Source organism: Mus caroli, unplaced genomic scaffold (assembly GCF_978045245.1).
Source record: "Mus caroli unplaced genomic scaffold, Mus_caroli_1 scaffold_9, whole genome shotgun sequence".
NCBI classification, from domain to species: domain Eukaryota; kingdom Metazoa; phylum Chordata; class Mammalia; order Rodentia; family Muridae; genus Mus; species Mus caroli.
Genome location: NW_028227264.1, coordinates 59,873,614 through 60,015,501, shown reverse-complemented (window position 1 = coordinate 60,015,501; position 141,888 = coordinate 59,873,614). Strand labels below are relative to the sequence as shown.

The 141,888-nt window shown below is 47.7% G+C and overlaps 5 protein-coding genes across 15 annotated transcripts; 1 reads left to right on the top strand and 4 right to left on the bottom strand.

Annotated features, from left to right (window-relative positions):
* Window positions 1-35,269: 35,269 nt before the first annotated feature.
* LOC147002660 (uncharacterized) lies at window positions 35,270-39,597 on the bottom strand. Its single transcript, XM_085842571.1, has 3 exons — window positions 39,589-39,597; window positions 35,943-36,425; window positions 35,270-35,474 (listed from the first exon to the last, which is right to left on the bottom strand). Exons 1-3 carry the CDS (start codon window positions 39,595-39,597, stop codon window positions 35,304-35,306), a joined length of 663 nt encoding a protein of 220 aa, XP_085698697.1. The 3' UTR covers window positions 35,270-35,303.
* On the top strand, window positions 35,496-81,431 carry Macroh2a2 (macroH2A.2 histone). Of its 4 annotated transcripts, XM_085842834.1 has the most exons (10): window positions 35,496-35,793; window positions 61,664-61,894; window positions 65,706-65,812; window positions 67,365-67,562; window positions 69,889-69,999; window positions 71,495-71,594; window positions 72,541-72,630; window positions 79,333-79,507; window positions 80,184-80,243; window positions 81,149-81,431. In XM_085842834.1, exons 2-9 carry the CDS (start codon window positions 61,723-61,725, stop codon window positions 80,221-80,223), a joined length of 993 nt encoding a protein of 330 aa, XP_085698960.1. In that variant the 5' UTR covers window positions 35,496-35,793; window positions 61,664-61,722; the 3' UTR covers window positions 80,224-80,243; window positions 81,149-81,431. The 4 variants fall into 4 exon arrangements, with proteins under 4 accessions (XP_085698960.1, XP_021029111.1, XP_029338402.1 ...); XM_021173452.3 differs by lacking the exon at window positions 80,184-80,243 and having other exon boundaries at window positions 81,149-81,411; XM_029482542.2 differs by lacking the exons at window positions 35,496-35,793; window positions 80,184-80,243 and adding an exon at window positions 36,948-36,967 and having other exon boundaries at window positions 81,149-81,411.
* Aifm2 (AIF family member 2, ferroptosis suppressor) lies at window positions 81,350-104,771 on the bottom strand. Of its 8 annotated transcripts, none has more exons than XM_085842830.1 (10): window positions 104,693-104,730; window positions 94,173-94,384; window positions 93,755-93,870; window positions 92,699-92,818; window positions 92,227-92,319; window positions 88,036-88,144; window positions 86,119-86,271; window positions 84,898-85,101; window positions 83,849-84,024; window positions 81,350-81,583 (listed from the first exon to the last, which is right to left on the bottom strand). In XM_085842830.1, exons 2-9 carry the CDS (start codon window positions 94,348-94,350, stop codon window positions 83,873-83,875), a joined length of 1,125 nt encoding a protein of 374 aa, XP_085698956.1. In that variant the 5' UTR covers window positions 94,351-94,384; window positions 104,693-104,730; the 3' UTR covers window positions 81,350-81,583; window positions 83,849-83,872. The 8 variants fall into 8 exon arrangements, with proteins under 8 accessions (XP_085698956.1, XP_029338399.1, XP_029338396.1 ...); XM_029482539.2 differs by lacking the exon at window positions 81,350-81,583 and adding an exon at window positions 94,812-94,918 and having other exon boundaries at window positions 81,954-84,024; window positions 104,693-104,771; XM_029482536.1 differs by lacking the exon at window positions 81,350-81,583 and adding an exon at window positions 94,812-94,918 and having other exon boundaries at window positions 81,954-84,024; window positions 94,173-94,371; window positions 104,693-104,753.
* Window positions 104,772-114,980: 10,209 nt separating this feature from the next.
* On the bottom strand, window positions 114,981-122,403 carry Tysnd1 (trypsin like peroxisomal matrix peptidase 1). The gene is made up of 4 exons (XM_021175076.2): window positions 121,157-122,403; window positions 119,488-119,618; window positions 118,298-118,483; window positions 114,981-115,759 (listed from the first exon to the last, which is right to left on the bottom strand). The coding sequence occupies exons 1-4, from the start codon at window positions 122,326-122,328 to the stop codon at window positions 115,542-115,544; spliced, it is 1,707 nt and encodes a 568-aa protein (XP_021030735.1). The 5' UTR covers window positions 122,329-122,403; the 3' UTR covers window positions 114,981-115,541.
* Window positions 122,404-126,726: 4,323 nt separating this feature from the next.
* Window positions 126,727-138,768, bottom strand: Sar1a (secretion associated Ras related GTPase 1A). Its single transcript, XM_085842826.1, has 7 exons — window positions 138,652-138,768; window positions 133,692-133,765; window positions 133,238-133,357; window positions 132,815-132,880; window positions 131,939-132,042; window positions 128,499-128,630; window positions 126,727-126,889 (listed from the first exon to the last, which is right to left on the bottom strand). Exons 2-7 carry the CDS (start codon window positions 133,747-133,749, stop codon window positions 126,773-126,775), a joined length of 597 nt encoding a protein of 198 aa, XP_085698952.1. The 5' UTR covers window positions 133,750-133,765; window positions 138,652-138,768; the 3' UTR covers window positions 126,727-126,772.
* Window positions 138,769-141,888: the final 3,120 nt, after the last annotated feature.

Sequence of the window (141,888 nt, the reverse complement as noted above, 5' to 3'; positions counted from 1 at the left end):
GACCCAAAACCATTGTGGATAAAGTAAACAGTGCACAGAAAACATAACTACCAAGTATGCCAAGTAGAAGCTGGTTTTGGAATTTCTCAAGCCAGACATGGTGGCGCACGCCTTTAATCCTAGCGCTTGGGAGGCAGAGGCGGGTGGATCTCTGAATTCGAGGCCAGCCTGGTCTACAGAGTGAGTTCCAGGGCAGCCAGAGCATCATCTGTGCTATGAATTGTCAGAGACACTTTTCTGGGATTTTACATTGTAATGAAGCCCACAGGGTGGGTGTGGTGGTGCACATCTGTAATCCCAGTACTCCAGAGGTCCAAAGGGGTTCCTGAGTTCAAGGCCAACCTGGGATTTTTTTCACTCCAGATAATAAGAAAGCAATGACAATCGTTGTGATGGTTTGTGTATGCTCAGCCCAGGGAGTGGCACTATTAGGAGGTGTGGCCTTGTTGGAGTGGGTGTGTCACTGTGGGTGTGGGCTTTAAGACCCTCACCTTAGCTGCCTGGAAACCAGTCTTCTACTGGCAGCCTTCAGATGATGATGTAGAACTCTCAGCTGCTCCTGCACCATGCCTGCCTGGACTCTGCCATGCTCCTGCCTTGATGATAATGGACTGAACTTCTGAAGTTGTAAGCCAGCCCCAATTAAATGTTGTCCTTATAAGAGTTGTCTTGGTCATGGTGTCTGTACACAGCAGTAAAACCCTAAGACAGCCATATTGTCAAAACTGTGAGGTTTTATATCGTATGAAGTGTGATTAACAAAGGAAACAGGCACCCTGAACACGACTGGAAAAGCTATGAATTCAAGACAGCGTGACATCTGTCAAACTTTATATATCTGCTGTGTGAGCCTGAAATTCTATCAAACAGGCTCTCCGCTGAGGAATTCTTCCACTTGTTCTAAAAGAGAATAAACAAGAGAGTATTTAGGCAGCGCTGTCTGCCAGCGAGAGAATAACAAATGTTATGTCTCTAAGTTACAAAAACATCTTCAAACTCTGACATGCTCACACCTACAGAGCGCTAAAATAACGGAAAAAGAAGGTAACATAAGAGATGGGGAGGTGGCATACACCTGGTGTACGCCTATAATCCCAGGAGGCGGGTAATGGAGGCAGAGTGCTCAGTTTGAGGTCAGCCTCCTTGGTGAGATGCCATCTCTAAACAAACACATAGATTCTATTAGGGAGAAAGTGATTTTGCACTAATATGACAGTAGCTGTAAAGCATATCTGTAAACTGCAGAGGACCCAAGGTTGACTTCCCAGCACACCCTGGGCATCTCTGCCTGTAACTCCGATTCTAGAGGATCTGACGCCCTCTTCTGGCTGCCACAGGCACTGCAGGTACACAGCGCACTCCTAACCAGTCCCAGAGGATCCGACACCCACTTCTGGGCAAGCACGTGGTGGCACAGGCACACATACCCCAAAAACCACCATAGACCTAACCTAAAAATAAATAAAAAATTTAAAATAAGAATAGGTTTTTATTTTTAAACACCGGGATCGGGGAAAGAAAGCAAACAGGAAGCGACTGCCCTGAAAAGCATAGGTGTCGCCTAAGGAGGAAGCAAAAGACTGTGAGAGCCAGGGACAGGGGAGGGTGCTGTGAAGTGCGGAGGCAACGCAGTTGCTGATCATGTGAGCAAACCAAAAGTGTTGTGTGATCTATACAAATCAAGCCAATCAAAAGGTCTAGCAATTGGGGCTGGAGAGATAGCTCAACAGTTAATAGCACTGACTGCTCTTCCAAAGGTCCTGAGTTCAATTGCCAGCAACCACATGATGGCTCACAACCATCCATAATGAGATCTGACACCCTCTTCTGGTGTGTCCGATAACAATGACAGCATACTCATACAAACAAACAAACCTCTTTTTTAAAAGTTCCAGCATGAAGCATTATTGAAGCCATTATTGGCAGTTGAGTGGCAGTAGAAGGGTCACTTTTTTTTTTTTGGCTGGGGGAGAAATGAGGGGAGTGGGGCAGTGGGGGTGGCCACTGGCAGCTTTCCCAAACTCCAGTGGATGCCCTACATCAATGCACATATGGGCAGCAGCAGAGACAGAACTCAATGGAGAACTCAATGGATCATTTTAAAAGGACATGAAGTTGAAGTTGGAAGTGAGAAATTGTGTGTGTGTGTGTGTGTGTGTGTGTGTGTGTAAGGGAGAGTGGGGGAGTGTGGTCAAGAGCCATTGCATGCATGCATGCAACCTCCAAGTACATAAATTCTCTAAACACCAAAAGAAATTCTGATCAATAGTTGAAGAAATTAACTTCTTTGAAATAGTTTTGTCTACCGTATCTGTGTGTAGGGTGGGAGGTGTGGGGAGGTAGGATGGGGGGGAGTACAGGAAGAGGCATGGTAGGTAGGAGATTGAGGGGTTAAAACAGTGGTTCTCAGCCTCCCTAATGCTGTGACACTGACACTTTAATACAGTTCCTCGTGTTGTGCTGACCCCCAACCATGAAATTACTTTGTTGCTACTTCATAATATGCAGGATATCTGTATGCCACGCCTGTGAAAGGGACACACACACCAATTGCTACCCAAAGGTTAAGAACCACTGGGGTAGAGGAATGTGGGGTAGTGGGCCTAAGGGATTAGGGGATGAAGGGTATGGTATGGTATCCATGCTCTGTGTGTGGTTAGAGCAGGAAGAGATGGAGGGGGAGTGGGTGCAAGCTCACTTGCATGTTCTCACGACAGCATCTCTTTTCTATTAGGGATGTAGAATCAGGAAGTATTGTCTTAGAATCAGATCTGGAGACCTGCAATCTAAAAGGGCATTGCAAACTCATGACAATTGAGTTCCCAGTAGAAGTTTCAAAGACTCTTTCCCCTCCTTGGGGGAGTTCACAGAGCACACAGGACTCTGAGTAACAGAAGCACGTTATTCTTGGTCCCTGGGAAAACAGTACAGCAAGAAGATGCCAAAGCCGTGCAGACACATGGATGGTAAACCTAAGGATACGTAAGGATGGTCCTCTTAATATGCCAAAGCCACCCACCATCATGCACGGCTCATTCACACAGAGTCAAAACTAGGGATTCCAGTACAGACAATCTTCTTACCACAGTCAGAGTAGATGCCAGGAGCCACACCGAGAGAAGCATTTCCCTGAGGGCAGGGCCAGGGCCTGCTGGCTTCCACAGCCCAACAGAAAATGGCCATTCCAGCCGAACGGGTAGTGCCGGCTTCATCGCAGTTACTCCAGAGACCAAGAGACAGAAGATCTCAAGTTCAAGCCTGCTGACTTGAGAGATGACTAACTGCTATTGGGAAGAGCCCGTGTTCTATTCCCAGCACCCATACAGCGGCTCACAACTAGCTGTGAACCAGTCCCGAAGGAGCCCTTGCTCTCTTCTGGCCTCTGAGGACACCAGACATTCCTGTAATGCATGCAAGCGAAATATTTATACACAAAAAAGTATTTAATTTTAAAATTAGTGAGTAATAAAGCCCAAGGCCTAATAAGACCCTATTATTTTGAAAGAAAAAAAATAAGGTGACACAAGCAGCCTAGATGCCCATCAAGTGTGAATGGATAATGAAAATGTGATATATAGACCCATTTTCTATGTGCCTATATAGAATGAAATTCTATATATACAAAATTCTATTCCACCCTAAGGAAAACAGAGTCCCAGGAAATAGATGGTAGATGGAACTGAAAATATTATACAGTGAGATGATCCAGGCCCAGAAAAGCAAATGCCACGTATTCTATCATATTTGTAGATCCTGGCTCTGGACCTCTGAGTGTATAACAGAGTAACTGGAGAACCCAGGAGCCTAGGAAAGGCTTGAGGGGAGCCAGGGCCTCAGAAACAGTAGTTGTTCACGGGAGAGCAGCGGTGGAAAGACCACAAATATAGAGGCGTCACCAACCGCACGTGACAGCTACCTGGACTTTAGGTTCTAAACTGCACATCCATTAAGGCACTAGGAGTACGACAGAGACTTCTACCTGGTAACACCCCCACCCCACCCCCGCCGCCCTCGCCAGACACGTGAGCGCCCTGCAGTGCCCAGCAACGTCCAGGAGGGGGCGACTTCATGAAGATGTCTTAAGGAGGACGAACAGCTTTCTGTGTCTCCCCTTCCTTCTCTCTGCACCCAGGCCTCGCTTCTTACCAGTTTGCAGTTTTGTTTGAATACTTTGCGCGCTCTCTCCCTCCCTCTCTCATCCCCCCTCCCCTTTTCATATCTGGGGTTGAATCCAAAGTTTCACATCGGCCAGATTTTGTCACTCAGCTGTATCATCAGACCTTTTATATTTTCACTCTTTATTTTGAAACAGAGGCTTGCTAAGTTGCTCAGGCTGGCCTTGAATCCTCCTGCTTCAGCCTCCCAAGCAGTCAGTGTTCCAACATTCGCTAGGAGACCCTATTATCCTGAGTCTTTATCCTTACCCAAGGGCTATCTCATTGATGAAGCACCCAAGCTTTTCTGGCCCCACAGGCCTCACCTGCTTTTCTTTTCTCTCTCACGTCTCATCACGGTCCCCTCATGTCCGGGGCCTGGCTGGGTCTGCTGAGCTGGGAACATTCACGTCTGCTTGTTCATTTTAGAAAGCAATCCAAGGGCTGGTGAGATGGCTCAGTGGGTAAGAGCACCCGACTGCTCTTCCGAAGGTCCAGAGTTCAAATCCCAGCAACCACATGGTGGCTCACAACCATCCGTAACAAGATCTGGCACCCTCTTCTGGAGTGTCTGAAGACAGCTACAGTGTACTTACATATAATAAATAAATAAAAAAAAAAAAAAAAAAAAAAAAAAAAAAAAAAAGAAAGCAATCCAAAACCATTCACTTATCTCCAGTGCACATTATTCATTAAAACACACACACTCGCATGCACGCACACACGCATGCGCACTCTCACACGCATGCGCACGCTCATGCGGCTCCTTTGAAATGGCGCTGAGCAGGGTCAGTGCTAGACAACCTGAAGATTGGCCCTTCAAGTGCACCTGATGTCAGGACCACACCATGTCCTTTTTGAGAAAAGAACTGTAAACAAACAGGAGACATAGAATAAAGAAGAAAAGGAGGAGGAGAAGGGGAGGGGGAGGGGAAGGGAAAGTAGGAGGCAGAGGGACCAGGAAGAGGAGAAACAGGAAGAGATGGCTCAGCTCATAAAGCACCTGCCAGGCACTGTGCTGAGACCCCAGGGCTGGCGGAATGGAGACAGAGGATCCATGGGGCTCACTGGCCAGCCAATCTAATTGAATTGACAAGATCCAGGTTCAGTGAGAGACCCTGTCTCAAAAAATAGAGATAATTGAGGAAAACACCTGACATCCACCTCTGTCCTATACCTACACACACACACATACAAACACATACATACACATATACACTCACATAAACAAATACGTTCACATATACACACATTATGCACATACACTCATACACACACATACATACATACATATACACACATACACACATACATTCACATACACACATAAACACACACGTACATACACATATACACTCATACACATACATATATTTAAATACACATACACTCACACACATACACATTGTGATGGTTTGTATATTCTTGGACCAGGGAGTAGCACCATTTGGAGGTGTGGCCTTGTTGGAATAGGTGTGACCTGGTTGGAGTAGGTGTGACACTGTGGGTGTGGGCTTAATACTCTCATCCTAGGTCAGTCTTCCACTAGTAGCCTTTGGATGAAGACACAGAACTCTCAGCTCTGCCTGTGCCATGCCTGCCCGGATGCTGCCATGCTCCCACCTTGATGATAATGGACTGAACCTCTGAACCTGTAAGTCAGCCCCAATTAAATGTTGTTTTTTATAAGACTTGTCTTGGTCATGGTGTCTGTTCACAGCAGTAAATCCCTGATAATACACACATATACTCACACAGATAAACACATATACACTTACATACATACTTACACACAGTCACACATATACACTCATACATTATACACATATACACATACACACATATACCCACACATATCCATATGCACATACACTCACACGCAAACACAGACACACACACACATACATATACACTCACATATATACACACATACACATATACACATGTACACTCACACATACACACAATACACATACATACACTCACAAACACATACACATATACTCATACACAAATACACACAGACACTCACACACATACACACATACATACACATACACACACACATACACTCATACACAAATACACTTACACATACATTCACTTATACACACACATATGCACATACACTCATACATACACATACATACGCTTACACACACATACACATAATACACATAGATGGACTCACACACATGCACACACATACACATGAAGGAGAAGAAAGTAACGAGTTCCCTTTTTAAGGTAAAATGAAAGGAAAATCTATTTTGGGAATAAACGCTGAATTAGAAGGAACACAAGAGTGAGCCATCACACTGTATAATTCTTCCGAGCAAATGAGGGAAGTTTTTAAATAGAACTGACCTGTGAGGTGCATAAGGAGACCAGGGTCCCTGTTTGGCTTCCTGGAGAAACGCACTATTTTGGGTAGAGAAAAGACCCAGGTGCAGTGTGGAAGAGTGTAGTTTATAGCTGTGTGATTAGGTGTATCAGTATGAACTCAGGGAAAGCCTTTACAAGGGAAAATGTGGGGCTGCAGAAATGGCTCAGGGTTAGGAGTGCCTGTTGCTCTTACAGAGGACCAGGTCTCAATTCCCAACACTCACATGGTGGCTCACAACCGTTCCTAAGTCCAGTTGTGGGAGATACAATGCCCCATTTTAGACTCTTAGGGCACTAGGCACACATGTGGTAAACAGACATACTGGCAGAGACAATACACCCAGATACATAAAATAAAAATATATAAGTGTATACAGAAACACATCATCTTAGTTCTATTCACAAACAGAACCTGATACTAACAGCCACCCGCTCGCACTGACTGTCCCCAGCACACACATGGCAGAAGTAACAACCTTCCTCTAATCAAAATGACTTAGTTTCTGTTCTATTACTGTGGAGAGACACCATGACCATGGTAACTTTTGGAGAGGGGAAGTGGCAGGGCCCTGGCTGTGCAGGTACCCACTCTGTAGACCAGACTGGCCTTGAACTCAGAGATCCTGCCTGCCTCTGCCTCCCAAGTGCCGAGATTAAAGGTGTGCACCACCACCGCCCAACATGACCATTACTTGTCCTCAAAAAAGCATTTAATTGGGGCTTGTTTACAGTTTTCAGAGGTTTAGTCCATTGTCATCATGGCAGAAAACATGACTGCATGCATGGTGTGGAAGTAGCTGAGAGTTTTACATCCAAATCTGCAGGCAGCAAAGAGAGAGACTGGTCCTGCTTTGGGCTTCTGAAACCTCAAAGCCCACCCCTAGGAACACACTTCCTCCATCAAGGCCACACCTCCTAATCCTTCTCAAGTAGTGCCACTTTCTGATGACTAAGAATTCAAATGTATGAGCCTGTGGTGGTTTGAATAGGTGTGGCTCCCATAGACTCATGGGTCTGAATTCTTAGCCCATGGGAGGAGCACTATTAGAAGGTGTGGCCTTGTTGGAGTAGGTGTGGCCTTGTTATAGGAAGTGCATCACAGTGGGGGTGGGCTTTGAGGTCTTCAGTGCTCAAGCTACTCCCCGTGTGGAACACAGCCTCCTTCTGCTGCCTGTGGATCAAGATGTAGAACTCTCAACTCCTTCTCCAGTACCAGGTCTGCCTGGATGCTGCCATGCTTCCCACCATGATGATAACAGACTAAACCTCTGAAACTGTAAGCCAGCCCCAATTAAATGCTTTCCTTTGTCAGAGTTGCCATGGTCGAGCTGGTGAGATGGCTCAAGTGGGTAAGAGCACTGACTGCTCTTCTGAAAGTCCTGAGTTCAAATCCCAGCAACCACATGGTGGCTCACAACCATCCGTAATGAGAACTGATGCCCTCTTCTGGTACATCTAAAGATGGCTACAGTGTACTTACATATAATAAAAAATAAATCTTAAAAAAATAAAATAAAATAGTTGCCTTGGTCATGGTGACTCTTCACAGCAATGAAACCCTAATTAAGACAGAGGGGGGCCGTTCTTATTCAAACCACCACACAAAATGAAGTCTCCTTGAAGAATTTGACAGTAAAATTGCAGAAGCTGGGCCTGGAATGCCCTGTCAGTCTAAGAGGGAGGTGAGGGTTGGTGAAATGTTCAGAGGCCACAAAAGATGCTTGCTGCCAAGTCTGATGACCTGAGTCCAATCCTTAGATCCTATAGAGTGGAAGAAAGGAAGAGAGCTGACCCTAGAGGCTGCCCTCAGACCTCATACCCAGTCTGTGGCACACACATCCACCCAAACCTCCCCTGCACAATAAATAAATCTAAAGAGAAAATGCAAAGAGGGAAAGAGAGAAAAAGGGCTCAGAGCCAATCTGAGTAACACACACACACACACATGTACCAGCCAGGGATGGCATAATCATTGCAATTTATTAAAACCCATCAATCAACGAGGTCATTGTTATATTAAAATTTATTTTAACAAAATTAATCCATAACTTTTGACAGAGTGACAGCAAACCAATTCATTATCTCAAATGAATCGGTTTATTCTGCCTTCCCATATCAACCCTGTCATGGTAATCAAATAGTTATGCGCACACATGTCTCTTTATAAAGGTTCTCTGTCTAATAAATGAAAAAGAAATTAAAGAATTAAAATATAACCATTTTGCATCCCCAATGAATTAGTAAATTTAGGCATTTAGCACTAATGGCTGACAGTGTCACAGGAAGGAAAAAAAAAAAAAAGAATCAGATATCCTAAGAAAGAGCAGAGCATTGCAGTGTTGCTGGCTGTACAGAACCCAGCTGATCAGACAGATCCCTGAGTCTGGCTTTTCAGCAGCACCTGAAATAAAGCCGGGGCTGTGTGTGAAGCGCACATCAGCATCAGCACAATCCAGACGGGGGTGGGGGGGGGAGTTCCGGTTCTTCAGTAGACATCAAATCGCAGGAATAATGGCTGAAAGTCGAGTCTTTTTTAGATAAAATGGGGAGAGAGGGATGAAGGCATCTGCAGATTAAAAGAGATGTCGGCAGTGTGTCGTGGTTTTCAGACTTGGTCTGAGTCAAAAGGCTAAGTATCATTCATTCTCTGTGATGGGGACAACGAAGCGAGTCTTGGTGTCTGGAAATAGACATTCAGGTAATGAAATTGTTCAACGCCATGAGGGAGTGAATGAGAAGTACTAAATTTGTGAGGAATTCTGTTCTAATGAAGATGGAGTAATGAGGACTGAAGTCAGTAAGACACTAAGCCATACATAAAGCAGGAGGCAGAGAACACTTGTCCCTAGACACCGGACATCCAGCTTCAAAATGCAGTGGCCACTGAGAGAGGTAACCCTGGAGGTGGACTCTGGAATGCACCCAGCTTAACCTGTAGAGAATTTCCCAACCAGACTGAGAGGCTGGTCAGAGAAGGGGGGCTTGAGGAGTTTAGGAGACAAACTCAGGATCAGGCAACTTGTGTTCGTGAAGAGTGCACAGAGAAGGCGCCTCCGAGACACCCACTCATCAGTGCAGGTATGGATGGAAATTGCCAGAAAACTGGGAATGAACCACCCCCAGGGGGCAAGGCGAACATTTCCAGGAGCCCACACAGAACCAGGAAAGCCTGTGGCCTCAGGCGCCACAGGAAGAGAGCTACCAGGGGGAGGAGGATTCTGGGATTCAAGTTATGAGGCCAAATCGGCTCTAGAGCCAAAACTGCTTAGCCCCTACCCGGCAATGCTTAAACCACAGGCCTCGAGATGCCACAGCAGTTTCCAATCAACTTGCATTCCTGAAAGAAGAAGGAAAAAACCTTCAAGAATGTGGTACAGAAATGTGAAACATCCAGGAACAAGTCAAAAATCACACACACACTCACACACACACACACGAACACCACATACACGCACACACATACACACACACACACATAGGAGGGGAGAGGAGGGGGGGAGGAGGGAGCAATCATGACCCAGTATGCAAATGAACAGCAACTATTACGGATAATGAGGAAAGAAACAACACAGGAGGTAGAACTGTCAGGCGACGGTGTGATGGTGTGACATAAGGGCTACAACTGTAGTCCCCACAACTGAGAGGAAGGACTGAACTAGTGAGAAAGTCTCAAATGCATTTTGAGAGATTAAAACTAAAGACAATTGAAAATTTAACACCACACATATACACATAAACACACACACACATATACACTGACACACATACATACACACATACATAAACATATACACACATATATACACATACATATACACATACACTCATACATATACACTCACATATACTCACACACACATACACTCATACACACACAGATACACTCACTTATACTCTCTCACACACATACACATATACACACTCACACACACATACACTCTTACACACATATACCCTCATACTCTCTCACAAACATATATACACACACATACACACACATAGATAAGGACAGATAGTGTATTATTCATGGCAAAAGGAAAGGTTCATCAACTTGAAAACAGAGAACTGGGAATTACTCAAGACGAAACACAGAGGCAAGAAACAGAACAGTCTCAGTGATTGGTGAAGAAAGTTCCAGGCTTCCAGAAAAGGTACCTGATCGCTTCTTGGCCTTTTGGCTAAGATCAAGTGCAGAAAAGGTACCTGAATGCCCCAAAGGAGGAAAAGGGTCCTAGTTTGTTTCTCTGTTGCTGTGATAAGCACCAGGATCAAACACAACTGGAGAGGAAACGATGGATTTCATGTCACAGCCCATCACTGAGGGACTCAAGGCAAGATCTCAAGACAGAAACTTGAAGAATCAGCAGAGGGGTGCAGCTCCCAGGAGGTAGAGGCAGGAGGATCTCCATGAGTTAGAGGCCAGCCACAGTGACTGAGTTCCAGCACAGACAGGGCTACATAGAAAATCTGTCTCAAAAAAAAAAAAAAACCTAATAAACAAAAAGGCAAAAAGAAAGAAGAGGAGGAGGAGGAAGAGGAGAGAGAGAGAGAGAGAGAGAGAGAGAGAGAGAGAGAGAGAGAGAGAGAGACTGAGACTCTACTTCCTGGCTTTCTCTCTCTGGCTTACTCAGCTACCTTTCCTACAGAGCCCAGGCCACCTGCTTAGGGATGCCACCACCCATAGTGGATAGCTTTCTTATATCAATTAGCAATAAGAAAGTGCCCCAAAGATGGGCCCTCGGGCCAGTCTGATAGAGGCAATTCCTCAGCCAAGCTGACCTCCAGTTACATGAGCACTGTTTGTTGAAAATGCTGTCTTTTTCCCACTGGATAGTTTTAGCTCCTTTTGTCAAAGATCAAGTGACCATTGGTGTGTGGGTTCATTTCTGATTTTTCAATTCTATTCCATTGATCTACCTGCCTGCCACTGTTTCAGTACCACATAGTTTTTAATCACTATTGCTCTATAATACAGCTTGAGGTCAGGGATGGTGATTCCCCCAGAAGTTCATTTATTGTTGAGAATAGTTTTTGGTATCTTGGGTTTTTTGTTATTCTAAATGATCTTGAGAATTGCTCTTTCTAACTCTATGAAGAATTGAGTTGGTAGCGTTTATAGAAATAGTGGCTAAAGCCAGACGTTTTGTGGCATATGCCAATAATCCCAGCATCTGTGAAATTGATGTAGGAGAATCTTGAGTTTGAAGTCAGCCTGGGCTACAGGGCAAGACTCTGTCTCAAAACAAAACAACCAAAAAAATAGAAGGAAAGGATCAATGGAAGGAAAGAGGGAGGGAAGGAAGGAAGGAAGGAAGGAAGGAAGGAAGGAAGGAAGGAAGGAAGGAAAGAAGGAAGGAAGGAAGAGGGAGGAAGGAAAGGTGGGAGGGAGGAAGGAAAAGTGGGAGGGAGGAAAGGGAGGGAGGAAGGGAGGAAGGGAGGGAAGGAGAGAAGAGAGGGAGGAAGGGAGGGAAGGAGGGAAGATAAAACGAAGGCAGAAAGAATGGATGGATGGATGGATGGATGGATGGATGGATGGATGGATGGAAGGAAAAGAGGAAGGATGGAAGGATAGAAAGAAGGACTCCTTGGGATGTCGCTCGGGGACTCTGATGCACTTGGGAGGATTTGTTACTTTGTAATCAGGGAAGCTGAGGGGCTATGGTTATAAAGCAGGCTGAAAGATCCTCCTGTTTCTAATCTTCCAAATAGAATCGTAGCATGCCTCTCAATGTCATCTGTCAAAAGCCTGCATTTGCTGCATCCCCAAACACAAGCAAGCCTCACTGAAGGAGAACGATGGGCCATAAACCTTTAACTTCGCCAAAAGACCACGGGGAAACCAGCACACTCCAAGCACAAGACCAGAAATCTGAGAGTCTGATCAAGGCACAGCCTGCTGTAAAATTAACTGCTCACAAAGCAGGAAAGCAAGAAATAATCCATCGAACATCGGGCGTTTAGGAATGACCACAGGAGATCAGCCGCACACAGTATCAGTGCTCTTGTAGCTTCCAATCAAGTACCTCACACTCTGCAGAGACTGGCAACAGGACTGAGGTATGCTTCAGCTCTAAATGAACACCAGCTTTCCCCTTCCTCCTATTTCTGATCCACCGAGACGTGAACAGGCAGCATCCCCTCTCCCACCCCCGCAAACCTACACATACTGCTCCCTGAACAGGAGCCCGTGATAGACCATATAACCAAGAGGCCAAATAAACCTCTCCTCCCTTAAAAAGCAAACAAAACAACAACTGTTCCATTGGGGTTGATAGGTTTGGGTAGAAATAAAAGAGAGAATAAACCCAACCTCATCGGGGGCAGACTCAGAAGGCTAAGGCAGGAGGACTGCTGTGAATTTGAAGCCAATCTGTGCTGTGTGTTAAATACCAAGTCAACGAGGTTTACATAGTAGGGAGGAAGAAGTGGGGGGGAGGGGGAGAACATTGTAACATTGTAAATAAATCATGAGAATCCCGGCAGATGTATCATACTTAATGCTCTCTTAAAACAGCATTATCTTAGACTTTGGGTGGCTGCTAGGACCAAGTAACTGAGACTAGGTAACACATAAACAGGAAATGGACAGCACCCGCTGTTTCGGAGACTGGGGAGTCTCAGATGGAGCAATTCAGTGGATTGAATTGCCTAATTCATCCCAAGTGCTGGAAGAAAAGACACTGCCTCAGCCTCTTTTACAAGGTCACTGCTCACTTCCTAGCACCTCACCTCCTAAAGCTGGCACATTAGGGGCACAGCTTCACATGCTAAGCCCATAGGAAGTATCTCTCTATGAATATATAAATGCACACAACAGAGAGCTCCAGTTATAGTCTTCACAACAGCGGGACACGGAGTACCCCTGGGAAATACAACTGTACGGTTAAGTCCAATCATTTTGACACCTGTTCTGTCCTGTGCTGCCATATGAGGACCATATCTTGTCTGTATACATACATACATACATATGTCTTATGTGTACAGTTATCTGGGGGGGCATCCAGGACCCCTAGAAGATAGCAAAAGGGAGGGATGCTTAAGTCCCTTATATAGAATGATTTCCTACCTGTACATAACATAGTGATACCCTATCTTGAAAGAAAGAAAGAAAGAAAGAAAGAAAGAAAGAAAGAAAGAAAGAAAGAAAGAAAGAAAGAAAGAAAGAGAAAGAAAGAAAGGGAGGGAAGGAGTGAAGAAAGAAAGAAAGAAAGAAAGAAAGAAAGAAAGAAAGAAAGAAAGAAAGAAAGAAAGAAAGAAAGAAAGAAAGAGCAAGCTGTGTACAGCACAGGAACAAATAGTCGCAGAGGCGCTTATGGCACAGACACGGAAAGCGTTTATTATCCACATCAGCATCATTATGAAAGTACTCTGCAGCTGCTGACACGTGGGAAACGCCTAATAAATAGCAGCTATTTATATTACTACAACACTATGCGTCTTCCTATTAAGTAACATTCAGAATAGAGATTCATTTCCAATTCAAAGGGTAAATATTTGAAGACATCACAAAAGCAGAACCTGATGGCCTGCCTCTGCCTCAACCCCCCAGCCCCACCCCTGCTATCACTCGAGATGAAGCAACACCCTCGTATGTTCTGCTGCTTGTCCAAGGCCCCCTGTGCACACGCTGGGACTAAAACCAAGTCTGTAATCACCAAACGCCGCCTCCTCCCCTTGAACGAAGCAGATAAGAATGAATAAATTGGAGGACTGTCCACGCTTCATTCATCCAACCAACTGGAAGACATGTTTTCCCTCTATTATCATCAATGATTGCTATGGAAGACCAGCAGAGGCTCTGTGGGGAACCTGCTACTGTTGTCTCGCTAAATAAACACACAGTCAAACTGCTGCCAAACATTTACACTTAGGCATGTAGGTGGATGCCGCTCTTAACCTTGGCCATTGAAGCCTCTTTCTGCAGTGGGCAACCGTTTATGCAGAAAGAGACTTGTAACTGTTCAAAGCACAGAGAGTGAATTATTGTCGATTGAATGTTCAGCCCAAAACGGGACATATATATCAACCCATGGCTCAGGGAACATGACCAGCGCGAGGGCCAGCAGGATGCAGGAGAGATGTTAGAGCCAGCTGATAGGGAGGAACAGAGAGCTGTGCTATGAAATGACTGTCTTCCAGATATGACATGGCTGTGGTACTCAAGAGCTCACTGCAGCTGGCATCACCTGCACGAGACCGGCACATGGTCTAAGCCACGAGATAAGTCCAGTTTCCATCAGGCAGCAATAACTGGACTCAGTGAGTTAAAGCCAGGAGGGCGGGGGCGGGGTGGGGAGGCTGAAAGATGGGAGAAAGACATTTGGGACATGAGGGTATGGGAGGGGAAGTTGGATGATATGATCAAGATACGTTGTATACATATATGCAAAAATTGAATACGGACCATTCTAAAGAAAACGGGGCATACAAACTATAAGCCCCAGGGCAGGCAGAATGCAGGTGGTGTGAAGAGACCCTTAAATAAGGCTGACGTGTCATCCTTTCCTGAGTAATAAAAGGTAAGTATTCAAAGACCAGGGTCCCTGCACCGCTGGGGACTCACATTCCTTCTCCCCTATTGCTCAGCCTCCCTAGGCCACACCATCTCCTACTCAGCTTACCCATGGCCAGATGGTTAGGAGCAAACAGATGTGCTTCTTGCCTTTAAGAGTTTGATTTAAACATTATACCTGTAATGTGCAGAACAAGCCAGAGCACAAGGGCACAATCATATACAGCTGCAAGGGAACCTGGGAAATGTAATGTGGCTGTCCAGACTTAATGTGGAGAATTCTACTACTAATGGAATAAGACAAGGGCTGGAGGGGTGAGTCAGTTGGCAGTGCTCACCTAGCATGCCCAACAGCCCTGGGTTTGATTCCCAGCATTACATAAACTGTGTATGGTACCTCTCTGTACTCCCAGAACCTGAGGCAGACTCATGCAGGAGGATCGGAAGTTCAAGCTCATCACTGGGGCTAGCCTAGGCTACTTGAGCAAGGATAGCCTGGGCTACAAGAGACCCTGTCAAAGAAAGAAAGAAATGAAATGAAAGGAAAGGAAAGGAAAGGAAAGGAAAGGAAAGGAAAGGAAAGAAAAGAAAAGAAAAGAAAAGAAAAGAAAAGAAAAGAAAAGGGAAAAGGAAAAAACATTGAAAAGTGGGTAAACACAAACCAACTCTGCACTCCGAGTTTATTTCCACTCTCTGCCAAGACTCCACTAAAACAACAGTAAAAGTGCTTAAAGTCATAAATCCTCAAAAGAACTGGGAGAACTGGCCACAGATGGAAAATACACAAGCAAACTATATTTTCAGGCTGGCACCCTTTCCCGGGCAGTTCCTGGAAAGTGTGTCCTACAGATGAGTCAGATTCCATTACTATAATAAAATACATGAGATAAATTATACAGATAAAAAGGTTTGGGTTTGTGGAGCTACAGAAACATGGGGAGCAGGCCTGGAAACACGAGTAGGGTCTGGGCATGACCAAACACAGAAATCTCCTCCTAAGAGTCGTAGTAGTAGGATTGTTGTCCCCTGGCACGGGCCTTTATGTCCCAGTGCTCATAACCCTGTGTCCCCACCTTTGCCCATCATAGGAGGTCTCCCCTTATAAGATCATGTCCAGCAGCACCTGGAATTCCTCCTATGCAGATGAGGCATCACCAGCGTCCTGGCTCCAGCCAGTGATATAAACTCACCCCCAAAACCCCTAACCCCACAAAGGCTTAAATAGCCATTATTCCTATCATTGAGACAAGCTGTCTCAATGAGGCTGCCTCCTCACACTCACCACCACACTGTCCAGGGAAGTTTCTTCCACTCCTGGCTTGCCAGCCTTGCTTCCCCTCTCAGGATACACAGTTGTGATCACAGACTGATAGTGCCATCGTGGGCAAGGAGCAGAGCCTGAACAGAACTGGCTGACAATTTTAGAGGCTCCAGTCCATGATTGGTTGGCTACTGCTTCCAGGCACGTGGCAACACAGCACAGTCTGGCAAGAAGTGGGTGATGGGCGTGGTGGCGCACGCCTTTAGTCCCAGCACTCGGGAGGCAGAGGCAGGCGGATTTCTGAGTTTGAGGCCAGCCTGGTCTACAAAGTGAGTGCCAGGACAGCCAGGGCTACACAGAGAAACCCTGTCTCGAAAAAACCAAAAAAAAAAAAAAAAAAAAAAAAGAAGTAGGTGACATAGAATAACACATTTTATAGTCCAGAAGCAAAAGAGGGCAAGGTCCCACAATTCCCATTGACGCCATACCCCTCAGTGAACTAATGACTTATGTTATATCACAATTTCCTTTAAATTGAAACATTCCATCCTGAAAGGAAGGAAGCTCCTTAAGACTCAGAAAGTTCTAAAGGAAGCTTCATTAAGACTTGGAGAAATAGCCTGCTCCTGGTGGTGCACACCTTTAATCCAAGACTAGAAACAGTGGCAGGTGGAACCTTGTGAGGCCAGCCTGGTCTACATAGTAAATTCCAGGACAGTCGGGGCTTTATAGTGAGACCTTGTCTAAACAAAAAAGAAAAGAAGAGAAGAGAAGAGAAGAGAGGAGGGGAGGGGAGGGGAGGGGAGGGGAGGGGAGGGGAGGGGAGGGGAGGGGAGGGGAAAAAAAGAAAAGAAAAGAAAAGAAAAGAAAAGAAAAGAAAAGAAAAGAAAAGAAAAGAAAAGAAAAGAAAAGAAAAGAAAAAAGCTGAGGAAGCAGACAACTCACACGTCTCAGGAAAATCCCTGAAATTTACCTGATAAACAAGATTACAAAAAGTGCAGAAAAGAGAGACTTTCTGACTTGTCTAGCTGCCTGCAAGTCCTCCAGAGAGCTCCAAGGTTCCAGCTTTCTTGGATCCTCATACTGGCTAGTGTAGGTTTTTGGTGATGTAGGTGTCTTGGGACATCCATGTGCCTTTAAGTAACCACTCACCCATGTGTCTGTAAGAACTCCAGTAAACTCATTGGCTCAGGATGTTGGACTTTGATGGTATTATTACTTTGGTCAGTTATTCCCTCTGTAGAGGGAACTTCTATCATTTCCTGAAAACTCCAAGTTGGGAGCTAAACCTTTAACAAATGAGCATTTGAGGAACATCCAAGAACTACCACCAACATGCCACCTAAGCAAGGAAGAGCATCAAAAAAAAAAGATGACGGGTCCAAAATGAGAAAGGGGACAGGAAACTGTCGAAGGGATGCGATAGATGCCCTAGTTACTGTTGATGGTCAACGCGTACTAGAGTCATCTGAGGGGAAAGCCTTCCCTGAGTATTTACCTACCTATGCATATGTGTGGGCCAGGTTATAACTGTTAATTGACACCATCTCTAGGTAAAGGTGAACTGGAAAGAGAGCTAAGTAAGTGTGAGTCTCAGTGTGAGCCAGCAAGCAGTATTCCTCCATGGTTCTGCTGCGAAGTCCTGCCTAATTAAATTCCTGCCCTGAGTTCCTTCCGGGATAGACTAGGACCTGGAAGTACAAGCCAAACAGACCCTTGTTTGGTTGAAACCCCTGCTCGTCTCTTGCAGGAGCTAAGAAACCTCATTCACTCTTCCTCCCCACAGCCCCACCCTTCAGGCTGACGTCATCTCTCCCCATCTCCGTGTTTCAGTCTACCCACCCACACACGAGTGCCCACCCAGGGGCTCAGCTTCTTTACCTTATATGGGCATAATACCAGTCCCTAACTCATATGTTATCACCCTGTGTCTCCAAAATCCATAATCCCCTCCTGCTTTAACCCTGGCATTTGACTTCCCTGACTTCCACCTATGAGTTCCGTGAACTCATCCGAGAGCCACCTCTCAATAAATCCATGTTTTTACATCTGATCCAGCTTCAGTTGGTTCCTTTTATTGGTGAAGAAACCCAATAAGCCCTTCTTCCCCTAACTTGCTTCCTGGCAGTGTTTTGTCATAATAATAGAAAGGAAACTAGAACAAAAGGTAAACTCAAGAACTTCTCACACAGCGGTGCCAGGATTGAATACACATTTGTGCACAATACTCAATATTGTGCTAATGTCCAGCATGGTGCTTAAAGTTGACCGTGCTGGCTTGTGTACTTGAAATCTGACAAGGTCAAGGACCTGCCACATACACACACCATTCACTCCTTCCTGCAGAGAAGCTCCTTAAGACAGAAGGTAAGCAACTCAAAATAGCTTCAGGAAGTCCCTGAAACTAAGCAGATTCACTACTTCCCTCCCTCCCCAGAGTTAACAAGAAAGACTTCGGAGAGGCCGGGCGTGGTGGCGCACGCCTTTAATCCCAGCACTTGGGAGGCAGAGACAGGCGGATTTCTGAGTTCGAGGCCAGCCTGGTCTACAAAGTGAGTGCCAGGACAGCCTGGGCTACACAGAGAAACCCTGTCTCGAAAAACCAAAAAAAAAAAAAAAAAAAAAAAAAAGAAAGACTTCGGAGATCCATTCTCAGACACATTGGGCTGGAAAGATTCCACGACTAGATCAGCTGCCTGGATCAAGCAGACATTAGCACAGCTACATGGAAGAAGTCTGGACCAACTGTGTCACTTAGAAGTGATACTCTCCTACCCATTGAGGGGACTGCTGTGCAGTGTGCCCCAGCCTCCCAGATTTTGTGAGTTGGTACCACTGCTGCGGTGGATATTTATGATACAGCTGTCTTTGAGTCATGTCTGCTCCTGAAAGTGACTCCTCACCCACATTCCTCTAAGTCACCCCAATGAAACTCATTGGTTCGGAGCTAGAGAGATGGTTCATTGGCTAAGAGCACTGACTGTTCCTCCTGAGGTCAACTCCCAGCAACCACGTGGTGGCTCACAACCATCGGTAATGGAATCTGATGCCTTCTTCTGGTGTGTCTGAAGACAGCTACAGTGTGCTCATAGAATAAATAAATACATCTTTTTAAAAAAAACTCCTAATTGGTTCACTAACTTAGACTTTAGTGGTATCTATACTTTGGCCTGTCATGGCCTCCCTATCTGGGGTGAGTAGACACCCTCAGTAAAACACTCCCATGCCCTTCTCTTTCATTTTAATAGAAAATTTAGTTTCTGCCAGGCAGTGGTGGTGCACACCTTTAATCCCAGTCCTTGGGAGGCAGAGGCAGGTGTATATCTGAGTTCAACGTCAGCCTGGTCCAGAGTGAGCTCCAGGACAGCCAGGGGTGCACAGAGAAACCTTGTCTCAGAAAAACAGGAAAGAAGAAAGGAGAAGGGAGGGGATGTGTGGGGAGGGGAGGAGAGGGAGGAAGAAAAGTGGGGAGGGGATGGGAAGAGAAGGAAAAAGGAAATTCAGTTTCCAATGAAGGCATCAGAGGTGACCTGCACATACATGTTGTGGTATATGCACACGTATGTAACAAAACTAGTAACAATAAAATTTAAAGGTACCTCAGTTAATTTCTCTAGGAAATAACTAAGGGCCTAAGTTCAAGCCCGCAGTCCTCTCTCTGCTACGGTCGGGCAGCACGCCATGATGTATGGACTTAGCTTAATCAACGCTGTTCATTGAGCAGATTTTCTTTCCAGGAGGAAATAGGATTCCTTTGCAGTAATCTCAGTAGATTCAACTGGGCTCCATTTCCTGGCTTTGTGATGAAAAATTAATTTCCATACTTGAGAAGTAATAGTCCTCACTCCCAGCACTGGAGCAGGAATAAACATCTCATCAATAGTTACTATTACAGCAATGCTGCGCGTCGGGCGGGCAGTCTGTTGGTTGTAAATCCTTTTCAACAGACATGTTATTTCTTCTGGGGGAACAAACAGATTTGTTGTAGATCAGAGAGTCAACTGACAGATGGCCTTTGTATAAACACACCATTTGTATAAATAAATTATATTTTTACCACGGCATTCGGCATTTGTAGATTTGGAGAAAAATCAATGCCCCCATCCTTTAGAATCGGCCCGAGCTGGAAAAGGCAATTCTGTGTGTGAGCAGTGTGATGTCACACAGATCTGCCTAGACAGATGCCAGGTCCAACCCTCAGGATGCTGCCTGCCACTGCCATCACGAGCCCTGGCTAGAGGTAGCAGGGTGATCTCCGAGACAGCGTCCCAGAGCAGAGCGAGCTTATCAGCTGGCACGCCCCAGGAGCCCTGCGTCTGTTGCCATTAAACTTCATGATACCATGTGTCTCGTTCTTCCTAAGCACAATTTTGCATAACTGGGACTGATGGTGTGTTTGTCTAAAAGACCTGGGATATTTCACTTTGCTTCACAACACAGCTCATCGCTTAGATGCTAAATATCTGGTAAGATTCCTTTAAACTCCCGACCAGCCTTGACTCTGAGCCTAATGCTGTCTCAGTCATGCCACACTGTAGCTGCACACATGTAACACACACTTCCAATACTGACACATTCGAGCACAAATATGCACGATACACATTTTTATATGTGCATCTGAACACTTACTGACACAAAATACCCTGTTCTCAGATTTTCTTCTCATTCTTAAATTACCATAGAAAGAAAAAGGGTTTCCATCTGGGATTTTCATACGTACTTATAGGTTTGGATTCTTTTAAGGTTTATTTATGTGTTTGTGAGTATATACAGCACATGCATGCAGTGTCCTCCAAGACCAGAAGAGAGCTCTGGATCTCCTAGAACTGGAGTTACAAATGGTGGTGACCCACTACTGAGTCCTCTGCCAAAGCAACAAGTGCCCCCTAACCACTGAGCCATTCTCCAGCTGCCAATACATAGGCTTTTTAATTTAATTTTTTGAGAACTTCATGGATGCTTACTGTATTTACATCATTTGAATCCTCCCTCTCCCATTCCCAACTCCCTCTCAAATTCATGTCTTCTTTAATTACTATTGTTTTATATGTATACACACATATGTGTGTATATATATATGCATATATATACATAATACATGCATATATACATATATACACACACGTATACATGGTCTTAGGGTTTTACTGCTGTGAACAGGAACCATGACCAAGGCAACTCTTATAAGGACAACATTTAATTGGGGTTGGCTTACAGGTTCAGAGGTTCAGTCCATTATCATCAAGGCAGGAACATGGCAGCATCCAGGCAGGCATGGTGCAGGAGGAGCTGAGAGTTCTACATCTTCATCTGAAGGCTGCTAGCAGAAGATTGACTTCCAGGCAGCTAGGATGAGGGTCTTAAAGCCTACACCCACAGTGACACACCTACTCCAGCAAGACCATTCCTTCTAATAATGCCACTCCCTGGACTAAGCATATACAAACCATCACACACACACACACTATGTTGAGTCCATGTAGTATTCCCCTTATGTCCATGTGTTTAAGGGCTGACAACTTGGGCTTAGATAACCATGTTAGGGGCTTTGTTCCTGGAGAAAACTGATTCTCTCTCTCAACAGCCATTGCTTGTCTAAGAAACAGTTTCGGCTCAGGAGGCCAAACACCAAGTTCTCAGGACAAAGTTTTATTTGCCAAAGAGGGACAGAGGACAGGGATAAGAGACAAAGATAGGAGATAGAAAGAGAGAAAAGGGGCTGGTGAGATGGTTCAGTAGGTAAGAGCACTGACTGCTCTTCCAAAGGTACTGAGTTCAAATCCCAGCAACCACATGGTGGCTCACAACCACCCATAATGAGATCTGATACCCTGCATTTGAAGACAGCTACAGTGAACTTATACTAATAAATAAATCTTTGGCCGGAGCAAGCAGAGGTCCTAAGTTCAATTCCCAACAATCACATGAAGGCTCCCAACCATCTGTACAACTAAAGTGTCTACTCATATACATAAAATAAATAAATCTTAAAAAAAAAAAAAGAAAGAGAAAAGGAAGCGAACAAGGGAGAGGGAGAAAAGGAGAGGGAGGAGGGACATTTATTCCCCAGGGACAACGGGCTGCCTTTGGATAGAGAGGAGACAGATGTGGCACATAGGAAAATGGAGGTTTATAAAGGTACAAGAGGGAGATTCCGTATTAGCACAAGGTGTTTAATTTCAATTGGGCGTGTTCTTTAGGTGAGCTAAAAGGAACTTTTGATTGCTGGACTTCAGTATTTTGATAATTAGGCATGAATAGCCAGTCTCAGGAGGAGGAAGTAGCCAAATAAAGGAACAGGCCTTGGGGGCTAGCTTTTAGGAATGTGATGTAACGGTTTTTAGCAAGGCAGAAGGAATGGGGGAGAAGGGCAAGGCCTGTCAGTCAGAGTCATGCTCACCACGCTCGAGCTGGCCAGAGTCCCTACCAATTGTACTTCTTCGCTGAGGAGTAGACCTTGTAAAATTTCCACCTATGTTGGCATGTCGACTAGTCTGGTCATTATGCATATTGTTGAAATTTCATGGATGCAGCTCTTCCCTGTTGCGGCTCGAAGACCCTACTTAGCAGCAGGTATCCCAGCCCTCTGGCTCTTACAACCTTACTGCGCCCCTGTCCCCATGGACTGTGAGCCTTGGATGTTGGGGTTGCACTGAAGAAGTATTAAAAAAGTATAGCAAAGTAAAAACAAAATTCGAGGCTTTTGGGCCCAGGCTTGGGAGTGTAGCCTTTGTGGCTTAGTGCTCCAGGTACTGGTCATAAAACAGATAGCGACATTCCTCCACCTACCCGCTTCCTGGGTTCAATTCAAAGAATGGCACCCTGACCATTACTGGAACCTGCAATGCAAATGTGCTATCTTTAGGGGCTCTTAGATTGTTAGGGGCTCTTAGAAACTGTCTTGAGAGATAACCTGACACTTGTGACTTTATACTTCTTTGTGACTCTTAACTGGTATTTTTGGTATTTTCCAACAACGCCCTCCCCACCTCCATGAATTGTGGTTTCTTCCTTTAAATACCCCCTTACTCAGCTACTCGGGGCGCCATGGTCCTCTACCCCTGCGTGGTGTATGACCATGGGCCCGAGAACGCTCTCGAATAAAAATCCTCTTGCAGTTGCAGCAAGATCGTTTCTTGTGGGTGATTTTGGGGTGTCGCCTCTCCTGAGTCAGAACGTGAGGGAGTCCTCACGTTGTGGGTCTTTCAGCACCAATTAGGCCTGATAGAAGAGGATAGGTTTTTAACTAATGGTTTTTCAGAATCGGGACTGGTAAAATGTTTCTCTTGGAGACCAAGATGTAAATTCCAGCCACAGATGGAAAAGGAGTTGCCTGCACAACGATTGCTTGTGTTTTGTTTTGTTTTTTTAAGATATTATCCCACGAACAATTACGATCCTAAAGTCCACAGCTCTGAGCAAGAAAATACAAGTTTAAGATTAATCACGCCCACCATTCAAACTGTAGCGACCTGAGAGACTTCGCCAGTTCCCAGCTTTAAAAACAAGAGAGATTAACAAGATTGATTGATGGCCCGTGTTTCCCCAGCCAGAAGATATTTTCAAAGGCTGTATTTATTCTTTTAAAGTGATTGCTGAGCTGGGCGTTTCATTCACAACCTCAGACCCCTAGACTGCTCTTAAGAGTGATGGTAGCTGATATATTGGTTGACTTAACAGAGCAGCCAGGTCAGTATACTTCTGTCCAGTGGTTTCCAGCCTTTGGTCCATATGCCTGTCTGTATGCCGGTCTGTTTGTATGAGACTGACTTCTCGGGGGAGAAGAAAAAGATGCAAGCACCCTTACCCCAGGAATGGAACTCACCACAAACCAGTTAGGATTGTACCTAAGTCCAAATGGTGGACCGATGTGTTTTTGCTGGGGTCAGTAACAGGAGTATGGGTGATAGATTACGTACAGGACCAGGGGTGACTCAAAAGCCGCTGCATCAACCAAAAAGCCCAGCCAACACGGGTGGCAGCTCAGGAAAGCTGCAGGCCTGGAGCTCTCTGCACAACTTGCGGGCAAAGCTCCACGGGTCAGAGAAATCTCTCTGCAACTCAACTGGTCAGTATCTCTTCCACCCCCACTTTCCCGCAGTTGCTCGAAGTTTTTAGTCCCACCCCCACCCCAAGGCTTGTAAACTTCCGGTTCCTAATTATAGTCACGTGACTGTTTGCCTGCTGACTTTCCCCAGGCTCCCGCCTCCCTCTTCGAGGAAATCTTTAAATTTGGAGGAAACCATTATACGACTGATTGTTTCCTCGCTTGCTTATGTAGCCCAGGCTGGCCTTCAAGTCAATCTGGAGCCAAGGCCAACTTTGAACTTCTGATCCTCCTGCCCTCTGCTTTCCTCTGTCCCGTGATTACAGCTGTGCACCACTTTGCCCAGTTAATTTGCTGAGGATCAAACTCAAACCCAGGGCTTCATGTATGCTGGTCAAGCATTCTGCCAAGTGGGCTACATCTGCCTTTAGGACACTCTTGGGGAATCTCAGCTTTCTTCAAAAGAGATCAGAAACACAAAGGAAGTCACCTGGATGTACAAATTCTGTCCATGTGCACTTCTGTATGCCAACTGTAAATATATAAATATAAAGATATATGAGTATAGAAATAGCTTCAGCGACATAGTCGTACTGGAAGAGGCAAAGAGCTTAATAGATCCTAGAGAAGTAAAACTGACCGCCAGCTGTGTCTATCATGCACAGGATCAGAACTACTCAGGAGAAATAAAGGCCAACTCAATTCAAAGATGATGCACTAGACTGAAAAAAGAAATCAGGTTTGAGCCAGTGCGTGGTCCGGGCAATGGAGATGTGCATGCAGGAGGGTCAGCAGGTTTGTTTTGGTTTTGTTTTTCCAGGCAGAGTTTCTCTGTAGAACCCTAGCTGTCCTGAACTCACTCTGTAGACCAGGCTGGCCTGGAACTCATTTCTGCCTGCCTCTGCCTCCCAAGTGCTGGGATTAAAGGGGTGCGCCACCATGCCCGGCTGAGAATCAGCATTTTGAGGCCAGCCTTAGCTACACAATCAGTTTATGACCAACCTCAGCTACATATCCAATTTAAGGCCCACCTTAGCTACACGACCAGTTTGAGGCTGCTACAAGGCACATGAGACCTGTTTCAAACTAAAAGGAGGGAGAGAGAACAGAAGATTTTTAAAGGGCAGAATTGATAAAGTTATTTTTTAAATAGATGACTTGGGGTTGGGGCTGGTGAGGTGGCTCAGTGGCTAAAGAGGCGTGCCACCAAATATGATGACCCGAGTTAAAGAAATCCCTAGAACACACACGGTGGGAGGAGAGAACTGACTCCCTCAAGTCAACCTCAGACCTCCAGATGAGAGGCATGGCACATGTACCCACATACACACCAGATACACACACACAAACACACACACACACGCACACGCACACACACACACACACACACACACACCAGATACACAAATGTCACTGATGTATGAAATAAAACAAATGACTTGTGGATCGATTTCCAGTAGGTCCAACAGAACAGACGTCTCCGCACACAATAACTCCCCCTCCCCATAAGGCAGGTGGAGGGCCCTATCCTATTGTAGAACTGTTACAGCTGAAAGTTTCTGTTGATAGGTTGAGTCCGTTTCATTTTAACAGGTAACTTTCCAGGTATGTCACTTGGCAACTATAGGCAGTCATTTTGTCCCTACGCCAGGGAGTTAGTTTCCTTTTGATCTATCGCTCCAGCCTTTTGTAGCTGATCAAGGACGACGCGCTTGCTTCCGTAATTACTTCCTGCTGACATGAGGATGCTGCGTTGTCCAGGAAGGATGGGATGTAGTTAACAACCAGGAGAGGATACAGACAATGGGGTGTTCACCAGAGGCACCTGGTTCACTGACCCAGCTGAAAAGACAGGAAGTAGTCACATCGGCTGAACTGGTCCACACCAGCGTTCAACCAGCCCTGGGCTCGCAGCAGCTCATCCTGGATGGCATCTGTCAGCCGAGTGAAAATCTGTTGAAACAGATACAGACTAATAAAAGTTTAGGAACTTAAAGGAAAACCATACATTGGAACTTTCAGGGCCATAGTCCTGGTTGTTGGTGGGGAAAGAGGAGGAGTCTCAAGACCACAGGAGAGAGAGACCCATCTGTACTCACAAAACCGACCAAACTTTCCAAATCAGCAGAACCAGGCGATGGGCAACATCTTGCTTCTTTCCTTGGATGGGGTGAAAGGGTTTTGCAGTTGGATGCTGAGACAGGGATGAAGCTTGGTTATAGAGGGGTTTTGTGTATCCCATACTTGGGGATGCACCCAGGAGGCTGGCGAGCGAAAAGGTGTGCCAGACTGTGTGATGTGGAGGAGAGGAAGGAGGGCAACAACCAGGGGAGGCAAGACCAGGGTCAAGTGGGTGGGGGTAGCAAAGGAAATGGAGGCCCCCACTTTGGCTGGAAGATGCTTCCCAACTGGGAGTGGAACAAATTGGTACAACTAGGAAGGGGTGGGCATGAGGGATACCCCTAAAGATTCCAGTGAGTGATGAGGTTGGTAAGGCTGTCCCTCCACCCCGACAATAGGGGAATTAGAAGGGGAGGTGGGTCTCCAAAACTCAGGCAGGACCAAGAAGGTGACCCCAGTATCCAGAGGGAAGGAGATGGGTCGCCCTGATACCATGATGACCATGCAGGGCTCCCCGCCAGAAATGGCAGAGGTCTGGTCAAGGAAGCCTGGACTCCCTCAGTTGTCCATGCCTAAGAGGACAACCTGGGCTGAAGGACATGGGGACAGTCAACAGCCCATTGTCCCTTTTGATGGCACTTTAGACATCGTCAAGGTAGATTATGAGGGCTTGTGAAGGCCCAGGCCCAGTGACTTCTCTGAGTGCATTTGAAGCAGGGACCCAGAAGTTCTCAGGCTTTGGGAGGTGAGAGAGCCTGAGAAGTAGCTACAGCCAGCTGAAAGGCCTTAGTCAGTATCGGGTATCTTTGTTTTCAGGCTTTTTCATCTCTCCCATTGTATACCTTAAAGGCCAGTGCTAAAACCTCTGCCCTTGGAGTCAGGGGTCCTCTCTCAGGGTGTTTAAGTTTGGCCCTAATGTCAGGGAAATCTGGAAGGTCATAAAGGTTTGTTTCCCATCTGGGGCCTCGGGATCCAGACTGGCATATTGTAACAGGGCATTTGTAAGGGGGTCTAGGAACTGAGATGGGTCTTTGTGTTTGTTCTGGACGACCTCTTTGCCTTTTTTCATAATTTATTGCTTTAAGGGGAGCCTTACAGAGACCAGGCAGGAGGCAAGTTATAAATTGATCCCTAGCTAGTCTGTCTCCTGGGGTATTGTAGTTCCATTCAGGGTGTGGTCACAGACCACCTTGGTCTCAACTGGGTAGACAACATTAGTTTGGTGAATTTCATCTGGGTGTGGCCTAGCCTGTTCCTTGGGGAGAATCATAGGAATGTCACAAATGTTGAGCTTGTAAGACTGGGTAATATTGGCTGGAGGGGTGGCTCAGCAGTTAAGAGCACTGACTGCTCTTCCGAAGGTTCTTAGTTCAAATCCCAGCAACCCCACAGTGGCTCACAACCATCTGTAATGAGAGCGGATGCCCTGTTTTGGTGTGTCTGAAAACAGCTACAGTGTACTTACATATAATAAATAAATCTTAAAAAATAAAAGACTGGGTAATATATTAGAATTCTTCAGTGAAGGTGGAGGAATTAGCCTGCAAGACCCCAGTCACTTTTCTATTTGAGAGTTTGCTTAACAAGAAGGGGACATGTACCCTGAGCAGGCTGTCCACCCTGGCAACTTCTGGCAAAGGGAAAAACATGGCCTGGTTAGGCCAGATTAGGCCAGGTAGATGGAGGTAGGGGGAATCCCATGGCAGAGTGGAAGCAAGTAGCCAGAGTTCCAAGAGATCCAGTGGGCTCAAAGTGGGCGCCATGGAGGGTTGATTTGGACAGCCTGTGGCTGGGGAGGAAGAAGGGAAGCCAAAGGGGCTGGGGGAAGAGAGGGAGCTGTGGGGTGAGGCCAATACGGGTCATGGGGGGAGGCTGGGGAGCTGGACTGAAAGCAGTGGAAGAATCATCGGGCTCAGGCTTTGTGTCTAGGAAGGGCTGGGTGGGGGAACAGGGAGAACAGAGAGAGAGCTTGGAGCAGAGGTAAGAGGAAGTGTGGACATAGGGAACCTCCTCCCGTTTCCCTCGATTGCTCGCAGGAGTTCTAAAGGTCCCGAATAACATTGGGATCTGACCAGGCAGTGGTAGCACAAACCTTTAATCCCAGCACTTGGGAGGCAAAGGCAGGCGGATTTCTGAGTTCGAGGCCAGCCTGGTCTACAGAGTGAGTTCCAGGACAGTCAGGGCTGTACAGAAAAACCCTATCTCAGAAAAAAAAAAAAAAAACAACAAAAAAAAAAAAACCAAAAACAACGGGATCTGGTCGGCCATTTGAATTAGTTATCTAGGGATATTGAGGCCAAATCTGATTGCAAAAGGGGCCCTTCAGGTCAGGTGCCAGGTAAAGAGGCATCCCAAGGGGGAGTGAGAGGCTATATGTGATAGTGGTCCCCTGGATGAGAAGAGAGAGGTGGGGGTGGGTCAAAGGAGAACATCCTTGTAGTCAAGGGTGTCCTCAGGACTCAGGGAGGAGCAAACAAAGACTGAGCCATTTAATTAGTCATCAGCTCTCATCAGGGTTTAGAGATAACAGCCCAAGGAGGCTCAATGTCTGGTATCAGGGCTTTCGATGAGGCCTAAAGGCTTCTCAGAAGGTGATGCAAAACCTAGCTCAGGAACAAGGTCTCATCCATGGGGATGAGGAACGGGGTCCAATAGTACCAGAAAAGCCACAGGGCATAAGAAGCTGTGGACTCCAGGCATGGGGGGGAGGGGGGCGGGGAGAGGGCAGAAAAGGGAGTAAAGAGCCAAGGGTCACACCCACAGGAAGCTGCAGGATCAGGATCGCAGCTCCAAGGGTGGGGGATGGCGGGGTTGCTGAATATGACTGTGGGGACATGACCGTGCCACGCAGACAGAAAACCTGGTAAGGTGGAACGGATTCAGGAACCCTAGCAATTCTCATAATTGAGAATGGTGGGCGTAGGCATTTAAATCTACTCCTGACCAGGTTCCTGTCCTGGAACACGTGGTCATGATTCACCTTTGAGGGGACTGGGACAATCAGTCATGACATAACATGGAGGTGACTGTGACAATCAGTCTCCTAGGGATGACACCTGAAGTCCTTCCACATGCAGATGAAGCATCCCTAATATCTCAGACCAAGCCAATAGAAAGCAAATGCCTCTAGATCCCACCCGTCCGAAAACGTTTATAAGGTCCTATCCACAAGAATAAAGGGCACGAGTTATTTCACCAAAGATCATCTGAGAGTGCCTGTCTTATCGAGCTGTAACACTCCAGGGAAGAGTGTTCTCTCCTGAGGCTTTTGTCACTGAATCTTCCAGCTCGGTGGCCTCCACCTTGGTTCTTAGTTGTGTCTCAGTACCCACTGCATATCCGACTCCAGAGCAATGGCAGCCTCGGAAAAGGTCCAGCAGCCTGCCTTGCTCTGGCTTCCCCTCAGAGAGCTGTAACTCTTGGGCCGCTCCAGCCAGTCGGGCCAGAGGCCAACAGCGCCTGGTATGCAAACTGGCAGGCGACCACCTCCAAGAGTACCAGAGGTGTGCCCGAAGCTCAGGGGCCACTTCCTTGGACTCACAGAAGCGTTTACACTGACTAAAGGGGGGGACTTTCCCAACTACTGCTGGCGGATAGAGTGAGGAGCTACTGAGGAGCCAGACAGTGAATTTGTTGTAGGTGCACTGGAGATGAGGAGTAGAGTCCTAGTAGAGCTCTGTGGTGGTCTGACTATGCTTGGCCCAGGGAATGATTCCATTAGGAGGTGTGGCCTTGTTGGAGTGGGTGTAGCCTCGTTAGAGTGGGTGTGGCCTTGTTGGAGGAAGTATGTCACCATGGGGGTGAGCTTTGAGACCCTCCTTCTAGCTGCCTGGAAGACAGTCTTTTCCTGGCTACCTTTGAATCAAGATATAGAGCTCTCAGCTCCTTCTCCATACACTTGCCTGGATGCTGCCATGCTTCCTGCCTTGATGTTAATGGACTGAACCTCTGAGACTATAACCCAAGCCCAATTAAATGTTTGCCTTGATAAGAGTTGCCTTGGTTATGGTGTCTGTTCACAGCAATAAAACCCAAACTAAGACAACCTCAGACCCCGGGAGGGAGCACAGGCACCGGGAGTGCCTATCTGAGTCACTACACAGGTTTTTTTCTGGCACAAGGGTGTCTTGACAATTGGGAGCCAAGCAATACCACAAAGTCACAGCAAGCAACAAACCTCACACAAGAGATCTATGGGAAAAAACAGAATGTCAGCTACCTCTGAACAGGAAAAGAGAAGGCAAAGGACTGAGCAGAGACGCAGGCTTTTACTGAATCTTCGGAGTATGCGCATGCGCAGTGGGCTGGTGGAAAAGCAGGGGGTGGCTGAAGGTATTGCTACACAGTTAACTCTGAAACATTGTTAGGCTGTTACACTATGAGGGGCAGGCAGGGATCTCCAAGTCTAAGTGTTACAACTCATAGGGGAAAGGTAACCTGGCAGTATGCGCCAAGGAATATCGCAAAGTCACACTGCACAACAAACCTCAAACAAAAGATTTATTGGGAGAATTAAAAAACAAAAAACAAAACAAAACAAAACAAAAAAAACAGCAGAAAGGAGACTGCCTTTGCTCAGGTGAGAAGCAGCAGAGAGACCTGAGCTAAAGACAGGATTATATAGTGTTTCTCGGTGGCCTGGGATTTGGGGGATTATGTGGCCTGATTGCAGAAAAGACTCAGGGATTGGTGGTTTGTTTTTTTTTTTTTTTTCTGTAGGGCAGGGCCTGGCCATTCTCTGGTGGGGGGGGGGCGGCTGGAGATGGGGGGAGGGTGTTAGGATGTTGCTGGGAATGGCCAATTTCAGGAAAGTCTATGGGTAGGGCCTGGTCACTGGGGCGCCTAGGGGTCGGGAGCTGGCCACTCATGCCTCTCAGGGTCAGGCCTGGCCACCAGAGTAGTGTAGGAGTGAAGCCCGGTGGTTGGAGGTCTCCAGGGGTGGGGTCTACAAGAGGCGTCTCTGTGCAAGGCAGGGAAAGCCACCCCTGCCCTTTGGATTGGCATGAACAGCCAACACCAAGCCTTGGAGCTTGGAGTCAAGCCAAGGGCAGGGGCTTTTCCCCTTGGCTCTCTACCCTATACATCCTATCACTAATGGCCTCCACTCAGAATCAATACATGGATTCATCACATTATACACACACAGGTCAAGGGTTAAGAAAATGTTCCCAATGAAAACTGTCAGCAACCCACCTCCTACCGCTAGGCTAACTGCCCGCTCTTGAGGATACAGTTTGGGAGCGGTCCAAGAAGCTGTCAATCAAATGATCCGAGTGCAAAACTCCCTTTGCTTGAAGTTACTCCCGTGACCTCCAGTCAAGGTGGTAACTAAGTGTGAATCAGATGCTACCTCTCGCCTACTCTCTGCCTTAGATCGGGAAACACCCAGAAGGATCAAGTGAGTTAGCATAGGTGCGGTGCACTGTTCAGTACAACTACCATGGAACCCGTAAGTATGGGCTCTCATTATTATTTATGACTCCACATCTTCCTTGACAGGAGGCTCCCTGAGCTAGCGGGTCCTCTAGATTTAAATTTACGATCCCGTCAACAATTAATTGTCCTGTGGTTTTGTAGCACTGGGTTTTGGGGGGTGAGGCACGAGGAAGTGAACCCAGAGCCTCGGGCAAGATAAGCAAACATTGTACTACTGGGGCTACATCCCTGTCTGTTGACTGTTTTAAATGTAACCTAGTTATACACTGTTGTGGGAAAGAACTTTCCTGGGGAGACACAATACACACACACACACACACACACACACGTGAGAGTGGGGCAGTAGGTTCATGTACTCATCCATCCCAGGAAAGGTACCCACCACAGATTAAAGTAACAATTACACCTAAATCAAACTGGGGAACCAATGAGCTTTCATTTGATTTCATTTCATTTCAGTGAGGAGTCACTAACAGGGTAATGGGGTACTTATAGGACCTGACTCAAAAGCAGCTACATCACCAAAAAGCCCACCCAACACCAGCGAACCCTCACAAAGGCAGCAACCCTAGAGCTCTCTGCCCAACTAACTTGTAGGCAACACAACAGGTCTGAGAAGCATCTCTGCAAGACAGTTGGGCTCTAACCTTGGAGTGAGGCCTTGCTCAATCTTGAAAGTTTCAACTTTCCCAGACATGTCGGGTTTGTTTACTCCTGAAGTCTGCTGATGAGCCCCCTCCCCAGCATCCCCTGCTCAGCCTTTGGAAAGAAGTTTCCCTTGGCAGGAAACTGCTCTAAACAATAAGAGTCGATACCTCTCAGTGATAGATTTCTGGTTCTGTGTTGAAAGCGCCTAATAACATGAGCAGTTGAACTCCATCTGCACATTGGAAGTTGTACATCTGTCCCCTATATTTCCTGAAATATTTGGAGCTAGTAAAGACTGTATTGGCTGGGTATCTCCTCATGAAAGCTTTGCCTGTGGTTTGCTGGGTGGCCTTGGCTGGGCCATTGCATCTATTCATGTTTTGATTTATGAAGTTTTGATTCTGCTGCTAAACACAGTGCATTATGGAGTTGATGACCACACACACACACACACACACACACACACACACACACACACACACATACACAGACTCTCACACTCCGAGTGACTACATCATTTAGTGCTGGTCCCTAACTTCCCATTTCTCAGCTTTACTGTGGCCTGAGAGAAATACATTCAGTAGAAGTCATTCCTGGAGTTTTGAATCTCCGTTTCTGTACCAGTGATGTGTGGCGGTGCACATCTTTGGGATGCTGGGAGGGGTGAGGAGCCATTACTCCCAACCAGCCAGGTGAGCCGGGCACGAAAGGTTACCACTATGCCACCGTGCAGTGTGCTCAGCCTTAAGATCTTACTCGACTTACACTGGGTTCACAGGGATGTAACCTCATCGTAAGTGGGGTTCTATTTGCAGAAACTGCCAGAATGAAACAGGAGGTTCTTGGGTAGCCCTTCTCAGCTGCGTCCTTTCTCCGGATAGTACAGAATCAAATACTAGTTGAGACAAGTTGCAGAGGAGCCACGCACATCCAGCCTGTGACCCCTGAATTTGGGAACAGAAGGATCAAGAGTGCAAGGTCCTCCTCCCTGCCTACGTAACAAGTACAAGGCTAGCCTGAGCTACATGAGACTATGTCAAAAGAAAGGAAAGAAGAGAAAAAGGAAGTTGGGCATGGTGACACAAGTTTTGATCCCATCATTCAGAGGGCAGAGGAAGGCAGATCTCTGTGGCTTTGAGGCCACCCTGGTCTACATGCCAATCTCTAAGCCAGCCAGGGCTACATGGTCCTTGTCTCCAATATAAAGGGTAGAAAGAAAGAAGAAAGAATGAAATGAAATAAAAATTAATCACATTAAAATGGCTCCTTTTTTTTTTTTTTTTTTTTTTTTTTTTTTTTTTTTTTTGGAAACAGGGTCTCCAGGCTGGCTTTGAACTCACTTGCTTCTACCTCCCAAGTGCTAGGATTAAAGGCATGTGCCACCATGCCTAGCCACATATATCACTTTTAATAGAAATTATAGAGAATGTGACTATTATGTGCCAATGAATAATTCACTACATTTCTGTGAAGTTGGCTGATTGGGGCCAGGGAGCAATGGTCAAGTTCTCCTACAAGGTGCTAGAACTATCCTGAATGCTGGCCTGAAGATTTTTTGGTTTTTTATTTTTTTATTTTATTTTTTTACTTTTAATAAGAAAGATGGGCACTCCCTCTAGGAATGTGCAGAAATGCCACCAAGAGACATCTCAGGCGGCCATTTGAAATCCTTTAAACACACATCTCTGCAAAGAGGACAGTGTCCTGTCTGGGCTTCTGGCCTGGCAAGGATTTCCAAAACAAAAGAAAGGAGGGTCATCCCCAGAGAGCATCAAGGGCTTCTGCAGGAGCCTCAAGGCTGTCTGTCCTCTCTCTCATACTGTGGGGTCCCCATTATGGGAGATATGTTTACAGCAGAATGAACCATGCATAGTTTGCAGGGAGAGCAAAAGAGATGGCTGGTTCTCAGCAAAACACTCAAGCTTAAAATACACATTCTCAATTCAAAGTACTGGTCTATAAATGCCAGCTGCCCGCCTGATAAAATGGCGAGGGTGGTTGAGTAGCTAACTTCTCTCCACCCAGGCAATCACAGGTCTTCGGTGACCCCCAAAGTCCTCCACTGTGTACATAGATACAAGTACAGTTAGTTTGTGGCAGCGAGCACACATACAAAAGGTCACGGGTTTGGGCAAAGTCCATTCACTCAAAGCTAAAGATCTTGGCTTCACATTTTTTATTTAATTTAATTTATTTATTTATTTATTTATTTATTTATTTATTTGCAGAGATCAAAAGGTTTCCTCTCAGAGTCCTGATTCATGCAGGAAAAATCTGAGGCACCATGGACCGTCCATTCAACTGAATGCTTAAGGTGACTGGCCCTAGAGCCATGTGCCCTTGACAGGGTTCACAGTACAAAAGACAACATGGTTTTTCATCAGGGACCAAGCAACTACACGCGCCCAGTGTCACCTGATACTGTCCACTGCACCGCCATCACAATGAATTTTCCAGAAACTAATTTTAAAAATTGCTTCTTTAGACACTCTCTTTGTGCTTAACCTCAGTAACCGTCGGGAGATGGCAAATTAACGCAATCCAATTTTTAAATGATGCCGGGGCATGGTTTTCATCTACCAGGAAGCACATCTGGATCTCCATCACTACTAGCGAATCACCAGAATAAATTCTCGGCTCCTTCGGCGCCGTGCGCGACACAGTAACGTGTTTGGTAATAATTTCAGATCAGGGCTGCATCCAACGTGGCTTGCTTTTTTTTTTTTTTTTTTTTCCCGTTCACCTTCTCATCCCGTAATGGGCAGATGAACGCCCACACCTCTTTCGCCCAGCAAAGGTGGGTCGAGCTATCTGGAGCCTGTGGCTGGTGACCACAAGGCCTCCGTGCCGGGCTCTAGGGAAGCGGTGTCCTCGCAGCCGACAGCTCCGCGAACTGGCCCTGTGGTTCCACTGCAGAAGGACAATAGCTCATCAAGCCCCACGAAAGCCCCCGGACCCGTCGCGGAGCCTGGGCTGGCGGGGGATGAGGCTGAGCGACTCCTCCTAGAGGTGGTTATGTGGAGAAGGAGCAATCCCTTCTCCCTCCTCCTCCTCCCCCCGCTACTATCCGCGGCCCGGAGAACTGCCGCTTGCCGCCATTGACACGCACAGATACAACCCCAAGAAAGGCAGGGTCCTGCCCAGCACCGGCGGCACGCGGGCCGAACCTGCGGCCGGGATTGGCGCGCACTAGGCCACCGGGCGCCCGGAGCCCGCGGTGCAGCACCAGGTGAGCCCGCCATGCCCATGGCATCATTGTTTCGGGGGGCGCCGGGGGTCTGGAAACAAAACCCTCTTGCCCGGGCAGTGCAGGGGCCGAAGGGAGCCACGGCGCCTCCCCGCTGCAGCCCTGAGGGCGCACCCCGGTCACCGACCCACCTCTGCCACAGAAATTAATAAATCGATCTGCCCAACTTGCTTCCTCGGGAGATAAAAGAGGGGTTTGCCGAAGACGCCGCGCGATGCCCGCCGCTGGCGAGGGGCCGGGGCACCCTGGGCCAAGCAGGGAGGATGCCGAAATGCGGGGTCCCGCGGCCAGGCTGGCGGTGCCCGGAGCCCTGGATGCGGAGCTCGGGGAGCGGGGGAGGGAGGAGGGAGGCGCCCGGGCGCCGAGGGGACCGGGAGGGGGACGCTGGCTCGCAAGGGCCGAGGGCGCGCGACCAGGGCCTCCGGGGTGCCGAGCTGGGCGCGGGGCTGACAATGGAGGAGGACGCAGAGACGCCGGGGCGGCGCGGGCGCGGAGCCGGGATGCTGCGGGAGCCGCGGGCGGAGGAGGACTTGAGGCCGAGCACTCCCCTCGGGTTCCCTTTCCGGGGCGATCGGTGCTTCCACCGGCAAATGGCGGCCCCTGAGCGGCTCGCCCTACCGGTCCCAGCTGCTTAATTTGCGCGGGAAAATAACAAAAATAATAGTAACAATATCAAGAAGAGGGGGATCAAAGTCAAGTCAGGGAAAGGCGGCAGCCGCTGCCGCGGGTAGAAATCAGCCCTGCCTCCCGGGTTGCCAGAGCGCCATCCAGGTGCACCGCTTTCCAGCCCCGCTAGTCTAGGATGGCTCCCCAGAGTGGCTTTCCACGCCTTTCCTCATGGGGGCGCCCTCAGCTCCTGCCCTCTTTGTTCCTCTCAACAATGGCCAAAGGGGCATCGAACCCCACCCCCGCAACCCAAAGCCAATTGAGCCTCCTTCTTCACGAGTTCAGCATTACTGATGGTGCCTGGGCTTCAAATGAGCCACGGGTGGGCCTGATTTAGGCCTGGCCATTACTGCAGCGTTTGGACCGTGGTTCTCTTGGGATGAGGAAAGTGGGAAAGGGGCCAGTGAAAAAAACCAAAGAGTGGATGGACGCACGCATCGGGAACTGGGCTCGGGTTGCCCAGACTGGAGCAACTGAAGCAGTTCTCCAGGTGAGCTGGCTGGGGGGGGGGGGGGGGGATCACAGCGAGAAGCCATACACCCCAGGAGGCCCCAGGCGCGATCAATCCTACGGAGAACAGCAGTCCTGGTTCAGCGTCTGTTTATGTTGAATTTTAAAACTGTTCAGTGGGGAGTTGGGGGGGGGGGGAGAAAACCTTATTCAGAGTAAAATGTCTTTGCTTTTAACGTCTCAAAACAAATTAAACTGTGCATGGTCCCCAGCCCGCTCCTTCTGCCAGACTGAAAGCGGCTCCTTTCACCATAGAGAGAACTCTCACAAGTAAATGCTCAGAACTCCAGGACCCGCAGACGGCGCCTTGGAGTTTTCAGAAACATTGAAAAGCAGGAACTCAAATATTGGAACCCCGCTGTAGGAAATTGTATCTTAATAAAATAACTCATAGCAGCAAGATCTCTTTCCTTGCATCCAAATTCCCTCTTAAAATACTGTCTTCCTGTCCTCCAGTTTGTCCTACCCTCTCTGGATCCGCTCTTCTTAGCCTTTAGATGTGATTCACAGTTTCTGCTATTTCAGAACTCCATGAAAAGAACTTACCTCTGGATCCAGAAAGATTCTGACCCTATCCATATTCCTCCGCCTTGACGACAGGGCTTGTAGGGTGCCTATGGCCTGCTGTGCCACAGCTAGCCCCGGACCCCCTGCTGGCTACCACCTGAGACAACCAAACCCTGTTTTCTCTACCTCCTGCTAGGGAAGCTGGAGGTGAATTCTGTGGCAGACAGTTTTAAATGGAAGAGATCAATACCCACAGAGAGGCCCGTGCAAAAATTGAATTCTCATAAGACTGGTTTTTTTTTTGTTTGTTTGTTTTTTGTTTTTTGTTTTTTGTTTTTTGTAAGAAATAGCCTTAAAGTTAGTTGCCGGCTTGATAAGTGCCTTTGAAAAGTGTGTATTGTAGAGATGAGCAGAAAAGACATATGATCTGCTAGGGGTCAGCCAGCCAGCATTCACTGAGCAGGAAGTCTTTTTTTTTTTTGGTTTGGTTTTTTCGAGACAGGATTTCTCTGTGTAGCTCTGGCTCTCCTGGAACTCACTTTGTAGACCAGGCTGGCCTCGAACTCAGAAATCCACCTGCCTTTGCCTCCTGAGTGCTGGGATTAAAGGTGTGCGCCTCCACCGCCCGGCAAGCAGGGGCTCTCTAACAGATCCAGGCAGAGAGAGCAACATGGATTTGAGGAAATTGGGGCTCCACTCTCTGTGAGCATCCCACTTCCAGCCTGGGAGATGCTAAAATAAAAATGTAGCCAACACAGGAAAAAAAAAATTTTATCACTTACTTGTGCTCCTGGGAAATTGGGTACCTTCTATTGCCTAGGGGTATGTGCCTGTGGACAAAGACTGTGTGCGTGGCAGTTAGGCACTGGTTTTTACGTGTGTGTGTGTGTGTGTGTGTGTGTGTGTGTGTGTGTGTGTGTATCTGTGTTAAGTCTACATGTGCCATAGTGCCCATATAGAGATCAGAGGACAACCCCAGGGATCAGTCCAGGCCTTGTTTGAGACAGGGTCTCTATGCTTATTTTATCCTTCACATAAGCCAGGCGGGTTTTGTCTTTCCGGCAGTTCTGCCCTTGAGCTTCTGACAGTTCTGACTGTGGCTGAAATTTCTCTGAAGGGCTACTGGAATTGTACATACTCTATCTATGCACCGGGCTTTGACGTGAGTTCAAGGATTTGAATTCAGGCCCTCATGCTTGGGTGGCAAGAGCTTTGGCCCAAGGAGACATCTCCCTAGCCCTGAGTTTGGCACCACTAAGTATATAATAGGCACATGCTAAAAAGTGGCAGTTAGAATTTTTTTTCTGATACTGTTGTATTTACTTACTGTGTGTGTAGTGTGAGGGTGGGGGTCAGAGGGCAGCTTGCTGGAACTGGTCCTTTCCTGTGTTGGTCCTGGAGATCAAATTCAGATCGTGAGGCTTGACAGCAAGCACCTTTCTCTCTAAGCCGTCTATCTCCCTAGCACTCCGTTTCTCGGTATAAATCCTACGGAAGCAGACAGTGAGCTCCCTGCGTGCAAACATTCATGGCAGAGCTTTGGTAGTTTCAACAAGGAAAACCCAGTAACAGCCACTAGTAAGGAATGCTCCATCATCCTTCACATACCTGTGTTCTGGAATATGAGACAGCCATTAAGAAGAATAAGATTGGCTTGTGTATACAGAGAAAGATCACCAAGGCATGCTATCAATAAAGAAAGAGAGGGGCAAATTGCAGACGCACAAAAAAAGACGAACTGTAGATCTCTACAAATGAAAATACCATGTGAATGGGTGGAAAGTGTGAGGAGATAGTCACAGTGTGAAGAGCTTTGGATCCCAGCTACCATGGCTGCTGTGACCTTTGACGTTGTATGCATTGGTCAATCTGGATTGCTTGACCAGGTACAAGCATCGAGTTGCTTGGAAATGATACAGGATAACAGGGATGAAAATCCACATTGTGTCAAAAGTTTTTCCACATTGTGTCGAAAGTTTTAAAGGAAGGAGAGGATTTCAGACTGGAAGGGAGGAGCGGGTCTAGGCGTGCTAGAGAAGGTGGGAGGCCTGGATGGAAGTGGCTGAGAAGACGAGGAAAGAGGTGCTCCCTTACCTCCTCCATCTCCAATAAGATTTTATGTGACATCCCAGCAAGGCTGAGTTCAGGCCTGGACTACCCCCTTCCCATTGAAGGATGAACTAAAAGGACGCTCCAATGGTTTCATTGAACGGGTCCGTGAGAAGTTTAGGAGGAAGGTGGAAATAAGAAAGGAGAAAAGGGTAGTAGGTGTTTCTTTTGTTTTATCCCAGGCTGGCCTTGAACTCTGGCCAAGAGTGATCTTCCTGGTCATTCTTGAGACCCTGATCCTCCTCCCGCTACCTCTCAAGTCCCCAGGTTACATGCATTATACAGTCATTGAGACTCAAAGCCAGAGCTTCAGGATGCTAGGGCAGCACTCCTCCAGCTGGGCCACATCCCGAGCCTGGGAGTCCAGTGGCAGCCGGGAAAGGTGGTGTTTCCAGCCACAGCTGGAAGACAGGGAATTTCTCTTAGGATTTAAATTGAAGGGGATGATGGCTATTTGAAAAGATATTTCATTTCACAAAATAAAGAGCAAACCTTAATAATGCTTTTGCAAAAGCTTTTTAAAAAATCATTACTGTTTTGGGGTGTCTGAAGACGACTTTCAAGAGCCAGTTGTCCTCAGTTTCCTCCTCCTCCTTACGGATGCTGAGGCTAGAACTCAGCTCCGCAGGCTTTGCCGCAGTCACCCTTTCCTACCTAGCCATCTTGCTGGCTTTAAAAATGCTTTTGAAGGGCTGGAGAGATGACTCAGCGGTTAAGAGCACTGACTGCCCTTCCAGAGGTCCTGAGTTCAATCTCCAATAGCCACATGGTGACTCACAACCATCTGTAATGGCATTTGATAATCGATCTCTCTTCTGGTGTCTAAAGACAGTGTCAGTGTACTCATATACATAAAATTTAAGGGGGGGTGTTTTTTGGTTTGGGGGGGTTGTTTGGTTTTTTTTCGAGACAGGGTTTCTCTGTCCTGGAACTCACTTTGTAGACCAGGCTGGCCTTGAACTCAGAAATCCACCTGCCTCTGCCTCCCGAGTGCTGGGATTAAAGGCGTGCGCCACCACACTGGGCGGGGGGTGGGGGGGTGGGGAGGTGGGGGGGTGGGGGTGGGGGGGAGTGGGGGGGAGAGTTCTTAAGAAAAAGAAAAAATGCTTTGAAGCAAAATATTTAAGTCATTAAGTCATTTCTTTTAAATTATCCACTCATTTAAGGAATATCTATTAAATGTCAACTGTGTCCCTAGCACTGTACAAGGAGTTGTAAGAGGTGATGCTTCTGCCTGGTGGTGGTGGTGCACTCCTTTAATCCCAACACTCGGGAGGCAGAGTCAGGTGGATTTCTGAGTTCAAGGCCAGCCTGGTCTACAAAGTGAGTTCCAGGACAGCCAGGGCTACACAGAGAAACCCTGTCTCAAAAAACAAAACAAAACAAAACAAAACAAAAAAGGTGACTCTTCCTACAGAGTAGAAAAAGAAGGATCCAGGAACTGGGGGGGGGGGGGGGGGGGTTGTTCCAGATGAGATTTCACACAGACAGTGTAGCTGTGTCAGGTCTTTTCCTAACTCCTGAAAGTTATCATCTGTAGCATGCACTAACACACACACACACACACACACACACTCATGAAGAAACATAACTTAAAATTTTTTGTAATAGCTTCCTTTGAGGAAACAAACCAAAGAGTTCATGTTGAGGGCCAGTGAGTTGGCTCAGTGATAAAGAGCATGCTACCAGATTTGGTGACCTGACTGATTTCGTGGTCATAGAGGAGACCCAGTCCTTCAGGCAATCCTCTGTACTCCAAAGGAGTCCTGTGGTACATGCGTGACTACACACAATGATAGATAGATAGATAGATAGATAGATAGATAGATAGATAGATAGATAATAGATAGATAGATAGATAGATAGATAGATAGATAGATAGATAGATAGGTGGGATGGACATACAGACAAGTAGATGGATAGATACACAGACAGGTAGGTAGATGAGTGGATGGATGGACAGACAGAAGGACAGACAAATGGATGGATGGATGGATGGATGGATGGATGGATGGATGGATGGATGATGGATGGATGGATGATGGATTGGATGAACAGACAGACAGATGGATAGATAGACAAGTAGGTGGGTGGACAGATGGACAGATAGATGGAGTGGTGAGTAGATGGATGGATGGATGGATAAATAATTGAAATGCAATAATTTAAAAGTTTGTGTTGATTTCATGCGCACTGCCAGCCAGGTTCTATTCTGATAACTTGATATGAATGAACAGATTTAGTTCTGACCATGGCGCCACAGATAGCTGATGTTACTATCCCTGTCCTTCAAAAAAGAAAGCAAAGGCTGAGGAGGTGCCAAGGGACTCCAGCCCAGGAAGCCTGCCATCGCTCTCTAGCTCTATTTAAAAAAAAAAAAAAAAAAAAAAAGGGCTCCCAACACTTTACAGAGTCTGTGTTTGATTCTTGCAGATTTTGTGAAGTATGAAAATATTTTTTATTTATAAAACTTAATAGCATCACTGCCAGGAAACCCCTCCCATGCTGTGACGAACAAAAGATAAAGAGACTCTGATGGAGCTACGTAGTGCTATGCTTTAAACCGTCTCGTCACAGAGTATTAAATGAGATAAATCTGGCGCTGTCTCTGAAGCCCTTGATGTTCGTCTATCCATCCTGGCATCCATCATACTTTGCCCGATTTATTTGACTGGCATTGCCAATTTGGGCCTTGAATGAAGTGAGTAATCAAGGCCAAACTTCCCATGCTTTGACATAAATAGGGACCAGACTACACAGGAGCCACCAGCCCAGCGATGCCACCTCAACTAATTTCCTGATGTTAAAAGAGTAACTATATTGCTTCTGTTTTGTTCTGTTTTTAATTTCAGCATTTATTTATTGTGTGTATCTATGTATGTGGGTATGCACAGGCCCGTATGCCCAGGCTACTGCACAGACGTGCCGCTGAGTTTGTAGAGCACGTACTTGCAGAGTTCAGAGGACAGCTTGCCGGAGTCAGTCGCCTCCTTTCCCATGTGAGTCCCATACTTGAGTTATCAGGTTGGCACCAGGTATCCTTACCCACTGAGCCATCTTGCCAGCCTTAGCCATATATATATATATATATATATATATATATATTTAATGATCCAATCAGATGTATACAACAATAAAATCACAATTTATAAGATGCCAAGATGATAATTTCAGAGCCAGTTAATAAAGATAAAAGCTTTACCCCAATTATTCTCACCTTGTGAAGATCTTGGCTACTTGTGTCAGTTTAAAACCATGCGGGACAGGAGCTCCTTTCTGTCTGCCTGCCTCCCTGCTGGCTTCTCCCCATATGTATATATATTTTTTAACCTAAAATGACAACAGTCTGCCTCAAGATCTGACGATTGTTTCTGGATATGAAATGTCATTTTAGGGATGTAGTTCATATGCCTCAGTTTGGTTGTTTCTATGATTGGGCTGAAACATAATAAAGGTTAAATCCAATTCTCCTGCACCCCGGGCCCGTGCTTGCTGGGCAATCCTGTGGGCGATGTACGCACGGAACAACATCATTTATAGTTTCCACAACCCTTGATGCTCAATAAAGCATAAGAGTAAACAGTGGTGGTGGCCTACGGAGAGGTCCAGGCTGGTAGCTTCCGGGATAGATGGCATAAACATTCAGGTCAGAGGATAATCCAGTGCGTTTCCCATCAGCACAGGGAGGTTGCAAATTGATTAGTTTTGCAGAATTTCAATCAAGGGATAATCAGTTCAAGTAATCCCAGGCCCAGGACTCTGCATGTATGTCCATGTGATATATGATTACATGTTTGTAGGTGTACGAGTGTGTATATATGTGGAGGCTAAAGGTTGACTACCTTTTTCTTAAACATTTATTTGGGGTGGGTGTGTATAGGTCAGAGATCAGAGGACAGCTCTCCTTCCACCATGTAGGCTCCAGGAATAGAACTCAAGTCATCAGGGTTGACATCAAGTGCCTTCACCAGACCCGGACCTGGCCCTACACCTGGCCCCAGACCCAGACCCGGACCCAGACCCAGACCCAGACCGGGCCCAGACCCAGCTCCATGGCTCTTTTGGGGATTTTTGGGGGTTGGGTTGGGTTGGGTTTTTTGTGTGTGTTTGTTGGTTTTTTTTTCGAGACAAGGTTTCTCTGTGTAGCCCTGGCTGTCCTGGACTCACTCACTCTGTAGCCCAGGCTGACCTCAAACTCAGGTCCACCTGCCTCTGCCACCTAAGTGCTGGGATTAAAGGCGTGTGCTACCACATCGGGCTTGTTCTGGTTTGCTTGAGACAGGATCTAGTCCTGCCTGGCCTGGGACTCCCTTCGTAAACCAGGCTGTTCTTAAACTCAGAGATGTTCTTGAAGTCAGAGAGACCTGATTGTGTCTGCCTCCCTCCCTGCAGTCATGTGTAGCTGTCTGATATTTTAAGAAAAGTTCTCTCATTGAACTGAGAACCTGATTTCTTTTTTTAAGAAAAGTTCTCTCCTTGAACTTGGATCTTTCTAATTTGACTGTGCTGGGTGGTCAGTGAGCCCCAAGGATTCTCCTGTATCCTGAGACCTCCCCATGCAGGAATTAGGGACTCATATCACTGCATCTGACTTTTTACGTGGGTACTGGGAATATAAACTCCAGTCCTCACGTTTGCAAATTGAGCCATCACCTTGAGCAGAATGTTTATCTTTGCTGTTCTTAAATTGACAAGGTGTATCACTATCCTGGTGGAGACAACAATGTTCCGTTGCTCAAAGAAGTCGGTCTTCTTTTCTTTTTCTTTAAGATGTATCTATTTATTTTATGTATATGAATACATTGTAGCTGTCTTCAGACACACCAGAAGAGGGCATCAGATCCCACTGCAGATGGTTGTGAGCCACCATGGCTGGGAATGAACTCAGGACCTCTGGAAGATCCGTCAGGGCCCTTAACCCAAGAGCCATCTCTCCAGCTCTGAAGTCAGTTTTCTTTTTCTTCGATTATCAAAAGCAACTGAACAGTGATTTCAGAAGAAGGCTCTTGGCAGGTGCCTGGCTTTTCCTGGTGTCAGCATTTGTAACAGGATCCTTAGTCCAGTGTCTCTGTTGAACATCTTTTCTGGAGAAAGCCTCAAAAGTCAGTAAACAGAATTGGATCAGGAGGAACGCCACAGAGCCTGGAGGAACGCCACAGAGCCTGGAGCAGGTTTCCAGGCACCTGGCTCCCCTTTCCTGCCCTCTCCCATTTTGTTCTATAATGAAAGCTCCCGTAAGCTTTTGTTCAAGCCAAAGAGGAGTTTTAAAGACTCTGCTGATTGGCCTGAGGGCCACACACAGGTGGTCATTGAGAAACCATCCAGTGCTCCACCACCATTGGGTCCCCCTGAGGCCACAGAGGGAATGGTAAGTAAGAACAGTAGAAGCTTCGCTGTTCTAAGGGAGCCAATATTTATTGATGGAAAACAAAAACCCAAAAACCCTCAATGTGTTTGACCTAGCTCCTGCCTGCCTTTTTTGTGTAGGGAGTGGGGAGAGGTGGAGGGAACAGAGGAAGGGGGCACACATACTAATCTGCAAACACTATATGCCACCACTTCCTGCCATCAGCCATTCCTGAGGAAAAGGAAGGAGAGTGTGGGGAGAGGGATGGTAGAAGTGGAGTGGGGAATGGGTGCTCCAGAGCCTGCTACCTGTGTTCAACTCAGACTATCGGATTGAGAGCAAACCGTCCCCAGTCTGGGGAAACCCTTGGTGGGTCAGGTATCACCAGCTGCCTGGAACCCTCACCCCAATTCCTTGAGCAGCTTATCTTGGCTCAGATAACACCAGTCCCCTTCCTGGAAAAGCCCAGAGAATGCTGCTCAGGAGAAACTCCATTGCTAGTTGAAATCAGCCAGAGTTTGAGAAAACAGGACAGTTAGCCCACTATTCCCATTTGTCCATCCTTAAAGAACAGAAAGGCAGGAAGGAGCTAGGCTAAACACACTGTGGGTTTTGTTTGTTTGGTTGATTGTTTTTATGTTTGTTTGGTTGGTTTTGGTTTTGGTTTTTGGTTTCCATCAATAAGTAAGTAGACTCAGGGCTAGTGAGATGTCTCAGTGGGTAAAGGCACTTACCCTCTGCAAGCCTGATGACCAGAGCTTCAGGAAAGTAAGAGACAAAGGATTCTATAGTGTTTGCCTCTTGATTTCCACACACACCATGACATATGCCCCTGTCTTAGTTAAGGTTTTACTACTGTGAACAGACACCATGACCAAGGCAACTCATATAATGACAACATGTAATTGGGGCTGGCTTACAGGTTTAGAGGTTCAGTCCATCATCATCAAGGCAGGAACATGGCAGCATCCAGGCAGGATGGTGTGGGAGGAGCTGAGATTTTTACATCTTCATCTGAAGGCTGCTAACAGAATCCTGGCTTCCAGGCAGCTAGGATGAGGGTCTTAAAGCCCATACCACAGTGACACACCTATTCCAACAAGGCCATACCTCCAAATACTGCCACTCCCTGGGCCAAGCATATACAAACCATCACAGCCCCAAGCACACATGCTAAGTAAATACACCCAAAAAGCAAACTGGTGCACTTTCTGATTGGCTTTCTTCTGGGGTACATTTTTAACTCAGCTTTTTAAACCAATAAAATTATTAGACATCTTTCACCCAACTAGTATCATTAAGGGCCAAATGTGTTTATATTAAAACAGCATATGGATAGCTGGGAAGAGATCAACACAGCAACAACATCTGCTTTTCTCTTGTTTAAAAAAACTGTAGCTTGGGTTCAAGGAAAGACAAGAAAATGTGTTAAAAGTCACCGCGTGCAGCTATAGAGATGGCTTGGTCAGTAAAGTACTTATCCTGTAAGCACACAGACCTGAGATTAATCCCCAGAACCCACGTAAAAACCTATGTTTGGGAGTGGAGAAATGGCTCAGTGCATAAGAGCTCTTCCAGAGGACGTGGGTTTGATTCCCAGCGCCCACGTGGTGACTCACAACTGTCTGCAACTCCAGTTCCATAGGGTCTGATTCCTTCTGGCTTCCATGGGCACTGCATGCACATATTGCATAGACATACATGCAGACCAAATACCCATACATATAAGATAAAAATAAGTACATCTTTTTCTAAAGAGTTATTTATTTATTTTATGTATGTGAGTACACTGTAGCCGTCTTCAGACACACCAGAAGAGGGCATCAGATCCCATTACAGATGGTTATGAGCCACCATGTGGTTGCTGGGAATTGAACTCAGGACCTCTGGAAGAGAAGTCAGTGTTCTTAACCTCTGAGCCATCTCTTCAGCCCAAAATAAATACATCTTTAAAACAAAACAAAAATTCACTTGGCTTGCTGGTGTGCACCTGGAGCTGAGTGGATCCCTGGTGCGGGTGAGCTGGCCAGCTAGCCTCCTCACATAGCTGAGCTCCCGACCAGGAGACCATGTATGTCTCAAAAAACAAGACACACAGCTCCTGATAAGAGACTCGCAAGTGACCTCTGCCTTCTGCATGTATTTTTGTGCACACATACCCATAAACTTGCATTTGTGTGTGTGCACTCCAGTACACGCACATGAATACACGTGCCCGCACACACGCATGCATGCATGCACATACAAGTTACATATATGTGTGTGTACATATACATATATGTGTGTATATGTATGTATATGTATACAGATATATACACATGTGTATACATATATATGTGTATACATATATATACATATACACATATACACAAACATATATGTACATACACACACCTACCACAAGTTACAGTGTCTGAGACTCCTGAAGAAATCTTAAATCCTCTCATGTGGGCCTCATCTCTTCTGACATCCTCTGGAATAACCCAGGTGGCCCACATTCTTTGCCTCTGAATTTCAAAGAGCACACAAACTTCCCACTCCACAGCATGAATGGAAATGCATTTTTAAAAAGGGAGTGATGTGTTTCCCAATCATATAATTTAAATCAATTGGGCTAATGCTGGGTTTTCATGTTCGTGGTTGGTTAATTTGGTTAATTTGACCCCCACATCATTTGATAAAACTGCTTTCGGTGCTGCTCTTTACGTGACAAATGGTTACCCTGTTTTAACGTATGGGATGGTGAAATTACTGACTGTTCTCAGTCGCTCAAAGATGAAATGTCGAGGAAAGCATTACTTGTGCCATAATCGCTTGCCCTTGGAGTCCCTAAATGGAAGTGTAATAGAGCTAGTGATTTAGCTAGTATCACTGAAAATGGGTTTCACGGCTACAGAATAATGCTAACCAACTATTATTATCTCAATTCAGCACTCAGGGTAAGACGCCAAAATATGTTAGCATTCTATTAGGTGAGGAGCTGTCAAGAGGCTCTCTTTCCTATTTCATACTCTTTAAAACACAGCACTGCATATAGTTCATATTTTATATCAAGTTCCTTTATGTCCTATTTAGCTCCATTTTATCTCATTTGACTCTCCCGCAGGACAGCTGTGGACTGACGGAGAAAGCTACTTCTCAGTGGCGTCTGCCTCGTTTTGTTTTGTTTTGTTTTTTCATAAATATTGACAAACTACAATCATCTGGAGCGCAGTGGTACAGAGGAGGGACATGCCACAGGTGCCAGTGCAATCTAACACAGTCCACTGACCCAGCGGGGACAGTGCTTCATTTTCATGTTTGAACATGTCTCAGAAAACGGTCTTTAAAGGTTGTTTTATTTCCTGCTTTCAGATAGCACAGGGGAATTTTGATTTGTACAGTTCTAAAGCAAAGGATCTCAAAAGAGTACTTCAGACAGCATTAGGATTTTAGGTCCTTTTGCAAGACACATGAACAGACATGACCTGCGACTCAGTGGCAACAGCCCCATCCTTTCTCTCACCTGACTCTAGTCTTTTTTGAAAGCCGCCAGATGAGGATGCTAAGGGTGTGGCTCATTGGTGGAGCATTTGTCTAGCATTACTGAGTGCCTGGGTTCTGTGTACACACACACACACCCCAAAACCCTGTCTCAAAAAGAACAAATTAAGAGGGTTGGAGAGATGGCTCAGTGGTTAAGGGTGCTCTTCCAGAGCTCCTAGGTCCAATTCCTAGCACCCACATGGCAGCTCACAGAACTGTAATTCCAGTCCCAGGGGATCTGACGTTCTCTTCTGGCCTCTGTAGGGACTGTATGAACATAGTGCACAAGTAGACAAAACACTCATACTCATTAAAAAAATTTGTTTTTTGTTTAAAGAAGTAACATAGATACAAAATAAATACCTTTTGGAAGAAGTGTAACTGCTTTGAAAAGTAGTCTTTTTTTCTTTACTTTTTTGTTTGTTTTTTTGAGACAGGGTTTCTCTCTGTAACCTTGGATGGAACTCTATAGACCAGGCTGGCCTCAAATTTGTAAACATCTGCCTGCCTCTGCCTCCCGAGTGCTGGGATTAAAGGTATGCAGCCACCACCGCCTGGCGAGATTTCTTCCTTTTTCTTGTTTTTAGCAACTGCTTATCACATTTCTTTGTGCACTTATTTATCTGTGTGCCGAAAATGAGAGATTGAACTCAGGTTGTCAAGCTTGGTGGCAAGCACCTCCAGCCACTGAGCCATCTTGCAGGTCCCCAGTTTTGTAGAGGCAAGCTATCAAGTAGCCCAGGTTGGCCTGCAACTCACTTTGGAGTCAGCGATGTCCACCTTCCACCCTCTGGTATAGCAGCTGCTGTACCCAGCTCAAAAGCATCATTTTCATTTAAGAATGGAAAGTGAGATCATTCTTACTATTTTTTAAAGATTTATTTATTTATTATGTATACCATAATGTGTGCCTGCACACCAGAAGAGCGCACCAGACCTCATTACAGATGGTTGTGAGCCACTGTGTGGTTGCTGGGAATTGAACTCAGAACCTCTGGAAGAGCAGCTGGTGCTCTTAACCGCTGAGCCATGCATGTCTCCGGCCCTAATTTTTTTATTTTATGTGACTATGATATAATTACGCCATTTCCCTTCCCTTTCCTTCTACACCCTCCCACTTGCCCGTGATCATGGCTTCATTTCTATTGTTGATGTGTGTGTGTGTGTGTGTGTGTGTGTGTGTGTGTGCGCGCGCGCGCGCTCATGGGCGCATGCATATGTAGTCCTAAATAGAGAAATACAACCTACTTAGTCTCTATAATGTCTATTATATGTATCCTTTTAGGACATCCAGGGCTTTCTATTTGGTACTGGATGACTTCTTCTGCCCTCAGCATCCCTTAGTTGCCTGTGGTCCTTTGTATAGGATTGAGGCCTCTCCATCTTCCCTCCTTCCACTTCAAATGTCTCTTGGTCATGTCCTTGTCCTGGCTGTGTTATATAATCATGCTGATGAGACGTCATGGGTGTGACTCCTGATCTTCATAGGACACCTGACCTCACAGCAAACACCCTGTCCCTCTGGCTCTTGCAGTCTCTCCGCCCACTCTTCTGCAATGATCCCCGCCCGAGCCTTAGTTGACTTATATTATAGGTGTATTCATTGGAACTGGGATCCACAGTCTGTATGTACTTTGATTCGCTGTTGTTTTCTGTAATGGTCTCTGTCACGGAGAGGTGTCTCCTTGGTGAGCTCTTTGAGGATTTACCACACTGATTACCCAATACCTTATTGAGGCACAAGGTATAGTGCTGCAGACAATGAGGTCAGTACTAATGACATAGTTGTGTGTACTAAATAAGACATCTTTAATACAGAAGCCCACATGCAACAGAGCCATGGGCCTGGGTTGGTGCTCAGTGGTAGGGCACTTGCTTACTACATGTGGGACCCTGGCTTCCATCCTTAGCACCTTGAACAAGACATAACTACAGGTGCCTGTCATCTTACAGTAGAGTTACGTTCCAATCGCCCTATAGTGAGTTGAAGATAGCCCACATAGAAAACCACTGTAGTCACTGCTCCGACCCACAGACTCCCAGCTCAGCAGCACAGTACACTACTCAGAACTGGTTTCTTCACCTCTGTGACCGCACGGCAACCTAGGAACTGTAGCTCACTACAGCCCAGCAAGACAAGAGAACATCAAACGGTATTATTGCTTGCATGTAAGATTCAAATTCCAAATTGAAGGTACAACTTCTACCGAATGCATCTAGCTGTCACACATCTGTCAAGTCAATAAGCCATTATAAGCCAAGGCCTGTCTATACACGTTTATGCTGGTAGAGGCTGAGCCTGACACAGAAACCCAAGCCTTCCATAGCTCCTGGGGGCCCCAGTGAGGCCACTATCTCAGAAGAAATGCCTGTTTGCTCCATGTGGTCCATGGTCGGGTCCCAAGAATTTAATAAGCATGTACGCTTTAACCACAGTGAGTGATGGATAAGACGCATGCGCAGTCGGGTGCTGGATACGACGCATGCGCGGTCGGGTGCTGCCCGTGCTCTCAAGATATGGACTGGGATTGGATGCTGCCAGCCTCCTTCTCTTCCTGTATTAACCTTTTCCTGGCAGTTTGATTTGTGGTAATGCTTTTCAACCTTCCTAAGGCTACAACCCTGTAATACAGTCCCTCACACTGTGGTGACTCCCAACCAAAATATTACTTTGTAACTGTAACATCGCTACTGTTCTGAACCTTCATGTTGATATCTGATCTCCGGAGTATCTGATATTCAACCCTCATGGGGTAGCAACTCACAGATTGAGAGCCGTACAGCTACAGTCAAGAACCTCACCTTGCTACAACCAGGTTATCATCCAAAGGAAGGCACGTGGGGCAGAAGGGAGAGATGGCTCAGTCAGTAACATCTTTGACTCTCAAGCATGAGAACCTGTGTTCTGACCCCCGTACCCTGATAAAAAGCCAGGCACAATAACATATGGCCGTAATCCCAGCACTGGGGAGGTGCAGACAGACGGTCTGTGAAGCTCATCCACCAGGCAGTCTGGCCTTGTCTGTGAGCTCCTGGCTAAGTGAGAGCCCCTGTCTCAAAAGGTATGGTGAAGAGCATTCAAGGTTGATGACCAGTGTTGACCTCTGTTCTCACACGTACATGCACACACACTTGTACACAAATCAACCCTTACACACACACACACACAAAGGAAGGAAGAGAAAAAGATCATCTGAAGACCCCAGCCATGATGAGCTGAGTGTGATTAGACCCAGTAAAGACCAGAAACTCCCTAGCTTTCCCAGAGTGCTGCTAGGGGCTTCCAGTGCGTCCCGGGGCAGGGGTTGCTTGGGGTAGTTACTATCTTAATTATAATACCATGGAAAACATTTAAGGGCAGGGAGGTATAAATTTCACAACATCTATACAGCTTCCTCCTCAATGACAAATAATCCATAAGTACTGTGTCTCATTAAGACTGTGATGACACAGATTGTTCATGCCAAGTCTAGACATAGCAAAAAACATTCAAAACAAAGGTTCACCATAAAGTCTGTGAAATACGGTAGTTACTGGGCTAGGCCCGCAAGAGTCTACTGCTTGTGTTTGAGAGAGGGCTACAACTTATTATTTGTCCTGAATTGTCTACAGACTCTAATAAGTGCTCTTAGGGACTGAAAACTAGAGCCCAGAACAATAGACTTTCAGGTCCCTTCCCAGCCTACCCCAAGTGATGTTCTTTAAGAGTCTGGTGAGGCATTTCCTGGTTGCCCATGGGTGTGCTTACAACTCTCCTGGTCAAAGGGCCATTGTGATAAGAGTCAATGCCCCTGGTCTTTCAGCTATGGACCAACCAGATGTGTTTCACATCAGGACTTTGTTGAAGTTCATTGAGTGACCCCATGTTCAGCCTGGAGACTGGGAGCCCCAGGGGGCTCAGTGTCACTTCACATTGGGCGATAGCCAGCCCAGTGTTTTCTTCAAATATGTAAACAAACAGAATAGATTGTCCTCCATAAGCCGTGCCCGGCGGGAGCCAAATTGTTTGAGAGCAGACAGTAAACAAGTGTAAACATTAGCTGTTAGTCAGAGGGCAGTGGATCTTCCGACTGATGGCTCTTTCTCTCTAGCTCAATGCTCTTCAAACCTTCCCAATGGCCATCACCCTTTAATACAGTTTCTCATTGTGTGCTGAGCCCCAGCCATACAATTCTTTTCATTGCTACTTTCTACCTGTTAATTTTGCTACTGTTACGAATTGTAATAGAATATCTCTGGTTTCTAATGGTCATCCTGGCTGCGGCTCACGGGTTGAGAACCGTTGCTGTAGATGGTAGTCCGTCCCCAGACTTAACTTCATAGGCTGTGGATGCAAGCTCACTCAAACATTGAACTTCCTCTGTCCTTCCAAGACAAGAGTGGAGTGAGGAATCCTAGCAGAGGCAGGAGTTAGGGCGATTTCTTCTGATTACAGCAGAGGAAGAATAGACGTAGGGAGGGTTGGTCCCAAGGTTCAGGGGCCTTCCAGAGGTCGGGAGGTGAGAGGTTTCCTTTCCTGGTGGATTTGGGAACCTGCCAACTCTGAGCAAGCCCTCCTCACTTCCCCTGTGCGTTCTAGCAATGGGCAAGGTGTCTTAACCCGCAAATTCCAACTTCCCGGAGGCACCTGGCTGCCTAGAGGCAGCAGCCTGTCTGAGAAGCTCTGTTTCCTAGCACTAAGAACCCTCTGGTCCTAGGTGAAGCCTATAGGTGGGCATCGTACAGACAGACCTCACCTGGCCCTGCTTCCTCCACTGTGCCAAGCTGGGACTAACAGGAAGCCTGAAGCTGCAGAAGGGAGTCTTGTATTTAGGAGCTGTTCTGTTCCGCAGTCTACAACCAGCTTCCCTGTGGCATCAAGTCTCCACTTTCCCTACCTGGCTCATTTGTCTTCATGAGTATTTTAAGCATCCCTAAAGTCCCCTTAAAGTCACTTGTTTTTTCTGCTATTACTGGTCCTAATTTCTAGTTTTAGGGCAGGACCTGACTTGTCTTGATTCATCCTAGGGAGTCCCAAAGTATCTTACAAACTTATATCTTAGAAGCCTAACTATTCTGGTTTGTGTTAGGAAAGGGTGTGTGTGTGTGTCTGTATGGAGTAGGTGTGTTTGTGTGTGGGGTGCTCCTGTCCATTTGGCACACAACACATCGACAGGACGAGTTTTACTCTATGGTGGGCCTTTCAGGTGGTTTCCTTGGCAACCGGACTTACTAAGCCTTGGGGGCGGGGCAGGGGGGTTCATGTAACAGTGACTGAAAAAGCATGTAATTGGCTTGGTGGGTTCACTGTGCATCTTTGTTAACCTGAACCGACCCTGAACTGATTGAGGGGATAGAGTTTTGTTTGTGTGTTTGTTTGGAGGGTTGGTTTGTTTGGTCTCATGTAGCTGAAACCAGCTTTGAACTCCGTGTGTGTGTGTGTGTGTGTGTGTGTATGTGTGTGTGTAACACATACATATATGTGTATATATATATATATATATACATACACACATAGATACATTCATACATATATATGCATACACACATATATACATATATGCACATATATATATACACATATATCCATACACACACACATACATATGTATACATACATATGTGCATATATACACGAGTGAAACTGGGCTTAAATCCCTAATCCTCCTCCTTTCACCTGGGAAGAGCTGGGATTATGGGTATACACCTCCACCACCAGCCTCTCTGAACGATTTAGAATTGACTTCATCTAGAGGTTAAATAGATGAACTTCTTAAACAAAACAATTCGAAAGTGTATTTTATAAAAAATTAGAATGTATGAGAGAAAGGCCATTAGCCATGAGCCACCTTTCCTGCTGTACAAAAGAGGTTTGTTGAAGCCAATGACTTAGGGGTGCACAAAGCCTCCTGCTCCCACTCCGGGCTCCTTTCTTCCTCTCTGCCAGGAGCCGCATGCATTTGAGCACTGCCTGCTGACTTAGACAACCACTGTGAGATGACAGGGACATTTGATATTGTCCTGCGTCCCCAGCTCATAGGACAGTGCTAGTGACACCTGGTGTTCCCTGCGTTTCTTGGCTCCTGACCCCCCCCCCCCCAGCTTGTCAGATGTTCACACTTCCGATCTGCAGCTCCTGCTTCCTCCGGGACAGAGAGCACTTGCAAGACATGTATGAGGTCAGCAGCTTCAGACAGCACGGATACAGAAACCGTGGACATTTTCAACACTCAGCGTCATTTTGTTCCTGTGTGCCACCGTCAGAGACAACAGTCTAAGGCAGTTACTGCTTGCATTCCTCTGAGGAATACCTAGATACTTAGTGGGAAAGTGACATGTGAAACAGGAACGCATTAACGACATAGAAGCGTTTAAAAATAGTGTAGGTGAACTATGTCATAAAATACCCCAAACCCACTTCATTCACCTCAGGGATGGTGTGCAAGAGTTGAGCACCATGCCGTATGTCTATCATCCAAGCCATGAGGAGGCCAAAGCAGGAGGATCGTGATTTGAGGTCAGCTTGGACTCTGTAGGAAGTTCCACGTCACCCTATAGGGTGGGAGCACGCACGCACACGTGTGTGTGTGTGTGTGTGTGTGTGTGTGTGTGCGCGTGCGCGTGCGCATGTAGTCCATGGAGGCCAGAGGAGGACGTTGGACCCCCTGAAATTGGAGTTAGCCACCTTAACTGATAGAAATGGAGAAATGAAACCTAAGTCCCATGGAAGAGAGCAGCTAGTGCTCTTAACCACTGATACATTGCTCGAACCCCCAATTTAAAAAGAAAGTGAGGCCGGGCAGTGGTGGCACACGCCTTTAATCCCAACACTCGGGAGGCTCAAGGCCAGCCTGGTCTAGAGTGAGTTCCAGGACAGCCAGGACTACACAGAAAAACCCTGTCTCGAAAAACCAAAAAAAGGAAGGAAGGAAGGAAGGAAGGAAGGAAGGAAGGAAGGAAGGAAGGAAGGAAAGGAAAGGAAGGAAGGAAGGAAGGAAGGAAGGAAGGAAGGAAGGAAGGAAGGAAGAAAGAAAGAAAGAAAGAAAGAAAGAAAGAAAGAAAGAAAGAAAGAAAGAAAGAAAGAAAGAAAGAAAGAAAGAAAGAAGAAAGTGAGGAGGCTGTGGGGAGGGAACTATTGGGGCTGGGAGGCTATCTTCCAGCCAATCCAATGCCAAGCACCTCAGCCTGCAGCCCTCAGCTTCTGCAAGAACTGCAGGAGCCACTTCTTGAGTAACTGCAGTTTGTCATGTGCAGATTTTCAGGCCTGACATGGGAGCGAGGCGGCGATGCTATCAGGGAGCAGTCAGTTCCAGAAGCCTTGGCTCCTTGTTCTGAAGAATCCTTCATGGCCAGAGTCTACCACACATCACCCTCCTCATCAGGGTTCTCCCCTTGGCCGGGAGTTCACTCCTGTCTTAAAACGGCTCAATGGCCAGATGTCCCACAGGGAAGTTATTTGTGGTCCATCATGTCGTCCACTAGATCTTACCTTACCCACTCCACCTGGCCTCTGTCTACCTGGCCTGCTTCCTAAACAGATCTTCCCTGGGCTCTCTGTATGCTGTCCTCAGAGCAATCATGCCACTCCCTGCAGTAGAACCCACTGTCCCCCACCCTACCACACACTCCCACACCAAACACGGTGACATTTTCTGTTCCTTCTGCCTGCGTGTGCCCCTCCAGATCTTAAAGATCTGTCTCACTGTGTGCCTGATTTGTCTTCCTGGTCTCATTCTTTGAAGCATTGCTATTTTTTATTCCCTCTTCCTCTTCCTCTCCCTCTTCTTCCTCTGCCTCCTCCTTTGCCTCCTCCTCCTTTTCTTCTGTTTTTTTTTTTTTTTGGTTTTTTTTTTTTTTTGGAAACATGGTCTTATTATGTAGCCCAGGAAACTTCCCACAATCCTCCTGCCTCCTGAGTGCTGAGATCACAGGCTTACACCATCACACTTAGCTTTTCACTCATTTTTCTAGGCTCGTGACTCCAGCAGTCTATGGACACACCCCCTTTCCTCTCACTATAATCTGTTAATCATGCCAAGTACATTTTGTGGTGCTGGAGATCCATTTCGGGGCCTTTAGGCCAGGAATACCTTTAATTCTAGCACTCTGGAGACGGGTAAGCAGATCTCTGTGAGTTCAAGGCCAGGCTGACTACATAGTGAGTTCCAAGCTACACAGTGAGACCCTGTCTCAAGGGGACAGGGGACTAAATGTTCCATGCCCTTTTGGACACTAAGCAAATATTCTGTCACAGAGTTATAGCCTCGATGCAATAATCTTTGTTAAAAGTTTTATTTTTGGTTAGATGTAAGCGTCTTGAGTGTGAGTTTATGCACTTGCCTGTGGAAGCCAAAGGCACTGGATTCTCTAGGGCTGCAGTTACAGGCAGTTGTGAGTCCCCCGATATTGGACTCAGCTCCTCTGGAAGAGTGTAGTCCATGCCCTTAACCACCCGACCATTTCTCTAGCTCCCAGAAATAACTTGAAATGATCCACCAATCCCGAAGTCCTCTTTTCCTGGTGTGAGTCACCTGCCATTGGTGTTTGGTCAGTTCTCTCGTCCCAAACGCTCCCTTTCCAGTGTAGAGGCAGGGGCCGTCTTTGAAGACCCATTCCTAATGCTGCTGTGTCTTTTTCCTAGGGAAACACTTGCAGTTACTTTGCTGGCCTCAAAACCTGAAGGGCTAGATGGATGGCTCAGTGGTTAGGGACACTTGTTGCTTTTGCAGAGGACTTGGGTTCAACTTGCAGCACCCACATGCCGGCTTCAAACTGTCTGAGACTCCATTCTTAGGAGATCTGATGGCCTCTTCTGGCCTCCACGGACTCAAGCATGCACGTGGTGTGCATACATATATGCAGACAAAGCAGTCACACACATAAAATAAGGAATTCGTTTTTTTAAAAAAGCAAAACAAAAAGCCCGGAAGGAACCCTTTGTGGGACCATAGGCCCAGGGTTACAGAGGAAGGGTAGAGGGAGCTTCAACCCCCATACCTCAAAATGAGGATGGAAAGAGGTGGGTCCCTCCCCACTTCCAACCTGGTGCCATAAAGTGGCTCCCCTACCATCAGCCCCAGTAAGAATCTATTACCCTGACAGTTACCAGGCTTCAGTCCTTGTTTGACCTTATAAGGTTCCCCCACCCCCACGGTCCCTTTCCCATCCCCTCCTTAGACCCTACATTCCCTGAATATGTACGCAAAGCATCTTCCATCACTCCTGCCCTGACCAGTGGTGCACAGCCACACAAACCTGGCCCCAGAGACCCTGGCCACCTCCCCAGGGCATAAATACCCCTTTCTCCTCCCAATAAGAGAACCAGTTCTTATTTACACTTGTAATCCTATCATTTGGAAAGCAGAGCCTCAAGTTCAAGGCCACTCTGAGCTACAGAGTGAGTCCTAGGCTAGCCTAGACTTCACAGTAAGATGTTTTACAAAACAAAACAAAGGCCTCATTCTATAGACTTTTTCTTTTTTTTTTTTTTTTTGACAATTTTATACTTGTATAGAACTGTCTGCAGTCACATTCACCACTATAGCCTCTCTCACCCCCCCCCCATTTCTGCCAACCCCTTCTGCTCCCCCGCCAGTGCCCTCCTTCTCACATCTCTGGCACCACGTGCAGACTTGTTCAGGTAGTGACAACTGCTGTGTGTCCATGATGGCTGTGGTCACGTCTTATGTGCAGGACCAGATTCTGTTGTGTTCTCTCCATCCTCCTATGTGGTGTTCCCTGGGCCCTGCAGCGGGTGCCAGAGGCGCAATAGAGATGCGCTTCAGAATTATGGGAAGGTCCTAGAGAGATGGCTCAGTGGTGAAGAACACTGGCTGCTCCTCCAGAGGACCCAGGATTGTTCAACAGCATCCCTGTGACAGCTCACAGCTGTCTGTAACTGCAATCACGGGATCCGGCACTCTCGTCTGGTCCCTGCCTGCAGCAGGCATGCTTGTGAATAAGGCTGAACACCCTTATACATAAAATAAACAGCCAAGCAAACAAATCAATAAATTAAGACTCATACACATAAAATAAGAATAAAAAGAAAACAATGGAGAGAGAGAGAGAGAGAAGGAAGGAAGGAAGGAAGGAAGGAAGGAAGGAAGGAAGGAAGGAAGGAAGGAAGGAAGGAAGGAAGGAAGGAAATGTCTCAGGACTGATTACTCTTAATTCCATAGTTGATGTGTAAAATATCTCAACCCTAACAGACTTTGGGATGCAACAGGAAATTAAACCTACAAGATGACACAGTGTATAAAGGCAAGTGCTGCTAAGCCTGATGACCTGAGTTCAGCTGCACTCTGTGGAGTGCCATTCATGCAAGTTCCCCATCCCCTACACACACACACACACACACACATACATGCATACATACATACACACTCATGAATAGATACACACATGCATACATACACACACATATATTGTCTTAGGGCTTCTATTGCTGTGATGAAACACCATGACCAAAAGCAAGTTGGGGAGGAAAGGGTTTATTCATCTTGCACTTCCACATTGTCGTCCATCATTGAAGGAAGCCAGGATAGGCACTCAGGGCAGGATCCTGGAGGCAGGAGCTGATGCAGAGGCCATGGAGAGGCTCCGCCTGTTTTTTAATAGAACCCAGGACCACCAGCCCAGGGGTGGCCTTACTCATAAGGGATTGGGCCCTCTCCCATCAATCCTGAATTAAGAAAATGCTCTACAGCCTGACCTTATGGAAGTGTTTTCTCAACTGGGGTTCTCAGATGATTCTAGCCCATGACAAGTTGACATAAAACTGTCCAGTACACGTACATATACACAGAAACACACATATGTACATACGCACATGCAAAAATAAATAAGAAAATGTCCTGTGCGAGGTTCAGTAACCCTAGCTGTGTATCTCCCAGCAGCTGGGCATCCATTTAGTACTATCTCCCATCATCCTTTGAGCCTTTGGCTTTCTCGTTGTCACGTGGGCTGCGGCTAAGACAGCCTTGTGGAAATGTGAGCTGCTGCCTCTGTGGGCAGAAGGAATGTCAGTTTATTTTTACTTTCTCCTTTGTATCAACAAGGGAATGCCATCACCCTGGAGCAGAGAGCTTTGACTCACTTCCTAGAAATGCCTCTGGCTTTACTCTGCTCTTGTTTGTCCTATGCAATTTACTTACTCTGAATTATACCGCTCCATAATTATATATTGTTATACTTTGTTATATATTATGATCTTTACTATATAAGTTATAAATAGTATATGATTTTTTTTTGGTCACAATATTCACTTACCTGACAGCTTGAGACCAACCCAGCCCTTTAACAATTATTTTTAGCCTTAGAAAGACTGTGTCTGAGCAAACCTGACACAGACTGCCCATGGCTACATAGAAAGACCCTGTCTCAAAATAACAAGAGCAAAACTGTGTCCAGGATGCCACAGCTGTCTTCACTCAGAAGATGGCTTCATAAGGGACAGTAAGCTAGAGCCTTGTCCCTCGGTGCGTTACATGGAATCCACCTCTCTGTGCTGACTTCAGAAGTACCCCCCAAGTCATCCTGGATTCCCCATCCCAAGGAACAAAACTCTGGGTTCTGTTTGCTGTCTAGTTGCTAGGCAACAACATAATTCATCAATTATGAAGCCTTTGGGGAAGGCTTCTGTTTTAAAGAATGGTATTCTGGGGTTGGGAATGTAGCCCTGTTGACGGGGTGCTTGCCTAGTGTGCAGGAAGGTCTGGGTTTGATCCCCAACACCATGTAAACTTGTTATGGTTGTACATGACTTCAATCCCAGTACTCAGGAGGTGGAGGCAGGAGAATCACATGTTCAATCAAGGTCATCCTCAACTGCATATTAACTTCCAATACAGTGACAATTTTAGAGTTTTGGTTTTTTTCCAAAAAAAAGAAAAACACAAAAATATTTTTAAAATATGTTCTTGTTATAATCCCAGATGTGGGATATGTGGCTACTTTGGACTGACCGCAGCAGCTGACTGTGATTTGTCTTGTGCTCTAGCAGGGGCGTGACTTTGCCAGCTGCAGATAGTTTCTATGAGTGTGTGACATATTAAATTCTGGAACATCTTCAGAGACTATATAAGAGCTAGGGCCCTGAGAAGCAGTGTGGGGAGTGGGGGATGGGGAGGTATTGTTTGGTTGTTGGTTGTTTGCTGTAGGTCACTGTTGATCGTGGTTTGTTAAGTGCAGGGAAGAAATTAGGTAGCCTGTCTTGCCCCCAGGGAACTTGACACTCAACAGGAAGTAGTCTAACAACAAAAATGTTGCCCCATTTCCCACCCCTAACTTTATGCAGGGATCTCTTTCCCTTTAACCTTTAATCTCTCTTATTTAGTGTTTCCCTTTAACCTTTAATCTCTCTTATTTAGTGTTTCCCTTTAACCTTTAATCTCTCTTATTTAGTGTTGGGTTGAAAGGGTGATTGAGAAGGTGTGAAGAAGGGTAGAAGAAAAAAACCTGCCAAGTAACAAAAGGTGGGTATATTGTAGGCTAGCCTGGGCTACCTGAGACCCTGGCTAAAAGAAAAAAAAAGACTTCATTACTAGAGACACTGGAACGTGCTTTCTTTTGAGAAACACCATGTAAAACTGTGGCCTGTGGTGGTGCAGGTCTTTAGTCCAAGCACTGAGGATGCAGGGGCAGGTGGGTATCTGTGAGTTCAAGGCCAGCCTGATCTACATAGTGAATGTGAGACCACCCAAGACAACATAATTAGACTCTATCTTTAAAACGAAACATGGAGCCAGGTGTGGCAGCTCTCTCCTGTAATCTCAGCTACTTAGGAGTAGAGGCAATAGAATGAAGAATTCCCAGCCAATCCCAAGTATGAGGATCTGTACTTAAAAAAAACAAACTTTAATCACATCTGCAAAATCCCATTTTCATACAGAGTAATATTCACAAGGTCTGGGGACAAGGAGATGACCTCTTGGCCATCACTGCACAGCTGGGTACAGGAGTGTAACTTCCCCCACTTCCTTTGGCCTCTGCTGCTTGGGGCTGCCCTGCGGGAAGGGATGTTTGTGTGGGGGTCGAAGATGCCCTTCAGAGGCCCTGCCCAGCTCCTGCCTGCAGCTTCTTATGTTGGCAGCCAAGGATCAGCTGCCTCCACAGGACAGCCAGAAATGTCACAATGTGTCCGAAAGCCACACTGATGTGCCTCTGATGTCTCCAGCCAATCTCATTCCTGCCTTCTTTCCTTTCTAGTATTGTGTAGGTGCCAATAGACCACTCTGTCAGCAAGCTGAGAGGAAAATCGAGGCAAGATGTCAGGCCGGAGCGGGAAGAAGAAAATGTCCAAGCTGTCCCGGTCAGCCAGGGCCGGCGTCATCTTTCCAGTAGGCCGGTTGATGCGCTACTTGAAAAAGGGAACCTTCAAGTACAGGATCAGCGTAGGTGCTCCCGTCTACATGGCTGCGGTCATTGAGTACCTAGCAGGTAATTCCAGCATGTGAGGGGCCCCACAGGCAGGTGTCCTTCACCTTGGGGCAGGCTGCTGTGGATCTCCCAATGCCCACCTCAAAGATACTTCCAGATAATAGCAGGCCTTTTCCTGGCCTGCTTGGCCAAAGTTGGCTTCTAAAGGCTTTGGGGAAGTAGAAAGGGCATTGGAAAATTGGTCCACATAGGACAGAGAGCCCACATTTAAACTGTTCTAGACCTGCCCAACAAAGTATAGCTTACATTAGAAAATGCTGCATATGGAGTGAGTTGGGGGGGTAGGGGGAGTCAGGGGCGGAGTTGTGAGGTTCTTGTTTGTTTTGCTTTTGGTATACTTAAAGAAAAGGGTGGTGGTGGTGGTGGTGTGTGTGTGTGTGTGTGTGTGTGTGTGTGTGAGTGATTTCAGTTGGTAAAGTGCTTGCCAGACAATCATGAGAACCTGAATTTGATCCCCAGACTTCATGTAAAAACTGGGCACTGTGCCACATACTTGAAATCCTGGCACTGGACAAGTGTAAACAGGTGTATCCCTGGGGCTTGCGGGCTAGCCAGCCCTGCCAGTCAGCATGTTCTAGGTCTCCGTGAGAGAGCCTGTCTCAAAAATGAGGTGGCTAGCCCCAGAGGAATGACATCTGAGATTGACACACACACACAGAGTGGGGGAGGACACACAAACACACTCAAGAACACAGTCTCAGATCAGCCAGGACAAGAGTGGCTTGTTTGGTTTTAACCCAGGGTCTCACTTGGTTGCCCAGCCTAGCCTGACCTTACTATTTCACCAGGCTGGCTTCACACTCAGTTTGATCCTCCTGCCTCCACCTCCTGTGTGCTGGGGTCACAGATGTGCACCACTCCACCCAGTAGGGAAGATGCATCCTGCACGTCTCACTTAACTCCGCTGATGGCTAAGTTGTTGTCACGTGTAAAGCAGAAATGCAACAATGTTATGGTTGCCTTTTAAGAAATACATATGCAGCTGGGTGTGGTGGCACACACCTTTAACCCCAGCACTCAGGATGCAGAGGCAGGTGGATCTCTGAGTTCAAGGCCAGCCTGGTCTACAGAGCAGTTCCAAGACAGCCAGAGCTACACAGGAGAAACCTCGTCTGAAAAACAGACAAACAAAAATCTATGCAAGGAAAATATGCACAGCCTAGAGAATTAAGTGGGATGAGACCCTATGGGGTCAGTTTATTCTCAAGTAACAATGTTTCTAACAAAGTCTTAGTGTGTCATTTCCCCCTTCCCACAAGCCAAGGCTAAGTGCCTTGAGAATTCTGCTTTCTTTCTTTATTTTGGGGGGGTGGGGTTCAAGACAGGGTTTCTCTGTAGCCCTGGCTGTCCTGGAACTCACTTTGTAGACCAGGCTGGCCTCGAACTCAGAAATCTGCCTGCCTCTGCCTCCCAAGTGCTGGGATTAAAGGTGTGCGCCACCACTGCCCAGCAAGTTACACCTTTCTTATGTCCCCCAAATGGCATTATTGGTGCTCTGCCTGGAGTGTGGGATGGAGGCAGATCCCCAAAGCTCATCGGCCAGCCAGTCTAGCCGACAAAATAGCAAGCTTCCACCTTAGTAAGAGACTATGAAAAAGTATGGTAGAGAGAAATAGAGGACTACCCCTGACCTCAACCTCTGGCCTCAGCACAGGCATGCATGGGCATGTGCACACACACACACACACACACACACAATGGTCACTGTGTCAGTGAACTGTTGGTAAGCTTGCTAGGAATTGCTGAGTATTTCAGGAAAGACCTGAGAAGAATCAGCAGTTCATTAATGCTTTTCCATTCTGGAAATGCCATATAAATATTTAACTCTGTTGTTTGTTTTATTCTGATGTTTTTGTGAATCACATCTGCCTGGCTAACATGGCATACATGAACCGAGTTGCAACTACTGCTGTCGATTTTTCTGAATGATAGCACCTTGATGGGCTCTTCTGTTCGAAATGAGGTCGAGCTGATGCGTGAAGCATCCCCTCCCTGTTCATTTCAGGCCGGGGTATTTACACTATTGTACCAGCAGATGCCTTCAAAGCCCAGAGACTATCCACATACTTCCACACAGAACATTTGTGCACCCCCAGCATGCAGCCCTATCTTCCCCCAGTGAGACGTTGGCCCGTCGCCTCCAGCTCTCTACTACAAACCGTTCTCTTTAAAACCACTCTTTTATTTTTTTCATTTTGGTTTGTGTATGTGTGTTTGATTGGCTGTGTCCCATGGTGTAGCCCAGGCTGGCCTGGATCTCGGGATCTTTCTGCTTCGGCCTCCCCAGTGCCAATAAGCAGGCACCACGCCAAATGTAGTCACTCTTTCTTTTTTTAAGGTTTGTTTTTATTTGTGTGTGTGTGTCCCATATGTATGTGGGTACCCATGGAGGCCAGAAGAAGGTGCTAGATCCTGGAGTTACAGGAGACTGAGCAGCCTGACACGGGTTCTGGGAACTGAACTCTGGTCCCCCTGGAAAGAGCAGACGTGCTCCTAACCTCTGAGCCATCTCTCCAGCTCCACATTCACACTTTAAAAAAAGCAATTATGTATATTAAGTATGTGAGTACACTGTCGCTGTTTTCAGACACACCAGAAGAGGGCATCAGACCCCATTACAGATGGTTGTGCGCCATCGAGTGGTTGCTGGGAATTGAACCTGGGTCCTCTGGAAGAGCAGTCGGTGCTCTTAACCACTGAGCCATCTCTCCAGCTCCTCATTCACAATTTTTAAAGCAAATGAAGCATCTTTCCACAACTAAAGAGAAAGTAAAATAACCTTTAATTAAAAATAAAATAAATCAAGGCTGGCAAGATGGCTCAGTGGTTAAGAGCACTGACTACTCTTCCAGAGGTACTGAGTTTGAATCCCAGCAACCACATGGTGGCTCACAACCATCTGTAATGGGATCTGATGCCCTTTTCTGGTGTGTCTGAAGACAGCAACAGTGTACTCATATACATAAAATAAGCAAATAAATCTAAAATAAAATAAAATTTTACAACAACAATAAAACCAAAGAAAAAAGAAAAGGAGCAAGAAACAAAAGTAGCTCACACCTTTAATTCCAGCACCCAGGAGGCAGGGGCAGGAAGATCCCTGCAAGTTCAAGGCCATGCAAGACTGCATAGTGAGACCCTGATTTAGGCAGAGAGAGAGAGAGAGAGAGAGAGAGAGAGAGAGAGAGAGAGCGCTAAGAAGATGATGTATTGGTCAAGGTGAGCCAGGTAACATGAGTTCAATCCCTACAGCCCATCTTTACAACAGACTCCACCGAGTTGTCCTCTGGCCTTCACAAGGGCACTGTGGCATGCTCACCCCACCCCACATACACACACTAACAAATTTTTAGAGAAATAAAAAAAAAAATTAAAAAGAAAAAAAAAAAAAGAGCTAAAGATGGTCCAGTGGTTAGACCACAGGCCACTCATGCAGAGGACTTGGGTTTGATTCCTAACGCCTACATGGCAGCTCACCTTCTTCTGAACTCTGCAAGTCTTCAGGGGAAAAAAAATGGTATGGAGTGCCTGCTGTATCAAACCTGGGGCCTTTGGGCCACACACAGCTCTGGATGACTAAAATCACAGCCCAAAGCAGAAATGGCAAGCTTTAGGATGGGCAAGATGGCTCAGAGGTAAAGGCATTTGTAGCACAGATCCGACAGATCAGTCCCCAGAACTCATGTGGGAGGAGAGAACCAACTCCATAAACTTGTTCTCTTCTGATCTCTCCGTGGATGAATGCACACACTTACATACACAGCAGTAATAATATAACTCGATTGTCTATTAACCTCTGTTTATATTCCAGCGGAAATCCTGGAGTTGGCTGGGAACGCTGCGAGGGACAACAAGAAGGCACGGATAGCTCCCAGACACATCCTGCTGGCCGTTGCCAACGACGAGGAACTCAACCAGGTAGGTCAGCACCCTGGGCTTGGAGGGAGGGCGGCGGGGGAAGGGGAATAGCGGGGGGGGGGGGGGCGGTTGCCCCAGGTATGCTCCTGGATGGACCTAGCCACAGTCATACCAGAGATACTTCTCAGTCCCATCTGCGCACGCGTGCACACGCACGCAATGCTCATGCGCATGCTCGCTCATCAGGCCCAAGCCGAGAAGAGCAGATCTTTGCATTCAAAGACCAAATCCCCTCTAGAACAGACTCTGCCGTGCCTTCAAGAGTTGGTCTCCTTATAAAAAACAATCCATCTCGTGCATATAATTATTCCTGGCAGTTTCTTAACTCAAACCCTGTGGGTGATGTATTGAGGTATGACTAGGAGACTCCTTATCTATGCATTAGAACTGATGGGCTCCACAGTCAAGCGAATGTCTTCCTGGGCACAGTAGGCCGCTGGGGGGTAAATGGTATGAGAATTTCTATCTATATTCATGTTCCGATCTCATTCTTCTCAAACTAAAGAATCTTCAAAGTGGCCAGGCGATCATAGAGTGATCGCTCCCCCCACCCCACCCCCGCCCCCTGCCAAAAAAATGTGATAAAAATGGATTGCTAGAAAAATTCAAAACGAAGGCATGCAAAAGAAAATGCTGTAATAACTGTCTATTTGCTGTAGATGTTTTTAGACTCCCAAGGTGTCTGTGCTGCTCTGGTAACGGATGGACAGCTAGGGGGTGGAGGATGAAGTGTGGGTTCAGACCACCCTCTGATTTAGAATATGCAGAATATATGATTGTCCTCTGATTGTTCAAAATGCATCCATTGGGAGGTTCATGGCCAAGTGTAGGTTCCTATGGGACACAGGTTTGAGAGTGTGCGAGCGAGCCACTGGATCACATTCTTTTTTTTTTTAAGATTTATTTACTTATTCTATATATATGAGTACACTGTAGCTGTACCAATGGTTGTGAGCAATCATGTGCTTGCTGGGAATTTGAATTCAGGACCTCTGCTCACTCCATTCGGCCCCACTCTCCTCAGTCTAAAGATTTATTTATTATATATCTGAGTACACTGTAGCTGCCTTCAGACACACCAGAAGGTGTCAGACCTCAAGACAGATGGTTGAGAGCCACCATGTCGTTGCTGGGATTTGAACTCAGGACCTTTGGAAGAGCAGTCAGTGCTCTTAACCTCTGAACCATTTCTCCAGCCTAATCTCATTCTTGAGTTAGTTAACCTTTGAACCCAGGTTTGACCAGCTGTGCTTCCCATACGTGAAGCTCTCTGTTCTCCACTGTCATCTGAAACTCCAGAGCCCTGGGCATCGTGCCAGTTTTGACTTCTCTGACCCTTTGATTCCGCTGTGTTTTGCTTTCTATGCAAGACCACAGACAACCTCATGCCTGTTGAGAAACGCTTTGCAAGCGTAGGATGAGCGAGCCGGTAGCTCTGCGATAATCACTTTTTGTTAGCTGAGCAGAAGCCAGACTTAAGCCTTGTTTGGCCAGTGCTGAGACCCGAGATAGCCTGCGCAGGCCTGACCAGCTTTTTACATTCCTCTCTCAGCTACTGAAAGGAGTGACTATCGCCAGTGGGGGTGTCCTGCCGAGAATCCACCCCGAACTGCTGGCCAAGAAGCGAGGGACCAAAGGCAAGTCAGAGACGATCCTCTCCCCACCCCCAGAGAAAAGAGGAAGGAAGGCTGCATCAGGCAAGAAGGGGGGTAAGAAATCCAAGGCCACCAAGCCACGGACGTCCAAGAAGGTGAGCGGTGGAGCCTTTTGGGAGCCAGGTATTCCCATAGTAGGCACCCTGCTTCTTTCTGGAAACGTAACCCCCAAGGGATGTGATTAGGAGGTGGGATCTTTGAGCAGTGGCGATATCATGGGGACACATCCTTCACATGCAAGGTTAGTGTCCGCCTCGGTTTCCCTATCCCCAATGTCGTAATAAAATACTTGAGGGAGAAGGAGTGTAGTTCAAGGATATAATCCATCATGGAGCAGGAAGTCAAGGTGGCAGGAGTTTGGAGCTAGGCATGGTGGCACAAGTCTTCAAGTCTTTAATTCAATCCCAGCACTCGGGAAGCAGAGGCAGGTGGATCTCTGAGTTCAAGGCCAGCCTGGTCTACAGAGTGGGTTCCAAGACCCAGGGCTACACAGAGAAACCTTGTCTTGAAAACAAAAATTTTAACTAGAGGTATAGCTTAATGGTGGAGCATGGCCCAGCATTCAGGGGACTGGGGAGAGAGGTGCTAGGCCTTCTCCCAAGCGTTTTGAAAACAACGACGACAACAACAATAATAATAATCCCATTGAAAGCTTGGCTCCTCAGATCCAGTAAGCAACCTTTCCCGTGCTCAGTAGCCCTGAGCAGCAGAGACACCAAACACCTCCATCACTGGCGGTTCGGTTAAACACCAGAGCGCTTAGATTGTCGCTCTGCAGATCTCCACAACAACAAAATATCATACAAGAGTCTGTGCCACTGCCACCGGGCCCCAGGACAATCCTGGTGAGGAGGGAGGCCCAGCGTGAATGTAGCTTCTTGACCTAGCCGCTTGGCTTAGAATTCAGTGGTTCTCAAGCATCCTAGTGCTGTGACCCTTTAATACAGACTCTCAAGTTGTAGTGACCCCTTAACCATAAAATTATTTTCGTTGCTACTTCACCGCTGCACTTTTGCTACTGTTATGAATCACAATGTAAATATCTGATGTGCAGGATAGCTGACATGCAACTTTTATGTGAAGGGGTCATTTGACCCCAAAGAGGTCGAGACCCACAGGTTGAGAACCATTGGCTTGGGTGCTTGTAAATCTTAGACACAAAAGACTAGAGGGGCCTGTGGGCTCCCATAATCATTGTTATGATACCAGGTGTGGTTTGGTTTGGTTTGGTTTGGTTTGGTTTGGTTTGGTTTGGTTTGGTTTGGTTTCATTGTTTGAGACAGTAACTCTTGTAGCCCAGGTTGGCCTCGCTTGTCTATGTAGCCAAGGATGACCTTGGACTTCTGACCCTGCAGTGTCCACCTCCTGAGTCCCTGGATTAGTTGTATGCTGTTAGGCCTCATTTATTGGTCAAACCCAGGGCTTCCTACGTGTGATGCTCTACCCACTGAGCTGTATCGCCGTCCATATTGTGTTAGCCGTTTCTTTCCTGTTTACTGTTTCCCTGACCTGAGGTATGGCTCAGAAGCAACTGTTGTCACACGATTGGCTGACACCCTGAGTTCAACCCATAGACACCCTCCGATAGGGGGAGGGGTAGGCAAAGCACAATGCTGGGTGTGTATGAATGTCAAACACACACACCCGGGGAAGTAGCCAGTGAGGCGGATCTCTGCATGCTGCCTGGCCTCAGCCTGCATCAAATGAGATAGATGTATCCCCATCTAGACAGCTGGGGACCACAAGGTCTCCAGGGAGCAGAGAGTGGCAGGTTCCTTATTCATTTCTGATATTAAAAAGAAAAAGAAAAAAAAAGCCGTGTGGTGGTGGCACACGCCTTTAATCCCAGCACTTGGGAGGCAGAGACAGGCGGATTTCTGAGTTCGAGGCCTGCCTGGTCTACAAAGTGAGTTCCAGGACAGCCAGGACTATACGGGAGAAACCCTGTATCGAAAAAAAAACAAAAAACAAAACAAAACAAAAAAAAACCCTGAGACACGAAGAGGTGGCATGTATGTCCCCTCCAGGGCTATGAACTTTCTCCCAAACTTATCTAGAGAATCAGGAAGTTCCCGCTCCCTGGAACTGAAGGTTTCCAAACTGAAACCGTTTTCTTCCTGCACCATCAAAAAGATGGGAGAAGAAAGAAAGGTAGAGAGGGAGAGGAGGAGGGAGAGGAGGAGGGAGAGGAGAGGGAGAGGAGGAGAGTGGAAGGGAGCAGAGAGGGACCGGGAATGCAACTCAGTAGCAGAGTACACGTGACAGCCACCTTCACTGCAGAACCGATCGTCCAGCGTCTGTTGCCTGACCACTTCCCTTTATACTCACGCTGGTAGTGGCCATGGAAAGACTCTCCCCCAATCCCAGGCAGGCGAACCTCTCTGGACTGGTTCTTATCTTTTCCTCTGGTTTCACCCACAGTCTAAAGCAAAGGACAGCGATAAAGAAGGAACATCAAATTCCACCTCGGAGGATGGGCCGGGAGATGGCTTCACCATCTTGTCTTCGAAGAGCCTCGTTCTGGGGCAGAAGGTAATAACACAGACTGGGCTGCAGTAAGCGCCTCTGTATATGCCACCGCTCACAAGCCGAGATGCCTCCTCCGTCCAGGTGTCGTATATATTTCTAGAGCAGGCTAGTGGGTGCTGGTCAACGTTAGGTCAGCCTAAAGTCTGCCTAGAGGATCGGGACAATAGATCGGCATCCTGGTTCTGCTGGGAAATCCCCAAGCCCCACTATGTCTTCACCCACCAAGAAAAATCTATTGCTAACTGCCGGCCAGGCTTGAAGAGGCCTAGCTTCCATGATGAAATGTCATTTAACAGAGGCAGAGAATAGCAATATATGTTTCTTGAATATGACGGGTGCTAGGAATGAATTATTTGTCAATTATTCAGTCTGCCTTCCTTCCTTAGCTGCAGGGAGGGGAGAAAGATAAAAACCTAACATGGTATATTCCAGCAATTTCTCAGCATCCTGCCAGACATGCAAATAATTCATTTCTATGAGCGTCAAATTCACCGAGCAGACAGATTATCTACGGAGCCAACCCGGGGCTGAAGTAAGACACACAGGGAAGTAGCCAGTGAGGCGGATCTCTGCATGCTGCCTGGTCTCAGCCTGCATCAAGTGAGATAGATGTATCCCCATCCAGACAGCTGGGGACCACAAGGTCTCCAGGGAGCAGAGAGTGGCAGGTTCCTTATTCGTTTCTGATATTAAAAAAATAATAATAACTGAGACACAAAGAGGTGGCATGTATGTCTCCTCCAGGGCCATAACTTGCTCCCAAACTTACCTAGAGAATCAGAAGGTTCCTGCTCCCTGGAGAAGACACTGGGAAATGTTTCTTCCTTCTACTCTGCCAAAACCACATAAGACAGCTCCAAGAATATAGTACTCCAGCTGAGGGTGTAGCTCAAGGATAGAAAGTTTCCCTGGCACGCACAAAGCTTTGAATGGATCCCTAGCACAGAAGAGGGGTTGGGGATGGCAGTTGTCACAGGTAAGGGCAGGGTGGGAGCCCAGAGCCCACTCCTCCCCAGCAAGACCACAGACATCCTCCCAAGAGTTCTGTACTCCTGAAGGAGTTAAGAGAGAGCAAGCCTGGGCTACTTTCCACACAGCTACTGAGATGTGCCAGAGGTGACCCAGGTCACCAGGGTTAGGAACAAAAGACACATAAATGACAAGAGAGAAAGGGGACGGGAGAATCCATGTCTGTTCCGGGCAATGATGGCAGGCTGCTGGTCTCCAAAGCATGGTGGCTCGGGGCTGTGATACCAGCATTGGGAGGTAGAGGCAGAGGAGCTGACGACAAGCACTGGCTTCCCCAGTGAATTCAAGACCAGCCTAAGCTACCTGAGGCCCTTTCTCCAAACAAAAGAAATCACTGGTATTTTGAGCCCCTGTGCTGACCCTCAACCTGGATGGTTGAGAAAAGCGATGCTGACCGTTACACTGAAATGCTTTTCAATGAGGAAGTTCATCTTCTTCCTATCGTCACCATCTTTTCTTCCTAATGCAGCTATCCCTGACCCAGAGTGACATCAGCCATATTGGCTCCATGAGGGTGGAGGGCATCGTCCACCCAACCACAGCCGAGATCGACCTCAAGGAAGAGATAGGTAAGGCCTGGGGGGTTGGAGAAGTGGCAGGGTCCAGTCCAGTGTCCACACAGCTCTCTCGGACTCAGTCGTCCCTCTGCCTGAGGTCCCAGGTGCAAGTGACTGGCCCTCAAACAGCTCAGCTGTCATTTGGCCCCTGGCCCCCTTGGTAGCTCATCCTGCCAACTGCTCAGCTGCCGCCGCCGCCGCTGCTGCTGCTACCGCCACGCAGCTGCCACTATTGCTGCTACTCTGCCTTCGCTGCTGCGTTTTTATGTCCTCCCCTCTGCCTGTGTTACAAAAAGGAGAACTGAAAACACCACTCAGGGGAAGCCATTGATGGGCACCAGGCACGCACAGGGTGCACAGACAGACATTCAGGCAAAACACTCATACACATAAAGAATACGGGAATTGTTAGAATGCCTTTCAGAAGAACTTTGTATTATTAGCACTGAGAGTGACTTCAACAGACTTGAACAGTGTTTCAGCAACACACAACACCTTCCCCATGCTCCCAAGAGAGATGGGGGTCCAGTCATGTGTCACACATAGCACAGTGACCCACCCATGACAAGAGACCAGGTGTGGAACGTTGGCCGGGCTGTGTTGTGTTGGCATTTGGAAAGGTTTAGATTAAGGTTTTTCAGATTGGGGTGTTCCTCCCTGCTGGGACGTGGATCTGTGGAAGATGACATGCCTAGCAAGAGGGAAGTCTAAAGTTCCGTACTCAGTAACACAAGAGAGGGAGAGAGAGATGTGGAAGCAGGGATGGGGTGGGGGACGGAGGTCCTTTAACAAAGCTTGTTATCCTGCACAGACCTCTGTGCTGTGCCACCAGCGCCGCCAGTGGCAAACCAGTGTAACAAATGAGACATGTCACCCCGATACCTCCTGACCTAGCATGCCCAACAATGAGATTCTATTGACAGGACATTCACCACGGCTCCAATGTTCTCCTTTGCAGGGAAAGCCTTGGAAAAGGCTGGGGGTAAAGAGTTCTTGGAAACAGTGAAGGAGCTTCGCAAGTCCCAAGGCCCTTTGGAAGTCGCTGAAGGTGAGTGTGGGACTGGGCTGCATCTCAACTCCATCCTTGCAACCTCCAGCCTCCCACATCCATACATGGTCACTGTATACAAGAGGATGAGCCAGCCCTAGAATCCAGGCACATCTGATGTCATAGGCTTGCCAGTGGTAGGGAGGTGAAGGCAGGAGAATCCCTGGAGCTCATTGGCCAGGTAGTCTAATCTACTTGATGAATTCTGGGCCGGCAACAGTCCGTTCAGAGGAGGTGGAAAGTGCTCCTGAAGGTGACACTAAGACTTCTCTCTGGCCTCTAAATACACACACATACACACACACACAGACACACAGACACACACACACATGAACATACACACACACACACGCTTGAACACGCTCACACACAGAGAAACGCACATGCACATGCATGCACGGGGTTGGGGCAGGGGGCCTGCTTTAGAACCGCTCTGAATTTGAACAGCCAGTGTAGGTTGTTTCCTATGCTCTGGGGACTCTTGGATCCCTTGTGGTCATGAGCAGAAGAGGTGAACACTAAATGGTCTCGGGGGTTATTTGGGTTAGTTTTGCATGTGTGCACCAAGACATACAGAACATATAATTTACCCCATATGCCTCTTAAAGCATGTAATTCATTGGTATCAAATACTTCTACAGTGTGGACAACCTGATGTACTATTTGCTTTCAGAAATTTCTTACCACCTCTGACCAAAAAGTCCAGGTTGTGGAAACCACTAATCTATTTCCTGTCCCTATGGAGTCACTTGGACTGGACATTTCATATAAGTGCAGACATACAGTGACAGGCCCTCTGTGTCTGGCATTTTGTAGCTGACATAGTATTTTTTTTAATTTCATGTACATTGTAGAATGTATCATCCCCTCTCCTCTCTTTTGTAACTGAATAATATCTGTGCCAGCATCCCATCACCATGACAAATGCCTGAGAAAATCAATTTAATAGGGGGAAGATTCATCTTGGATTCCATTTCACAAGGTTCAGTCCAAGGCTGGGTGTTCTGTGGCTTGGCCTGAGGCAGAGGACCTTGGTGGCATGAACCAGCAAGATGGCTCGGTGGATTAAGGCTGCCAAGTTAGACCACTGCTCATCCCCATGGGGAATTAGGTGGCTACACACTCACCTAGCATTCATGAGGCCCAGGTTCAATTCCCATCACTAGGGAAGAAAGCCAGAGTAAAACTCACATAGCCAGGACTGGAGAGATGGCTCCAGGGGACCAGGATTTAATTCCCAGCAACCTCCAGTCAGCTCAGTCTGTAACTCCAGTTCAAAGGGACCTGTTGCCCTCTCTGGCCTTTGTGGGCACTGCACACATGTGGTGCACAGGCATACAGGCAGGCAAAACACTTTAAAAACTAACCTTCTCACAGCTTTCTATCTAGGGTTCTAGTTGGTGCAAAATCTGTGTTTCTAGGACAGAAAGAGTAGAGGGTCCTCACCTAGGCCTAGGTCTACACTGCCCACCGATATTAAATATGGAATGCCCCCCCACACACACAGGCCCATGTTTGACCACTTGGCTTCTGGCTCTCAGCACTCTTTGGGAAGGTTGTAGAACCTTTGGGATGAGGCCTAGGTGGGGGAAGTGAGGCTGGAGACATGAGCTAATGGAATATTTACATTCTTCTTTCTAATACTGTTTAACCAACCACCTCACAGTTGTTGGCTGAGATTGCTAGGAAGCTAAGCGGTTTCCATGGCAGACTGTCTCCTTTCAAACTGTGAGTCACAATCAACCCTCCATCCGGGAAGTTGCCCTTGTCAGGGTTCCATCCCAGTGCCAGCTTCCCTCTGTCACCTCGACTCTGGCAGAGCACAGAGTCAGCGGATGGAAAGGTTACTTGGTCTTAGGGTCAGAAGAGGCTTCCAAGAGGTTCCTGGAAATGTGTGAGAAAAGCAACCAGAACCCAGGACAAGGAGCTCTGATGTGTTTCTAGGCACAATTTGGAAATTGTGAGCAAATGATGAAGCTGTAACTAAAGAGTTCTTTTTGTCATCATTATTATTATTCCTTTTTTTTTGTATGAATGGTATATCTGCATGTATGCCTACATGCCAGACAAGGGCACCAGATCCCATTACAGATGGTTGTGAGCCACCATGTGGTTGCTAGGGAATTGAACTCAGGACCTCTGGAAGAACAGTCAGTGCTCTTAATCTCAGAGCCATCTCTCCAGCCCCAGCTGAGCTTTTCTTGAGGCTAACAAATGTCTGTTCACCCAAGCCAGATAGGGCACCAGCAACAGACCAAAGACAGAAGTTCATCAAGTGACTTTATTGAGTCCAGTGCTCTTAACCACTGAACCGTCTCTCCAGCCCCTGCTAAAGGGTTCTTAAGTGCAAGTTCAGGTTGGGCCAAACAAATGAAAATAAATCTGGAATGCCACAGAGATTTGGTCAGGTGTTTTGAAGTCAAGAAGAATCCTTAAAGCTGTCAGAGAGGACGGGTGGCCATCTATAACCTGGCAGCTCGAGCCAGCGAGAAAGCTCAGCCGGTGAATGTTCTCGCCATGGGCTTAAAAACCTGAGTTCAGCCCCGGGGACCCTCTTAGTGGAAGAAGTGACTCCCCTGTGTCTGTGACTCCCCTGTGTCTGTGAAGTGACTCCCCTCTGATATGTTATGTACTGTGTGGCCTGCATGCACGTGCACACACACACACACACACACACACACACGTGCACACAGAAAGAGAGAGAGAGAGAGAGAAATATAATTTTCCCTCAGAAAGAGAAAAATTAAGTTTTCAAAATAAAAAGGGTAACTGACCTTACAAGAAGGGCATCAAGTTCTGTTCTCGGCCTTGGCATAGCTGGATGGCGTCTCAGTTACTTTTCTATTGTGGTGAGAAAACACCACAATCGAGCAGCTTGGCAGTAGGCAGGCAGGCAGGCAGGCAGGCATAGTGCTTGAGCAGCAGCTGAATGGCATGGGCTTTTGAAACCTCAAAGCCTGCCCCCAGTGGCACACCATCCTCCAACAAGGTCATGCGTCCTAACCCTTCCCGAACAGTTTCACCAACTGGAAGGCCAAGCATTTGAACGTACAGCCTGTAGCGGGCTTTTCTCATGCAAACCACCACAGGCGGGATGAGGACAAATGTCACACTAGTGAACGAGAGTTGCCAGCCACCACTGACTAAATCCTTACACGGAGAGGCTCATGGGGCCTGACCTCGGGAGGCAGAGGACATGCATTTTTTTTCCTTAAAGAGCTTCCGTCTCAGGTGGACTCCAGAAAGTCAAATAACCCCATTAAAAAATGGGGCTCAGAACTGAACAAAGAATTCTCACCTGAGGAAAACCGAATGGCAGAGAAACACCTGAAAAAATGTTCAACATCCTTAATCATCAGGGAAATGCAAATCAAAACAACCCTGAGATTCCACCTCACACCAGTCAGAATGGCTAAGATCAAAAATTCAGGTGACAGCAGATGCTGGCGAGGATGTGGAGAAAGAGGAACACTCCTCCATTGTTGGTGGGATTGCAAGCTTGTACAACCACTCTGGAAATCAGTCTGGCGGTTCCTCAGAAAATTGGACATAGTACTACCGGAGGATCCAGCAATACCTCTCCTGGGCATATATCCAGAAGATGTCCCAACCGGTAAAAAGGACACATGCTCCACTATGTTCATAGCAGCCCTATTTATAATAGCCAGAAGCTGGAAAGAACCCAGATGTCCCTCAACAGAGGAATGGATACAGAAATTATGGTACATTTACACAATGGAGTACTACTCAGCTATTAAAAAGAATGAATTTATGAAATTCCTAGCCAAATGGATGGACCTGGAGGGCATCATCTTGAGTGAAGTAACACAATCACAAAAGAACTCACACAATATGTATTCACTGATAAGTGGATATTAGCCCAAAACTTAGGATACCCAAGATATAAGATACAATTTGATAAACGCATGAAACTCAAGAAGAATGAAGACCAAAGTGTGGACACTGTGCACCTTCTTAGAATTGGGAACAAAACACCCAGGGAAGGAGTTACAGAGACAAAGTTCGTAGCTGTGATGAAAGGATGGACCATTTAGAGACTGCCGTATCCAGGGATCCATCCCATAATCAGCTTCTAAATGCTGACACCATTGCATACACTAGCAAGATTTTGCTGAAAGGACCCAAATATAGCTGTCTCTTGTGAGACGATGCCGGGGCCTAGCAAACACAGGAGTGGATGTTCACAGTCAGCTATTGGATGTATCACAGGGCTCCCAATGGAGAAGCTAGAGAAAGTACCCAAGGAGCTAAAGGGATCTGCAACCCTATTGTTGGAACAACATGATGTACTAACCAGAACCCCGGAGCTCTTGTCTCTAGCTGCATATGTATCGAAAGATGGCCTAGTCGGCCATCAATGGAAAGAGAGGCCCATTGGACTTGCAAACTTTATATGCCCCAATATAGGGGAATGCCAGGGCCAAAAGAATGGGAATGGGTGGGTAGGGAAGTGGGGGGCGCTATGGGGGACTTTTGGGATAGCATTGGAAATGTAATTGAGGAAAATATGTAATAAAAATATTAAAAATCAAAAAAAAAAAGAGCTTCCGTCTCTTGCAGGCTGATGGCAACTATGAGATATATGCCTTTTGTTTTTTTATTTCCTACGTATGGATATTTTGACAACGTGTATGTAAGTGTATCACCTGCATATCTGTAGGTTTCCCTCCTGGGGATCACTGGCCTCCAGCCCATGAGGGCAGAGGAGGCAAAGTGGTAAGCAGGGGTTCGGATGGAAGGACTTCCGGAGACCCTTCAGTAAGACGGTTCTGCTTACTCCTCTGGGGGTAGGGTGTATAAGGGTTATGGGCAGAAAGGATTGACTGGTCATAACATGGTTCCGAATTACCATACATACGGGTGGTAAGAGCTGATTGGTTATAACACAGTACCTCATTACCATACTCTGGAAATGTATGCGCTGAATCATGCAGCGTTTGCAGGAAGCTCAGTGCAGGTCATTCTCCAGATGAGATCAGGCGCCTGTGCTTAGAGACTCTCTCCAGATAAGGTCAGTGGAGAAGGGAAAGCCCTTGGAGAAAGGAAGCCCTCTATTTTGCACAGAGCTCTGGGAGCTCTTCAGACAAGGTGGACTACTACCTCAATAGCAAGGTCTTCCAACACATGTCTGGTGCCCTCAAAGCCAGAGTGGGGCATCGGATCCCCTGGAATTGGAGTCACAGACAGTGGTGAGTCTTCAGGTGGCTGCTGAGAATTGAACCTGAGTCCTCTGGGAAAGCAGCCATGGCTTGAAACGTCTGAGTCAACACTCCACCCCACCCCACCAGACGTATGCCTTCCCAAAGACACTGAAACATGTGGAAAATAGGAACCTCTTAGAACTGGTAAAAATGGCCAAGGACACCACCGTCCTTGGCAGACGCGCCTGGGAGCCTGGATGCCACCATGTGTGTTCTTCAAGCCAGACGTGTCCCTGGCTGAGCCTCTGTCATGTGCGCTGTACAGTGGATGTCGGTGTGACCTTGAATGAAGAGATGTATGGCCAAGTGAGGATCCCAGGGTCACGCAAAGCATCTCTGAACCAGGCCGCTTAGTTCCATGGTAAAGGCTCAGAAAAGATGGCCAAAGGAGCTGGGGAGTGAAGGGCACAACCAAGCATGGGGACAGAAAAGCCACCTCTGATGAGTGACGGCCACAGGGACTTCCCTCAGACTCCTCCATTGCCATGTTCTTACAAGATCTGCCACTGTCGCTCTGGCTTGTGGGCACTTCACATGTGTTGGAAGACCCTGCCAGTTTAGGTGAATAAAAAGTTCGGGGGGGGGACACAGAGGAGAGGGCCTGGTGAGATAGCTCATCAGTTAAGACCACCAGCTGCTCTTCCAGAGGACCTGGGTCCCAGCATCCACATGGTGGCTCACAGACATATGTAACTACAGTTCCAGGGGACCTGCCCTCTTCTGGTCTCCTTGGGCATTGCATACATACAGTAACCAGATAGACACACAGGCAAAACACTCATACCCATAAAAATATTTTTTTTTAATTAAACTTTGCCAGATGGTGATGGCACATGCCTTTAATCCCAGCACTTGGGATGTGGAGGCAGGTGGCAGGTGGATCTCCATGTCTGAGGCCAGTCTGGTCTACAAAGCAAGTTCCAGGATAGCTGGTGCTATACAGAAAAAAACCCTATCTAAAAACAAAAAACAAAAAACAAAAACAAAGACAGAATGAGAATGAGAGAGAGAGCAAGGGCAATCCAAGCAGCCAGACACTGTGGCACATTCCTTTAATCCTACCATTGCGGCAAGCAAGTCACCAGTTAAACCTAAGCAGTGTGGCAACCCTGGCAGTCTATCTTCATTGTCTCTAATTGCAGTCACAATGTGCCCTGGGCCATGTCAGGGACCAGTTAAGAACCCAAGGATTCTGTTGTTTGGAGATGGCATTACTTAATCTTCCACAGTTGCCTGATGTGATTTTGATGTGTTCCTGTCCCTAGGATCCACTCTGACCTGAGGCCTGTTGACAGGTCACCAAAAATCACAAGCTGTCCCTTGCTCTGCTTCCTGCCAAACCTGCCTCACAGTAGCAGGGATGTGTCACCTCCTAGTCCTCCAGGGTCACCCGGGAGGCCTGGCCTAATCACCCTGCTTAAGGTGGGACTCAGGAAATAACCTACTCTGGAAATAACTGCATCTCTCTCCTGTGTCCCAGCTGCTGTCAGCCAATCCAGTGGACTCGCAGCCAAATTTGTCATCCACTGTCACATCCCCCAGTGGGGCTCCGACAAATGTGAAGAACAGCTGGAAGAGACCATCAAAAACTGCCTGTCTGCAGCAGAGGACAAGAAGCTTAAATCCGTCGCCTTCCCACCGTTCCCCAGTGGCAGGTAGGACCCAGTTTCTGAGTTGAGGTCTCCAGCCTTTCTGTTGGGAACCAGCTACTCGCCAACATGTCCACATTCCATTGGCCCATTCTAGGAGATGCAGCCAAGGTCCTCCAGCATGGCCAGAATGTTAGGTAGGCAATAGAGTGAGAAAGCTAATTTCCCACTTTCCAAACACAGACAGGCCCCCAGTCTGGGACAGCAGGACTTCATGTCTGGGGCCAGCTTTCCTGCCAGGTTGATACCAATGTCCAGACAGAAAGGTAGACACTGTGGGTGAGGCCGAGTGGCACTTGGGTTTTGTGTATACTTGTGAGTGATGTCACATGTGCACGTGTGTCTGTGTATGTGTGTGTCATTCCTGAGGCTTTCTTAACTGAACTGGGAGCAGTAGAGGCTCTTACTGAAGCTCGGTGGGAAGAGGCTGGACTCAGAGACACGGGAAAGCAAGCTGAGGACAAAGTAGTGAATACTATGGGATGTACTCTCCATGATCAGGACTTGGGTGGCATGTCCCACACAGAGACCCTCAAGAGAGTTCAGAAAGCAGGTATATCCTGGACTCAGAACTACCCCAGGTCTCTTGATAGCTGACCCTAAGTGGCTATGATGGCTGTGACCCTAGAGACCGGTGAACAGCACCGTTAATGACGCCCTCTCTGGTTGTCTGGGTTCTCAGCAAACTTCTACCAACCCACCCTGCCAAGAGTAGCTGCTGAAGCCACCATAGCATGTTCAGGTGAGTGAAGACTCTTAGTGGTTCTCAACCTTCCCAATGCTGCCACCCCTTAATATAGTTCCTCATAGTGGGGTGAGCTCCGCCCCCCCTCAATAAAATGAGTTTCATCACTACTTTGTAACTGTTAACGTTGCTACTGACAAGAATTGTAAATATCAGAGATACAGGATGTCTGACATGTGACCCCTGTGAAAGGTCAGTAGTCCCCCCCCCCAAGAGGGGCACAACCCACAGGTTGAGAACCACTGTGCTAGGCACCCATGAACCAACTGAGCCGCAGCCTCCAGCAATTCTGAAGGCCCCTTGTTGGGTAACCCAGTTAGCATGTAAACTCATTTCTGAAGGAGCTAAAAAATAAAAACAAAAAACCATGTTTGTCTTTTTGAAGACATGGTCTTATAGATGTGGAACTGACAGGATTTACAAAGTCAAGTTCTTTGAATCAGTTGACACGGGATCCAACTTGGGACATCCTTTACATACTGAGAGCTGCCTGTGACCTTGGCTGAAGTCACCATATCTAGGGTAGCTCGGGGACATCTCCACCTACTCCTGTCCTTCCCTTGACTAGAGCCAGAGAAGGTGATTTGTGGACTGGCCTCATGCACGGGGAATCCCACACTGTACAAGCAAGGGTCCAGGGCTGGAGTAAGAAGAAAGTGAGAGCAGGGTGTGATGCCGCGTGTGGTTAATCACGCGCTCTGGAAGGCAGAGGCAGGCGGATCTCTGAGTTCAGGTCCAGCCTGGTCTACACGGTGACTTCCAGGCTAGCCACGGCTCTATAGCGAGACCCTGTCAGAACAAAGACTAAAAGGAGCCGATCTCCCTCTCCCCAGACTAGGAGAGAATTATACGGTGGTGACAGGGACCAAAATGACACGGGCTCTTCTTTTCCTTGGACATAGAAACTGCTTCCCCAAACAGACGGCCGCCCAGGTGACCCTCAAGGCCATCTCGGCTCACTTCGACGACTCGAGCTCGTCCTCGCTGAAGAATGTGTACTTCCTGCTCTTCGACAGCGAGAGCATCGGCATCTACGTGCAGGAGATGGCCAAACTGGACACCAAGTAGCTCTCTCCAGCGGCAGAGAAGGAGGAGGATCGGCGTGACGTCACAAGAGCGGGGGTTTTATTTTTTACAAGGATTGCAGAAGGGTGACGGGGCATGGGAGCGGAGGGTGGCTGAGAGGGTGAACGGAGGCAGCGGGAACGGGTCCTGCCTGCCTGGGGAAGGGGTCCGGTGCGTTTTATATTCTCTTTACAAAGGGCCTCTCTTCCACAGTTAACCAGGTCTCCACCAGGGCTTTCTTTCCATGTGTTTTTCTTCCTGTTGTTTTAGAACTTTTTCAAAAACAAACAAGACAAACAAACATAAAAATAGGCCTTCTTTAGATTTATAGCAGTGACTTTTACACACACACACACACACACACACACAAAATCCGTTCACAGTTTCTGTGTCTTTGGGTTCCTCCTTTTTCCAAGAGAAAAGGATGTGACTGCCTAACCTAGGTATACTGGCTGTCTCCCTCAGTGGAGAAGATGAGAAGAACATCTTGGGGTGCTTTTCTGTTATAGGGTCCCCTCCCTGACGCCTAAAATATTTGTAACTACACCTAAAAGGGTTTTGCTTCGGGATTTTTGTTTGTTCGGTTTTTTTGTTTTTTTAAAGAAAAAGAAAAATGAGAAGAAAAAAATGAAAGCTCCAGCGTCTTTCTTATAACACAGCCCTTTATTGCGACGTTTTCCTCCTCCTGGACAGCCGCGTTCCCCACAGACAGAGTCATCCAGACGGTTGTAAAGAAGTAACACAAGGCCTGTCACTGAAGAGTCCCGCCATGCTCTGTAAAGCTCTCACATGGCCGGCTTCCTGCAGGTAGTTGATCCTTCCCTCAGAGAGGGTGGGCTTCCTGGCTGGTGTCCACAGCAGCAGAGCCGGGGACAAAGCTGCTGGTGGTTGGTCAGTCTCTGGGAGAGAGAGTCAAGTCTCAACTCCAGTCTGGAACAGACCTTGGTCATAGCCCAAATGGGGATGGGCTGGAAGCACCAGAGATGCTGGTATCTCAAGGACTCTTGCCACCTATAACCAAAGGCCAAGGCCAAAGCAAGCTGGAAGAGGCAGGGTAGGGTGAATCATGCCGAAATCTACTGGAATGGACTCCCAGTCTCTTCTGCTATAGACATTGAACTTAGGCCATGCACAAGTGGCTACTCCCTACTTGGATAGAGAAGTCCTTCATATACTTCATACACCTTAGCAATCTATAGCGGACATAGTGACCCATGGGGGCCCAAGTGACAGGAGCTGGCCAGGAAATGAGCAGCACAGCTCCCCACCCCCTAACAGCAGCCTGTTAGTAACCTAGAAACCACTAAGTACCATCCAGAGATGCCCATCTGGTCTTTGGCGATCAAGCAGCCAGTACCCTCCCCAAGTCACAGGTCTCCATCCCTGGATTCCTGCACCCAGCCAGGCTCAGCCTCTCTAGACATAAACTTCACCCTGTTAGGGTAGTGTTTGAGTGACTGTCCTCAGAAGCAAGCAACCACCAGCCCGGAGGGGGTGTGTTCAGCTGCTCCCCCTTTTAAAAGGGTTGTCCCAGCTGGCCTTGCTGACTGATTTTATCTGATTGTGGAGTGGTGTCGAGGACCAGGAGACTCTCATCTGTGTATCCAGTGGCGCCCTACCACCTGTTATATACCACTCTGCTTTAATGACACTCACTGGTTCCATGGAGTAAAGTCTAACAGAACCCTGCCTCAGTTTGTCAGTGAGACCTTAGGAGAGGCGGCAGATGTGGCTTACATCTCCCCTGAGATTTCAGCAACGGATGGGTGAGCTAGAGGGGAATTTTGTCTGACTCTTCGTACATGCACCTATGACACACAGGCAAGCCGAATATGGAGATAAAGGCTCGTGAAGGTTAAAGATGGTCCCAAGGTACCAGAAAAGACTGAGACAGGAGCATTACCTGAACTCAGGAGTTCTAGGCCAATCTGAATAATGTAGGTAGACATGGTGGGGGGCAGAGAGAGATTCTGTACTCGTGCTGTGTGAGTGTTGTTAGGAGGGAAGGAGAGAGAGAGAGAAAGAGAGGGGGGATGCTAATCATAGGGAGAGTGAAAAAAAGGCCTCAGTTAATAACGTACTTGCTGTAAGATAGACAAGCTTCCCCACCCCAGCACCCTCCTTGGTCTCGTGCTGTGGGCTCTCTTTACTATACTACAGATGAGGAGCCAACTAGAGGAGCCCAGCTCTGCCCAACAAGAGCTCTGAACAGTTCTCCCAAAGCCTGATGCTTTCACGTGCACACATAGACAGAAGCCTGCAGTAGGGGAAGCTCCCTCTGCCTCCCCAACACCCTTTAGCTAGCACAGCTGCAGGCAGACCTTCCAAACCCGGAACGAATCTTCTAGGCTAATTGTTCTTTTTTAATGCCTTCCCCACTCCCCCCTTTACTCTCTGTCTCTCATTTCTGGCTTTACTCAAATTGTATTCCCAGCCAGCACATGACTGACACCACGATCCAGACAAAGAGCTCCGCCCTTGGCACCTGTCAGAAGGGTGTCCTTTGTCAAGCAGTCTGTCACCCCTCCGAGCGGTACCTCAACTCCCACGCAGCCTCCCTGTCACGGTGGAGACTGCCGCATGGTTTTCCAGCTTGTGGAGATGAGAAGGTCCCTGCTCTTGGCCAGCCGCACCATGAGGCGGCCTACGTAGAAGCCACTGATCTGACCCACGCCATCATTTCTGCCCATGGACAGGAGGAATGTCAGCGCACCTGGGAGGCAGACACACAGAGCAAGATGATGCTTGAGGGATGCAGGCCTGATGTTTGAGACTCCAGCAGGCAGCCATGCATAATACCTTTTAGGAAAGCAAGTCGTGTGTGTGTGTGTGTGTGTGTGTGTGTGTGTGTGTGTGTGTGTGTGCTTGTGTGGTGCAGATCAGGAGACAACCTGGGCTATCATTCTTCAGGTGACATTCACATTTTTTTTAAAAAGCTGGATTTTTTTGTTTCCTGACCACAAGGCCCAGTTTTTTGTCTTTTTCTTAACACGTGTTCTAGGCATCAAACTAGGCCCCTGCTTTTTAAGTACTTCACTGACTGAGCCATCTCCCCCAGCCTCTTTTGTTAGCAATACTGTCAGTGAAACCCGGGGCTTCAGTGTGCCAAGCAAGAATTCTACCACGGAGCTACAGCCAAAAGCATGTTTGGTTTTAAAGAGGCTTTGTGCGGAGACCTGCAGTCTGGTGGTAATTCATCTTATAGCACTGGGCCACTTCATTCTGAACCTCCCTTTGGGGCAGTCGGGACCTTAATATGGCCTCATCTCTCTTTTTTTTTATTTTTTAAAATATTTATTATATTTATGTGAGTACACTATAGCTGTTCTTAGAAGAAGGCATCAGATCCCATTATAGATGGCTATGAGCCACCATGTTGTTCCTGGGAATTGAACTCAGGACTTTTGGAAGAGCAGTCAGTGCTCTTAACTGCTGAGATATCCCTCTAGCCCAGGCCTCATCTCTTAAAGTTGGGTAGTTAAGCTAGTGGACTGATGCGTGTTTAAGCATCTACTAGGAGAGTAAGGCCCCAAAGCCTTCTGCATGTTTAATCCCAAACCAACAAACATAAACAGGCTTTCCTCACCTGGCTTGTAAGCTTTGAGTGGCCTCTGCTTCATGGAGTTGACAATGTTGGCCACGGCAACGTTGGCATGCAGGCCAGCGTGGTAGGCCATCTTGGGCTCCTTGGTATCGGCACAGTCACCAATGGCATAAATATTGCTGTAACCTTCCACCTGGAGGAACTCGTTCACTTTCAGAGCACCATTGCTGGCCAGCCTACTCTCTGCTGGGCAAGATGACACCACGGAATTGCATGAGTATAGGGTGTGGGTTCAGTCACTTTGGAGGTATGTGCTAAGAAATGACACCCCCACCGGCCGTCATCGAGCCTGAAGTCCCCACCCAAGACCCTGCCTGCTGAAGCAAGCCTAACCCACAAGAACAGAGGCAGATCACTGGAAAGCCAGGGAGCTCTCTACAAGTCCCCTGGCTTCCCAAGTCTCTAACTGTCTTTGGAACATCCATGGGAATTTCGGAATACACACAGGCCTTTCCTAAACAACAAACAGCTTCCCTTAAAGGGGTTGAAAAGAACTTATCTTTGGAAATACATTAGGATAATGAGACATTAAACCCTGGGATTTCTGCCCACTACCCCTGTGGACTGGCTTCCTTCTGGATTGAAAACTAACTTCCTGTTGGATCTGGCAGAGACTGGTCAGGGAAGGATGCTCGGCAGTGGATAAATGACAGGTACCTGGAGATGCAGAGTAACCATGGAGCTTGGCCCCTGAGTCTTACTCTCCTATGTAGATGCTTAAACATGCATCGGCCCACTGTCTAACTACCGAACTTTGAGAGATGAGGCCATACTAAGGTCCCGACTCCCCCAAAGGGAGGTTCAGAATGAAGTGGCCCGATGCTTGGATCTGGATTTGGAGAGAGCAGCATACCTGTGGACGGAGAAAAGCCTGACCTGGGACTTCCTGGGCTTCCTCAATGAAAGCATCAAGAAAAGAGGCCATTTTCACCTCTCTGAAGCCTGTTCCTATCTCTCACCACTAGGGGGAAGCACTCACCTCGGGTGTGTGTGTGGGGATTCTGGCCTCCAAGGGGGGTGTCGGGGGGAGAAGGGGGGAGGAACAGCTGGGCTTGACTCACCTGAATTTAAAGTTCAAGGTCTAATAAACTTCTGGGATAAAAGGAGGAGACACGGGGTGCTGGTTCAGGTGGCAAGGACTATGGTGTGTCTGCAAATGCCAGGGCAGCTTAGGGAGCAACAACCTCTGGGCCACTCACTTACCAAATGCACTGCGGTAGGCAGAGCTGTTGATCTTGACCCCATTGCACACAATCACCATGTTGGTGGCCACCTCCGTGCCCTTGTCTGTCTCCACCTTGATGTACTCCCGATACTCATTGCGAGGAAGTTCCTCCAGGTTGCTCACCCGCTCACCTGTGGGAGGGTTCCGTGACAGGAAGCTGACAGAGGCCAGAACACCCCGTGGTGGACCAAGGGAAAAGCGAGTCGTCCCTCATGACTCTCCCTCCGTCCACTCTCCTGAGCAGCAGGATCTGGACGTCTGTCCCCAAGGGGTCCATCTGGAGGGAAGTTCCAGGAAGCTGCGAGGGGGAAGCCAAGCCAAGCTTCTCGAGTTCTAGGAAACACGACTCAGTGGAAGGTCCCTTCCTTCTCGGAATGGCAGCTCGCACATCCTAAGCAGAAGGCCTCTCAGTACAGCATACACCAGAAAGCAGAGAAAGGGCTCAGTTGGCAGGAGGCTTGTACCCTGTGTCTATACCCAATGCCACATCAACTAAGCATAGAGTGTATGCCAGTACTCTGGAAACGGAGACAGGAGGATTAGACGCTCAAAGTTCTCCTTGGCTACAAAGTTTAAGGCCACAAGGCCAGCCTGGACTACATGATACACTCTTTCTCAAAATAAAATATTCGTATATACGGAAGGGCTGGGAAGAGGGCTCAGTGGTTAAGAACACTGGTACTCTTCCAGGGGATCCAGGTTTGACTCCCACCATCCAAACAGAAGATAAAAACCATCTGTAACTCCAGTTCAAGGGGATCTGATTCCTTCCTCTGGCCTCCCTAGGCACTGGACATACTCTAGGTACACAGACAAAACATCCACACAGGGGCTGGAGAGATGGCTCAGCGGTTAAGAGTACTGTTGTTCTTTCAGAGGTCCTGAGTTTAAATCCCAGCAACCACATGGTGGCTCACAACCATCCATAATGAGATCTGACGCCCTCTTCTGGTGTGTCTGAAGACAGCTAATCTTAAAAATAAAATAAAATAAAATAAAATTCTCTTAAAAAAACATACACACATAAAATAAAATTTAAAGAACAAATAGATGGATGGATGGATGCTAGGTGAAACTCAGAGGTAGATAGATGGATGGATGGATGGATGCTATGTGAGACTCAGAGATGGATGGATGGATGGATGGATGGCAAACAGCAGAGAAAACGAGGAAACCTGTCTGGAAGTAAAGTGCTTCCTATCCTCCATGACCAGTTAACAACGGAGGCTGTGAGAGCTGAGAGTGGTTTCCACGGCAACCACCTCACAGCCTTCTGAGGTGCCATCCCACTCCAAATGCTGGGAAGTTCTGTCCCTTCCTGCGCTGGGCAAAAAGCCACACCCAAAAAACAGGGTGGTGGTGGCACACACCTTTAGTCCCAGCACTCAGGAGGCAGAGGCAGGAGGATCTCTGAGTTCGAGACCAGCCTGGTCTACAGAGTGAGTTCCAGGACAGACAGGGCTACACAGAGAAACCCTGTCTCAAAAAAGTGAAAGGAAGAGGGAAAGAAAGAAAAAAAAAAGGAAGGAAGGAAGGAAGGAAGGAAGGAAGGAAGAAAGAAGAGACAGACACATGCAATGCCTCAGATTACAAGTCTGTTCCCTCTTCCACTGAGACATCAAAAATGAAAACAAGGGTGATCTTTGGAAGAACTTTAACTCATTCAGTAAATAGCATCCACCTGTCCTGTTGCTAAGCAACAGCGGGGAACTGCTGCACCCTGTGACTCCAGCTGGACACAGCTCAAGCCAGCTCTGATGCCTGAGTCGTCCTGCTGCTCCCCAGATACAGTGGGAAGGAGGGAGCCCAGCCATGGCTGGGGCTCTGGGCACTACATCAGCACTTGGGGAAGGGGGCTGGGGTTGGCTGGGCAGGACGGGTGAACTCTCACGTACTCAGCAGCAGCTGCACACCCTTCCGGAGGAGGATCTCCTTCACTTCCTGCCGCACACAGGGCAGGAGTTCCTTGTCGGCCAGGGGTACTCTGGAGTGGATAAGAGTGACCTGGGACAAACAAACAAACAAACAAACAAACAAACCCACAGGGCTTGAGCGGGAAGACTCCGAGTCCCCTCTCTGACTTCCCATGTAATACTGAGGAGACAGAGGATCAGCTATGATCTCTGCAGGGTTCAGGGCCCCAGCCCACATCTCAGTACTCAGAACTCAGTCCCCCTAAACCAGAGACCCACGTGTCTCTGTACAATGCCTCACCTAAGGCAAACGGACAATTCCTTCAGGATACAAAACTGTATAATCACTATATAAGCTGCTGGCATTCCAATGTGAATACCAGGCTATAGCAACACTAACACAAGTTCTACTTATTTGTTTGTTTGTTTGTTTGTTTGTTTGTTTGTCTATCTATCTATCTATCTATCTATCTATCTATCTATCTATCTAGGTTTTTCAAGACAGGGTTTCTCTGTGTAGCCCTAACTGTCCTGAAACTCTGTAGACCAGGCTATCCTCAAACTCGGAGATCTGCCTGCCTCTGTCTCCCAAGTGCTGGGATTAAAAGCATGTGCCACCACCACCCAACAAAGTAAAACTTTTAAATTATTTTACTTTGTATTTTGAGACAGGATCTCTCTGTGTTAGTGGTGTTCACCCTATGGGTCACAACCCTTAGGGGTCAACTCAGACCATCAGAAATATTATATATTTACATGACGATTCATAATAATAGCAAAATTACAATTAGGAAGCAGCAATGAAAATAATTTTATGGTTGGGGGTGGGGGGTCACCACAACACGAGGAACTGTATTAAAGGGTCACAGCGTTCGGAAGGTTGAGAACCACTGCTCTATGTAGCCCTAGCTGTCCTGGAACTAGCTAGGTAGACCTGATTGGCCTCAAACTCACAGAGATGCTCCTGCCTGTGCCTCCCGAGTGCTGGAAAAAAAGGTTTGTGCCACTATGCTTGGATCCAAATAAAAATATGATAAAGATGGGGCTGAGAGATGGCTCAGAGGTTAAGAGCACTGACTGCTCTTCCGGAGGTCCTGAGTTCAATTCCCAGCAACCACATGGTGGCTCACAACCATCTGTAATGGGATCCAAAGCCCTCTTCTGGTATGTCTGAAGATAGCTACAGTGTACTCACATACTATATATATATTTATACATACATGGTAACTCAGCAAATGCCAATCCCACAATGATGGGTGGCTTCTGTAGGACTCTTCCATGCCTACCAATACAACATAGATCTTATACGGAATTAGTTGAAATGTACTACTTCAATCTTTACCCCTGAGGCGGTTGCTGACGCAGAGCTCTTAAGCCCTTCTAGTGCTGGGAATGCCATGGGTTCTGATAATCGGCTGTAATTCCCAACCCAGAGCTTCTGAGATCTTCGTGATTCTCTGAATGATAAAACTGCTGAATGCCTTGGAATTTCCTGAGTGATGGGCTCATCCTTCGTTCTGATGAGACAGCAGCCTCAGACTCAAACCATGATAGGAGCTTCCAATCCCTTCCCCAGTCGCCAGGAGGCAGATGACAGCTAGAGTTGGGAGTTCCACGGTTCATCATGGCTCCCCAGCGAAGCCTTCAAAGATTCCCTACAGGGCCTAGAGAGCCTCAACATGCATGACCATGGCCACATGGCACACCCCAATGTCAGGGAGAAAGAGGGCCCTGTGCTTGGACCCTCTTTATCTGGCTGTTCATTGATGTCCTTAAAAGGCTTCCCCCCCCCCCCCGCCACCCCCCCACCAGACAGGGTTTCTCTGTGTAGCCTTGGCTGTCCTGGAACTCATTTTGTAGACCAGACTTGCCTCGAACTCAGAAATCTGCCTGCCTCTGCCTCCCAAGTGCTGGGATTAAAGGTGTGCGCCACCACGGCCCAGCAGTCTTAAAAGGCATTCTTGATTTTTAGTTATGTGTATAAGTGTCTGTTTGTGGATAGTGCACGTGAGTGCAGTGCCTGTTGAGTCCAGAAGAGGGCATCAGATCCCCGGGATCTGCTGGAGTTACTGGCAGTGTGAGCCTCAGATGTGGGTGCTGGGTCCTCTGCAAGAGCAGGATGAGTTCTCAACCACAGAGTCATCTCTCCAGCCCCATCTGTGTCCTTTAAAATATCCTTTGTGGTAGGTAACTCGGCAATGGTTAAGTGCGGTAGTTTGAATGAAAATGGCCCCATAGACTCATAGGGACTGTGGCATTGTTAGAGGAAGTGTGTCACTGGGTTTGGGTCTTGAAGTTTCAGAAGCACAAGGCAGATCAAGTGTGTCTCACTGTCTCATCCTGCAGATCCAAAGGTAGAACTCACAGCTCCTTCTCCAGCTCTGTGCGGGCCTGCATGCTGCCATGCTTCCCCCCACGATGATAACGGACTAAACCTCTGAACCTGTAAGCCAGCCTCAGCTAAAGGTTTTCCTTTCTAAGAGTTGTCCTGGTCATGTCTGGAGAGGCTCACAGGATGGCTCAGCGGTTAAGAGCATTTGCTGTTCTCATAGAGAACCTGGGTTCGATTCCCCGCAACCCACATGGCAGCTCACAGCTATCTGTGACACCAGTTCTAGGGGATCCTAGGTCCACTTCTGGCTTCCACAGGGCCTGCATTCACATGGTGCACAGACATACAGGTAGGCAAAACACCCATACCCATCAAATAAAAATAAATAAATCTCTTAAAAGTGAAAGCTGTGATGGTCATACGTCTCTTCACAGCAATAGCATCCTAAGACAGAAACAGTAAGCAAGCTGCCTCCCTGGGGTCTATAAGCCGCTCTGGCCACTATGAAGCCTGCTGGGAGGAACTTTCCATTCACGGCTGGGTCAGGTGGCAGTGCTGGTAAGCCTGGGACAACCTACTCCATCACCATCTGAGGTGCGAACAGCCTTGTGGGGCTATGTGCTGACTCCAGGCAGTTGGAGCTGAACTGCATTGTGGGACACCCCACACACACACACACTGAGGGTTGGAAGAGACCCACTCTTCTCACCACAGAAGCACTGAGAACAAGCAGCAGTCGGCGGGTTTCCCCCGACACAGCACTCATGAATCAAAAGGAACACTTTAACTACATCCATCAGTCACCATAATTTCCAACCATTTGTCAGAGAGCGACCATATAATTAAATTACCCCGGATTGATTTTCCTTTTCGAAGCCAACCGTCTCTCCTGAGGGAGGAGAACGCTGTTTGTGGGCTCTCTGTGGCTCGAAGAGGCTGGCTCACATGATCTAAGGCTGACCCACATGAGCCAAGGCTGGCTCACATGAGGTTCCAGGAGGCCCTGGCCTGCAGAACCCATCACTACAACTCACATTTAAACCGTATCATTCAAGAAGCTTAGACCCTTCTCTCTCTAAGGTACCAGCTTGGTTCCTATCTCTCTAGCATTAAGAGTCAGGGCAAGCTGTTGCCACCCTTCCATGGGTAGAAGAAAGTGAGAATCAGTCCTTCCCTGCTGTGGGCAGCTCTCCCAATGCCCTGAGCATGGACCCCGACATGGCTGTCCAGGGCGAGGGCTGCCAATCAAACACACCAAGAAGCCTCACAACAAAAAGAGGTCATCAAAGGACACCCAGGCGTCATCCTAAAGGAGATGTGGGAGGCCGGGCTTATGAAACATCTCTCTGGCCCTCCTCTCCCCACCTTCAGGGCTCTCCTCAACCAAGAGCCTATGCAGGAGGCTCTCCCTCACTGTGTGGGGAAATTGCTCATGGAACTGCTTTTTGTACAAGATGGAAAATGTACTCTGCTTACGTAAATGGAGCTCCAGTCTCCCAGGGCCTGAGCAATGTCCTGGTGTTGCTGGGGTGGTGAGGTGGCTGGTTGGGTAAAGGGGCTTGCCCTAAAGCATGACTACGTGAGTTCGATCCCCCAGGGTACACAAGGCAGAAGAAAAAAACCAATTCCCATGGGTTAATCTCCTACTGCCACACTTACACAATGGTTCTTGTATGTGGTTGCACACACACACACACACACACACACTCACACATGCACACTCACACACCACTAAACAATCAAACAAACATATATAATACATAAGTTTTTTTTTTTCCAAAAAAAGCAAGCAAGCAAAGCAGGTGCCTGCTGAGAGTTCATAGCCAAGGGGCTAGCCTCACCTCCTTCTCAGGGTACTCGGTTTTAATCTCTGCTGCCATCTCTACTCCTGCAGAGCCGCCTCCCACCACCACGATGAACTGTGAGCGCTGGATCTGCAGAAGAAGGGACCGTGAAACATACCCACAGGCCTTCGTGGCCGAAGAAGAGCTGGGCTCTCTCCATACGTGGGCTCCAGACGGAGCTCCTCCCCACCTTGAGGGATCACTGGGGAAACTGGTGGCATGGAGCCACACAGAGCAGGTGGGATGGGAGGCATCCCTACCCAAAGCAGCGGCAGGTAAGACAAGCCAGTGACATACCAGCAGAACACACACAGGAACTCTGGGAGAATCTCACTGTAGCACCTGTGCTTCCCCCAAGGCTGTTGATCCAGCATTGATGTCCTCCCACAGTCTCCTGACCAGAGCCCCAGTGGTGGCCCCTGGCACTCTGGCCTGCCCACCCTGTCCCATATCCCCCAGTGTGACACACCTGCTTCACCATGTCCTCATAGGCCTGGATGGCTGCCTGCTGGCAGGACACCTCGTTAAACTTGCCAGGGAAGGGCCCGGTGCTGCCTGTGGCCAGGATAAGATGTGAGAAGGGCAAGGCCTGCAGTGGATAAGAAACAGGAGAGTAAGCCAGAGAGGAGTGACTAGGCTGCCACCTCCAACCTCAGGACACCGAAAGGCGGCCCTGTGAGAGGACAAGAAAATACCACATTGATGGAGGCCCATGTAAGTACCAAGAAACACCTAAAGAAACATGGCGTGGATAGTCAGCCAGCATGGGGATACAGAGAGCCCCCACCTCCACAGCAGGGAGCCCAACAGAAAGCTGCCTGGGGCAGGGTGGGGGGAGGGGAGGCCAATAAGCAGGACTCACACCTCCAGTTTAGAATCTTCTGGACTTTTTTTTTTTTTAAAGATTTACTTATTGATTCTATGTATATGACTACATTGTAGCTGTCTTCAGACACACCAGAAGAGGGCATCGGATCCCATTACAGATGGCTGTGAACCATCATGTGGTTGCTGGGAATTGAACTCGGGGCCTCTGGAAGAGCAGTCAGTGCTCTTAACCGCTGAGCCATCCCTCCAGCCCTGGACTTTTTGGTTTTGAGACAGGGTCTTGTATAGCCCAGGCTATGTAGCTGAGGATGTGACCTTAACTGTCTAACCTCCTGCCTCCTGTTCCCATGTAATATGGAACTACATGGCATGCACCGTGCTCCATACTGAGGACCAAAGCCAGAGCTTCATGCACGGTAGGCAAGAACTCTACTAACGGAGCCACATCCCCAATTCCTTCCCCTGCCTCATATAGTTTAGCACCTTCCTTCTATCATGACAAGGCACGTCTGTAAATCTCAGGACAGTGCTTGGCACGTAGGAATGACTCAGGCCACCCCAGCCACCATCTTGTGTCTACCGTGACCAACATGAGGAAGAATGTACTTGGAGCAGCGAGCGGGGCTTGGAGCCTACGGATGGCTCCTCTTGGACCCTGAGTGGACCCCCTCCCACCAGAGCGACCCCACACACTCACCTCGCCACCCTGTAGCAACACCATCCGGTTCTTCAAGTCTATGCCAATCACTTTGCCCTGGCGGAAGTTGTCCTTGAAGGTCACCGAGTACGAAATGAATGTCTTTTTGGCGAACCCTGGGAATGGGTACAGAGAAGCTTTCCCCAGCCATGTACCCACAAGGATGCTCTTGGCCACAGCCAGGCCAGTGGGTATACCCAGGTACCCACTCTGTCCTGAAGTGCCCGTCTGCTCCTCAGAAGAACCTAAGCTCTTACTCTAAGGCCTCATTATGGGAGATGCTTAAGACCAGCGGCTCGAGCCTCTCCGGAATGAATCCGATGCCTGGAGCAACTTGCCCTAATATAGAGAAAACGACCCCAGCCCTGTCATCATAGCCCATAACAGACAAGACCATGCTCGCAAAGGAGCAACTCACCGCTCTCCACGGAGGCCCGGAGGGCTGCCACATTGTGGTGGAAGGAGTCCTTCATATCCACCAGCATGAAGGGGACATTCAGCGCCTGCAGCTGGCTGGCAGCCGCTATCCCTCCGAAGCCCCCGCCCACGATCACCACGTGCACGGCTCCTGTATCCACCGAGACCTGGGACCCCATCTTGAACTTGGCACTTGGGGGCTGGGAGAAGATACTATATCAGATTCAGGGGAGCAGGAGGGAAGGGGTGTCCATGGGAAGAGACAGGTGTCAGCAGGAGTTTCCCTCCGTCACTGTCCACGTTATTTGTGGAGACGAGGACTCTCAGTTGAACTCAGAGCTAACCAATTTGGCTAGGCTAGCTGGGACAGGATCCCCTGTCTCTCTACCCTTTTAGGGATGGAATTACAAGTGGGCTGCCATGCTCACTTGTCATTTTATTGGGTGCCAAGGATCCAAGTTCATCTATCACACTTGCGTGACAATTGCTTTAACCCCTGGGCCGCTTCTCTCCCCAGCCCCACGAAATTCACAAAATTCCAACTCTATGGACACTGAATTAAATTAAATTAAATTAAATTAAATTAAATTAAATTAAATTAAATTAAATTAAATAAGAATAGGGAACAGCCTGCACTCACCCCAGCAAAAACACCCGCTCCCTTCTCTGGAGGCATCCGGATCCTCCCCAGAGCCTTTCTATGCACCCAAAGTCATGACTATCAAGCCGTGCTTCAATGTGTCTTTCCTAAATGTACAGCAAAGATTTCCTAAGAGGAAGCAATGGCTACTCGACATACATGTACAGTTGTGGATCATGGGGTCAGACAGACAGTCTTGGCCTCCAGCCTTACAGAAGCAGAGCTCAGATGAGCAAGATGGCATAGCAAGTGTATAAGACTGATAACCTGAGGGTTCGATCCCCAGAACGCAGTGGAAGGAGGACACCAGCTCCCAAAAGTTGTCCTCTGACAATGCAACCCCATCCCTAACAATATCATACACATACAATATTAATTATTTAATAAATATTCTCTCTTTTTAAAAAAAGATTTATTTTATGTATGTGAGTACACTGTTGCTGTCTTCACACACACCATAAGAAGGCATCAGATCCCATTACAGATGGTCGTGAGCCACCATGGGGTTGCAGGGATTTGAGCTCAGGACCTCTAGAAGAGCAGTCAGTGCTCTTAACCACTGAGCCATCTCTCCAGCCCATAAACATTCTCTTAGAAAGCAGAGTTCAGAACATCAAAGGACCACATACCAAAAACCATGCACAAAGTTGTGCAAGTACATGAACAAGAAATAGTAGCCTTGCCTGTTGGGAACCAAAGAAGCTGCATTAGCAGAAAATAAATCCTTTAACTTGTTCCATGTTACAAACACTGGAATGACCTTGTGCTAGGAGCCTGGGTCACCAGTTGTGAGCCCCAGATTAAAGGGAGCCATTGAGAGCCTATGACAAGCATCCTGAAACATAGGGTGTTACTATGGCTTACTGTGTTCCTCAAAGCACACACTGGAAATGTAATCTCTGATATGACAGTGTAGAGTTGGCCCTCGTGGGAGGTGTTTAGGTCATGAAAGTCCCACCTATGAATAGATTTTTGCTGACTATAAAAGGTGCTGAGGGGCCGGTGAGGTGGCTTAGCTGGTAAAGGTGCCTGCTGCCAAGCCTGCCAAACATGAGTTCAATGCCCAGCTTCCCACGATGAAAATCAACTTCAGAAAGTTGTCCTCCACACATGCACCCCGACAAGCACACATATGCGTACATGCAAACACACAGGTACACCTTCACACATGTGCGCACACACAAAATAAATAACATAAAAGTGCAATTTTTAAAATCGGGTCCCAAGGCTTCAAATTGGGAACTTGTTCTTTTTTTTTCTTTCTTTCTTTTGCCTTCCCCAGGAGAAGATGCAGCAGGAAGGCTCTTGGCAGAGGCTGACACATTAACTTTGGACGTCCCAGCCTTTAGAACCATGATGTGGTGACACATATTTTTGATCCCAGCACTCAGGAGGCAGAGGCAAGCATAGCTCTGTGAGTTCAGAAACAGCCTGGTCTACAAAATGAGATCCAGGAAAGCCAGGACTGTTAAACGGAGAAACCCTGTCTTGAAAACAAACAAACAAACAAACAAACAAACACAAACTGGAACCATGAGCCCATAAGTGTTCTGCTCGTTATACACGAGTGACATTTTGTGACAACGCCACAAAGAGACTAAGATTGTGTGGCATGAGCCGAGGACAATAAGGTATAGGGAAGGAGCCTGCAGTGGGGTAGGTCACTCCAAAGCAGCAATCTCCCACACCCAGGGACATCTAGGGGATATGATCCAAGCCATGGAAGTGGGGTGAAAGACCTGCTGGGAAAAATCTCAATGACTATCTGAAATGAGGAAGGAGGGTTAGAAAAACACTAGCTATCAGGTAGATGGTGCTGACAGGGGAGAGCAAGGTTTTTTGAGAGACAAGAGAGCAAGCATCTAAGGAGTGCCTATGTTGGGTGGGGCCCAAGCTTCAGGCTCACCCCTGGACTGAGGAGGGCTACCCAGTTCCAGCCAACTGAGAACAAACCTTAGTTAAACCCTAGCGTGCTAAAATTCCAAAACCTTTGGTCCAGAGCCAGACGTTGAGGCATCAAAGGCAGAGGAAAGCGGCAGCCTAGGGCACTAAACACGGAACTGCTGAGCCCAGAGGTAAACGCACGCTCAAGTGGCTCGGGCTCCCACCCAGTATCTCCATGATGTTGTCAGAGCCACGGCAGTATTCTGGAGTCTGCCCCAAGAGGGACTGGGATTTGTCTCCAGCACAAATAAACCCTAGAGATGACATACCAAGTGCCCTTGAGACAGCCTAAGGGCTTGCCAGTATAGAAGGAGCCACCCACCCATGTGAGGGCCACATCCCTGCAGCTGAGGTCTAGATAGCAGGAAAAGGGTTGCTGGGTGGTACTGTCTCAGACCAGAGGACATCAGACTTCCTCCAACCTGGGCCAAGTCACAGGAAGGGACTCTAGGGAGATACCAAGGACAGAAATGCTATAGAGAGGCCCAGCTATTCTGTGGGCTCCAGGCAGAGCACCAATAATGCCATTTGGGGGACATAACAAAGGAGTAACTTGGGCTGGTGAGATGGCTCAGCTCAGCGGTTAAGAGCGCCGACTGCTCTTCCGAAGGTCCTGAGTTCAAATCCCAGCAACCACATGGTGGCTCACAACCGTCTGTAATGAGATCTGACACCGTCTTCTGGAGTGTCTGAAGACAGCTACAGTGTACTTACATATAATAAATAAATAAATATTAAAAAAAAAGAAAGGAGTAACTTGCTGGGCAGTGGTGGCACACACCTTTAATCCCAGCACTTGGGAGGCAGAGGCAGGCAGATTTCTGAGTTCGAGGCCAGCCTGGTCTACAAAGTGAATTCCAGGAGAGCCAGGGCTATACAGAGAAACCCTGTCTCAAAAAAACCAAAAAAGAAAGAAAAAAGAAAAGAAAGGAAGGAAGGAGTAACTAGGCACAGTGGTCCATGCCTACAATCCCCGTAGCTGGGAGGTAGAGGCAGGGAGGTCAGAAGTTCAAAGTCACCCCCACTCAGTCTGAGCTACATAAAGGCTTTTAAAAATCCCAGCACTTGGAAGGCAAAGGCAGGCAGACCTCCGAGTTCAAGTTCAGACCAGCCTGGTTTCCAGATCCAGCCAGGGGCTACTCAGAGAAACCCTGTCTCAACCAAAACCAAACCCAAAACCAAACCAAACCAAACCAAACCAAACCAGCCAGAAGTCTTGAGAGGCAGCTCAGTGGGCAAAGTGCCCACTATGCAAGCAGGATAAGCTGAGTTCTAGCCACCGCATCCACACAAAAGCATCCACAGCATCCACACAAAAGCCAGGTGCTGTAGTGCACACATGGCAGGAGGAGAAGACTCCCAGAGCTCACTGGCCAGCCAGCCTAGTGGAACGGGTGAGCCCCAGGTCCCAGTGAGACGCCCTGTCTCAGACACAGTGTGGATACCTCCTAAAAAATGACACCCAACAACCTTTGGCCTCCAAGTGTACGCATGTACACAGAGAGAGAGAGACAGAGAGAGAGAGAGAGACACAGAGAGAGAGAGAGAGAGAGAGAGAGAGAGAAATGGACTCCTAGCCGAGCCTTGAAGGACAAGCTCAAGTCGCTGAATGGCTTTCTCAGGAGGCACTGGGGCACGGCAGGGCCACCCACTGTCTGACTGTCTGCGTGGCTAAAGGGAACCCCACTCTTCTCTGAGCTTTGCTGTACTCTTTTTATTTATTTTTTTAACCTTTTTTTTTTTAGATTTATTTGCTATATTTATATGAGTACACTGTTGCTGGGATTTGAACTCGGGACCTCTGGAAGAGCAGTCAGTGCTCTTAACCGCTGAGCCACCTCTCCAGCCCTGCTTTACTTTATGTGTATGAATGCTTGCCTGCAAGTGTATCTGGGCACCACAGCATGCTTGCATAGCCAGAAGGCGATGTGGGGTCCCGTGGAACTGGAGTTATACAGATGGTTGTGAGCTGTGGGCTCCGGGAATGGAACCCAAGTTCAGCCAAGAGCAGCCATTACCCTTAACCACTGAGCCACCAAGCTCCCTCAGTTTACCTGTTTCAATCGGAAGCACTAAGGGTCCAGTCAGCACTGATACACATGAGATAGCCTTATACACACAGGATTGACTCTAAGACACAGAAACCCCTGGGACTGTTCCCAAAGCTTCCTGCTCAGGCAGGAGAGCTCCTGATCAGAGCTCCTCACACTGTTTACACTTGGTGCTGGGGGTGGGAGAGCCCTGCATCGGGAGTCTGAAGGGAACTTAAGGTTATTTCTCATTGGTTAAGTAGCTTCTAAGACACCAAGGTTTCAGCATCCACCCATCTGACAGATTAGGAGACTGAGTCCCTGACAGGATTGGGACCAGATCAAATCCCCCAGAAGGCAAATGTTCCCTCTCCTCTTCTAACTCCTCAGAGAGCGGCTGCCCACTGTGAGCTAACTCCTAGTATGAGCAGGCTGAACATGCCAACTGAATAGAAGAAGGCGAATATTCAGGAGGACACAGGTACTCAGTCAGAAGCAGGAATGGACACCAGTGGGTTAGCAGGGCCTGGAAGCATGGAAGGTCAGAAGGCGGACCACAGTGGGGTACCCTGTGCCTGCCTCCTTCTGTGTGGGCCCAGTCCTGCCCTAGGCCAGCAGTTAGTTGTAAGGTCAGAAGTGGGTAGGAAGAGTTCAAGACACATGTGGCAAAAACGTGGGTAGGGCAGGTGACAGGCCAGCACCAACATCACTCAGAGTCCATCACACCAGATGGGCCAGCAAACCTGCCCCGTGTCTCCTGAGAACTCCTTCTCTGGGAGGGGCATGTGCCAGCATCTACTGAGCTGGTCCAAGGAAGGGATTAAGCAAGCCCCAGAAGCCTCCACTCCTTCCTCAGCACCTAGCTACTCCCCCCAAAACGCAACCCTTTGCGATGCTCACCTGAGCCAGCCCCCACCAGAGCCAAACCGCTCTTCTCGGTCTTGAGGACCTCAGAGTCAAATACCAAGAAAAGTTAGGCTGCGCCACTCCCTGCTGCCCTCTCTCCTCCACTGACCTCTGCCACCCTCACTTGGGGGATAAAAGGCCAGCAACTCCCCGGAACATTTCAGCTCCTTGCCCAACACTTGGACACAATGATTGCCCTTGGCTTTTCTCTGTCCATTCTTGGCTGCCCCTCTCCGGAACAAGGGTTGGGATGGGCAGGGGCAGGCTCCTCTTTGTTGGGCCATGACCTACTTGGCCAGCCACCTAAAACCACAGTCTGGGGCTGCAGAACCTCCACCTCCAGCTGCAGACCCCAAGTGCACGCCTGGAATGAGTGACTGCATCCGTGTGTCTTCTCACACGGCAGCCAGGATGGGCCAACTGCAACCACTGGGAAACTCCAGTAACCCACAGAAACCTCCATCGGTGGGAGACTCCAAAGGAAACTCCCACAAAGCCGGGCAGTGGTGGCGCACACCTTTAATCCCGACACTTGGGAGGCAGAGGCAGGCAGATTTCTGAGTTTGAGGCCAGCCTGGACTACAGAGTGAGTTCCAGGACAGCCAGGGCTACACAGAGAGACCCTATCTCGGGGGGGGGGGGGAGGGGAGAGAGAGAGAGAGAGAGAGAGAGAGAGAGAGAGAGAGAGAGAGAGAGAGAGAAACTCCCACATACTCATATAACCTATTCTCTGTCCTGAGACTTGCTCTGTAGACCAGGCTGGCCTCGAATTCACAGGAATCTGCCTCTGCCTCTGGAGCGCTGGGATTAAAGGCAAGCACCACCAAGCCTGGCACCGACCTGTTCGCTTTCAAAGGGTGAATACCATTTTTCCATGAAAGGCTTGCCTATGGGAAAGTCAGGCAACAGAATCAGTACTTGTAGAGCCGTTCACCCTGTGCAAGCAGTAAGGCACAGCCCCTAGGTGCATAGGTGTCACACACACACACACACACACACACACACACACACACACACACACACACACACACGATTGCGGCAATGCCTGGCGTTCCCTGCCTTTGCCCTGGGGCTTTGCAATTCCTAGGCGTGAACTGCTGAAGAACGCTCAGCCTTTTTCAGACCTGGCCCATTATGATGTGAAGAGTGGGCTAAGAAGGAGCTTCTCTTGTTTGGTTTGCTAGACAAGTACATGTTATTTTTGCAAAGATAACTGGCCTTCAGAAGTGAGATAGGCCTGTGGAGACGGCTCAGCTGGTAAAGTGTCTGCTCTACAAGTGTGAGGACCTGAGTTCCTATCCCAGGAACCCACCACTTAGAGGGGCTGAGAGATGGCTCAGAGGTTAAGAGCACTGACTGCTCTTCCGGAGGTCCTGAGTTCAATTCCCAGCAACCACATGGTGGCTCACAACCATCTGTAATGAGATTTGATGCCCTCTTCTGGTGTGTCTGAAAACAGCTACAGTGTACTTACATATAACAAATAAATAAATCTTTAAACAATAACAACAACAACAAAAGTTGGGCACTGTAACTCCAGCACTGGGTAAGCAGAGATGAGCTGAGCCCTGAAGGTGATTGATTGCTCAGCTGACCTAGGCAAACCAATGAGTCTCTGGATCAGAGAGACCCTGTCTCATTAAAAGGGAGGGAGAGCGTAGAGGAGCAGGTCTTTAATCCTAGCACTGTGGTTCAAAGCTAGCCTGGTCTGAACTAGCTAGGGCCATAAAGTGAGACCTGGTCTTAGAAAATAAAATAAAATAGACAAATATTTTAGGGAAGAGTACCCAGTGTTAACTTTAGGCCTATTTATACGCACATACACACACACACATACACACACATACATACACACATACATATACACACACACACATACACATACATACACACACACACACATACATACACATATACACACACACACACACGTTAGATAGGGAAGCTACCAGTGATGGTACATCATACCTGTGATCCCAGAACATAAGTTCAAGGCTAACCTTAACTAAAAGAGTGATTTTCAGACTAAAACTCAATCTCAAAACAGACAACAGTGAGAGGGTTCTATAACTATATGATTTCTTTCTTCCTTAATAGTTTGTTTATTTCTTATGTGGATGTTTTGTCTGTGTAGCAAGTACATGCAGGGCCTACAGTCCAGATCCCCTAGGACTGGAGTTATAGGAAGTTGTGAGCTGTCATGGGCGCTGGGAATCAAGCCAGGGTCCTCTGGAAGAACGACCAGTCCTCTTATCCACTAGGCCATCTTTCTAGCCCCATGATTTCTTTAACCAAATAAAATTCACGTACACAGGTTACCATTTAAAGTGTAATTTGGCAGCTTTTACTATACTTTCCAGATTGCACAACCACCACAGCTATCAATCCAGATAACTTTCATCAGGATGTGATGGGACATGCCCATAAACCCAGCACTCGGGGGGAGGGACACTGAGGTAGAGGCTAGAGAGTTCAGGGCCAGCCTGGAATGTGTGGAGAGCCTGTCTTGGAGAAATCCTTTGGTAAACTCTTCATGCCCTTGTCCTACAGATTTGCCTATCCTACGTGTTTTATGCAAGCGGAGTTATCCAGCACACAACCTCTCGTATGGTTCCTTTCCCTGACTTGTATGGCATCAGTGTTCCTTCTTCACATGGCTAAATAACACCATCATATGACCAAACCAAATTCCCGTGCGTTGCCCAACACTTTAGCTTTCGCTTCACGGTTGTTGTGAACAGTGTCTCTGGGGACGGACATCTGTGCGCAAGGTTTTAAACTTGGACATACTTTCAAGTTTAGTCTAAGGCTATGGGCAGAGCTGTTGAGTTGTGGATGACCCTAGCTTTAACTTCCAGCTAGGAAGTACGGAGAACCTCAATTATAACTACTGGGTTCAGAAATAAGAGCTTAAAACAGTGGTCCTCACCCTTCCAAATGCTGAGACCATGTAACACAGTTCCTCATGCTGTGGTGACCCTCAACCATAATATTATTTTCATTGCTACTTCATAACTGTAATTTTGCTACTGTTATGAATCAAAATGTATATACGTGTTTTCTGACGGCCTCAGGTGACTTTTGTGTCATTCAGACCCCCAAAGGCATGGAGACCCATAGGTCGAGAACTACTGGTTTAAAAGGACTTTTCAGTGCTAAGTGATTTGTTGGTGGAGTGTTTACCTAGAATCTACAAAGTCCTGGGTTAAATTCCTAGTATCGAGTAAAACAGGTGTGGTAGAGCACACTTGTAATCCCAGTATTAGAGAGGTAGAGGCAGGAGAATCAGAAGTTCAAGGCCATTCTTGGATCCATGGTAAGTTTGAGGCTGTCAAGGGCTACATGAAGCCCCATCCCGTCTCCCTGCCCATCCCAGGCAAAAAAAAAACAACTTTATTTCTAAGTAATTTACCAATTGCCCCATCTCCCAAAACATACAAACACATACACAATGTGATGGTTCACACTTGAACTTGCCTATCAACCGTCCTCTCTGCCAGACATGCAGCCTGAACCCGGTGTAAAGAGACCTTCAGGAATCTAGTGGAACACATTTCTGCCATAGCTGTTCAGAGGTCAAGCTTCAGACAACACATAACAGGAACCCTGTGCACCCAGGCCAAAGTGAAGCCACCCTGCTGTCTCCGCCACAAAAAATACACCACCAATACACCACCCAGTCTTTTGAGTCATCCTGGCTTCTCGGGAAGGAAAATTTCAACATTGACACACAGGGTAACCACATCTCCACAGTGGCCTTGAGGCAGAAGAGGCTCCTGGAGTGTGACTCAATAGGCTATGACATCCGTCCCCTCTTCCACTGGGGAAGGGAGGCGATGGCTCCCCTCTTTGGACACCAAGGACCAGGCTGAGAGTGAGCACTCTAGGGACAGCTGCTGAGGAATGCACCCCTAAATATACCGTTGAAAAACACCCCATGCTAAAAGGGACTGGCTGATAGAATGAAGAGAAGGAGGAAAAGAAGCGCTCACTTTGGCATAGACACTCCTGCACTCAGCCACACATACACACACACACACACACACACACACACACACCGAGTGACCTGCCCATCCCTGGCCATTGCCAACCTGCATCTCCCTCCAGACAAGGCCCACTGGCTGTACAGTACTTGATAGGCCCAGCTCTAGTGAACAGGAGGTGACTTAGGTCAGTGTTGACATGCAGTCCCTTGAGAGTGTGGCTGAGCACTTGGGGTGTGTTGGCAGGGGACACAGGCTCATGTTAGAAGCTGATGCTAGCCTTGGTTCATAGGTGCTGAGTGGGGAGATCTGGAAGTTTCTTTCCAAACTACACCTGTCCTCCCTCGGGGGCCTCAGCTCTTAAGACAGCTGAGCATTCCCCCCACACCCCTAAATCCCAGGGTCAAAGTAATCTTAGTGGGTGATGGGGATGTGTTGAGTGTGTGGTCTTGGAAAGAACAGAGTGCCTGGGAAGAGGGGGAGGAGGGAGGACGAGAGAGTAAGAGAGAGGGAGAGTGGGAAAGGGAAAGAGAGAGGGGGAGGGGAGGAGAGAAAGAGAGAGAGGGAGAGAGAGAGAGAAGAGGAGGGGATTCAGTCATAGCTGGTCTCGCTTTTTCTGACAGAACCCCTATTTCGCAGGGGGGGGGGGGCGGGGTGAAGCGGGCCTCCAATGCACCCGAATCGATGAGCCCCTAGGCAACCCTACTCACTTTCTCTGAGATTCCTAAGGGTCTCCCGCTGCCCTCAGACACCTCAGTCCTTCTATCTAAGACCCTCCCAAGATCAAGGCCACGCTTGCCCCGCTACCCCTGCGCGTCCTGCTCCCCCCTCCCAAGACCCCAAGTTCTTCCCAGACAGACTTAGCGGACATTGAGGAGCAATGAATCCCGAGGAACCTGGTCCTCCGGACCGGCGTTAAGTATCCTAGGCAACGGCCCCCTCCTAATTCCGCGGCCCCTGTCATGCCCCTAGTGTACCCCACGCCGCGCGAGGGAACAAGGATCCCCGGTGACCTCACCTGTAGCGGACCTTGGTCCTCGCGTCTTCCGGCGCCGAGTCCCCGGGCCGGGGCGTGCCCATCACTGTCTCCGGGTCGCAGCCCCGCCCCGAGCCCCGCCCCTCCCGCTGCCCTGGAACTGACCTTGACCGCCTACCAGCCGCTCCCTACTTGGACGCTCCCGGAGCTGATGCAGCCTAGCTAGCCTCTCAGCCTGCCAAGATCCTGCGCCTTAGTTTTGCCAGGGGTTTCTGGGAGACAACCGAGGGCCTCCCCAACACACACACACACACACACACACACTAGCTTTGCCATCTGCACACATGTGCATATGGGCTGAGCGCCTGCTGATCGCCCAGTCCTGGGTCCTGCACTGGAGCTTTAAAATGGAGAGCGGAACGGGTTTATCTTTTGGTTATATGATAGCCTGGAGAAAGAAGGGGTTAAACACAAGACTCAGGAGCTGTTTGCCTATCCTGAGTGCCCTGGATTTCTTACCCACAGAAGCAGAGCACGGTGGTGCATGCCTGTAATCCTAGCATTTAGGAAGTAGAGGCAAGTGGGTTAGAAATTGGCTACTGAGTCCACTTTGGACTTCCTGAGATCCTGTCAAAAAATGAAGCCATCAAACCACCACTGCTGACAGACTGCGGTGGTGCAGCCTTTAATCCCAGCACTAGGGAGGCAGAGGCAGGAGGATGTCTGTTGAGTTTGAGGCCAACTCGGAGCAAGTTCCAGGACATCCAGGGCTACACAGAGAAACCAGGTCTCAAAAACCCTACAAAACAAAACAACAACAACAACAAGACAAACAAAACACCACCACATCTCCTGTCACCTACTGCTGTAAGGAAGCTTGGAGATCAAAAAGTATTCAGGCCTCTCTCCCATACTGAAGTCAGCCCTGAGCAAGGGAGAGAAGCAAGCATGTGTGCCAAGTCACAGAAGGATGCCAGAGATAGGAAAGCCAGAGCATTCGAAGCTACATAGGGGAACGATAGGGCATCTGTCTCCAAGCAGATATTGTCCCCTACCCTAGGGGCAGTAGGCAAGTGTCCGTGAGGTCACGTACATACCTGAGCAGGGTGTACTAACTCATGCTTGTACCCACAGCCACTGGGGAGGCTGAGACAAGGAGGTTTACAAGTTCAAGGAAATCCTGGGCTACAGTGAGAGACCCTGTCTCAAACATACATAGGCAGTAGGTAGCATTTCTTTATTTGGTTGGTTGTTGTGTTTTGCTTTGAACACTTATTTTGATGAGAATTTCACACATGAACATTTCCATCATTTCCATCCCTCTAGCTTCTCCAATGTCCTTCCCCCACTTCCTGTCTTCTATAATTGCTACTGTTGCATACACGGAAACAGACAGAGACAGAAGCTACCTGAAGGGCTCTAACAGGCCCAGGCACGACATACATGGTACCAGCAGCTTTTGCCCTTTCCCCTTCCCTCTCCTGGCTAAACCCTTAGATCATTACTAAAGCTAGCCCCCCAAGGTCTCCTGGCTAAACCCTTAGATCATTACTAAAGCTAGCCCCCCAAGGTCTCCTGGCTAAACCCTTAGATCATTACTAAAGCTAGCCCCCCAAGGTCTCCTGGCTAAACCCTTAGATCATTACTAAAGCTAGCCCCCCAAGGTCGGCTCCCCTAACTGGCCTCTGACTCATTTCTGAGACTGAACACCAAGGTCCAGCCATCAAAATTCATGATTTGGCTGCACTGGCCAAATCATGACTGTCCAGTCAGGATTCACCAACTCATCTGAGTACAGACTTCCCCTTTTTCTCCTTAAAAACTGTTCTTCAGAGACACCTGCTGCTGCCTTTGTCCCATCCACAGGCAGTTCCCCACCCTCCACCACTTTCATCTTCTGGAGTAATAACTCTCCTTCGGTGCCTGGGTGTGTTCTGAGCCGCCTCCAAGATCCCCTCCCTTCACTAAGTCCGTTTCATAGTTCCCTTATGAACATGTAACCATCTGGGTAATGTCAGCAGAATGAGGTTTCCCTAGAGAAACCTCATAATCAACCTCTCTCTCTCTCTCTCTCTCTCTCTCTCTCTCTCTCTCTCTCTCTCTCTCTCTCTCTCTGAAGCCACTGACTGCTAACTTGAGAGATGGGGCCTTATGAAATTTCCCCATCTGCACAGCATGTTACCTGGTGTGATTATTTGCAGGCCTTGTTTAAGCAATCTTATTAAGATTTTGTGGCAGGACCATGTCTAGAAGACATTAAGTAGGGCTGGAGAGATGGCTCAGTGGTTAAGAGCACTGACTGTTCTTCCAGAGGTTGAGTTCAATTCTTAGCAACCACATGGTGGCTCACAACCATCTGTAATGGGATCTGATGCCCTCTTCTGGTGTGTCTGAAAACAGCTATAGTATCTCATATACATAAAATAAGCAAATCTAGAAGAAGAAGGAAAAGAAGAAGAAGAAGAAGAAGAAGAAGAAGAAGAAGAAGAAGAAGAAGAAGAAGAAGAAGAAGAAGAGAAGGAGGAGGGGGGAGGAGGAGAGGAGGAAGACACTACATCACAGCTTCAAGGACCCTCTGGCTCTTACAGTCATCCTGTTCCTTCTTCCGGCTTCCTGAGCTTTAGGTAGAGCAGTAGTGTGGTAGATGTTACCCTGTAGTTAGTTTACTTTGCCTTTTGATCAGTTGTGGATCCCTGTAACAGCCTCTAGATTGTTGCAAAAAGGAAGTTTCTTTGAAAAGTCACGAGAGCTACATTTAATCTGTGGGTGTAAAGCTAAGTATTTAAAAGACATAATTAGAATGGTTTAGGAAAATGGCAACATTGTGTCCTCCTCTAGGGTCTGTGCCATGGTCATCTGACTATGTACCAGGGAAGCATTCCCTACCATCCCATAGACCTCGAGTCTAATCAGACATTGTTACGCTGATGATAAAATTTCCTCTGTTGTACCATGTCCTGTCCTGTTGGGTGTTGTGGTGATCTGTAGGCTTTACAGATGGGCAGCACTACTGATTGCTTGTCTCCTCTGGCAGCTTGCATGGCACCTTACTGTGAGGGCCAGTCCTCAGAGAGGCTTCCAGGTCAGCTCCAGCTCCATTCTTCCAAGTTCTATGCCCAAAGTGTGTGGTGTCTTCAGCAACAGAGTCATACCTTCAAGTTCTGGGAGGCAGCCAAGGGCAACAGCAATAGCCTAGATTGTTTTGGGAGTCAAGAGGTATTTCTTGGCTCATACTTTTCATCCCAGCACTTGGGAGGCAGAGGCAGGAGGATAGTTGTGAGTTTGACACCAGCCTGGTCTACAAAGTGAACTGCAGGACAGTCAGAGCTACACATGAAATCCTGTCTCAAAAAAAAAAAAAGAAAGAAAGAAAGAAAGAAAGAAAGAAAGAAAGAAAGAAAGAAAGAAAATCACACACACACACACACCACATATCTATAAGACATGCCTAGCACCCAGCTGCTTGTAATATTAGAGATAATAGATATTTTATGCCTAGCTATTTTATACTACATTGCCCAAGATTACCCCACCCTCACCTCCAGCTCTCTGTCTGTCTGTCTCTCTCTCTCAATCTCCCCCCCCCTCTCTCTCTCTCTCTCTGTGTGTGTGTGTGTGTGTGTGTGTGTGTGTGTTTTAAAACAAGATCTCAGGCTGGAGAGATGGCTCAGTGGTTAAGAGCCACTACTGCTCTTCCAGAGGACCCAGATTTGATTCCCAGCACCCATGCAACAGCTCACAACCCCCTAAACCTCCAGTTCCAGAGGAACCCGATGCCTTCTAGCCTCTTCTAGCTTCTGAGGGCGCCAGGCATATAATGTGGTGTACAGACATATGTGCAGACAAAGCACACGGATACATAACTTTTTAATTAAAAGAAAAAAAACCCTTTTTGTGCTCTTGATGTGGGAACCTGTTGTGACCAATCTTATCTAGAAGACACTGGTGCCTGGAGTCATCTCCAGCTCTAAGGGGACTTGGTGTCTGTGGGACAAGTGGGCCGCGTGCCACCAGACAGAAGAGCCAGTAAGGTTGAAGCGGTTTCAAAAAACCTGGGGAATCTCACAATTGAGAAGAGCAGGCATTAGAACCAGCTCCTGGTCAGGCTCCACCTACCCTGGAAGAGTAAGACTGATTCATTCACATCCACCATAAATAAAGCAGATTGGACAAGCAAGGACTGTCTCCTTCATCAAGGCCTTCATCTAAAGAGCCTCACCTAAATCTCCCGGGGGCCTCTCTTCCAGCCCCTCTGTACTTTCAGCGCTGTCTTGCAACCAAACTGGATTGCACCCCTGCCCCAGGCTCAGCCATCCCTTCCTGCCTGGCACATAGAGGAACCTCGGGTTCATGGATCCCCGTTCTCAACTCCAGCAGTGTCTGGGTACACAGGAGATTGAGAACCACAACATCTGTCCCAGCCTCCCACTGTTTCTCACCAGCTGTCTTGGAGCTGTGCCTTCCCTGTGCAGGATATCAGCAGTGCTCCAGCATCACAGCTAGGCAGAAATGCAGCCTGACCGGTGTCATCCATTATACACCTGATTCTCTTTGCCCACAAGCCTAGCTGCACATTCTGGTTCTCTATCCCTAGAGCATAGATTGTAGTTAGAGACATGGGAGCCTATGTCTTCTTCTCCAAGCCTCTAGGGCCACCAAAGAGAAGCCACTGCCCAAGTATGGGTGCGAAAGCCTTTGGGTCCTGCCTGCATTAATCCTGTCTCACAGGAAAGTCTGGGGAAAGTACTGGCTGAATATGGAATCAGCAGGCGCAAGAAGCCCTGCAGGGCTCATGTGACCCAGGATAGCTGCAAATGTAGCCCAGCACAAAGTCAGCCAGAAACCTACTTAATATAAGATTTTTCTTTTGCAACTTGATAGCCTAGTTCTTGAGTGTGAACTTTGTAAATGATAGTATCACAGCATGTTATCAAAAGGCCGGTTGTGACTGACAGGTGATTTGTGTGCCACATCTCTGGGTGGGTCTTTGATAAAGACTATGCAGCAGTTTGCAAAGCCCAGGATGAATACTGGGTATGTTGGTCACCCTATGTCACCGTGACCAAAACACCGGGAAGAGGGATTGCATATTAAATTGCGAGGAGACATTTCCTGTGGACTCTGGCCTAATCCATGGGTTCAATCCTCGGGAGGTTGGTTGGTTTGTTTATTCCTAAATGGGTTCTTAATGTGATGGGGTTACTGGGAATTCAAAGACAAGATGTGGGGCTGAGCTGCAGGAGGCACTAGAGCAGTGTCTCTCAACCTTCCTAATGCTGACCCTTTAATACAGTTCCTCATGTTGTGGTGACCCCAACCATAAAATTATTTCATTGCTACTTCATAGCTGTAATATGGCTACTGTTATGAATTGTAGCATAAGTATCAGATGTACAAAACACATCTGGGGTGTGACTTCTGTGAAAGGGTCAGTGGATCCTGGGGGGTCGAAACCCACAGGTTGAGAACCATTGTGCTAGATTGTCTGTTATCTGCCCATCCCAACCTCTTCTCAAATCCACAGAGAAGTGAAGACTGTCCATCACCACAGACAGATCTCTGTGAGTTCCAGGACAGCCAGAGATATGTAGAGTAACCCTGTCTCAAAAAGAAAAAAAAAAAAAAAGATGATTTTACTTTGGTTTACAGTTTGAGAGTAAAGTCCACGGTGGTAGGTGTGGCTAGAGTCTGTGGCCGCTGGTGTGAGCTACTGAGAGCCCGCCCCTCCTTATATTTCAGCCAATCAGGAAGCAGAGAGATAAAAGTTACCGCTCAGCTCGGTTGATCCTTTCGATTCAGTCTGGGACCTCAAGCCTTGCAATGGTACTGCTCATTAGAGTAGGTGTTCTTCTCGCCTCAGTCAAAGGTCTCTGGGGACATCCTCCATTGTAGAAATAGTTCATCTCAATCCAGGGTTTTTATCCCACCTTTGACCAGTTAGTTCCTAGATAAAGACACACAACTTTTATATTTATAATAAGCTTTAATCAACATAAGAGCTGGGCAAATGTCTATCCTCTATGTTATTATGTCTATTTCCAAGCCAGTAATACTATTATATAATTTGCTATGTTTCATCTGGGCTGCTCTTAACTCCAATTAGCCAGTCCACATGGCCATTATTTTAAGATTCTTACCCCAAGGCAACCTCTTCTCTCTCCACCTTCCTTTTTTTCCACCTTGTGGTTCTCCTCAGACCTTAGACTCAGAACCCTAAACCCCGCCCATATCTCTTCTGCCCAGCTATTGGCTGTCGGCATCTTTTTCACCAATCAGGGATAACTTGCGGAGTGGGCGGGGGAAGGGGGAGGGAGGAAGGTCACATAGCATCACCTGGGTCTATGAGTAGTCTCTGGGGGCAACCAGTATTAAAGACCAACCTCCGCATCCTCACAGACACGCCCCAAAGTTTGTCTCCTCTGAAGGTTAACCATCCCAAGCAGAGAAGTCACTTTACCAGAGTGTTGGGTCTCAATTTCTGGCACTGGTCCAGGAATCGGCACTGGCTCCCTAGGAATGCACTAATGTTTGACTCAAGTTATTCAAGATTAAGATACAGATGCTGTGGACATCGCTGAGATGGTGGACTGCTTGCATAACACACATAAAGCCCCGAGTTTAACCCCCTAGCACCACATAAATCAGGCATGGTGGTGCATGCTTGTAATCCCGGCACTCAGGAGGGAGAACGGGGCCATCAGAAATTTAAGATTATTATTGGCTGCTGTACTGGCTGGTTTTGTGTCAACTTGACACAGACAGGAGTTATCACAGAGAAAGGAGCTTCAGTTGGGGAAATGTCTCCATGAGATCCAGCTGTGGGGCATTTCCTCAATTAGTGGTCAAGGGGGAAGGGCCCCTTATGGGTGGGACTATCTCTGGACTGGTAGTTTTGGGTTCTATAAGAGAGCAGGCTGAGCAAGCCAGGGGAAGCAAGCCAGTAAGAAACATCCCTCCATGGCCTCTGCATCAGCTCCTGCTTCCTGCCCTGCTTGAGTTCCAGTCCTGACTTCCTTTAGTGATGAACAGCAATGTGGAAGTGTAAGCTGAATAAACCCTTTCCTCCCCAACTTGCTTCCTGGTCATGATGTTTGTGCAGGAATAGAAACCCTGACTAAGATAGCTGCATAGTGTGTTTAAGGTCAGCCTGGGGTACATGAGACAATTTATTTTTCGTCAAGGTCTCTGTGTTATGAGCTCACTATGTAGGCCAGACTGACCTTGAACTCACAGAGATCCACCTGCTCCTGTCTCTGGAGTGCTTGGACAAAAGGTGTCTGTCTGCCCACCACCATGCCTGGCTAGAGACAAATTTCTTTCTCTTGTTGTTTTTGGAATTAAGATACTGCCCATTGTTGATGACACATGCCTTTAATCTTAGCCCTCAAACAGAGGCAGGAGGATTTCTGAATTTGAGGCCGGACTGGTTTACAGAGCAAGTTCTAGGACAACCAGGGATGGATGATACACAGAGAAACCATGTCTCAAAAAACAAAACAAAACAAGATAGGATATAGGGCACTAGAGAGATGACTCAGTGGTTAAGGTCTTTCTAGAGGACCTGGGATTAATTCCCAGCAACCACATGGTGGCTTGCAATCCTCTTTAACTCCAGTCCCAGGGGATCTTTAGATCCCTCTTCAGGCATCCTTTGGCACCAGGCATGCCCTTGTGAACCAACATATATGCAGGCAAAATACCCATAGACATAAACAGAAATAATTTTTAAATGTTTTAAGTTAAAATAGAAAAAAATTAAAATAGAATCCATTTGCCACAATACTAGTGGTGTTAAGATTTCACAGATAGTACCACTGCCTAAATCCAGAACATTCCCATCACCCTACAAGAAAACTCTTACTTACCACTTACTCCCTCCATCCTTTCCTGCCCCGAGGCTGTACCAACCAGGACAGTTGAAATAATCCTACTTTAAAACAGTAACAGCTCCTGTCACTGAGCATCAACAATGCGCTTCCCATACCTCACATTCATTTCCAGTTTTGCAAGATCAGTTTCAAGAATCTGTTCCTTGCTCGCGGAGACCCTGGGGCTCCCTCCAGAGAACTTGGGTAATGACGCGCTCAACTAATAGATCAGAGGAACTGAGCCTTGAATAGAGGCCAGAACCACAGCCTTGAAGCCAGAAAGTCTCTTGGCAGGAAAGGAACCGTCCCTAAGGAACCCCTGAGCAGGCAGAGTCTCTGTTGTGCTGTCTGCTAAGTATGAGAAACTTACTGGGCATGTGCCATGTAACATGGGACTGAGAGACAGATGGAGACACTTCAATCAGCTGAGGACCTGGAACTTGGGAAAGTTGAGGAAGGCTTCCTGGAAGAGCCAGGCATCCCCATGGATGGAAGAGTCCAACTGGCAGGCTGTGAGGGGAGGGTTCCAAAAATCTGGAAGTGGGAGTTGAAAGAGGCATGGTAGGTGCTACAGTCTGGGTGTCAGGTTGACCAAGGGTGGCTTGTGATGACTAATCTTGTAGGTCCACTTGATTGGATTAATAGATGCTCAGGAGATGAGCAGTTTTGTGGATGGGACTCAGAAATCATCCCTAAAGACATACAGGCAGGCCCAAACTTGTGGCATTGCAATACCATTAACATCTTTGAATTTCAAGAGCAAGACAGTGGAATCAGGTTACCCCCGCTCCCAGTAAACCAGGAGGTAGCTCAGTGATTAAAGCCATTGCCTCACAAACAGAACTGAACTGAGTTCCCCAACACCTACATAAAGACAAGTACTAAGTTGGGCAGTGGTGGTGCATGCCTTTAATCCCAACTCTTGGGAGACAGAGGCAAGTGGATCTCTGTGAGTTCAAGGCCAGCCTGGTCTACAAAGCAAGTTCCAGGACAGCCAGGGTTCTGTTACCGAGAACCTGTCTCAAAATGCACACACACACACACACACACACACACACACACACACACACACACCAAGGATGGTAGCTTGCCTACAATCCAGCAGTGTAGAGGCAGGAGCATGCCCTGGCTCTCTTTCCTGAATGGTGTGGACTGTTCTATCCACATTGCCTTCCTCTCCATGAAAGCTGGATACACCTAAAACCGAGCCAGAACAAATCCTTTCTCACTTTACGCTAGGCATTCTGTCATGATGAGGCAATTAACATAGCATGTCAGAGCCGGCTTCCCCCACCTCTACGGGGCAAGATTATTCTTGTGTACATGTGTGCATGATGCAGAAGCACACGTGTGGGGGGCTGAGGACAACTCGGAGTGGGTGGTTCTCTCCTTCCACCTTCACATTGCTTCTAGAGACTGGACTCAGGTCATCAAGCTTTAGAGCCTTTTACTGTCTTGTCAGTCCCTCTGGGAGTTACTAATATCTTATTCCCAAATAGAATACTTAATCCAGAACAGGGTTTCTGTAGTCCCCCCAGTGTCTGGCCCCAGGCTCTTCCGTATCACACCTAATCTCCTTTAAAATCAGAAACCAGACTCGGCAGTGGTAGCGCATGCCTTTAATCCCAGCACTTGAGAGGCAGAGACAGGAGGATTTCTGAGTTCAAGGCCAGCCTTGTCTACAGAGTGAGTTCCAGGACAGTCAGGGTTATACAGAGAAACCCTGTCTTGAGAAAAACAAAACCACTGAAGCTATAGGAAGACTGCCAATCAGTGGTAAGAATCCGGACACACCCCATCCAATTCCCTATCATTATGTGCTTGTGTTTGCTTTCAACAGACAGGGCCTCACTATGTAGTCCTAACTGGACTGGGACAGGCTATGTAAACCAGGCTTGCCTCTCAACTCAAGAGAACTCTTGCCTCTACCTCCTAAATCCTGATCCTACTCCCTTCATCTGTCTAGCATCGGTTTGCAGGCATGGGCTTCTACAGTCAGTGCTGAGGATCGAACCCACGGCTCTGTGCTTTTTAGGCAAGCATTCTGTCAGCTGAGCCACATTTACAGCCCTCAGTCACTTTCGGTTGCTGTCATTGCCTTGGTGTTTCCTGTGGTACAAGAGATCCAAGGTCCCACATACAAGGGCAAGTGATCTGTGGGGGTACAGGCTACACCCTCAGTCCTCCTCACTCATTTTGGCCAACCTCTATCCACACCTAGGGCCCATTATGGACCTTTGCATACCAAGGGCATTCTGCACATACCCCTGTCAGACCAGCGCTTTCCAGGACCTATATGTCCCGGGCAGCATGGATGAGTAGAGCTTTGGGCCAGGCTGGCAGACAAAGCACAAGGAAATGAAACCTGCTGGGACACCCGGCAAAAGAGTGTGCTTCCCTGCTAGGTGCTGGCCTGTTCCCCACTGTGCTTTAAGGAAAAGCAGCCAACAGACAGAAAGAAGTGAAGTCATTCCGATTGTTTATTCCCCAGCTCGGACTGCACACACCACCTACAGGTCCCCGAGTCCTAGGCTCTGGGCTACAAAAATGAAGGCACTGTGTCTGAGTTAAGGCCCAGGTGGCTCTCGGGGATTTGCCTGTGTATCACTGTGGCAATGGGAAGACACTCTTATTACTGACCACTGGGACTCTGGGCTTCCAGGAAGAGTTCTCTGAGTAAAGTGTATCAGGCAAGAGCCCTGGCTTCAGCCACTTCGGGTGGACCAGGGCTATCAGGCTGAGAGATGCCAAACTGGTACCTGCCAAAAAAGGACTAGAACCCCCAGAAGAAACAATGGCATTGCTGAGCCTAATCCTGGGAAACAGATGAGACAGGCTCAAGAAAGCACCCCAAAGTAGATCAGGGACCTACAGAGTTGCACATGGCTAGCCAGTGGGTGAAGAAGATGAGGGGGTGGCTTGGGCTCTATCCCAGCAGATGACTTAGATGTCAAAGTTGCCATGCCAATACACTTCCCGTGGCCTTAAAGTGGTCCGCTTTCTCCCGGGGAGGCACAGTAGTCTCAGAGCTTGCTCCGTGGGACTTCGGACAGGGGCCGCTGCAGCCGCCACACGACCCTGACCGGCTCAGTGGTGTGATCCAGTTCTCGGAGGCCACCCAGGTCACCAGTCTGACTGTACTGCTTCAGGGCTGGCTGGAGCACCGTGATGGGGATGCTGAAGTTCAGGTGCGGGTAAGTGGCCCCCGTGTTATTGTCCCGAGTGTTGCTGGCGACGATGCCTGTTGGGGAGAGAGCAATGAGGAGAGGAAGCAGTAGACGGGGTATCCATGGTGCAGGGAGGACCTTCGCCTTGAGGAAGATTCAGGGGGCCCCTTCTGGGGATTGGGAACCCCCAGTGCTGGGTGCTAAGCTTTTGCTACAGCCTCTTCTCCTCATATCTCCCCAATTCCGTCCATGCTGTCTCCTTCACAACAGAATGGCCTAGCTTACTTGATCATCTTTCTTTCTCACCACAAAGGGCAGGATTCAGGGTGTTCCCACAGCCTGTGGAACCACCAGATGAATCAAACAGGAGAAAAAGGAGCCAGACTCGCTCGGCTTCACCCTGCTTTGCTGGCTAGCTTTATGTCACCATGGCACACACATTTTGGAAAAGTGAGCCTCAACTGAGAAAATGTCCCCATCACATTGGCCTGTGGTGGGTTTTCTTGATTGATGGGGAAGGGTCCAGCCCTGGGCTGGTAGTCCTGGGTGCTATAAGAATGCAGGCTGTGCAAGCCACAGAGAGCAAGCCAGTAAGCAGCACCCCTCCGCGGCCCCTGCATCAGCTCCTGCCTCAAGTCTTTGTCCTGACTTCCTCTGACAATGGACCTGTGATGTGGAAGGTATACCCAGAACAAACTCCCTCCCCAGGCTGCTTCAGACCATGGTGTTGATCACGACAGTAGAAACTCTGAGCAAGAAGGTGACATGGGTCTTTTTTTTTTTAAATAGCATTTTAAGGGTTAAAGAGTTGGCTCAGGAAGATGGCCTAGTTGGCCATCATTGGGAAGAGAGGCCCCTTGGTCTTGCAAACTTTATATGCCCCAGTACAGGGGAACGCCAGGGCCGAGAAGAGGGAGTGGGTGGGTAGGGGAGCAGGGCAGGGGGAGGGTATAGGGGACTTTCAGGATAGCATTTGAAATGTAAATGAAGAAAATATCTAATAAAAAATTGGAAGAAAAAGCCAGGCGGCGGTGGTGCACGCCTTTAATCCTAGTACTTGGGAGGCAGAGGCAGGCGGATTTCTGAGTTCTGGCCAGCCTGGTCTACAAAGTGAGAATGAGTTCCAGGACAGCCAGGGCTATACAGAGAAACCCTGTCTCAAAAAACCAAAAAAAAAAAAAAAAAAAGAAAAAGAAAAAAAGAAAAAGACTTGGCTCGGTGGTTTAAAGCACCCATTCACTGTTGCAGAGGACCCGGTTTTGATTCCCAGCATCCATATGGCGGTTCCCAACCACAGCAGCTCTAGTTCTAAGGGGTCTGAAAGCCTCTTCCTACCTTCATGAGCATCAGGTATGTTCATGTCACACATACATACATACATTCAGGAAAAAAAACCTCGTAAAATACATAGAAACATAGGGCTGGAGGGATGGCTCAATGGTTTGGAGCACTGATTGCTCTTCTAGAGGTCCTGAGATCAAATCCCAGCAACCACATAGTGGCTCACAACCATCTGTAATGGGATCTGATGTCTTCTTCTGGTTTGTTTGAGGACAGTGTACTTATAAACATAATATATATATGCATGCACACTACCACCACCTGGCAAAATAAATAAATTTAAAAAAACATACATAAAATAATGTAAGATAAATCTAAAATCATCACTTTGTACTTACAGAAGGCTCACCTAAATGCTGGTGCTCCTGTGTATTAATATCTAATAACAGAAGCTACCATGCAGCTCCTCTCTACATGAATATCTATCTTCTGTCATCAAATAAAGGAAAATGTTACAATCAGGCTGGCCTTGAACTCACTGAGCTCCTCCCACCTCTGCCTCTCCAGTGCTGAGATTAAAAGTGTGCACCACCACATCTGGCCTCCACTGGACATTTGTTTGTTTCTCTCTTCTGGTATGTCTGAAGACAGCTACAGTGTACTCATATACATAAAATAAATAAATCTTAAAAAAAAAAGAATCCTGCATTCATCACCAAAGCTTAAAAACTGGTGGTGTATGCCCGTAACCCCAGTACTTGGAAGGCAGAAGCAAGAGAATTAGGAGTTCAAGGTCATCCTTGGCTATATACCGAGTTCAAAGCCAGCCCAGGCCACACAAGACCCTGTCTCAAAGTAAAACAAAGACTGGACAACCACACACACGGTAAAAAGGCTCCTCTCTTCTTGAGACATCCTGGGTCTGCACTCGGCTTCAAAATGTTGGCTGTAGCGTGGCACTGACCCCTGCTCTGCCCCACACTGCGCAGTTTTATGCTCTCACTCACTGCTTCACAAGGCCAGCTCCGTAGACTTTTGAGTTTGAGACCCTCAGACTAAGCCAAGCCTAAATTTCATAATCTAAATGAGATTCAGTGAAGGTCATAGTAGTGGCCCAGAACCAGGAGAGGGCCACCGGCCTAGCTCTTCTCCCCTCCCAGCTCAGCATCCTTCTCTCGCTCCAGAAGCAAATTAGCTGAAAACTTCAGCTAACTAAAGGAAGGCACAAGGTCCACCATTATCCCAGAAGGGCCCCCCTCGCCGCAAGATGGATGGCAGGCTGGCTACCACTGGCAGGATCAAGGCAATGAGGGGTGAAAGGAGCTAGTTACCCAGGAGGTCCCCGGAGCCCGAGGAGAAGAGAGGTCCTCCGCTGGAGCCGCCATGCACGGCGCACGTGGTCTGTAGCATCACCGGGCTGCCATCCACAAGCACCACGGCCGACAGGATGCCTGAGGTCACCGAGGGCCCGCAGGCCTGGCCAAAGACACCAAAGCCCACCACGCTGACAGGCTCGCCTGACAGAGAGGGGAGAAAAGAAGCTGCGTGCATCCTCTATGCCCACTCACGTCCTCTCCTCTGGATCCTGCTCATCCCCTTCCACGACCCTAGGCATCCTCCCTCGGATCCCTGCAGGGAGATTAAGAATTCATCCTGTTCCCAGTTGCATGTATCCAACCAGTACTCTGGGGCATCAGCATCGGGCAGGCCCTTGGCCCTCACTCCTTTACTGCGTGGGGTAGGCACTTTTCAGGCTGTGGTCACCTAGCTCATGCCTGTAGTCACTATCCATCTCTCTGGGACCAAATCTCTTGGTGAAGACATGGTGATGTGGCCACACCCAGCCCCAGCTCCATTCTCCAAGTGCTGAGAAGGAACAAGGCATATCTCACCCAATCCTCACTGCACCCAAAGGTGCAGCAGCCCCATTTGACCAGGGGGCAAACTGAGATGGTGTGTGCGTGTGTGTGTGTTAAGAATGTACGGCAGAGGAGAGATGCTAATCCAGAGGACCTATCTCTTTTGTCACCATATGAAATGGAATCTTTGGGGCTAGAGACTGCTGGGGCAGTCAGTGGTGTGCTTGCCTAGCGTGCACAAAGCCTGGGTATCCCACGTAATGAGTGTGATAGCACATTTGTGACCCCAGAAGAAGAGGCAGGAGAATCAGAAATTTATGGTTAGCCTTGGCCATCTGGGATGTTTACCGCCCACTTGGGCTAATGATGATGCTGTCTCAAAAATATAAAAAAATCTAAGACATGCCACCTAAATTATGGCACTGGAGTTCCCAAGGCCCAGGACCCCATATCACCCTGCTTCAGGCCCTCAATAAGGTATCCACTTGGCTCAGCACTTGAGGTGTCAACATTTGATATACAGGGAAGTCTAAGAAGCCCCAAACCCTACCTAAGCTCCCAACTCTCTTGCTTGGCAGGCTTTGCCCATTTCTGCCTGCTGGCTATCAGGTCTGACACACACACACACACCCCGACATCACTTCAGTCCCTTTGTCCTCTACCTTCATGGAAGTGCCCAGCAGGGACAGGCGTGGGAACACCATTCAGCTCCTCTTCCAGGCTCACCACTGCTATGTCATATGGAGAGGTCTCCTGAGTGGCAAACACCACTTGTCCCCAGATTGCCACATTCCTGGGGACACAGGAAACAATTGACAAGCTAGCCTTCTGTTGTCTTAGCACTGGGAAGAGAGCAATACTGAGAGACAAGTCTTGGAATGGGCTGGCTGTGGTGGCGCATATCTTTGATCCTAACACTTGGGAGGCAGAGGCAGGCAGATCTCTGTGAGCTCAGGGAATACTGAGAGTGTCTTATTTTGAGAGGGAGAGGGGGAGGAAGAGGGGGAGGGAGAGAGAATGAATGTGTGTGCTATGGACTGAAGTCAGAATACAGTTACAGGTATCACCCTTGAAATCTACACTTAACCAGATGTGCTTTCCCAACACAGCACACATCTACACAAAGCTGTGTATGCCTGACCATAACCAGGTGAGTGCTGTGTCCAGGCCTTGCTGATGCTTGGACACTGTCTCAATTCTTCCCCTTAAACCTACAACCAAGGCCCTGGCAGTATCCCCTTTAGATGGTGCTGCTGAGGCTCGGAGAGGCCAAGCAACCTTCCTAAAGGTCACAGAGCAAACAGTGGGGAGCCAGGCCAAGCCCAACACAACTCTGGACTCCTGGGCAGGCACAAGGGAGAGAGGCTGCTTTTTGGAGACAGGGTCCCTCTCCATAGCCCTAGCTGTCCAGGAACTGACTGTGTGGACCAGACATGGGGGCACCCGACTACCTACTCTGGAGGCAGAGCTGCCTCCAGAAAAACCTAGTGATGTCCTTAAGATCAGCCATCAAAGGGAGAGGGAGAAGTTAAGGGCACACCATAGGCAATCCTCCTTGTCTCTAGGAAACTATAGATGTTAAGTTGCCTGCCCATGGGGGCCCTGGCAGAGGTGGGCTTCATTGGCATACAGGGCTAACCTCAGAAGTTCAGAAAGGCCTGGGCTGACAGGCAAGGGCCAAGCTTAAATAAAGCCAAGGTGCTTCTTGGTCCTAAGTTAAGTACATGGGGCTATAGCATGCCAGGAAGCCAGGGCCACTGGCCTACTGCCAGGGCAAGAAAAGGAGAGCAAAGGTGTCTCTCCACAGAGGAAGTAAGTTGACTGTCTAAAGTCCCTAGCCTACCTGCACTCTGGGGTCGCTCACATCCATCCGCATGGGTCTAAGCCCTATGCTCTCATTAGGTCAACCTTGCTTTATCTTCAGGTGGCAAGGCAGTCCTGGTAAGGCTCTAAGGGAGCCCTCACTAGGTAGGCCACATCAGTCATTACCTCAGGGCCTTCGTTTATCACGTACAGGGTTGAAGTTCTTAGGGTAAGCCTTCTATGGTCAAAGGGCTTTCACGGGGCCTAAACTGCAAAGCCAAGAGGCAGAAAAGCTGTCGAAAGAATTTCACACTAGCTAAAGGGCTCAAAGGCACCCAGTCCTACCTGCCGGTGCCCATAGTCCCACGGGTCCCCACGCTAAGAGTCGATTGTGCCTGGTAGTTTGCTCAAGCTTCACTGGGACCTATCAAGAGGCCCAGATCCCCTCACTGGAGTCCTGGTTGTCAAAAATGAACTGAGGTGTCTAACACTGGGGGCCTGGTGAGGGCGGGCAGTCCTGGGCCTTACTTGGGTGTAGCGGAGTGTACCAACACCCTGGCTGCTTCCCGAGGTGCCACATGGCGGCAGGTGACCACCAGGCGAGGCGCCACGACCACTCCGGAGCCCCACACGGTACCACACTCCACTAGCACCGCCGCGGCCGCCCACGGGGGTCCGAGATCGCGCAGGGGCAGGCCCCGTGGCGTGCTCACATCGGGTGGCGGCAGCAGCACCGATAGGGAAGCGAAGCCGGGATGCAGGCGGGCGAGCGCCCAGCGGGCAACCTGAAGCAGCGGGGCGGCGGCGCACAGCAACGTGAGGCCCACCCACTCGCGTGCCTTCCAGCAGAGCGGCGCGGCCACCAGAGCCACCAGCGCGCCCGCAGGTCGAGCGGCGAATACTCCGCCGCCTTCCGTGCCCGGCAGGCAGCGCGCGTCGGTGAGCAGCAGCGGCCCGGCCGCGTTGCTGAGCACGCCGCGGCTCAGCGTGTTGAGGAAGATGTCCGGGCAAAAGGCACCGAACGGAGAGCCACAAGCCAGCAGCGGTGCGCCCTTGATCACGGCCCCGAGCGGTGCCACGGTCACCACCGGTCCGCGCCTCTCCTCCGTCGCCGCGCCCCGCTGCACCCGCAGCAGGGCGAACCAGCCGAGCGCGCGCAGCTGGTCCTCCTCTTCCTCCTCCGACACCGCATCGTCGGGCGCCGAGCTTACGAAGTGCCACTGATCGGCCGCATCGGCCCCGAAGAGCCGCGCGAAATGCGAGCGGAAGGCCGGGCAGCTGAGCAGCAACAGCAGCTGCGCTGGCCGCGGGGGCTGCAGAGGCCGCGCGCGGGCCCGGCTCGGGGCGCCGGGTTCGAGGCCCAGGCTTGCGCACTGAGGCGTGCACAGCCCCGGGAGTTCCTGATCCACGCGACCGGCAGGGCTGGCAGCCGTGTGTCCCCACTGCACGTGGAGACGTAGATCATCGCTGCAACTGTCGCCCGGCAGGAAGGCGGTGCCTGTCTGGGTCAGCGCCGCGCTGCCCGTCCGCAGGAAGGGAGTGAAGATGCCCCCGTGGCACAGCACTAGGCCTGGGTTGCGGCTCAGAATCACCCCGCTGCAACTCCACGAGCCCGCGTCAGGCTGTCCTGCCCGCGAGGCGCTCACCACGCAGCCCGCCTGCTCCGCCACTCTCATAGAGGGTCCCCATTGCCGTCCCATGGCTTCCCCAAGACGTCGCACAACGGCTGTCACCACAGGGCGACTGGCGCAAACTCTGACTCAGGCCTCCTTGCCGAGTCCGATTGGCTAAACCCCAAGCGACCGCCCCTATTGGCTGGGCACAGCGCCGAGTCCTGATTGGCTATTGATGCTAATCTTCGTTTGCTAATCCTCCTTTCCCCGCCCTCTTAATTTAGCCAGCCTTGGGATCCTTGGGTTTGGGGCGGCGGGGTGGAGAGGCGGGCAAGGGGGGAGCGGTGAAAAGAAACCTCCTGAGTCACAGACGTGAAGCAGAAGGGAAACCGACAAGGGCGACACTCCCCAGTCGAATCTCGTACTTGACCGGCGTCTAACTGTACCCTACAGCCACTGCACAGATGTAAGCAACCTCCGTCTCTTGACAGTGGAACAATATGGGCCAAGGGAACCCTTGGTTGATTCAGTACGTACATACATACATGTGTTTATTCTGGATTTTCGATAGGGTTTCTCTGCTTGGTGCAGGAACTCGAGCTGCAGACTAGCATGGCCTCGAACTCGGGATCTACCAGTTTCTACCTCCCAAGCCACCAAACCCCGATCTACTTTAAAAATTTTGTAAATCCTACAACAATCCACTAGGGAGCATGCGACTCACAAAATTGCTCCTAGGACAGTTACTAAAATTCCTACAATACATAAATTGTTCTGAAACAGGGTGCCACTTTTTGGCCCACACTGGCATTGAACTTCGGCAGTTCTTCTGCCTACATCCTCCCTAGAGTCCAGGGATTACAGTTTTACTTTACCCATGGGTTAAATTATTTAACCATGTATTATACAACATTTCACACTACATGTCTAACCACCACTCAGGATTTATGTTAGATCAGGGCTAATACTTTCAAAGTACAGACTGGACTAGTTCAGGTTTTGTGGGCTATAAAATCTTCACTTCCAAATATTCAGCCCATAACCCAGTCTCATAATTCGAATTTCATAACAACGCATCTCCTCCACCATTTACAAGTGTAAAAATCAAGACTGGAGAGGAGGGCTCAGCACTTAAGAGCTCTAAGCACTTACAGCTCTAAGCATGGACCTTAGTTTGGATCCCAGTACCCACATGGTACCTTACAGTTGCTTGTAATTCTAATTCCAGGATATTCAATACTCTCTTCTGGCATCTGCTGTCCCCTGGACTCATGACTCAGGCAGGCAAACACAGACACATAAAATATACTATTAAAAAGTTCCTCACTTTCTAAGGACAGGTGGGCATGAACAGGTATGTTTGGAGAGACTTCATGAATCTCTCTAAAGCTATGCTTAGAATCACTAAAATATGTACATGTATTAATGGTTTTTGGTTTGGTTTGGTTTGGTTTTTCGAGACAAGGTTTCTCTGTGTAGCCCTGGCAGTCCTGGAACTGTAGATCAGGCTGGCTCAGAAATCGGTCTGCCTCTGACTCCCGAGTGCTGGGATTAGAGGATGTATTAATGCTCAATGAGACTTCTGGGAATGGAATTAACACTGCTGCTGCTTTCCCAGCCTCACACCTAATGCTTCCAGTGCTCCTGTGTCACAAACCTACCTAATAAGGGCAAACAGCGGTTGAGGCAGGCAGAACTGGAATGAAGCTCATTCTCAGAGCAGGCTGTCCTGGGTTTGCAGACACAGATGACAAGATCTACTTTCCCCAACTTCCTAGCAATTAAGACTCTCTAGAATCCATTAATTCTCCCTTGATGCCCTTCAAGCCTCCAGCGCCCTCTGTTCCTGATTAAGTTGTTTAGGGCTGATCACAGTACAGACAGCCCAAGTCAGCCAGCAGCACCTTGTGTTAAGGTCCTCAGAACTAGACTCTTGACTCTCAGGTCCCTCTCTGTCCCCAGCAAATATACCTTTTGCCCACAGGACCAGTCTCCTTCCCCTGTAAAGGTGATCTCAGGACACATCCAGCATGTTTTGTTTCAGATTTTGTTCTGTCTTCTGGTGCTTTCTATAAGCAACTGTAATGTAAATGTGGAATCAGACTTCTGTTTCGCCAAGTGTGGCTCTGAACCGATTCACGTGTAGCTAGTACGTGCAAGCACAGTCCTTAGCACTGTTGCAAAGATGACCAACAACCTTAGGCCACTGCGTGATCAAACAGTACTGCATTTGCTACTAGTGCTCAGCCTTTTTTACTTGGTCTTTTATCCTAGTAGCAATTCAAGACTCACATTCTCTTTAAATGTCCTTCCCTATAAGTAAGGAAGAATTCTTGTTTTTCTTCCCAACAATGCATGCTTACTCAGAATAAATCAATTAAAAAAAAAAAAAGAGAGGGCTGGTGAGATGGCTCAGTGGGTAAGAGCACCCGACTGCTCTTCCGAAGGTCCAGAGTTCAAACCCCAGCAACCACATGGTGGCTCACAACCATCCGTAACAAGATCTGGCGCCCTCTTCTGGAGTGTCTGAAGACAGCTACAGTGTACTTACATATAATAAATAAATAAATCTTTAAAAAAAAATAAAAAATAAAAAAAAAACAAAATAAAAAAAAAGAGAGAGAGGCAAGTTCATTTTAGCTTTTTATTAAAATGCTTAGGATACAGCCTGACCTTTCGTAAATGACAGTTTTACTTTTGCTGAAACAGGACACATGTGCACTCTGATAACAGAATGAAGAGTCTCGGTTCATTGGAGCCCCTGGCCAAGGCCCTGGTAGAGTTGCACTTGCTGCAGCAGCCTCTTTTGGCCACCTTACTTAGGACAGTGTTCTATGCAGCATGAACCAGACTGGTGCCATTGTTCAGCCATCTCTTTCTCCGGTGGCCAGAATAAACCACTTTCACAAAGAGCCACCCCGGGGCAGAGTCCAGTCTTCTAGGTTGCTACCGAGCAATTAGGGACAAACGAGAAAGACAGATGAGGAACCCAATGCTGAGGCCCTCACACCTGTCATGTGCCTGAACAGACATGTGGACAGTCTTTAGCCAAAGGCAATGAAGGGTACAACAGTCACCTACCCAGCTCACTCAGGGCTTTAACAGCAGGCCCTTCCACACTGACAGTTCTCATCCCAGCTGTACGTGGGTGAACGCAATGCATGCAGTTTGCAGACAGACACCTCACCAAGCCTCTGCATTGGAAACCCGGCAGTGTAACAAAACACTGTCCCATAGGCTCAGTGCTCAAAACTAAAATGTGGTAAGTCACTCTCCAGGAGTGTGCTCCTAGCTTCCCTACCCTCTTGCTGGACACAAGCCTGTCAGAATACAGCAGCAGCAACAGCCGAATCTCCACTTAAGAACCTACTCTCACCTTGCATTAAAGGAAATCAGAATCAAGATACCCTCCCATCTGCAGACCATCTCCTCTCATGCACTCAAGGGTAAAATATAAAGTTAACATCACACACGGCAGCAAGAAAACCAACCAAATGCTATCTATATATAAAAAGCCTGTTCATGATCCTCACAGGGCCGCTGCTGCTTCCATTTTAGCACTCGCTGCTGCCAGAAGGCCATCTGGGTTTTCTTTTATTTCTTAAGGAGAAAACACAGAGCCCCTGAGGGTTTTTCCTGGGTTCTCTTGTTGCTGCCAGATGAGAATCTCACAGAATTCAGGGCCTTAAGCTGATGATTTTGAGCTGCACCCTCCTGTTCAGAACCGTCCCTCTAGAATATGTTCAAAAGCATCAGAGTCACACCCACAGCATGGGCTCTATATGACAGATGCCCTTAACTCTTTCATGAGGCAAAAGTCACTTTTTATATCTACAATGAAAAAAAGGAAGGTGCTACACAGAGAGATGAAATTTCACAACAGTATAAAAGCAAAGCCTGCTGAAACTGGTAGCTGCAAATAAAGTTGACAACGTGACCATGACACTTCACCCACTCCAGATGAGGACTCCCCTTACCACGGTGGAGACCACCCTGGGGAAGGCCGAGGCTCTGTCCTCTCCAGGCTCTTGTCTCGGGTACCACCCTCAACAGGCAGTCACACAGCAGAGCCCAATGCGCTATCTGTTCATAATTTTATGAAGTATCTAAATTTCATTTACTAGTTAAAAAAAAAAAGAATAGAAAATCTGGACCAAGTAAATTGTGAACTCAAAAAGTTAGAGAAGGGATACCAATTACATTAACAACACTTTCTTTAAAAAATAGAATCACTTTCTTTTGAAATCAACCAGTGGTGAGACGTGTTTTTCTTCTTGGGTGTCCCATGATGGCACCCAGCTTTCCCTGGCAAATGCTGCCAGCCCCATTCCCCGCACACTGCCCGGCAGCAGCAGCAGGCAGTGTGGAGAAGAGCACATGTCACCACTGGGCAATGAGCGTAGACAGACGTGTGGCTTCTCAATGCCATACATGGTTGGAGAGCTTTCCTTGTTCTATTAGAAAAGTCCATGAGGAAGCTGTGAATAGGATCAGTCCAGAAGTAAAACTCTTTATTTTCACTGTCCAAACATCAGTCAATATACTGGGAAAGCCAGCGGAAACCCTCGCCGTAGCCTTGCCTCTTGAGCACACTGCACATGAATACTTCCATGGGGCGGGCGTTCAGCTCCTTCAGAGTCACATTCCCCTAAGGGAGGCAAACCCCAGAAAGGCTGGTTAGGACCGCACATGCAAAAGCACAAATACACACAGATAGTAACTGCAAGTGTAAAGTCCTGAGTTCAGCTCTCTAGCACCCACATATGAGGTGTGCTAGGCGTGGTGGCACACACCTGTGACTCCAGTGCTGAGAGAGAGTACAGACAGGTGGATTCCTGAAGCTCTTTCCAGCCAACCTAGCCCAATAAATGAGTGCCAAATTCTATTACTGAGAATCACAGCCAAAGTTGACCTCAGGTCTCTCCATGCATCTCCAAGTATGTACATGTACACTAAGAACCTGGCTTACAGTTCTGTATATTCTCTATCATCAGCCTACCTTTCCAGAGCTGAGCCTCCCTTTAGATTCTAGTATAGGCAGGAAGGAGGGCACACTGATGTAGATGATATCCCGGTTCTAGTCCTGCCTTTAGTGTCTGTCTACCCCTTTGCCACGCAGACCTGAACAGAGTACTGTTTCCTCATCTGTAAAACTGGGTAAGAGCTTCACTTCTATCAGCAAGAAGCACTAGATGACGACGGAGTCCTTTGATCTTAATAAAAGCATATATAATGCTTTATAAAGATCCATTTAATTGTGTGTGTGTGTATGTCTGTAGCAATGGAGGCCATGGGCATCAGATCCCTGGAGCTGGATTACAAGTGGCTGTGAGCTGCCCAATATGGATGGGTTCTCTGCAAGTGCAAGACATACTCTTAACTGCTGAGCCATCTCCTCAGCCCCAGAATATTCTTTAAAAAGATTGAAGCCAGATATGCTGGCAAACACCTTCAATCCCAGCACCAGGGAGGAAGAGACCAGCAGATCTCTGGTTCGAAGCCAGCCTGCTCTACATAGGCCTTGTCTCAAAATAGTAGTATTTTTTTTCTTGATCCAAAAGTAAGTAAATATTAACATCAAATGGTGGCTAACAAGCATCTGTCAAACACCAGTTCCAGGGTATGCAGTACCACCCTCTGACATTCATGGGCACCACATTATGCATGGTATAGTCATACGCAAGCAAGACACCCATACATAAAATAAGAAATAAAATATTAAAAGACTGCCTTTTCTAGCATCCTATCATTTCTTCATTTATTAGGTACTGGAAAAGAGATAAAGAGGGTAGGAGTATGGCTAAGAGAGCACTTACTTAGACCATATAAAGGCCTGAGCTCAAGGCCCTTTGTTATCACTGGTAAGGAGGGAAGAAGAAAGGAGGAGAGGAAAGAGGAAGAAAAGGACTAAAGAAAATGCCCCTGATAAAACACTTCCACTCAAGAGACCCTGTCTTAGGGGCTGGTGAGATGGCTCAGTGGGTAAGAGCACCCGACTGCTCTTCCAAAGGTCCGGAGTTCAAATCCCAGTAACCACATGGTGGCTCACAACCATCCGTAACGAGATCTGACGCCCTCTTCTGGTGTGTCTGAAGACAGCTACAGTGTACTTACATATAATAAATAAATCTTTAAAAAAAAAAAAAAAAGAGACCCTGTCTTAAAACACACACACACAAAAAAAGAGAAAATGTAGGCATGGTTCAGTCAAGTGGTCCCTGCCTCCCGCCTCCTGCTCCCGAGGGCTCTCTGCTTACCTTTCCTGTGGTCTGCCCATACAGCCCAAATATTTCACGGAGTTTTTCTTCACTGATTGCATCTGTCCTGTCAATTTTGTTTCCCAAGATAAGAATTGGCACGTTGGATATTGTTTCATCAGTCATTAAAGCCTAGAGACAGGATTAAAATAACAGAGCCAAGTGAGCAACTTACTAAGTGAAAGCCCGTCACTTCCTAAGGCACCCTCCGCCCCGCCCCTGACCACGGGCTGGTTCATCTTCACATTAGGTCTGAGAGAGCTCAGAGCTGAAAGGCCCTGGGCGTGTTAACAGACCTGGGTATAAATAGAACACAGCAGATGACTTATGTCACAAGCAACTGGACAGAAAGTACACAACAGCCTGTTCGGGGAAGCAGGACAACCCACACTTGAACAAAACCTTAGGTGGACCTGAAACTGCACTCCACGGGAAGGGCAAAACTCAGTGAGTGGAAGGAAAGACCACCACAGTGGCAGTGCAACCAAGTGAGACGAAAGAGCCACATACAGCGTCGCCTGACTAGATTAAGACATTTATACAGATGTGTAGCAACAGAGCAAATGTGACAGCAACTGACACCCACGTCACGGTGCCAGTCTGAAAATTGTAAGCTCCACTAGCTCCTAAAGACTGTGAACCCAAGGTCAGCTATCTTCACTTTCAGAACAGTGATTTGAAAACCAGTGCTCTGTACAGTGCTCACCTAAGACATGAGCTGCTGAACTCAACTGAAGGGACTGTGCAAGACAGGTTCTGTGCAGAGCTAAAGTCAGACAGTAAAGCAGACAAGAGGAGACAGAGCTGCTGCAGATTTCAGGACTGGGCGTCTGAGTCTCACAGACAGGAAGAGCAAGGGAGAGCGAGCATTTTTACCCTGTAAGTGTTTACAGGTTTCCAGAGCATGTCCAGGATGGTGGAAAGGAACAATCCAGACAGCTTCATTCTGGGAAGGACCATCTGGTAGACAGCACTGTCCCCTCTTTTGAGGCTGGAGCTCAGCAGGTGTAGATGAGAGATCCACCTGGAGCCGTTACCATGGAGGAAGCAGAGACCCTCAGGACTACCTCCATTTAGAACTAAGCAGAAGACCAAGTGTCAGAGCTAACACTGGCTGGGCATGTGGTACGCTTTTGTAATCCCAGCATTTAGGAGACTAAGAAGACCAGGCTGGGCTACATACCAAGACCCTGTCTCAAAAAAAGAAAGAAAAAGAAAAAAGAAAAGGAAAAAAAAATTAATCTAGAGTATAAAATAGGGGACAGGGAGACAGCATTGGGAGAAGAGCACTGGCTGCTCCTCCAGAGGACTCTGGTTCAATTCCTAGCACCCACATGGCAGCTCATATCTATCTGTAATTGTGTGGGACCTGACAGCCTCACAGAGACATACTTGCAGACAAAACACCAATGCATAAAAAAAGAAAGGAGAGCAGAGCTGGAGAGATGGCTCAGTGGTTAGGAGCACTGGCTGCTCTTCCGAAGGGCTGGATTCAATTCCAAGCAACCACACGGCAGCTCACAACTGTCTGTAACTTCAGTTCCAAGGGACCTGACACCCTCACAGCAATGCTCATAGAATAAAATTAAATAAATTATTTAAAAAGAAAGAAGTTAGCCCCACACAAAATGAGACCTAAACATTTCAAACACACATTAAAAAACAAAAACATGAGAGAGTTTTAAACTGCAATAAGAATAAAAGAAACTCACACATGAGAGAGAACAGCGCTGGAGAGATGGCTAAGTGATTAAGAGCACTTGCTCTTGTAAAGGACTGAGGCTCAGTTCTCACTCAGCACCCACATGGCAGTTCAGTAACTCCATTTCCGTGGGAGACTACACCTTCTGGCCGCCATGAGCACTGGCATGCATGCGGGCACACACAGACATGCATGCAACTACCCATACGCATAAACACTGACGGGCGAAGGAATGGGCATTATAAGGCAACACTATACAAAGGAGGAAACCCAAAGTAAATAAAAGCCCGAAGAGTGCTAGCAGACTATGCAGTCTGTCACGTGACTCCATAGGAGACTGATTCAAAAACATAAAAACTCAGGATTGGAGAGACTGCTTGGCAGTCAAGAGTACTGTCTGGAGAGATGGCTCAGTGGTTAAGAGCACTGACTGCTTCCAGAGGTCCTGAGTTCAATTCCCCAGCTACCTCATGGTGGTGCACAACTATCTTTAATGGGATCCGATGCCGTCTTCTGCTGTGTCTGATGAAGCTACAGTGTACTCATATACATAAAATAATAAAATCTTTTTTAAAAAGAGAGAGAGAGAACTGGCTGTTCTTTCAGGTTCTGAGTTCAATTCCCAGCAACCACATGGAGGCTCACAGTCATCTATAACTGAAGTCCCATAGGATCTGATGCCCTCTTCTGGTACAGGCAGACAAAACTCCCACATTCATAAAATACATGAATAAATAAATCTGCTTTAAAAAAGTATAAAACCTCTCAACTCTTGCAGAGTTTCCCTATGCCAAGGCTACAGAAAGAGCAACCACAATGAGGGAGCAACTGTCCTACCAACAAGGCTGGGGCACTGGGCAGCTGAAGAGCACTGGGCAGCTGAAGAGCACTGAGCATCTGGGTCATGCAGGTACTGGTGCATCACATGAAGTATAAAACTCAGTTACTCAACTGCAAGCTGAAAGTCCTCAGGCACTGAAAAGCTAAATCTCACAGGGCTGGAGATAGCTCAGTGGTTGGTTAAGAGCACTGGCTGCTCTTCCTCACCATCTATTCCAGCACCCACATGATGGTTCACAACAGTTTATTATCTGTTAGCCCCATTTCCAGGAAATACACTGTCCTCTGACCTCTTCAAGCACGAGGCAAGCACACAGCACCCCATAGATTCAGTCAAAACACTTCTACACATAAAATAAAATAAAATAAAAACATCTTTAAAAAACCAAACCAGGGGCTGGTGAGATGGCTCAGCAGGTAAGAGCACCCGACTGCTCTTCCGAAGGTCCTGAGTTCAAATCCCAGCAACCACATGGTGGCTTACAACCATCCGTAATGAGATCTGGCACCCTCTTCTGGTGTGTCTGAGGACAGCTACAGTGTACTTATATAGAATAAATAAATAAATCTTTAAAAACAAACAAACAAACAAACAAAAACAGGACCGGAAAGATGGCTCAGTGGTTAAGAGCACTGACTGCTCTTCTAGAGGTCCTTAGTTCAATTCCCAGTAACCACATGGTGGCTCACAACCATCTGTAATGGAATCATATGCCTTCTTCTGGTGTGTCCAAACAAATAAATAAATCTTTAAAAAGACAAAAACAAAAAAACCAAACAGTATCTCTTATCAGGTATTTTCTTCAAGGACTCTGATCACATTAAGTACTGGTACTACTGAGTTTGTATTTCTTAAGGGCAAAACAGAAAAAATATATATATATAAATATAAACCTACATTAAGCTCAACTTTGGATTCCATGAGACGAGAATGATCCGCACAGTCCACCAGAAAAACTATACCATTAATCGCTGGGAGATAATTTTTCCAAACGCGACGTGCTAAAAGACAAAATTTGAGGATCAACAAGACTACGGTGGCAAGTGAATGACCTACTAGCCTATTAAAGGACACTCACTGAGCTCACCAAGGCTTGGCTATAGCAGTTAGAACAGAGGATGCAAGCTGATGGCCTGTGAGTCAAGCTTGAGTTTGAAAACTATGAGTTTCTGCCTTCCCTGACAAAGTGTAGAACTAGCAACTCCACACCCGTGTGTAGCACAATGACCTTCCCCTTTGCTAACACTGCGGAAATGCCCATCAGTTCCACTGCTGTAAATGTAGAAAATAAGAACTGCCCAGTCTGGGCCCTAAAACTGGTAACTTTGTAGCCTCCAAGGTAAAAGCTAATGATGTAGCTGTGCATGAGTTCTACTCCCATGGTCCTAACAGTGAGTAAGTGTGCTGAGGCCTGGCAGGCACTAGATAGACACTCAGGCCAGGCACTCAGGTTCCAATGTTTAGCCACTGTCTTTTGTGTGTCATTGTTCTAAGACAGGGTCTCACAATGTGTGTGGCCTGGGCTGGCCTGGAACTGTCCATCTTTCTGCTTCAGCCCCTAGGTGCTGAAATTACAGATCTGTACCAACATGGACGGTGGCTCCCAACCATCTATAATGGGATCTGATGCCTCTTCGGGCATGCAGGTGTACATGCACTTGGAGCACTCATATACATAAAATAAAGAAATCTTTAAAAAAAAAAAAAAAAAGAAGGTTCTTGGCACACTGCTTCCCAGCGATGTCTCACAAATCACCGTCACTCGTCTCTTACCTTGCTCATGCCCACCGAGATCAAAAGTGGTGAAAGTCATTCCAGCAATTGTCAGTTCTTCTGAAGCTGAAAGTGTCAAAAAGGAGGAAAGAAATAAACTTCCAACCAAAGGTCCACGTGCTAGTACTGAGAACCAACACTAACGCAAACAATCAAGTTTTCATTGTGTAAAGACGAGGGTACAGAATGAAAATATTCTTAAGCTTAAGAAGCCTCAATTCCCCCTTTCTGCAAGTTTCCTGCTTAAGATCACATATGGGAGCTAAGTCTCATCACGGAACTGATCAGAAAGCCCCAGGTGTGCAGAGTGGGCGACCTGAGTGTACTACAGCGACTGCTTCTAGGACCTCAGCTAGGAAGAGAACTCATGGATCCATCCTCCATTCATGGCACTGAGCATCAGAAGGTCGCCTCTGAACTTACTGGGATGGAGTGTTGGTACGTGCTGGCCTAGTCTGTCATCTTTCAGCATGTGAAGAAGAGTGGTTTTGCCCGCGTTGTCCAATCCTAAGAATACAAGTTTTCCAGATTTCTTGTAGAGTCCTGTAAGAGAAAAGAATGTCTTAAATGTTCTTCCTACCAAAGGCAGCTTAGATACTATTGTTTGAGGAAATATAGTTGCAACCTGTACTGTGTTTTATGAAAATGGCTTTACCGATGGCCTAGTCGGCCATCACTGGAAAGAGAGGCCCATTGGACTTGCAAACTTTATATGCCCCAATATAGGGGAATGCCAGGGCCAAAAGAATGGGAATGGGTGGGTAGGGAAGTGGGGGGCGCTATGGGGGACTTTTGGGATAGCATTGAAAATGTAATTGAGGAAAATATGTAATAAAAATATTAAAAATTAAAAAAAAAAAAAAGAAAATGGCTTTACCTAGGAACTGGAGCACACTGCTGAAGCCATTGTAGATCCACTCAAAGATGAAAGACATTATTGATGCTTACAACCTGTGTAAAACATGAACATAACATTAGCTTTCTGCATGTCTTATTCTCTGACACATGTCCACAAACCCAAGTTCCCTAAAGTAGGAAAGCAAAGTCCAGGGCTGGAGACATGTTTCAGCAGTTAACAACAGTTGTTGCTCTTATAGAGGACCCAACTTTGATTCTCAGCACCCACATGATAGTTCACAACTATCTGTTAACTCTAGTTCCAAGGGAATCCAATGCTCTCTTCTAGCCCCTGTGTTAAACATACACTCACACACAAAAGCAAAACACTCACACACAAAATAAAAATCAATGTTGCGAAGACTAACTAATCTCCTTAGGTTTTGAGACAAGGATTTTGTAGTCTGAAGTGAAGCCTCTAGGACTCTCACATCTGCAAACTCAGACAAGCAAAGAACTAGGCGTTTCAGACACACCGTCACCCTTTACTGGGAGATGCACTCTTCCAGGAAGCTACCCATTCACTGCTGCCTACTAGTTGGCAACATCCCTAGCAATGCAGTATCTTTAATGATCAGAATCAAGCTGGGTGGGGGCGGTACATGCCTTTAATCCCAGCACTTGGGAGACAGAGTCTCTTCGTTTGAGACCAGCCTGTCTACAGAAGAGTGTTCCAGGACAGCCAGGGCTACACAGAGAACATCTGTCTTGAAAAAGTAAAAAGCTGAATCAAGAAGCCAAACATACACCTGGTATGAACCATGATGGGAGCTGTGTGTGGCGACATGTCCACATAATCCCAGAACTTGGGAGACAGACAGGAAAATCTGTGCCCAGCCTTGGTCCACACAATGAGTCCTAGGCCACTGGGATTCTTAGAACAAAAGAATCAAAACAAAGCTATGAATGAAGAGTTCATTGATCTGAATAAGAAGTTATTAAGCTGTTCTATACAGCTCCAAAAAGGACACAGCAAATCTATCAATTGGCCCAGTTTGGTTGACTCCATTTACCAATATCCTTAACCATTTGCAGATGTTTCAACTTGTGAAAAGATATCCTGTTTTACAGAAACATACAGGAATAAAAACTTCTATAATGCAATCTAGTGTTACATATTACGAATTCTTAAGCATACTAATTCATAATATAGTAAGAGGTTCTAAAGCAAGCAAACAACTTATTTGTTTCTTTTGAGACAGGGTCTCAACTATGAAGCACCAAGGACTGCTGCCAGTCTGTCTTAACTAGCACAGACACTAAAACCACTTTTCCTAGTGCCTATAGGCTTTAGAGGAAAATGTATGAGTAAAGCCACTGAGAGCTCTAAGCACAGTTAAGAAGGAAGGATCTAAAAATACCGAGGAATAGTAAGATTCACAGAGACCCATTCCCTGGTCACACTGAATTTCTCTATCAGCAGCTCCGTTTATCGCAGAAAAGAAAAATCACTACTTTCTCTACAAGACAAAACTTGACAGAAAATGCAGCAACTGCAATTAGACAAAACTTCCATGAACAATAACTGGAGGAAAATACCTATGTATACACATTCATACATATGTGTGTATTTTTATCTTTTAAGAGACAGGATCGGGCTGGTGAGATGGCTCAGTGGGTAAGAGCACCCGACTGCTCTTCCGAAGGTCCAGAGTTCAAATCCCAGCAACCACATGGTGGCTCACAACCATCCGTAACGAGATCTGGTGCCCTCTTCTGGAGTGTCTGAAGACAGCTACAGTGTGCTTATGTATAATAAATAAATCTTTAAAAAAAAAAAAAAAAAGAGAGACAGGATCCTGCTGTGTTGCCTAGACTGGCTTCAAACTCCCGGGCTTTAAGCTATCCTTATGCTTCAGCATCCTGAATGCTACTACGCAGTCTCACCTGAATTCTTCAAAGATACTAGATGGAAGCAAACTATCTAAGTACTGTGGTTTTATCAGGCCTATGGCCTGACCTGTAAACCTTAGAAACTACCTCATGCTTGCTCCATTCAGCTTTTATGAAAGAGCAACATTTGGGTGAAGGTACAGACAGAAACTGTGGCACACAGAACACATTTTGAATGTTAAGTAATAGCCAGGAGGGGAAGTACACACTTGCAATCTTACCATTCAAGAGGCTCAAGAAGAAAGATCACAAGTTCAAAGGCCAGCCTGGGCTACATAGGGAATTGAAGGCCAGCTTAAGCTACACATCAAAACCCCTGTCTCAAAAAAAACAAAACAAAACAAAACAAAAAAACAAAACAAAACCAAAACCAAAAACGCTGGAGTCTCACCCATACAATGAATTGAAGCCAGCCTGAATCATGAGGTCCCATCACCAAGAAAAAAATTAAAAAAATTTATGGAGCGGAGGCTGGGAGCATAGCTCAGTGCAAGCGAGGGATTCTTAGCTAAAATGCATGGCCCTGGGTTCGATTCTTGGTACTGACAAACCTGCACAACTTAGCACTTTAAGAAGCCTGTAACAAATACATGTTTAAGTTCAAGTTTATTGAGCAAATAAAACAATACATCTTTCTTCTACAGTCCCCCTAGCCAGACACCCTCCCTTATTTCTCACTTTATTCCAGGAGAGACCCAGTTCATCTTTAACAGGCTGTGGCCTACTGTGGCCTCTTACACCCAACAAGTCTAATTCATGTGCACTGGTTTGCTGCCAATAGTCCAGCACTTTGTTTTTAGCCACATCTCTTTAGAAGAATTCCCAAGATGGACATGGGTGTGAAAGCTTTGACCACAGCACCTGAGAGGCTGAGGCAAGAAGAGGAGCTTTAGTGTGTTGCAGCTTCACCAAGCCTACTGTGGCCTCTTACACCCAACAAGTCTAATTCATGTGCACTGGTTTGCTGCCAATAGTCCAGCACTTTGTTTTTAGCCACATCTCTTTAGAAGAATTCCCAAGATGGACATGGGTGTGAAAGCTTTGACCACAGCACCTGAGAGGCTGAGGCAAGAAGAGGAGCTTTAGTGTGTTGCAGCTTCACCAAGCCAACCTGGGCTACATAGTGACACTCTGTTTCAAAGGAAAAAAGAAAAAAAAAAAAAAAAACAAAGAAAAGGAAAGCAAATATTCTCAGCCTGGTTAATTCTACAAATGTGATACTTTAGAGGATTTTTTAAAAAAGTGGTAATGTAACTGAATTACTTTCATTTTCCAATTTATTTTCCTTCCCAGTTCTTGTTTTAAAAGGCTTCCTACCAAAATGATAAGGAAAAGTATTAGAATGAATTCTTCAGTGATGTTAAATAGTACTGGGACTGGAGAGATGGCTCAGTGGGTAAGAGCACTGACTGCTCTTCCAGAAGTCCTGAGTTCAATTCCCAGTAACCAAACGATGGCTATTCCCAGCAACCAAACGATGGCTAACAACCATCTGTAATGGGATCCGATGCCCTCTCCTGGTGTGTCTAACAGCTACAGTGTACTCATATACATAAAATAAATACATAAATCTTAAAAAAATAAAAATAAAATAAAAAAAGTAGTACTCCTCTCAGAGCCCAGGAGTTGGGCTGTACTGCTGCCCAAAGCTGAAGAAACGGCCTTGCTGACACTGTCCTTGAGATCTCGGGATCTGAACCAATTCATCCACCAGCAACCTTAGAATTTATACAGTATCAGCACAGATACGTTCATCTCATCCTCCCACCAACTCTAGCAAGCCAAGATGAAGACGAGGACACTCTTTAGGCTCCCTGTCTTGTTTAAGACTGTACGGTCAAAAGCATCAGTTCCAAAAGCCATGAGAGACGGCTCAGAGGTTCAGAGTACCAACTGCTCTTCCAGAGGCCCTGGGTTCAAGCCCCAGCATCCACATGGCAGCTTAGAACTGTAACTTCATCTCTAGGGGATCTCACACAGGCACATATGGAGGTAAAACAACAATACACATCAAATAAAAATAAGGTATTTAAAAAGAAAAGCCTCTCACCTAAAACCAAAGCCCTTTTCCTGCTAATATTAAATTCCAATCATAAGACTTCCGAAAAGGTAAAGGTAACTTTCTTCCTTAACCTACCACCTACACAGATGATAATCTTAAGAACACACTATTTTCTATTCTTCGTCTACTCTATCATCTATGGAATGTTAAGAATATTAAAACCAACAACACTATTCATGAACCTTAAGTAAAAACCGTGCAAATATCAAGATGGGAACAAACAAGTGCCAGAAAGACCATCAAGCAATAAAAACGTACTCTCAAACGTATTCACTCCGGATGAATCTGGGATAGAAGGTAGCTGGCTATTAACTAAGAAAGTCTACGTAGCTGCAAGGTGAATGTCAAAGATCAGCTTCCTGACAATTCCCCCTAACCCTCCCTTCTCAACCTGAGCGGACAGAGCCCAGGTACTGAAGAAACACCCGAGTGAGGGCGGATACTGAGAAAGGGTACGACTACCAATGGTACCATTGGTCGGTACCATTCTCACCTGGGTAAAAATGACGAAGAAAACATTCATCTACGATAATCGCCCAAGAGGGAATTTTTCCATGCACAGGAAATATAAAAAGGGTGGGTGGGAGTGGGGTGTTGGTGGAGGGAGAGACCATGGGTTCCAGACAGGGCAGCGGATACCCAGAGGCTGAACGTGGGGCTCGGGCGCCCACTCGCTACCTCGAGGGCCACGGTCTGCAGAACGCAAGGATGAGTGCCAGGGCTCCAGCTATCCTCACCGAGGAACCAGACTCCTCCGCCACGGAGGCCACGAAGCCGTCTCCCCCCCCAAAAAAAACACCCGACCGCCGCCACGCCACCCCGCAGCCGCGGCCCGTCCCCGCCCAGAGCCAGCCCGCGGAACCGCCTGCGTGTCACTGCACCCCCACCCAGCCCCTCCGCGACGGCCCCGCGCCCCGGTCTTCGCTGTGGCCCGCCCCGGGCCCGCTGCCCCACCGCCACCTCCACCGCTGGGGCCCCGACTCACGGCCCGAGGGGCTCCTCCGGCAGTGGCTGGCGGCGCGACCCTCCCTCAGAGCACACAGACCAGCAGTCCCCGGGTCCGCCAGCTACGCGCCGGATGTACGTCACGCCCCTCCCTAGACTTCCGGGCACGCACGTGTCCCGCCCCCTCGACGCGTCACGCCGTCCGGGCCGTGGGTACCGCCCTAACGCCACTCAGGCCGCGGAGAGAGAGGCGGGCCTAAGGCGTGACGTACGCTCGGGGTGAGGCTCCGCCCTCTCTGTGGAGGCTCTCATGCGCCGAAAGACGTGGCAGTGTCTGTCAGGCGGCCTGGGCTTCTGTCTCCAACTTAAGCAGCTACTTAAGCAGCCTGGGGCTTCTGACCCCATTACATTTTCAGACGCGCGCCGGATGTCAGAAGCGGAGGCTGCCAGATATCAGTAGAGTCTAGGACAGTAGAATTGACTTTGGAGACCTCAACCTAGGTGGATGCCACCTAGTCATTTTAAGTTGTTTTCCCCGCCTTGGGATAGCGTTTCTGTTTTTCAGCTTTCTAAATAAAAGCGACAAGAGTTTAATGAGCAGTTTTGGGCAGTACCCTGACAACTTGGGATCCTTCATCTGGTTTAACCCTCGCTATGTATTAATAGCTCCACTGAACAAAGCAGTTAACTGGGGCTTGCAAAATAGCTCATCCATCAGGTCAAGGTAGGTTTGCCTACTGTTTAAGCCAGGGCTCTCAGAGGAACCACAACTGGTCCCTCATTGTGATGCACGCCTTTAATGCCAGCCCTTGGGAAGCTAAGGTATATGGATCTCTGAGTTCCAGGCCAGCCAGAGTTACACGGCGATACCCTGTCTTAAACAAACAAATAAATAAGGAACAGAGATAGAATAATTATACATGTGCAACTTAAAAAAATATTTACAAGTGTTTTGTTTGCATGGATGTCTGTACCACGTACATGTTTGTTGCCTGCAGAGACCAAAAGGGTGTCAGATTCCCTGGAACGGGAGTTACAGACCATGGTGAGATTCTAGTGAGCATATCTCTGCTGGGAATTGAACCCAAGTCCTCTGGAAGATCATCCAGTGCTCTTCACTGCTCAGCCATCTCTCCAACCCCAATATACATATAGCATTAAGAGGATTTATATTAGAGTGGCTTACAGGCTGTGGTCTGAGTAGTCCAACAGTTGGTTGTTTCCCAATGGGAAGGCCAAGAGTTGGGTAATGGTTCAGACCATACCGACTGATAGGCTCAGCAGTCCCAATCTGATGCTGAGAATCTAGGGAACTACTACATAGCCAGTAGTCTTCAGTCGAAGTTGGAATCCCAAAGAAGTAGGTCCTAATATCAATGGAGGGATGCCTCAGCAACAGAACAGATGAACTTGCCAGTGAGACTGAGGGCAAACAGGCAAAAAAGCAAAAGCCTCCTCCTTCCATGTCCTTTTATGTGGGCTGCCACTCGAGAGTGTGGCCCAGATTTAGGGTGGGTCTTCCCACTTCATATGATCTGATCAAGAAAAATCCCTCACAAGTGTGACCAGCCGCTTTCGTCTTAGTTAATTCCAGATGTGATCAACTTGACAACCAAAATTAGCAATCACACTGCTCAAAGATCAAGACTGACAACCTGAGTTCAAGTTCCAGAACCACAGAAAGTGGGGTGGGGAGGGCAGTCTCTGCAAATGCCAGGGCTGCCAAAGGAATGGTCCCTGTGGACTAAGAAGAAAAGCAAGCGAGTGTGACTTAGTTAGCCAGTGTTGGTTCCAACTTCCAGAGTCTGATACCAGGCATTTCATAAAAATGGGTCTAAAGCTACAGGAGGATCTGGTGAGGTCTCAGTCATGAGGTCACCAAGCTAAAAAGTACATGTGACATCTCCCCTAAGAATGGGTTCAATCCTAGCATCCACATGGCAGCTCACAAGTGTCTGTAACTCCAGTCCCCGGGGATCCAGCACCCTTTTCTGACCTTCAAGGCTTCTTGGAACACGCAACGCACATACATGTAAGTAAAACGTTCATAGACACAAACTGATTAAGGTAATTTTAAAAATCAAAAAACAACGCAGCAAGGTGTATCAGAATACAGCTACATTCCAGCCCTCGGGAGGCAGAGGCACGAGAACCTCTGAACTCTGAGGGCAGCTTGGCTTGTGAGTGCCAAGAAGAGATGCAGCCCAGCCCTGCACGAGCAGCCCAAGGGGCTCCTTTCCCCATCCCACTCAAGTAAAGACAGGCATTTGCCTGCAGCTCGGAAGAATCAGAGTGAAGTTAGCCAGTTTATTAAACAGACCTAAGAAGAGGGACATGCTTCAGAAAGGTTCTCAAACGGCCTAAGGCTTCGACTCTTTAATACAGTTCTTCAGGCTGTGGTAACCTGGGACCCCCCTCAACCATAAAATTATTTTCAGTTTTGTTTTGTTTTGTTTTGTTATGTTTTTGTTTTTTGAGACAGGGTTTCTCTGTGTAGCCCTGGCTGTCCTGGAACTCACTCTGTAGCCCAGGCTGGCCTCAGACTCAGAAATCCGCCTGCCTCTGCCTCCCAAGTGCTGGGATTAAAGGCGTGCGCCACTACTGCCCGGCATAAAATTATTTTCATTGCCACTTCCTAACTGTAATTTCACCGTTACAGATAATGTAAATATCTGATATTTCTGATGATCTTAGGTGGTCCCTGTGAAAGGGTTGCTTGACTCCCAGAGGGGTCCTGACCACAGGTTGGAGAAACACTGCTGTGGGCTTAGGTTTGGGAAGATAGGTAGTGGGGACTTGTTACTTTTTGGAAAAGGAGAGTACAGAACCTAATACATGAGTATGGGCTTCTCAAGAGGGAGGGTGGTGTTCAGGTATCGCGAGTGTGTGTGCATGTGTGATTTTTGTGGTTTTTAAAGTTACATTGTTCAAAGCCCATGGCTTAAAGATTAAGCACACGAGGGGCTGGAGCAATGCCTAAGTGGTTAAGAGTTAACAGAAGACCTAAGTTCCATTCCAAGCACCTGCATCGGCTACAACATCCTATAACTCCAACCCCAGGACTGCATTCGTGTCACATAACCACACACTGATACACACAATTAAAGATTTTAGTGGGGTTGGAGAGATGGTTTTGTATTTTTAGAGGACCCCACACTGGTTCCCTGTTGGGTGGTTCACAACTGCCCCAGGAAATCCAAGGCCCTTTCCTGGCCTCTCTACCTGCTCCTGTACTCAAGTGCACACACCCACACACATATACAAATACACATAGTTA

What these genes read in the sequence shown, in the direction of transcription:
- Macroh2a2 (XM_021173452.3), top strand. Translation starts at nt 61,723, where the DNA reads ATGTCAGGCCGGAGCGGGAAGAAGAAAATGTCCAAGCTGTCCCGGTCA. An exon ending in AGCCACGGACGTCCAAGAAG is followed by an intron (nt 67,563 to 69,888) that starts GTGAGCGGTGGA and finishes TTTCACCCACAG; the next exon opens with TCTAAAGCAAAGGACAGCGA. An exon ending in GCCTCGTTCTGGGGCAGAAG is followed by an intron (nt 70,000 to 71,494) that starts GTAATAACACAG and finishes TTCCTAATGCAG; the next exon opens with CTATCCCTGACCCAGAGTGA.
- Sar1a (XM_085842826.1), bottom strand. Translation starts at nt 133,749, where the DNA reads ATGTCTTTCATCTTTGAGTGGATCTACAATGGCTTCAGCAGTGTGCTC. An exon ending in AATCCAAAGTTGAGCTTAAT is followed by an intron (nt 128,631 to 131,938) that starts GTAGGTTTATAT and finishes TCCTGTCTCTAG; the next exon opens with GCTTTAATGACTGATGAAAC. An exon ending in ATGGGCAGACCACAGGAAAG is followed by an intron (nt 126,890 to 128,498) that starts GTAAGCAGAGAG and finishes TGCCTCCCTTAG; the next exon opens with GGGAATGTGACTCTGAAGGA.
- LOC147002660 (XM_085842571.1), bottom strand. An exon ending in TATTAATTTCTGTGGCAGAG is followed by an intron (nt 35,475 to 35,942) that starts GTGGGTCGGTGA and finishes GTCCTTCTGCAG; the next exon opens with TGGAACCACAGGGCCAGTTC.
- Tysnd1 (XM_021175076.2), bottom strand. Translation starts at nt 122,328, where the DNA reads ATGGGACGGCAATGGGGACCCTCTATGAGAGTGGCGGAGCAGGCGGGC. An exon ending in GTACACTCCGCTACACCCAA is followed by an intron (nt 119,619 to 121,156) that starts GTAAGGCCCAGG and finishes CTGTGTCCCCAG; the next exon opens with GAATGTGGCAATCTGGGGAC. An exon ending in GGGCTCCGGGGACCTCCTGG is followed by an intron (nt 115,760 to 118,297) that starts GTAACTAGCTCC and finishes TCTCCCCAACAG; the next exon opens with GCATCGTCGCCAGCAACACT.
- Aifm2 (XM_029482536.1), bottom strand. Translation starts at nt 94,847, where the DNA reads ATGCCTCCAGAGAAGGGAGCGGGTGTTTTTGCTGGG. An exon ending in CCGAGTACCCTGAGAAGGAG is followed by an intron (nt 88,145 to 92,226) that starts GTGAGGCTAGCC and finishes TGTTTGTCCCAG; the next exon opens with GTCACTCTTATCCACTCCAG. An exon ending in TGCCTACCGCAGTGCATTTG is followed by an intron (nt 85,102 to 86,118) that starts GTAAGTGAGTGG and finishes CATCTTGCCCAG; the next exon opens with CAGAGAGTAGGCTGGCCAGC.